Source organism: Erpetoichthys calabaricus, chromosome 13 (genome assembly GCF_900747795.2).
Source record: "Erpetoichthys calabaricus chromosome 13, fErpCal1.3, whole genome shotgun sequence".
NCBI classification, from domain to species: Eukaryota; Metazoa; Chordata; class Cladistia; order Polypteriformes; family Polypteridae; genus Erpetoichthys; species Erpetoichthys calabaricus.
In genome coordinates this window covers 102,693,207-102,837,385 of record NC_041406.2, presented here as the reverse complement: position 1 = coordinate 102,837,385, position 144,179 = coordinate 102,693,207, and the positions used below count along the sequence as shown (strand labels likewise).

At 39.9% G+C, this 144,179-nt stretch overlaps 2 protein-coding genes across 4 annotated transcripts; one reads left to right on the top strand and one right to left on the bottom strand.

Annotated features, from left to right (window-relative positions):
- Window positions 1-45,415: 45,415 nt before the first annotated feature.
- On the top strand, window positions 45,416-66,077 carry ccdc12 (coiled-coil domain containing 12). Its single transcript, XM_028817373.2, has 7 exons — window positions 45,416-45,563; window positions 57,631-57,701; window positions 59,481-59,560; window positions 61,723-61,784; window positions 63,255-63,289; window positions 65,445-65,521; window positions 65,671-66,077. The coding sequence occupies exons 1-7, from the start codon at window positions 45,480-45,482 to the stop codon at window positions 65,757-65,759; spliced, it is 498 nt and encodes a 165-aa protein (XP_028673206.1). The 5' UTR covers window positions 45,416-45,479; the 3' UTR covers window positions 65,760-66,077.
- Window positions 66,078-66,088: 11 nt separating this feature from the next.
- On the bottom strand, window positions 66,089-116,227 carry LOC114663559 (cyclic nucleotide-binding domain-containing protein 2-like). 3 transcript variants are annotated; one of them, XM_051935947.1, is made up of 15 exons: window positions 116,145-116,227; window positions 115,914-116,027; window positions 109,338-109,478; window positions 104,413-104,490; window positions 104,150-104,313; window positions 103,242-103,398; window positions 102,709-102,860; window positions 99,508-99,646; window positions 97,959-98,070; window positions 93,302-93,551; window positions 89,826-89,967; window positions 76,797-76,862; window positions 71,401-71,561; window positions 66,927-67,146; window positions 66,089-66,445 (listed from the first exon to the last, which is right to left on the bottom strand). In XM_051935947.1, exons 1-15 carry the CDS (start codon window positions 116,151-116,153, stop codon window positions 66,299-66,301), a joined length of 2,052 nt encoding a protein of 683 aa, XP_051791907.1. In that variant the 5' UTR covers window positions 116,154-116,227; the 3' UTR covers window positions 66,089-66,298. The 3 variants fall into 3 exon arrangements, with proteins under 3 accessions (XP_051791907.1, XP_051791908.1, XP_028673205.2); XM_051935948.1 differs by having other exon boundaries at window positions 67,004-67,146; XM_028817372.2 differs by having other exon boundaries at window positions 115,989-116,027.
- Between the last annotated feature and the right edge of the window lie 27,952 nt (window positions 116,228-144,179).

The window sequence follows — 144,179 nt, the reverse complement described above, 5'->3', positions numbered from 1 at the left end:
AATATGGTGAGAATGGAGGGGAGATAGGCTTGCCTTCTTCACCTGCCAAAGGAAGTGTAGATACTGATGTGCCTTCCTAGCAATGGAGGTTATGTAATTTGACCAGGTAAGATCAGCGGCCAGGTGCACATCAAGAAATTTAGTGCTCTTGACCAATTCCAAAACAGAGCTCTTGATGTGCAGTGGGGCGTGGACTGCATAGACCTTCCAAGTAAACAATCAACTCTTTTGTCTTATCCACATTAAGAGACAGATTGTTACACTTGCACCATCCACCAATTGTTTTATCTCCATTCTGTAAACTGACTCATCTCCATTGCAAATGAGACCCACTGCTGTTGTGTCATCAGCAACAATATGATGGTGTATGTAGCTGTTCAATCGTAAGCTGGCAGAGTGAACAGAATTGGGCTGGGTGGTGCCAGGGCTCAGTGTGATGGTGCTAGAGATGGTGTTTCCAATGTGGACTGCCTGCTGTTTCTCTGTCAGGAAGTCCAGGATCCAATTGCACAAGAATGTGTTGCAGCCTAGCAGACACAGCTTCTCTAAGACCTTCTGAGGAATGATGGTGTTGAATGCTGAATGCTGAACTTAGGTCTAATATGTAATACACAAAAGTATAAAGCAGATCACTGCCATTAAAAATAAACTGAATGTCAAGAGTTACAAGTATTACTTGTTTTCCTTAAATTAAAGGTATATAATGTTCATGCATCTGTCCACAGTCTACCCTGCTAAATTCCATTCAGTGTCACACCTAAAACTGAGGCCTGGATATTGTGCACACATTTAGATTTGCCAACTAACCAACAGAAGAAAAAATTTGTGACTAAAGTAAAACCCACTTGGATGTGGGTGAACACGCAAACTGTACATGGGTAGTGGACGGCGGTCTGGAATTCATGCTCATGGCAGCATCACTAATTAGTAAGCCACTGTGCCAACACAGGCATTTAAAATACCTGTAAATGCCACACATGAAAGAAAAGGCTGGTACTCTTCATTTTCTAATTGGTAATGTGTGGTGAGTGTACTGGCGCATAAATGGCGGGATGCTACATATTGGTGGTGGTTCAAATGGTTCCCACTGTCTATGTAAAGATCTTTGAGTACGTTAGTACTATATAAATGCAATTAAATAATTATGCTTTATATTCTGCCATCTTGTGTGTGTGTTGAGTCACTGTGATTCAGCAGGTTATATGTGGAGCAACAACCCTGTATTTACAGATAGTAGGTCTGATAAATAATTTTGTTTTTACCTCATTAAGTATCCTGAAAGTGATTAGCGGCACACATAGTGACAAACAGGACAAGTCGTTTTGAATTTAACAACTTCAAAACAATTTTTTTAAGAAAACTACCAAAAATGAACAGGCTGACCTAGAAATGAAACTCTCTTTAGCATGTACAGGAAACCAATAGCACTTGTGGTAAAGGGAGGAAATCTAAAACTGAGCAGGGATTTTTTTAAACCAATACCTAAACAGCCAAGCACAAGATTAAAAAAAAAAACATAAGACCTCAATTGGAGGAAATTGACGATAGGTTGTTCTGTTTAGAGATTATCATGATAAGTAGTAAATCTACCAATAGAGAAACAAATCAACATTTTTTTTTATATAGCACCCATTCTCTTTTCCCAAAAGACACCGGGTTCATTATAAAGTAATCTGATGTGTCTATGACATAACCTTCCCTTTAAAAAGTTGTGATTTTAGGTACAAAATAGTAGTGGCCAATGTTTTATCATATGAATTGTATCTGAAAACTCATAAATTACTGAAAAAATGATATTCTTCATCCAGATGTGTTGCTGTTGGGGCAAAATGTGCTCAAAAAAGAAAAATCATTACATCAGTACATCAAAATCTATTTTTTGTTATTTTATAATGCTAATAACTATGAGAGTCATTCAGATTGAGTGATTAATTTTTGAGCTAACATAGGGAGGTGGGCTTTGACCTTCTGTGTTCTGAGTTATCTATGGAGAAAACACAGTAATGTGCTCAATAGTGTGTTTTGGTTTGCCAACTTGTCACATTTAAAAAACTGTTCATTTATTTACGTTAACTTAAATGAAAAGAATAAATAGAAATGATTGGGTAAATTGCCCTATGTAGCTGCAGAAAAGAACACAGGTAAGCACGGAAGTGTGAATGAGACTTTAGGAAGCTGTGTTTTTTTTTTGATGTCCTAAAGCAAAACCTATAAAACACCAAAAATTGACTGAGAAACAAATTTTAGTGTCAGTTTTTCAAAAACGCATGCAAGTTGAAACTTACCTGTTTCGCTCATCACTGTTTTTAAACAAAGATTGGTCATTACAGAGTTGCCACAAAAGATCTTTTCAGGAATATTCCAAAGCTAATGTAGCAGAAGCTGCACACCACTGTCTCATATAGGCAATGGTGTGATATCTCATATCGGCTCCATATCATGTGACTTTGGTGAATTTTACCCTGTAAATTCACCATGTGGTTGGCTGAGGCAATTTTTTTTCCGTACTTCATGATGCTTTGCAAGACTAATATGACATCACAGAGCTGTAGCAGCCATACTGGATGAGTATGTCACTACTCGATCTGCACTGCCTGCCTGGTTTGCGTCATGCATATGCAGAACTTTCACACATGCTTAGTGTAAGTGTATTCCTTCTCACACTTTCTGCCCATGTGTGTATTATTTACGGTGTATACATGCATGCGTAATGTCACTACCCGATTGGTACTACAGCCGGATTTGCACCCCGCATGCATTAAAAAAAAAAAAAAAAAACTTTGAGTATTTTCATTTAAGGGTTACGTTAGATGACCATAATAAGAATACTATTAAAATATTTTGTTGTTCTGCATAGATTAATTATATGTTGGGTCTTCACTGCTGTATTAAGCATGTTTTGCTCCTTGCTATGTAGCACAGATTGAGTCGTGACAGGGACGGCTCCCGAGTATATAACGCTGATCCTTTGCATCACAGGCTCTGAGGGTGTTAGTCTGTCATACTGATAGGAGCTCATTAGATGCAGACAAAGATAAAGGATGTGGAGTATTGTAGACTAAGAGTATAATTTAATTTTAGGGAGACATGGTGGTGCATTGGATAGCACTTCTGCCTCACAGCTCAGGTAACATTTTTGGCCACAAAAATTGGTCCAGCATTGTTGGCAGATGCTTCACAGTCCTACAGAGACATTTAAGATCATTGCACAATTATAATCTACTGAAAACTAGTTCAATTTCTCCTTCCCCATCGACTTCAATGCATTTCACTGAGCTTGCTGAAATGCCCAGATATTGTTGTTTTTGCCAAACTCAGGGTGAAGCGAATTCACTAGCTAACTATTAACAAAATGGCTGCAGCCATAAAAGAAAGAGGGGGCTTAAGAAACATTGACAATGCTTGTGAGATTCGTGATCATTGCATTAGATCTGTGCACCACTGTGCCACTAGATTTTCTCCTGTAACTTTATACATCTCTCAATTGGCTTTTCAGTATAAAATAATAAAGCAACATTTTAATCTTTGCTATGAAACAGTGATTAATTTAAAAATCAAGAAGAACCTATCTGTGTTTATTTCTACAATACCCCTGTGGGGCAAACATGTCTCTTCCGGGCACTAATAGTTATTTCTGATGTCACAGATGGAGAACTATAAAGAAGATATCTAAGTATATGTAAGACAGGAACTGAAGTGAAAACAGTGCTGATGGTGGTCCCTGGGCAATGCTAGGCAAACACTTCCTGATTGTAGACCTTAATGTTTTGTTTAGTCGAAGCAGTGGGTTGTTGGCATCACTACTGTTTAACAAGGTCAAACACAACAACTTTCCAATCTATAGGTACCTGCCTACTGCATGCCAGAGTCATTTTCTTTCAGCAAAGATTATCAGTGATTATCTCAATTTATGTTTATATTTCAGAAATAGATTAGATGCTTGTTAAAGCGTGAGCCTAAATGTTAGAGCAGACACAAAGCACTTTTAGTTGTTCTTATCTCTGAAAGCACAAAGAATGAAGTCAGCCGGAGGCATTAGGCTGAGCACTGGAGTGCACGCATTGTGTACTCTGCGCCGATGACAGGCTTTTTAAACTTTGTGCCAGGACAGACTGACTCCAGTCTTGGACACAATTTTTATATCTTTATTACTGCTTTCCTACTTTTGTTTTTTTTTTTTTTACATTTCTTTATTTGTTATTGCTGCAGAGGATGACAATCTGTCAGTTGAAATCCTACTTTTGGCTAGACAATTGAATACATGTTTTTGTTACAAGTATATTCCAATTAGCGACAGGTGGGCTGGGCAAGTGGACATGTATTGTGCATAGTTAATGCTTCTTAAGTTTTCTTCTTTCCCCTTAACCTTACATATGGCAGTAGGATCTATAAAGTTTTTAATGATATAATTCTGTTTGAAGTTCATCATGTTTTTACTCCAAAGACCTAACATTATCTACTTCCTTGTTACTTCTTACCGAAGACCTAATAATGATCACAAAATATATGTTTTTTTTTGGCAAAAAGTTATTTTATTTGATTGGAGAGTCAAATATTCTAAATGTTAAATTACAGTAATAGCGACTATTGCATGCATGCACTTTGGGAACACCTACAGGGCTAACAAAGTAAGCACATCTTCATCAGTCCCTGAGGAAGCTCTGTTGCTGTTATATTTTTGCCAGGATTCCTTCCCGACCTGGGTGCAATTCATTGTGTTATGTTCTTTTTTTTAATTGTTGTGTTATTTATTCATGTTAGTCATCTGCTTTATTCTCTATGACTGTGTTATTTTATATTTGCTTTGTGGGTGGTTCCCCAAGAGGCAGGACCACCTGGCCATCACCGCAAGGGTCTGGCCTCAGCCCTATAAAGGTGGGGGCAATCCATAGTTCTTTGCGGTTCATCTTGAATGCATTAGGGAGTGGTGAGTATTTCTTGTGCTTTTGCTGTGCCTTGTTTTTTGGATTTTTGTGACCATTTGGCCCCGTTTTTTGACTTTGCCTTGGATTTTGTACTGGGACTTTGTTCTCATTAGATTGCCTTTATTTTCACAGGCAATTCCTTTTGTCTTTGGGGCTCCCCAGATCTTTCATTTTTGCATAAGAGCATTTTTGAGAATTTTGAGAATAGCACCAGGGGCCATTTAACGAACAGAGGTGATGGAAGTTGCCATTCATTCATGAACCTAAACCTAAAGATGATGGAGCTCCACAGCAGTGAGCGATTGTTGAACATGAGAAAGGCACATAAGGACTCCTTATGTCCATATTCTTGTTTGGACTTTGCTTTTGCAATATCTGTTTCGTGTTAAACAAGGTACCTGGTTAGTCCCCAGCATTTTAGCCTTCATTTAAGCAACTGCCTCTGTGAATAATTGATATATGGCATAAATGTTTTGTAAGGTACTCTGTGACAAATGCAGATTTTCATTAATGAAGGATCTAGAGAACATTACAACCTGGTGAGTTCACAATTGTGTTACTCCTAATACTCAAAATGCCCACTTGAGGTGGTAAAACAATCAAAACCCAGCTGGTCAAAAAAGAGCAACAAAGAAATATATATATATATATATAAATAAAAAAGTTTACAAAAATGTTCTGTGACACAAAATAGACTCCAAAGAACACAATGGCAAAGGAGCTGGACACACAGTCCATAGTATTTTATTATATTTAGTAGATCTGTACTTATTCTTAATGAACTTTTCTTGCATGCAAAGGCAACTGTATTTTATTGTACTGTACTGAATGCAAAAGTTTTGGATGATGCTCACAATGATTTTTATAAGTTTTAACATACATATTATAAGGTAAAAATATTTTATCTAATTTTAAACTTGATGAAATACATTATTCTAATTTCATAAGATGAGCTTTTTAATATTGTCACATTTTTTAAAATTTTTAAACTTTTTAAAATCTTTCCCTTTTTAAACTTTTTCATAAAAATAGTAGACACAAGCAAATGGAAAGAGTTCCCACCAACATTACTCTCTCCACTGTCACCATCTTGTTCCATTGGAACAGTTTCCATTTTAGTTTCAGTGACTTGCACATTTTCATTATCAACAATGACAATTTCACCTTCTGCATCCTGTTTCAGGATTCTTGACCAATGAATGAGGCGGAGAGGGGAATCTTCAGTTCAAAAGTACAGTTTTATGGGAATGAGTTTTCTGTTTATGATATCCATCCATCCATCCATTAACCAACCCACTCTATCCTAACTACAGGGTCACGGGGGTCTGCTGGAGCCAATCCCAGCCAACACAGGGCACAAGACAGGAAACAAACCCTGGGCAAGGTGCCAGCCCACCCCAGCATGTGGATTATGTGACACAGATAATGTGAGATTATTCTTTTTTTCATGGATGTTTTTCACAGCATTAGTCACCATTTGATTCTATTATATTCAAAACTTTTTTTTTGTTCCATTTTGCATTAAACCATAAGATTTAAAAATTCTCAGCCATCCTATAAACTACAACATATTAAAAAATATAATTTTTGGGTGGAGTATTCCTTTAAAATCTGTATTCTGTATGTAGGTTGCCCAAGTTGAAGTTTCTGCTGTGTGCTTATTACTATGTACAAATTCACTACACTTATATATTATGTTAAATAGATCAATCTTTATCTGTTGCAGAGGCAAATTTAGCTTCTAACAGAAGCTCAAAAACTAAATAAATAATATTTTATGACAAACAGCATACACTTCTCAAATATACATTAGAATGACTAAAAAGAATGAAAATTAAAAGGAAACAAAATGTCTGACTCGGCAGTCCCAGTCACAGTAGAGCATTATGCACATGTATTGCTGTTGATATAAAGGTGTCCCCAGTAACGTTTTTTGATTCACTTAAGATGAATAATGTGCTGGTTAAAAGTCCTCAGTGTTAGTGTGTCAGAGAAAGGATGTGCAGCATTGTTCGTAATGGTACTCAGTTTTGTTTTATTCCTCTCCTTCGCTATTACCTCCAGGGGGTCCAGAAGGCGTCTCATAACTGAGGCTGCCTTTTCAATCGGCTTGTTGATTTAGTGGGCCTCACTTAAAGTGATGTTACCACCCCAGCAAACTACAATGTAGAAAACCACACTGGCCATCACAGAGTTATAGAAGATGTGAAGGATGTCCCTACCCTCATTGAAAAAACACAGTTTCCTAAGGGAAAAGAGCCTGTTCTGCCTTTTCTTATATAGTTCCTCTGTGTTACAAGGTGAGTCCAACCTGTCATTGATGTGGACCTCCAAGTACTTGCAGGAGTAGACCAACTCAAGATCCACTCCCTTCATAATGACCTGACATAGAGACTCTTTGGTGTGGCGAAAGTCAATAATCAATTCCTTGGTTTGTTTGATGTTAAGTTGCAGACAATTCTTTCTGCACCAAGAAACAAAGTTCTCCACCTGACTCCTATACTCTGTCTCATCCCCTTTATCAATACACCCCATAAGTGCAGAATCATCAAAAAATGACATGACCTGGTGTTATATTTATAGCCCAAGGTATGCAGAGTAAGGAGAAGAGGAGACAGCACTGTACCTTGTGAAGCTCCTTGAGTCTCACAAACTGTGGTCTGCCTGACAGATAGTCCATGAACCAGGACACCATAGACTCATCCACCTGCAAATCTCTGAGTTTACCCCTTAACACGGATGGCTGAGTGGTATTGAAGACACTGTAGAAATCAAAAAATATCTTTTCACGGTGCCAAATTTGTCTTGTGGAGAAAACAGATAATTGAATCTTTCACTTCAATCTGTGAAATCTAAAGGCTCATCTGTGCACCATACATGGACATAAAGATAGATGGTGTCTTGCTATGATTTCCATTAATGATTGATTACAGGAAATTCATATTTGTTTGTTGTTCGTAACAAAAGTCTAATATTAAAATTCAAGAGCTGTATAGGTGACCTCAATCGAGGTGCATAAGCACACATGGATATGTATTTATAATCTGGACTTACACTGAAGGGAACTAGAAAACAAAGCTGACCTCTAAAGCCTTATCATTTGTTTCCTGGGAGATTTGCTGTGGTGTACTAAATGAAATGAGATATAAACCTGATAAAGACGTTAGGGACTTCTTGTAAAGCTCACTTTGCATGTGTGGACCCATCCTTCCATTATCCAACCCGCTATATTCTAACTACAGGGTCACAGGAGTCTGCTGGAGCCAATCCCAGGCAACACAGGGCACAAGGCAGGAAACAAACCCCTTGGGAGGGCGCCAGCCCACCACAGGGCACACACCCACCCAGCACATATTAGGGACAATTTAGAATCACCAATGCACCTAACCTGCATGTCTTTGGACTGTGAGAGGAAACTGGAGCACCCAGATGAAACCCACGCAGACACAGGGAGAACATGCAAACTCCAAGCAGGGAGGACCTGGGAAGCGAACCCGGGTCTCCTAACTGCGAGGCAGCAGCGCTACCAACTGCTTTACCGTGCCGCATGTGTGGACCTTTTTTTTTTTCAAATATACTTCACATAACTGCAATGGTCCAATACTGCAGATATCCATCCATCCATCCATTTTCCAACCTGCTGAATCCAAACACAGGGTCACGGGGGTCTGCTGGAGCCAATCCCAGCCAACACAGGGCACAAGGCAGGAACCAATCCCGGGCAGGGTGCCAACCCACCGCAGGACACACACAAACACACTAGGGCCAATTTAGAATCGCCAATCCACCTAACCGGCATGTCTTTGGACTGTGGGAGGAAACCGGAGCGCCCGGAGGAAACCCACGCAGACACGGGGAGAACATGCAAACTCCACGCAGGGAGGACCCGGGAAGCGAACCCGGGTCCCCAGGTCTCCCAACTGCGAGGCAGCAGCGCTACCCACTGCGCCACCGTGCCGCCCCTACTGCAGATATATTAAAGTTATATCCAAATCTACATTTTATACTGCTGATGTTTTCTCATCAAGAAGCTCTGATTCAAATAAGTTTCCATTTTTCTTCTATCAGTGTCAGTTTTAACACCCATGAATGCACAACTCATTTTGCAGACGCTTGGCGGTGAGAGACCTGGAGGAGTAGCTATGCACCGAGGGATCATCAATGCAAAGTAGGATCCAGTGGCAGTGTCTCAGTATACAGCAACATTCATCCTAATGCAAATGTTTTTAAGGTCAGTATGCTGCCTTTGTGTTGACAGACATGGTTGACTTAGTATACACGCCATGCTGCTGATTCCCTTCCTGCATGATAATGCATTTTCCTGACTTCTCCTCCGTGGCCTTTTTTCTATCTAACTGTCCAGATGTGCTTTGTCACTTTCATGACTCACAGCCCGCCTGTGTGCCTATTTTTAAATACTGTAGCACACAGACGAAGTATGGGAAGATGTTGGCACCTGTTTATTTTGGCTGCTTGAATTAAAGCACTGTTACTTGTTTTGTAACTATTGGTTTAGCAGCTTTGGAGAAAACAATTATGGGCTGCCCACGAGTTCTGAAAGTATGATGAGAGCTAATCTCAGAGATGTCAAAGCACATGTCTAGGAGACACAGTGGTGCAGTGTTTAGCATTGACTGCTTCACAGCCATCTGTGTGAAGTTGGCTTGATCTCACTGTATGTATTTGGCTCATTCTCCATATACAGTACCTCTGCTTTTCCTCCCACATTCCAAATACACATATCCTAGTTCTTGGAGGTACACAGTGGCTGCAGATTTTCATTCTGACCAATTCCATAATTAGAAGCCAGGCCTAGCAGATAAAGAAACTTGGTATTTAATTATATGGTGTCATACGTGCACTTGGGAGACAAACTCGGGGCTTGTTAAGTGGTAATTCCACCACAAGTCAAGGGTTGGCGCTGTCACCTAATGCCTGTCCTCTCCTTTTGCCTGCAGACCAGAAGGTCGACGACACAAAGATGTCTGATGTCACTTTTGTTTTCCAGTCACCTGAACCCACACCTTCCGCCAGCCTGTCCTTGTAACCACCTCCAACAGCATTTTGTTTCAGTCATCCAACAAACTTGTGTCTCAAAAGCATTCATTGATATTTTTGTCAAATTACTTTTGCATTAACTTTAGTTAAACAGGCATCATACTCCAGCACTTCAGTCATTTATGATCTCTTGTTTGTTTATTTTCTTACAAGGGCATAGTCAAACACCTTGTCTTTAGGCAAAACCAGAGGTGAAACATTTGGTGACAGTGCCAACTCTTGACTCTGGCTGGCATAACCATTCAACAAGTCCTTAATTTGTCCCCGAAGTGCACATGTGTGATACACCTTGTCATTTGCACCTCATTGCTAACTGATGGCATTTAAGTGTTCTGAATTGTAGCAAGTTAACAAAAACTAAGCCACAAAAAAAAATATTGCTTAAGTAGTAAATAAAGGGGTTGTAATTAGCGAAAACCTACAGCCACTGTGGACCTCCAGGACCATTATTGAGCACCACCCAGCCCAAGGCTAATGATTTTAAATGAGTGTGGATATATGCTTGAATGTACCATGTTATGACCTGGCACTCTGTCTAGGGTTCGTTTCTGCCTAGTGCTTGATGCTGTTGAAATATGCTCTAGCTACAATGAATCTGAATTGCTTTCAGCAAGTTTCAAATTGGATTGATGGATACCACAAATCTTCACATTGACAAAAGCCCTTCCAGAAGAAGTTAAGCCTTACCCACCTCAGGGCTATAGTAAGCATATCTGAGCTCCAGATGGGGTGGATAAGGATTGTTTTCCCCATCCTCCAGGCAAGGTAGAAGAATGTCTCAAAAGCCTTTCATTAAATATCAGACTTGCCTTTTTATTCTTTCCGCATGCATTGCTTCTTTTAGTGCTGACCTTATCATTTGCTAACACCTCTCCTCTTTATGCCTGTGAGTCAGCTTTTCAGGCGCAGTAGAGTCTGAAGAGAATTCACAAATTACAGTCAGTGCTTGCTTCTATATTTATAACACTCCAGTGAACTTTTAATCTCATCTAGCAAACATCTATCTCAAAGGAGGTCGGGGGATAGTGGGGGGGAATGAAAAACTGGAAGTCTTATGAGCTCAAAGTGAATTGATGAGAAAGAATGCATGTTTAATCCTTTATATGTTGTGCTATGATTAGGCACGAGAAGGCTGCCTGTGTACAATGGTTCCACGTAAGACTGCTGACGATCTTCTGAAATGTTGTTCTGCTCTGGTGAGCTTTCTGACTTCTGATCCCCACAGCTAAAAAAGATCTGGCCCATTATATCACAAGAAGATCTTACAAAGTGAAAGACAAAGAAGGACAGTACTTGAGAAGCCCTGAGATTATCGACAGTAAACTCAAAAGATACAGCAGGGGAAGTAAAATTCAACCTGTTAACATTAAGCTGTGCTCAAAAAATTCAGACCAGACACTGATATTAACTCAGTTAATGACACAGCCAAAGAAATTGTAACATTCAAATCCATAAACAAGTTATGTCTAATAAAGTGGAATGACACAGGAAAAAGTATAGAACACACTAATTGAAATGTATTGAACCCTTTAATCACAGCTCCATAGTTTTGGACCCAGAAGTGGGAACAAACAATAATGCACTTAAAAATGCTTAAAAATCAGTCATTTTCTCATTGTTATAATTGAAGTACAATGTTTTGCCATTAAAATGCCTTATTAACTACCATTATAGCACATTGCAGTTTTTTCTTTCTTCCTTTAAAGATGTCACTACAGAGTTGCTTTCTTTCTTCCTACCTCCTTGGTTTTATTGAACAGATTTATTCAAATGTGGGGCGGCATGGTGGTGCAGTGGGTAGCACTGCTGCCTCGCAGTTAGGAGACCTGGGTTCGCTTCCCGGGTCCTCCCTGTGTGGAGTTGGCATGTTCTCCCCGTGTCTGCGTGGGTTTCCTCTGGGTATTCCCTTTTCCTCCCACAGTCCAATTATGCAGGTTAGGTGCATTGGCGATTCTAAATTGTCCCTAGTGTGTGGTGGGTGTGTGCGTGCCCTGCAGTGGGCTGGTGCCCTGCCCGGGGTTTGTTTCCTGCCTTGCTCCCTGTGTTGGCTGGGATTGGCTCCAGCAGACCCCCGTGACCCTGTAGTTGGAATATAGTGGGTTGGATAATGGATGGATGGATATTCAAATGTGAACAATTTGGTGGGCAGACTATTATCTACTACACTAGAGGAGTGTTTCAACTTTCAAATGACACCACATTCCACTTTCTATGTTTTATATGAATTATTTTTTTTGTAGTACTAGCGTAGGGAGGGAGAACAATGTATAATCAATGTATAGTCTTTCTTATCAAAAGATTTTGACTATACATTGTTCTCTTCTCTTGCTGCATGAATCTTATCCTGGAGAGGTCTATTAATTTTTTACATCTAAGACGCCTCACTTAAAGGTTTTCCAATGTTGTCCCACTGTCTATATAAACACAGAGAATTTCATTTTCTGTATTACATCTTTCGTTGCCTCGAAAGCTTGCATATTGTAATCTTTCTAGTTAGCCAATAAAAGGTGTCATTTTGCTTATTTTTTTTTTGTAAAGACATTTTTGAATTTTGCAACAATTGTTGTAATTTGGATATACAAGATAATTTCATTACCAACTATATATATTTTGACAGAGTAAGATCTGCCCTTCAAAAATGATACACAGGCCAGGGGTCTTCATTAATGCTATGGATACTTCTTTAAAAATAGTAGAGTGCAGTGAGAATGGGACAATTGGAAGAAGGTATCAAGAGTATCATGTGATCGAAGAATTAAGATTAAAGGTGAGGTTTTTAAGACAGTGGTAACACCAGTAGTGATGTATGGGGGTGAGACAAGGGCAGTAAAAGGAGTACAGAAAAAGAAGTTAGATGTGGCAGTAATGAGAATGTTAAGATGGATGTATAGAGGTACAAGGAAAGACTAAACAAGAAATGAGACAATCAGAGGTGCAACAGAAGTGGTAGAGATGTGTAAGACTGTACAGGAAAATAGACTGAAGTGGTATGGACATATGATGAGGAGAGACAACTCATATGTTGGCAAAAGAGGGAAGGAAATGAAAGTACAGGGGAAGAGAAAGCAAGGGAGCAACAGTAGAGGTGGCTGGATAAAGTAAAAGAAGATCTGAAGGGAACAAGTCTGACTGGGGATGAGGCGCAGCACAGGCTATATGGAGAAGGTTGGTCACGCACATAGACTCCATATAGAAGTGGGAATAGATGAAGAGGAAGAAGGGTGCTTATTTGAAAACAGTAAAAGCAGAGAAGTTAAATCCTGTTATTGTTCTTCTTGAAAACAGTGTCACACACATACGCATGGGAGGCAGCTTAAAGGCTCCAAAGACGGTAATTCCTCGCCAAACCAGGGGAGTGCACTAATCCTTGTTCTTTTCCATTGACAGACCGATCATGGGAAATTCTGCATGGGTCTGATGATGTCATTTCCAGTTCCGGTCTCAAGAGTCACTTCCGGTTCTGGCCGTGAAGATGTTGCTTCTGGTTCCTGCCTGATGACATCATTTCCCGTTTCCCACTATATAATCACCATGTTGGTCTGTTTGTTTTATTCTTTGTTATGGACTGATCTATATCATTTGAACCACCATTTTACTTCAACTTTGGCAGCCAATTGCAAGTATATGGGCGGCTGCATCCACACCTGTTTTCCCGTGTTGCGTGGATCATTTTACAAAAGTAAATCTAGACATCCATCCATCCATCCATTTTCCAACCCGCTGAATCCGAACACAGGGTCACGGGGGTCTGCTGGAGCCAATCCCAGCCAACACAGGGCACAAGGCAGGAAACAATCCCGGGCAGGGTGCCAACCCACCGCAGGACACACACAAACACACCCACACACACCCACACACCAAGCATGCACTAGGGCCAATTTAGGATCGCCAATCCACCTAACCTGCATGTCTTTGGACATGTGGATGAAACCGGAGTGCCCGGAGGAAACCTACGCAGACACGGGGAGAACATGCAAACTCCACGCAGGGAGAACCCTTGTCCCCAGGTCTCCCAACTGCAAGGCAGCAGTGCTACCCACTGCGCCAAAGTGCCGCCCAAATCTAGACATTTTACTTTTTGTATTTTTTTTCTGTGTGTTTCTGATACATTCGCTGACACTTCTCTAGTGTTTGAAAGCTTATTTCAGCACCTATGGAAATAAGAGTAACTCTTATAGTGTTTTTTTACTGCATCTTGTAATTTATTCTGCTGTAACATATGTGTACAACAAACCTACTACTCCAGGTGTAGAAAATCTGAAAGTGAAATACCTGACTTTATTTTGAGGGGCAGGACATGAATATTGAGTGAAGTATGATGATGGTATAGCCAGCTAATCAAAGTAGCAGAAAATGGACAAAAAGAGGCTGTGTTTAAAGGGTTAATACATGATGAAGAAGCCTTTGTTTGTATTGACAGCTTCAAGACACTTCCTGTATGATGAAATTAGTCTCTCAGAGAGCTCTGGTGGGATTGTAGCTAATTCTTCTACACAGTCTTTAAATCTTGAAAATTTTAGGGGATCTGTTGCTGAATCTTCATCATCAGTTTCTTTCACAAATAATCTATTGGCTTTATTTTTGCTGTTTGATTGAGACATTCTAACACCTTTATTTTTCTCTTTTGGAACCAATTGAGAGTCTCCTTTTCATTATGTAAAGGATTGTTTCCCTGCTCAAAGGTCCACCTACATCTCATCCTCATCATCCTGGTAGATGGAAACAGATTCTTTTCAAGAATTTCCTGGTACATGGCTCCATTCATCTTTCCTTTGATAATGTGGAATCTGCTGGTACTATGAGAAGAGAAATAACCGTATACCACAGTGCTTCCACCTCCAAACTTCACTGTAGGTAGGGCATTGGTAAAGTCATTGCAGAGCCATGTGTTGTATTGTTAGCAAAATGTTAGATTTTTTGTCTCTCCTAATCACACTACATTCTCCCAGTAATCCACAGGCTTCTCAAAATGTTTTGTAGCAAACATCAACATGTTCAGTAATGGAGTTTTGCAGGGTGATTGCACATGACGACCACAGTGGTGGAAAGCGTTGCCTATTGTTTTCTCTGTGACAACTCTACCTGATATATCTGCCTTGCTCCTTGCAGATCCAGTAAATGGCTGCTCAGCACTCTTGTGCAATTGTGCACATTCAGAAACTGCATCATGATCTACAAGTTGACCAGAATCACCAACTCCTTATGCTTCACTACCACTAGAATGAGAATCTATTATGCTGTCACTATTATAACACAATAGACCACTTTGTTCTTCATGCGGACCAACAGCCCATATGCAGCTTGCCCTAATGCCACAAACATTGTTCCACAAGCTGTCCTCTGTCACTAGTTGGTTTAATTAGAGATGAGTAAACCTGGGAATGATGGTGTTTATGCAACTAATGGTGGGCATGCTGCCTTGGGGATAATGGTAAAGGATTTAAAACGGGCATATTCCCTTTATAGCAGCAGGCATATTTCTATAAAAGCTAAAACACAGATATTTATTTATTTATATATTTAGATTAATTTCAATACAGCTGAACCCTGTGGAACCCTGGACTACACAGCAAGTTAGCTTGTGCGTTAGATCGGCCATGACGGACACTGAAATTACTTGTTGTAATTTACTATTTCATTTCAGTTTGTCCTGGGTTCACTTCCCGGGTCCTCCCTGCGTGGAGTTTGCATGTTCTCCCAGTGTCTGCGTGGGTTTCCTCCGGGCGCTCCGGTTTCCTCCCACAGTCCAAAGACATGCAGGTTAGGTGGATTGGCGATTCTAAATTGGCCCTAGTGTGTGCTTGGTGTGTGGGTGTGTTTGTGTGTGTCCTGCGGTGGGTTGGCACCCTGCCCAGGATTGGTTCCCTGCCTTGTGCCCTGTGTTGGCTGGGATTGGCTCCAGCAGACCCCCGTGACCCTGTGTTCGGATTCAGCGGGTTGGAAAATGGATGGATGGATTTCAGTTTGTCTTTTCTGCTTCTGTAATAGTTCTTTAAAGTTTTCTTTTTCATCTCAGTTTTGTTAATTATTATATTTTAGTTTATGAAAAATTTTGTATTAATAGTTCTCATCTTCATGTTAGTGTTTGTTTACAGTAGTAATCTTGCTCCAAGTACACCAAGCTAAAGCTCCCGCAAGCCTCTCTGTAACTGGAATTTTCGTTTAATTTTTCAGGGATTTTCATAAGTTTTTAAATTATACTAGATAGATAGATAGATAGATAGATAGATAGATAGATAGATAGATAGATAGATAGATAGATAGATAGATAGATAGATAGATAGATAGATAGATAGATAGATAGATAGATACTTTATTAATCCCAAGGGGAAATTCACATACTCCAGCAGCAGCATACTGATACAAAAAAACAATATTAAATTAAAGATTGATAATAATGCAGGTAAAAACAGACAATAACTTTGTATAATGTTAATGTGGAATTGAAGAGTCGCATAGTTTGGGGGAGGAACGATCTTCTCAGTCTGTCAGTGGAGCAGGACAGTGGCAGCAGTCTGTCGCTGAAGCTGCTCCTCTGTCTCGAGATGACACTGTTTAGTGGATGCAGTGGATTCTCCATAATTGATAGGAGCCTGCTGAGCGCCCGTTGCTCTGCCAGCTGTCCAGCTCCATGCCTACAATAGAGCCTGCCTTCCTCACCAGTTTGTCCAGGCGTGAGGCGTCCTTCTTCTTAATGCTGCCTCCCCAGCACACCACCGCATAGAAGAGGGTGCTCGCCACAACCATCTGATAGAACATCTGCAGCATGTTATTGCAGATGTTGAAGGAGGCCAGCCTTCTAAAGAAGTATAACTGGCTCTGTCCTTTCTTACACAGAGCATCAGTATTGGCAGTCCAGTCTAATTTATCATCCAGCTGCATTCCCAGGTATTTATAGGTCTACACCCTCTGCACACAGTCACCTCTGATGATCACGGGGTCCATGAGGGGACTGGGCCTCCTAAAATCCACCACCAGCTCCTTGGTTTTGCTGGTGTTCAGGTGTCCCCTGTGGCGCTCCTGTGTTACTGACCACAATGTCAGATGTGCAGTTCCTAAGACGCACATACTGAGGTCTGTCTTTAAGATAGTCACGATCCATGCCACCAGGTATGATCTACTCCCATCTCTGTCAGCTTGTCCCTAAGGAGCAGAGGGTGGATTGTGTTGAAGGCGCTAGAGAAGTCTATGCTATGTCAATGTGAGAAATGCAGTGTTACATTACTATGCACCATTCCTGAGATTTTTTTAACTAAAGAATACATTTTTTATATTTGTGTTTGTATTATAAAGATTTCTTCAGACGTTTGTCAGCTGAGTTTGTCAGGTATTTTGTAGGACCTCAGATGCCACTGTTTTCGGCATTTTGTTGAACTGCTTACCATGGCATTACTACTGGGTTGAAAGCAAGGTCACAATGTGTCATTAGGGGTCAAGGGTACAAAGGGCAGCTCCATACACTTTCTGGTTTTCGAGATTGGATGACTTTTCTTACTTGTGTTGTGTTTTGCTTTTGATCCTTTGACCTGGTTTGTAGATATCTTCGTTTTCTTTTATGACTTGAGTTTTTGGTTTCTGTACTAAGCTCTGATAAAAGATCAGATTAACTTGTTGCTTATGAGCTCCACTTGGTTTCTGATAACGTTTCATCTCTAGACCCTTAATAAAAAAGAAATATCTCTGCATTAATCTGAAGCAGAGGATTATGGTGTGAGGAACCGTATCAAAATTGGATGACATTAAAAGTGGTGTCCCCCAGGAGTCAGTGCTATGGCTGCTGCAATTTTCAATATACATAAATGATTTGAATAGGAATATAAGTAACGTAGGGCAGAGTGGTGGCTCTGAGGCTAAGGATCTGCGCTGGTATCCCGAAGGTTTGCTGCTTCTAATGAAGGCAGCTTCAACAACCTTATAATTCACTGAATCCTTAGCTTTTATGTAACACTTGAGTCTCTAAGTCCACAGCAATGCCACCTGTTCTATTAAAGTGACAGCACAGTTCTCATCTAGGACTGTGTAGATCTTTCAAGACCTCCTCGTCACTAGGATTTTTTTGTTTTCACTCCCTGGCCTTAGTCTCTTTATAGGGAAAGAGTCAAGTGCACCTCTCATCAGATGGCCTCTCTGCCTCTCGTATGGTGGAGAATGTTGCATATTTCTGGTTGAGCTGCAGCTCTCTGCTGTCTTTCCTGATACTTCTGTCTATTGCTCTTCCAGGACACTCGGCACGCACACAGGACACACTGCATTTCCCAAATTGACATTTTCAGGACTCCTCCTGCAGTTTATGTGGAGCAGTGCAGCTTTCTCTCTTCTCTGGAGATATGTTTTTAGTCTTTTGTGTTTCCCGTAGCAGCATATTGATGTCACGACCCAGGAAAACATTTACTGGTCAGGTGCCTCTTTGCAAAATATACTGCTCAAAAAAATTAAAGGAACAGTTTGGTCAGTTAAGTAGCAGAGGGGGTTGTTAATCATTTTCAGCTGCTTTGGTGTTAATGAAATTAACAACAGGTGCACTAGAGGGACAACAATGAGATGACCCCCAAAACAGGAATGATTTAACAGGTGGAGGCCACTGACATTTTTCCCTCCTCATCTTTTCTGACTTTTTTCACTAGTTTTGTATTTGGCTATGGTCAGTGTCACTACTGGTAGCATGAGGCGATACCTGGACCCTACAGAGGTTGCACATGTAGTCCAACTTCCCAGAAGGTTTGCTGTGTCTCCCAGCACAGTCTCAAGGGCATGGAGGATATTCCAGGAGACAGGCAGTTACTCTAGGAGATCTGGACAGGGCTGTAGAAGGTCCTTAACCCATCAGCAGGATGGTATGTGCTCCTTTGGGAAGGAGGAACAGGAAGAACACTGCCAGAGCCCTACAAAATGACCTCCAGCAGGCCACTGGTGTGAATGTCTTTGACCAAACAATCAGAAACAGGGCCTGATGTCTTCTAGTGGGCCCTGTGCTCACTGCCTGGCACCGTATAGCTTGATTGGCATTTTCCATAGAATACCAGAATTGGCAGGTCCACCCTGAGCACATGTGACAGACGTGAAAGGGTCTGGAGAAGCCATGGAGAACGTTATGCTGCCTGTAATATCATTCAGCATGACCAGTTTGGTGGTGGGTCAGTGACGGTCTGGGGAGGCATATCCATGGAGGGCTGCACAGAGCTCTACAGGCTAGACAATGGCACCTTCACTGCCATTAGGTATGGGGATGAAATCCTTGAACCCATTGTCAGACCCTGTGCTGGTGCAGTGGGTCCTGGGTTCTTCCTGGTGCACGACAATACCTGACATCATGTGACAAGATTATGCAGGCAGTTCCTGGAGGATGAAGGAATTGATACCATTGACTGGCCTGCACGCTCACCTGACCTAAATCCAATAGAACACATCTGGGACATTATGTTTAATACCATCTGACTCCGCCAGATTGCACCTCAGACTGTCCAGAAGCTCAGTGATACCCTGGTCCAGATCTGGGAGGAGATCCCCCAGAACACCATCCGTCATCTCATTAGGAGCATGCCCCGATGTTGTCAGGCATGCATACAAACACAGGGGTTGGGTCTGTGGGGGCATACAAACTACCGAGTATGATTTTGAGTTGCTGCAATGAAATTTTGGCACAATGGACTAGCCTGCTGCATCATTGTTTCACTTTGATTTTCGGGGTGTCTTTGAATTCAACTCTCTGTAGGTTGATCATTTTCATTTCCATGTGGCATCCTCTCGTTCCTAACATATTACCCAGTCCATATCAGTTGTAACAAGGTGCTATATAAGTGCCCGACCCGACACAGATTCACACTGGAGGCATACGTATAAAATAAATAAACTTTTATTTTCTTCAGCTGGAGGGCACATCTTCCCCATGTCCTCCAGACACAACACAGTCACAAAGCACCAATACAGCAATATCAAATGCTCTCTCTCTGCACCACCACTCCTTCCAGGCAACCTTGTCCTCCTCCACTCGACTCTGGCCGCTGTGTGGTGGTTGCTGGCCCCTTTTATTAGGCACCCGTAAGTGCTCCAGGTGTTTGATTGCCGACATCTGGCTGCACTTCGGGTGTGGCGAAACTAGTGCCCAGAAGGGTCCAGCAGCTCCTGCTGCAGCACCCCCTGGCGGTGCCTGTGGAACCCAACAGGGCTGCACAAAACTCCAACCTCCATGAATACCTGGGGGAGTCCGAGGGAGGCCCAGGGAGGCTGCCATCTAGCGTCCAGGGGGAGATACTGGGTTTCCCATCCTTGCTCCCCCGGAAGATATGCTACAAGGGCATCCCAGCCGGGCATGGGCCCCGGCAACCTGCCACACAGTATACATTTCCAGCAGGATTTTTTTCCAATTGTGATCTGATGTGTTTTCAAAGTGTTCCTTTAATTTTTTTGAGCAGTTTATATAGAATCCCAAATAACAGAGAGGCAAAGACTAAGAGAAGCATGCAAAAAAAATTTCTGATTAAGTAGATCCATTTTCTTGTAGAAGTAACGTAATTCATATGATAGTAAAAATGTTTCTTTTTGAAGTTAGATTAATTATAATGGTAGAACTGGGGTTTACAGTATACAATAGTTTAAGGTAATTATTGAAGCTGGATTTTAGAGTTTCAGTTGTCTAAACATTTAAGGTACATGTGTAAAGAAACCGGCTGTGTCTAAATGCATAAAAGTGAGGAGAACTGTTCTAATTAAAATAGATACTTTACATCTATAAATTAATATTAGATCCATTTTAATATTTTAACTGGTAGTACAAGACAAAGTTTGGTCTTTTCTCCTTAATGGTGCCCTTAGTGCTTCATTAAAAAAAAATATTGAGCATTTTCAAATATTAAAATCAGGATTCTTCAAAACGTTTTTCTTTATTGGACCTCCCTTTCACTCTAGTAGCCCATTAAGCTGAGTGATCAGGGATGTAACTATGATTCTGTTGACTATAATCATTCACCTTGCTGTGTTTGTGCACCTTGTCTCTGTTATTCCTTTTTTTAAACCTCCTTACTGTTATATAGTAATGTGTGTTTATGTGTTTCATTATTGTCATTGCATTGTTATTTTTCATATTTTTATGTTATTTCTGATTTTGTTTAGTTCTGAACAGTTTTTTTAAATGTGGTTGTGTTCTGGCTGTTTGTGAGTGGAGCCACAGGAGGTGGAGAAACCTTGACATCATCACTCCTGAGCCTTCCCTCTTGCTATTTAGGTAAGCTTTAGACTTTGGTTCATCTCCATTTCTCATCCTTTCTCTGCTGCTAAGCAGAACACTTTTCACAGAACTCTTTGCTAATGTAATGGTTAGAGTTTGTTAATTTTTTTTTCTTGTTGTAAGTATTTTAACTGAATCTTATTTATTGCTTATTCTTAATTTGGCTTACCAAACAACATTTTCGGTGGAGATATAAAATCCCAGAGTTTAGAGTTGGGCAAACGGTTTGACTTGTGACACGAGGTACTGTATCTACTTAAGGGGTGCTTCCTGTCAACTAGCCCCTTGATATATGAGACGGGACACAAAAATTCCCAGATTTGTTAAAAAAAACTGTTATAACACTTACTGCAATATTCTTTTCACCGCCTTCAAAATACTCTCCTTGAGATGCAATCAACTTGTTAAATTAATCTTCCCATTCCTGTTAATATTTCCCCTTCCTTTTTTTGTTACTGTATTTAGAGCCTTTTGCATTCTTGCTGGGATTTCTTTCACAGTAGCAAGTCTTCTTTCCTTCAGTATCAGTTTTAAGATCAAGAAAAAAAGAAGTCACAAGGAGTGAGATTAAAAATGGTGAATAAGGGGGTTATGTGTAAAGCAACAACTGCATTGTTTTTGGTCAAAAACACTTCGACTGACAACGCGATGTGTGCAGGTGCATTGTTGTGATGAACAATCCTGTTTTGCATGTGCCACTTCTTCAGACCTTTTTTTTCCTGATGCTTTCCTGTAGACATCTCAGCAATTCAATGTAATGGTGATGATCACCAGTCTATCAATGGGAACAAACTCTTTATGAAAAAGTCTGTTAATGTTGATAAAACACAACCATCATTGTCTTTTGAAAATCTGCCATGGTGGCTTAGAGAAAAAGTCACCTGCACTATTGTAGAATGAATGGCAGAGATACGCACTCGGTTAAATCAGCATGGTGTCACTCAGTAGACTGCTTATGTAGACTTGTAGGCATATGATACCTAGTGGCATATTTGATAATGACTCTCTACTCCTATCCTATTGACCAATTCCAGGAATGTTTGGGTCTCTTCTTGTTTTGGACCCTACTGTAACCTTAAGTGGTGTGAGGGATGGCTGGCAGTTTATCCCAGCCAACACCCCCAGGCCGCTAGAGGGAGTCCTCCCTGCAGTATAGAGGTGCCCCAAATTCCCACAGGGCATTATGGACAATGGAGTTTGGATGCACAGCCTTGCTGGAGGCCATGGGGGCTGCCAGGAGACGCTGCAGGGAGGCACAACTGTTTTTATTATACCCCGGAAGTACTACCTCGTCATGGGAATGGAAGAAATGAAGTACTTCTGGGGTGAAGAAAAGGAGAGTTTCTCATCTGACCCGGAAGTACTATGAAATCACATGGACTGAGGGACAGAAGCAGTTCTGGGTCAAGGAATATAAAAGGACTGTGGGAAACCCCAGCAGACTGAGCCGGAGTTGGGAGGGCATGCGACAGAGCTGCTGGGAGGAGTGGCGGATTTGTTAATTGTGATTATTGATTTATTTGAGTATAGTGGAGGTGGAGGTGTTTGGTGCACACTTTTGTTATAATAAATTCATCATTGAGAATTTTACCTGGTGTTTTGGCGTATTGTCTGAGGGTTAGGAGGTGCGACAGCACCCCCTACAGTCACAGTGGCGTAGTCGGCAGGATACTCTGGCTGTCTGTTTGGCAGAGAACCTGATAAAAGAAAAAAAAATCTGTGCACAGAACCCAAAGACAGCGTCACGACACGCAGAAAAAAAAAAAATTGCCAAATCCAATTCATCGGTCCGTGATGGGGAAGAAATCCAGGAAGAAGAATGGGAATGCCCAGAAGTTGCAGACTCTAGATGACACCGCACGTTTATGGACATACCTGATGGGAAGCGAAGAAGACAGGGCAGAGATTGACGCCGAGAAGACCCGAGCGTTACGGCAGCGGGATGGCTGTTGGACATCGGACACAAAGGACAACCTCTATGTACTAGGAGAACACAATCGGAGTCCGGAGGTATGTGCCGCAAAAATGTCTGATTCGCCGGGACCTTATTTTAATTATTTTGCAGGAGCCTGTCTTCTCGAATCTGGCGGTGAGTTGGAAACATACTTCCCATCTAAGCAAGATGGCTGTGATGATGAAGGGTCTTGCTGATCTAGGAGTCTGAACTTTGGGATCCGATTTGATGGGAATAGTCATGTGGACTATCCCGGGGCAGGCTGGGGAAACCAAAAGGACTACAAGGGATCACCTGACCAGGATGGTTTCCTTCCATTCGCTGAAACAGGACACTTGATCTCTCCCGAAGGATTGTGGGAAGGAGAAGGTCAGCGTCGGTCCGTAGGTCAGGTCGTTGTTTCCCCAACGGAACCGAGCTCCCTGAAGGGGAAGGGGGAGGCAAGCTAAGCGACGCCAGCCACGAATGAAGGTAAAGAGGGATGGGATATAACTGAACGGTCCGCTGCTAAATTAGAAAAGGCGGATCGCAGTCAGCCAGTTGCGGCACCCCGGATCTCTGTAGTTCGAAACTCCAATTCCCAAGAACCTGTGCGAGTCCCAACAGAGCTGGCGCCAGAGATGGGCATGCTCATTGGCTCATGGCCGGGAGGTGGGTCTGATGATGGCCCAAGCCCACCTCCGGTCGATTCAACTGATAGCATTAATGTACGCGAGCTGGAAAAGCTGATCCAGCCCGTACAAAGTTTCTTCCAGATTCTGTCAGACGTGAAGAAACTGGTGGAGGGGTTGGGAGCAACGGTTGAAGCACCTTTGAGACGGGTGAAGGAATACCTGAGGCGATTAGGTTGGGAGCTTCCCGCAATGACTGATTCGGCGGTACAGGTGAGTTTTACCAGTACCGTACAGGATAAGGGGACGCAGAGTACAGTGGCAGTCTGATCGACTCATATCGGCTGGCAATTAACTTTGCGTACTACAGAAGAGGCTGGTATGATGACCGGGTGTCCGGGGAAAGGATCACACGAGCCAGAGCATCGGGGTAGTGCTGCATCCCAGAGTGAAGTGATCCTGAAGATGTTGGAGCCGGTTCTTCATAAATCGAAAGAGGTACAAACAGCAAAGGGTCTCTCTCTTATACATAGAGAAACTCAGACTGTGGACAAGCCCCAGATTAAAAAGGAGATCCTGAAAGAGAAACGGAGGTCTACTGATAAATTAGAGCGTGGAGCGGTGAGCTCATGTACGGTGGTGGACTCCTCCTTAGCAGATAAAGGGGCGGAGCAAAGGTTTCCGAACTGTTTTCAGTCTCGCAGGGTGAGACTATCGGGAGGTAGGCGGCTGTGCTATGAATGCCGCTGGCCAGGCCATATGTGGCAAAATTGTCCCAGGAGAACCGGGGAGCAAGGGAAGCATTTGTACAGTGTCTCCCCACAGTGCTCCTATAATTATTTTACAGGATGGAGTCACGGACCGGCCACAGCAAGTACCTCCTGGAGGAAGATGACCCTCGCGGGGCTGGACGCTATGCCCCACTATGCTTCGCTGAGGGGGGGGAACTATGAGGGATGGCTGGCAGTTTATCCCAGCCAACATCCCCAGGCCGCTAGAGGGAGTCCTCCCTGCAGCATAGAGGTGCCCCAAATTCCCACAGGGCATTATGGACAATGGAGTTTGGATGCATAGCCCTGCTGGAGGCCATGGGGGCCACCAGGAGATGCTGCAGGGAGGCACAACTGTTTTTATTATAGCCCGGAAGTACTATCTCGTCATGGGAATGGAGGAAATTAAGTTCTTCCGGGCTGAAGAAAAGGAGAGTTTCCCATGTGACCCGGAAGTTCTATGAAATCACAAGGACTGAGGGACAGAAGCACTTCCGGGTCAAGGAATATAAAAGGACTGTGGGAAACCCCAGCAGACTGAGCTGGAGTTGGGAGGGAGTGTGACAGAGCTGCTGGGAGGAGTGGCGGATTTGTTAATTGTAATTATTGATTTATTTGAGTATAGTGGAGGTGGAGGTGTACACTTTTGTTATAATAAATTCATCATTGAGAATTTTACCTAGTGTTTTGGCGTATTGTCTGCGGGTTAGGAGTTGCGACAGCACCCCTTACTGTCACAGTGGGTAGGTCCACTGTTCTACAGACTAGCCTTACAAGTCCATTTTAAGATATACCTTGCATTCAGTGTTTCACAGCGGAAGCCTGTTTTCTTTAGTCCATATTTTAAGTCTGTGCTCTGCATCCCTCCATGGAGTCTAAAGTATAGCATATTTTACATTCCTGTATTTGGCTCTCTTGGTGAAATTTTTAATACATTGAAAGGGAGTAAACCGGATGGATATATCTGAAGTACACGCCAGAGGAAAATAATAGTTAGGGTTCTCTCAGACAAGATGTCTGCATTTTTACTGAAACTGGCAGATCAAAGACCTTGGTAAACTGAAGAAACTTTTTAAGCAGCTATGCACCCAGGGACTCTTTCTCATCATCATCTACAGTCTTACAGGAAGTATCCTGAAAATACTCTTCTAAATAAATGTTCTGTTCTTTGCTACTATTGGTATTATTGTGCTCTGTTTAATTTTACTTTATTGTTTGTTTGGGTCAAGTTATATTGATCAGAGCATGTAAAGAGGGTGATTGTGTTATTATCACTTGGGTTAGGGGCCAGAAAGAATGTCTCTGAAAAGAAGCAGAGTGGTGAGCAGACACCTGCTTTAGTTTGGAGCACAGGTGTTGAGTGACGCTCATGTCTGAAGGAAACCAATTAGTTGGTTTATGCCGAGCTAGTAAGTCTCTTTGCTTGAGGCAGCTGTCCATATGTGTGGAAGCTGTTGTAGCAGATATGCCCTTTGTCCACCTCTCGGACCCTCAGGTACCACTCCAGACACATTGTAAAAGTACAACTCTTCTTTATTTTGTACTTACGTGCACAAAGCACCCTCCACTCCACACTATTCATAAACCACAATAAACTCTCTCACAAACCAATCCTCCTCGCCCAGACACTTCGCCACCCTACCTCCCAGCTCAGCTCATTGTCTGGGCTTCCCATAGTCCTTTTATACACCCTGACCCGGAAGTGTTCCTGCCCAATCAGTCCACAGTTCCTTATTCCTTCCGGGTCAGGGTAAACAGTCCTTTTCTTCAACCCGGGAGCACATCGTTTCTTCCTGTCACGTGACCATGACGTACTCCCGGGTTATAGGGCACATAAGAGCCTCCGAGTCCTCCTACAGTGACTCCTGGTGGCCCCCAAGGTATCCAGCAGGGCTGCGTATACTTGGACTTCTTCTTCTTCTTTTGGCTGCTCCCGTTAGGGGTCGCGGATCATCTTCTTCAATATCTTTCTGTTCTCTGAATCTTGTTCTGTTACACCCATCACCTGCATGTCCTCTCTCACCACATCTATAAACCTTCTCTTAGGCCTTCCTCTTTTCCTTTTTCCTGGCAGATCTATCCTTAACATCCTTCTCCCAATATACCCAGCATCTCTCCTCTGCACATGTCCAACGCAATCTCGCCTCTCTGACTTTGTCTCCCAACCGACCAACTTGAGCTGACCCTCTAATGTTCTAATTTCTAATCCTGCCCGTCCTCAACACCCAATGCAAATCTTAGCATCTTTAACTCTGTCATCTCCAGCTCTGTCTCCTGCTTTCTGGTCAGTGCCACCACCTCCCACCTATTTAACAGCTGGTCTCACTACCATTTTGTAGACCTTCCCTTTCACTCTTGCTGATACCCATCTGTCACAAATTACTCCTGACATTCATCCTTACCCATTCCACCCTGCCTGCACTCTCTATTTCACTTCTCTTCCACAATCCCGGTTACTCTGTACTGTTGATTCCAAGCAGGGCTGGACTGTGAAGCTTAGACCCAAGTCTAACTTAGGTATACATCAGTTTTTGTGTACAGGCACAGACTCAAAAAACCAACAAACACCATTTTGTCTTGGAATTTTTTATGAATGAGGAGACAGAAGATTCAGCTTTTACACATTGTGGCAGATGGCCGGGGCCCATGCCCAGCTGGGACGCCCCTTTGTCACTAGATCTGGGGGAGCAGCAATGGGAGCCACGCTACATCCCTTGGAACCTTTGTTGGAACCCCCCCCCCCCCCACGGGTTGTGTCGGGGCCACTTTCATGGAACACTGGAGCTCATCTTGGTTGGGCTCCGTGGCCTCCGCCAGGGGGGGCTGCATAGAGCTGCATGGCTTTAAGAGCCTGTCTGGGTGGGAGCGCAGCCACACCTGGAAGTGCAGCCAGAAGTAGGTCAACGAGCACTTGCAGTACTTCCGGGTGGGCTATAAGGGGAGCCTGCAGCCAGTACTCAGGGAGCCAGAGTCGGGAGGAGGAGGACGAAGCTGCCCTGGGAGGAGTGGAAGACAAAGAGTGTGATTTGGAGTGATTTTTCTTTGTGTGTGTGTGTGTGTTGAGGAAGGTGTTGTGCCTGTGGGATTCACGGGGAAGATGTGCACCACAGGTGTAGAAAAAATAAATCTTTTTTTGTTTATTTTACATGTGCCTCTGTTGTCAGTCTGTGTCGGGTCAGTGCCAACCAAGCGCCAATATCACAACCTACATTTCACTCTTAAATATTAGTCTCAAGACTATCTCTGATAAAGTGTGCAACAACACTTCATAAATGTAAACACTTCATAAATAAATAAACCATGCAGTTCTATAATATTTATATTGAAACAAATGTGCAAAAAGCACTGAACCACAAAAAGTAGTTGTCAGTGGAATCCACCGTGCATAGATTATGTTTTCAATTTCAACTGTGAGTGTGGAATCTACACAGCCGAGCCGCTGTCAGTGTCTGGATGGTAATACTGAATACTCTTCAACGTGTTGGTCAAAAAAGACCATTTTGAATTTCTTTAATAGACAAAAGACTCAAAAATGTCTCAGTGCCACAGAATTCTGTCAAACATTTTTTAAAGAATGCACTTAGTAAACAAAAAACTGTGAAACATTTCATATAGCCTATTTAGTCACTCTCTCATCATAGCACTGAGGTTTAACTGTCAGAGCGCGAGAGACGCACTTTAAAAATATTAAAATAAAGTAAAAACAAGACACGTTCATTAACAAACTTATTGTGAAATAAAAAACAACAGGTACATTTAAAAACACAAATCATTCCACTTACATACATGCATTAATAAAAAAACAAAATAAAAAACATTTTGTATAGCCTATTTAGTCACTCTTCAGGGAAAGAGGAAAAAAAAAACATTAAAAATGTGACCATACGCTACACTTCATTAAAATTTGAAACAAAAATAAAACAAAATAAATACACAGTAACAAATACCAAAACCCATACAACATCCAAATAAATTCAATGTACAGTATATTATAAACTTTTAAACAATCTTCATATATAACTTTAATCACAAAAGCACCAGATGTTTGCACCTCTCATCATAGCGCTCCTGTTTAATTGTCAGAGCATGAGACACATGCAAAGTCAAACTTGACTTGAACAAAAACAAGAACCCATCCAACCAGAAACCAGAAAAGAAACCCTCCAACATTAAACTGAAAGGACTTCTGCCCACTACAGAGCAATAACGCCTGCTCGTTTTCCAGTATAATAACATTATATAATTTCACCATTAGTTTATTTCACTGGTTGCTCTGAATGCCAGGCCAGGCTCTCTGATTGTAAACGTCAGTCCGGCTCTGATCCCAAGTATTTAAACTCATCCACCTTTGCCATGTTTACTCCCTGCATCCTCACCATTCCACTGACCTCCCTCTCATTTACACACATGCATTCTGTCTTGTTCCTACTGACCTTCATTCCTCTCCTCTCTAGAGCATATCTCCACCTCTCCAGAGTCTCCTCAACCTGCTCCCTACTCTCACTACAGATCACAATGTCATCAGCAAACATCATTGTCCACGGGGACTCCTGTCTAATCATGTCTGTCAACCTCTCCATCAACATTGCAAATAAGAAAGGGCTCAGAGCCGATCCCTGACGTAATCCCACCTGCACATTAAATGCATCCATCACTCCTACTGCAGACCTCACCACTGTCACACTTCCCTCGTACATATCCTGTACAACTCTAACATACTTCTCTGCCACTCCCAACTTCCTCATACAATACCACAACTCCTCTGGGGGCACCCTGTCATATGCTTTCTCCAGGTCCACAAAGATTCAATGCACCTCTTTCTGGCCATCTCTATACTTCTCCATCAACACCCTCAGAGCAAACATTGCATCTTTAGTGCTTTTGCCCAGCATTAAACCATACTGCCGCTCACTCTTAATGACCTTCCTTCTTAACCTAGCTTCCACTACTCTTTCCCATAACTTCATGCTGTGGCTCATCAATTTTATCCCCCTGTAGTTACTACAGCTCTGCACATCCCCCTTATTCTTAAAAATTGGTACCAGTACAATTCTTATCCACTCCTCAGGCATCCTCTTGCTTTCCAAGATTCTATTAAACAATCTGGTTAAAAAGTCCACTGCCATCTCTGAGTAAGACAGGACCTGATTCCGTTATTAGTTTAAGAGCCAGACACTCGAAAGACAATGGACAATCAATTGGGATTCTTTTGATGTTTAATTCCATTCTGACAATTACTGCAAGTCCTCCGCCTTGTCTTGAGCTACAAGACTCTGTGAGGAAAGTGTAACCAGGTGGTGTCGCCTCTGTGAGAGACTTAAATTAATTTGGTTTTTGCCAGGTCTCTGTTAAGCACAACATATCAAGTTTGGTATCAATGATGAATTCTGACAGCACCAATGCTTTGCCATTAAAATATCTCAAATTAAACAGTGCAATATTAGTTGATGAGACTTCTTTTTGCACAGAGCTGTGACTGGAGTTTTTTTCACATACTGTAAATTTGGCACAATGACACTTCTATTTCCAGGGCCATGAGTAGGACAGCGTATTCCTGAGCAAATGTTGCCAGTAATCTTTTCATTCACAGCCCAGCGGTGGTGGCGACCTGACCCGCGATGTACATATTTCAGGCACCACAAAATACTGGTGTCTTTTAGGATATTCTAGTCAGACCATTTGCTCTGGACAAACTGTTTAATAAGAAGGAGTTTGTCATGAAAGTATTTTAGCATGATACTGAGCAATACTTATCTGATAGCAGTGGAGAAGCAGCACAGCACAACGGAGCCGGTGAGATGGGCAGGTGCGGTGGAGCAGATGAGCGGTGATAGCAAAGCAGCAGACAGCATAGCAGGAGGGGGTAGCAGGATTTGGAGGTTCCAACATACAGCTACAAACAATTAACGCTGGGTATTACAGGCATGATCACCCCAGAGCCACAAGCCAGGTGGGTGTGAACATCAGATCAGTTCTTAGTCATAAGCACAATAAAATGAATCGAGAGCAGACCAGCATAGCAACTATAATCAAGGAGACAAACATCCCAGGCTCCTAGATCGCCAAGGTATAAAGAAATGTTCGTAGGTCTTGTCCCGTGATCCACAGATTCAGTTATTCCCAGTCAAGGTAAAGTCCATAAAGTCCGTAAAAATTAAACCAAATCCATAGAATTCGAGTTAGCTGCATCCACAAACTATACGTACAATAAAGAAAATAAAAAAGTGCAGGATTAAGGCGAATTTTGCGAAAAGTATTGATAATAGGAAAGAGCGGCAACACTATGCGTGTGCCAGCATCCCCTCCTCTGTCTCATTTTATATGCATTTTATATGCATTATCTTCAGGCCCGGTCTTAGGTATTATGTGGCCCTAGGCGAAAGGGGGGTCCAGGGGCCCCCCTGGAAGCTCTGTGAAATGCGTGAAAATTAGACCAAGGAGTCGATCCGGGGCCCCCCAGACGCCGGGGCCCTAGGCGGTCGCCTACTTCGCCTATGCCTAAGGCCGGGCCTGATTGGGACAAATAATGCTGTAGTATATTTAAGTATATATAACAATTGCTCACTCGGACAATTTGTTTTGGGGGCCCCCAAGAAGGCGGGGGCCCTAAGCTATAGCTTGTGTAGCTTATACGTAAATCCTGCACTGATTATCTTTAGCCTTCACCACTTCTCTCTTCACCTTGCAGCTTATCTCCTTGTACTCTTGTCTACTTTCTGCATCTCTCTGACTATCCCACTTGTTCTTCGCCATCCTCTTCCTCTTTATACTCTCCTGTACTTCCATATTCCACCACCAGGTTTCCTTTTCCCCCTTACCCTGTCCAGATGTTACGCCAAACACCCTTCTTGCTGTCATCCTTACTACTTCTGCTGTAGTTGTCCAGCTGTCTGGCAACACTTCACTGCCACCCAGTGCCTCTGTTACCTCCTCCCTGAACTTAATCTTGCAGTCTTCCTTTTTCAGCTTCCACCACTCTCCTCCTCTTCTTGATCTCCAACATCATCCTACAGACCACCATCCTATGTTGCCTAATTACACTTTCCCCTGCCACCACTTTGCAGTCTTCAGTCTCCTTCAGATTGACTCTTCTGCATAGGTTATAATCTACCTGTGTGCATCTTCCTCCACTCTTGTATGTCACCCTATGTTCCTCCCTCTTCCTAAAATATGTATTCACCACCACCATGCCCATCATTTTTTGCATAATCCTCTATCATCTGACCTTCATTTCTCTCCTTGACACCATACCTACCCATCACCTCCTCATCTCCTCTGTTCCCTTCACCATCATGTCCATTGAAATCTGCTCCAATCACCAGTTTCTGTCCCTTGGGTACACTATTCATCACTTCATCCAACTCACTCCAGAAATCTTCTTTCTCATCCATCGCACACCCAACTTGTGGGGCATATGCTTTAACAAACATTCACCATCACACCTCAAATTTCCACCTTCATAATCATTACTCTGTCTGACACTCTTTTCACCTCCAAAATAACCTTTACCCCATTTCTCCTCCCATCCACGTCCTGATAGAACAATCTGAATCCACCTCCGATCCACCTGGCTTTACTAATCTTCCATTTAGTCTCTTGCACGCACAATATATCAACCTTCCTTCTCTCCATCATATCTGCTAACTCTCTCCCCTTACCAGTCATGCTGCCAAAATTCAAAGTTCCTACCCTCAGTTCCACTCTCTTTACCTTCCTACTCTCCTCCTGCCTCCAGACACATCTCCTCCCTCTTCTTCTCCTTCTTTGGCCAACAGTAGTCCAATTTCCACCAGCATCCTGGTCGCGGCTGTTGTTAACCTGGGTCTCAAACGATCCGGTTTGGAAATTTGTATTTTTGTCTGCATATTGAGCTGGCAAAATTTTACACCAGATGCCCTTCCTGATGTAACCCTCCCTATTTATCCATGCCTGGTAGCAGCATAAAGAAACACACTAAAAACTGTCCATCTTCTCCACCTGAGTGCCTTGAAAGTCCACAATTAACTCCTTTGTCTTGCTGACATTCAGGAGAAGACTGTTGTTCTGACACTAGATTTACGTAGTATTTATATGTACACCTTAGTTAACAATAATTACAGTATGTTGCAAAGGTGAGCCAAAATAACAAAAGGAAGTACTTTCATTATAATACAAAATATTTTCGGTAACCCTTGAGCAAATAGAAGTTTTTTTCCAATACTATTAAATAGCCCACATATAGGATCTAGCTACATTTTTAATAGTAGGAAAACCTACTATTTAAACTACAGAAAGTTATAAAATCCATAGTAATATGTTTCCATGGATGACTAGGGGGTGGTCTAACCTCTGCAGCTACCAAGCACCACTGCGCCGCCAATACAGCAGCTGACGTGAAGAAATCAATTTACTATACAGTCACGCTGTCTTTGTCTGCTGACCTGTGCAAGAAACTGTATTTGTTCAGCTACAAAAAGGCACCTATGGTTAATTCTGGGTAAATAAATGGTTCATTGATTTACATTTGTTCCATAGCAACTCAAAAAAATAAAGAAGCAGTGTGATAAGCTTATCTTAGACTGGCCTTCCTGATTGGCTATCAAAGAATAATTACTGCACCTACTGTCGAGAGGGGGTAAACAACAGGCCTAAAGTGAATCCATCTTTAATAGCATGAATGAGTCTGGAGGATTGATGGAGATTTACAGAGTAGGAAAGTGATAGTGTGAAATTAAAAAAATAGAAACCACAATATGAGGTCAATCAATAAGGTGTTGAATGGAACCATCTTGATTCTGGTGTGTCTCAGATTTCTACACAAAAAATGCAGTATCTTTCTTCCACAAGGATATCAGTTAAGTTATGACTATTCTTGGTTGTTGTTCCAAAATCTTCCATGAATGCTCAGTTACGATCAGATCTTGTAACAGAAAAGAGCATAGCATATGGAGGACTTTAAAGTCCTTCTCAATAAACCATTGGGTAACTAAGCACACATGCTGGGGGTAATTTCTTGGAAATTCATATTTTTCAAAGTTAGAAAGAAATGCAGTAGCATGGGATGAAAGTGATCACTCAGAATCATGAAGAAGTAATTAAATTAGCTTTGATCTTAAGAGTACCATGAAATACAATACAGGTCATTACATCAACAGCATAATACATCACTGTTGGAGCCAGGCCCTAACGCCTGCAGTATTCCTTTTGCATTTCTGGGCCAAACATGTACAACATGAGGATGGAAGATTCGCCTAACTAATGAAGGATAATTTATCTGAGCATATTCACAAAATACATCTGCTGATGTACTTAGACAACTCATCAGTAATGCACCTGGGGCAACCCAGGTGGAGTTGATCAGGTCTAGCTTGTTTTTAAGTAGCATCTCTCCATGGGTTACTCCTTCTAATCCACAGCCATTTAAAGATCCACGTTTTCCTTGCTTGTGTTTGTGATACGTATGAGACTGAATGTCTTACAAATGGATTGTCCAGCAAACCCCTGCATCCTAATTAAATGGACCAGCACTGTGCATGCCACCCCTTCCAGCAGCATGCTTCTGCTAATTCTTAGTACTTTGCTCTTGTCCTCTGAAAGGCCTCCTTTATCTGTTCTTCCCAGGGCACCGTGAATGCACAAAACCACTTGCCCTATGCTAATAACAGTAGGACCATATGAGGCATCAATGTGGTATTGGTAATACTCTTTGGGAGTTTAAGGTGCTTGCCAAGGTTGGCTTTAAATTGCCAGTCTGGTGATCTTCCAAAGAGTCCTGCTGTTGCTTTTGGCTGTAGTTCTGGCTTCTTAGTGAGTCCTGATGAAGCTTATATATGGTTACACTGGTTGGATGGAGATAGTACTGACTCGCTTTCTGCAACTGGTTGCGGTGTCATTGGTAGCATTCTTCCTCTTGTGCAGCACAACAGGAGATGAGAACATGCTTCAGGATATCTCTTTTACCACACAGGGGTTACACTGATGTCTTGGCCTTGCCTAAATGTAAGATATTAAATAGACTGGGAATGACATAACAGACCTGCCAAGAACTTGATACAAAAATCTGAAGGATATGCATGATGTTATGAAGTTGACATGGGCCGAAATCCCTAATTTATTTTTGCAACACATCCATGCATGGATCCATGCCTCAAGATATTTGGGCTGTTTTGGGGGAAAATGTTCTGCTTGGTATTACATGGATGTAACTTACAAAATGGCCAATGAATGTATATCAAAAATAACACCATTAATATTAATATAAAATAAAAAAATAAAAATATAAACTGTATGACCATTAATCATTTTCCTAAAATGGAAATTAGTTTGAAAAGGGATACAAATGTACAAAGTTATTACCATTTAATAAGGTTGGAGGTAAAGCAGATAAAAAAACATATCAGCCATACACCATTCCATCTGTCCCCATATTGCCTCAGAGGTGCCCCAAGGGTGCTTTGGCGGATTGCAGACTGAGTAGGAGCAGTGCAGAGAAAAAGCACACACTGATACCTCCTTGGAGATAATTACAGGGAGCACACAAAGTGGAGAGTACAGGGGTCGCCAAGGTGCCAGGTGGGACAGTGTGTGGGGGATGTTTTCTGCGCATGATAGGGGATAGAATGCACATGGTGTGGGGGAAGCAGTTGAAAAAGTGAATCCAGGTGTGTGAAAATGCTTGGCTATCTGAGAACAAAATAATGCAAACTAAACCAAAAATGCAGATATAAGCAGATTGGCTTGCCTTGCCACAGTATTACCAATAGAAAAGTGCAATGGAAGATAAAGGCTGGTGGGTTACAAAATAGTTTGAAACATATCAACTAATCAAGAGCATCAGGAGGGCAAAGGATATGGATGATGGCAGACAGACTTATGGTGTCACAGTGATCAGCTCTGCTGCCTCAAAGTGTCATAAACTGGGGCTCTATTCTGGGTTAGGTCTAAGTGGACTTTGCTTGTGCCCTTTGTATCTTTGTGGATTTTCTTTAGATAATTTAATTTAATTTAACTTTCCTGTTAGATGAATTGGTGACTCTAAATTAGGTTGATATAAGCAAGAGTGAGCGTGTGCTTTAAAGTGCCTGCTGATGGACTGAGTTGCCACCCATGCTTGCTTCCTGCTTTTGGCTAGTACTTCTGGAAGAAAGATGTACGCTCTGAAACTGAATGGTTGGGTTATTTATCTTGAATGTAGGAGGGCCTTATTTATAAAGCTTGTGTAGACACAAAAAGAGGTTCAAAATGTGTGTACCCATCTTCCCATGCAAATGTTGGGATTTATAAAAGAAAATTTTATAATATGGGACAACATGCATTTATTTACAGCAACTCTGACCCAAGCATATGCATCATTTCGGAGAAACTTGGAAATGAACAAGTAGGGTGATGCAGCCAGACCACTTAAATGATGACTGACGTGTATAATAATTCAAATCATCAAGCCATTATTATAATGTGCATTGACATGAGAAACATTCCTGCTTTGCTGGAGGCCATTAAACGGCCGGCAAGTTGCTACATCCAGTTTTCATATAGTATAGGTAGGACGTACATTTTTGAGGTCCTGAAGCATGAACTGTTATGGAGGCCCCTTTGCAATCGGCAACGAGATCTGGTTAATCACCACCATCTTTTTCAGTGGAGTTGTTCCTCATAATTTTTTTTTTAATTTAACTGCTACATGGGTGGCACGGTGGTAGTGCTGCTGCCTCGCAGTTAGGAGACCTGGGTTTGCTTCCTGGGTCATCCCTGCGTGGAGTTTGCATGTTCTCCCCATGTCTGCGTGGGTTTCCTCCGGGTGCTCCGGTTTCCTCCCACAGTCCAAAGACATGCAGGTTAGGTGCATTGGTGACCCAAAATTGTCCCTAGTATGTGTTGTGGGTGTGTGTGTGTGTGTGTGTGTGTGTGTGAGCCCTGTGGTGGGCTGGTGCCCTGCCCGGGGTTTGTACCTGCCTTGTGCCCTGTGTTGGCTCGGATTGGCTCCAGCAGACCCCCGTGACCCTGTGTTAGGATATAGTGGGTTAGATAATGACTGACTGACTAACTGCTACATGTAGGGATTTTAAAATAGTCCCTTTTCATACAGTAGACAGCCAATATTTTTAAGAATGTGGACTAAAGTCACTTCTCAGTCACTTCTTTGGGATTAGGTATGCTGAAGCTAAAGCTTCATTAGTTTTACAGTAAATCTGCCCATAGGTGTGGGTGTACATACAAAAAATATAATATGCCCACGTAAAAGGGCATTTTGCAGCAGGGTCCAGTTCTCCTAACATAATTTACTACACTCATGTTGCTAAAAGGCACCTCACAAGAATGAAGCTGCTTTTCTTAACCATGATCAATGACTTTCCGTTAACGCGGAAATTGTGTGATTTCAAGATGAAACTGACAAGCATTATGGCTCAATGACCTGGGTCAACATATGATTCTTTTATTTTGAGGCAAAGTAGCTTTGGCAGACATGATGATATGTACTGTACATTGTGGTTGGCCTGTTGGTAAGGTAACTAGCTGAACCTTCAGTCTTTCACATGGCCTGCACTATTCACTGTAGCAGCAATCATGTCATTACATGTGCCAGGTGATAGTGACCACCTGCTGTTCAAACAATGTCACCTTTCCCTGTCACCTGTCCCCCAGGATATAAAGGAGAGGTGCTATAATGCTACATATGATCTTGTGCTCTTAGTTGCAAAGCACAGTGAGATACTCTTGAATGTAGGTAGCAGGGTCTCGTTGCATCAGATTGGAGGCTGCTCTACCTGCCAATTAAGTTTGGAAAACCTCATGAACGCAGGGGACCAGTTAATGGATAGATGTTCATTTCACAAAAGGAATCCAAAATGCTCCGCAGTCAGCGTTGAATTATGGACCCATCTATTCCTTTTCAGGATCATTGTGGACTATTTACCTTGTTGCTGATTCCCGACTAGGATACCATTATTGTGTTTTGCAGAGTTTCTTCCCAGCACTTTGATATTCTCTCATAGTCTGGACACACACTGATTGTCTTTGTGATGGACTGGCATCTCATTCATAACTGGTAAGGCCTTCTAACTCTGGCAAACGTCATATAGAGAAAGAAGAAATGGAAAATGTTACCAACTTAACACAAAGTTCATCAAATTTTTGATTTCACCCCCTCTACTCAATAATGGAAACAATTACAATTAAACTGAATTAAAAAAATGGATAGAAGTGAAAGTGTCATTTCATTTCAGGAGCTCAGCACTTTTAGGATATGAAAGTGAGACGGTGGATTAATTTGAATGGCAAATAGTGGAGCGATGCAAAGGAAGGCTTATTATTCAGCCTGGCTTAGGCAAACAAAGAGTGGCTTTGCTATTGTATTTTCAAGACAAAATTAACATATGAAAAACTACCACAAATATCTTAATATCCGATACTGCACTTTCCTATTAAAAATAAAAAAAAAATGTGGAGGAAAACTGCAGTTGCTTGCCTCACATTATTATATAAATGTGCTGTGGCTGCACTGGCAAGTGAAATTAAGTGATAAGTTTGTTTTTGCACCTTCTCTGGAATATGAGGGTGAAGTGACTGGCAGTCTATTAACCTAAAACCTAGTTATGAGTATAAATAACCTTAGAATACCCTCAGATCATGACCATTTTCTTTTTTATTTTATTTTTGAAAAGCGGAACATGACAATAGTATACTACAAACAAATAATAATAACAGATATAACTATTTACTTCCAAATTAACACATAGCTTCTTGTTCTTCTTCGTTCGGCTGCTCCCATTAGGGGTTGCCACAGCGGATCATCTTCTTCAATATCTTTCTGTCTTCTCCATCTTGTTCTGTTACACCCATCACCTGCATGTCCTCTCTCACCACATCCATAAACCTTCTCTTAGGCCTTCCTCTTTTTCTCTTGCCTGGCAGCTCTATCCTTAACATTCTTCTCCCAATATACCCAGCATCTCTCCTCGGCACATGTCCAAACCAACACAATCTCACCTCTCTGACTTTGTCTCCCAACCGTCCAACTTGAGCTGACCCTCTAATGTACTCATTTCTAATCCTATTCATCCTTGTCACACCCAATGCAAATCTTAGCATCTTTAACTCTGTCACCTCCAGCTCCGTCTCCTGCTTTCTGGTCAGTGCCACTGTCTCCAACCCAGATAACATAGCTGGTCTCACCACTGTCCTGTAGACCTTCCATTTCACTCTTGCTGATAACCGTCTCTCACAAATTACTCCTGACACTCTTCTCCAACCATTCCACCCTGCCTGCACTCTCTTTTTCACTTCTAATCCACAATCCTCATTACTCTATACTGTTGATCCCATGTATTTAAACTCATCCACCTTTACCAACTCTACTCCCTGCATCCTCACCATTCCACTGACCTCCCTCTCATTTACACAGATGTATTCTGTCTTGTTCCTACTGACCTTCATTCCTCTCCTCTCTAGAGCATATCTCCAACTCTCCAGGGTCTCCTCAACCTGCTCCCTACTACGGTTACAGATCAACAAACATCATTGTCCATGGGGATTCCATTCTGTCCATTCTCGTCTGTCAACCTGTCCATCACCATTGCAAATAAGAAAGGGCTCAGTGCCGATCCCTGATGTAATCCCACACACACCTTGAATGTATCCGTCACTCCTATCGCAGACCTCACCATGGTCAAACTTCTCTCGTACATATCCTGTACAACTCTTACATACTTCTCTGCCACTCCCGACTTCCTCATACAATACTACAACTCCTCTCGAGGCACCCTGTCATATGCTTTCTCCAGGTCCACAAAGACACAATGTGTACTCCGTCTGACCTTCTCTATATTTCTCCATCAACATCCATCCATCCATTTTCCAACCCGCTGAATCCAAACACAGGGTCACAGGGGTCTGCTGGAGCCAATCCCAGCCAACACAGGGCACAAGGCAGGAACCAATCCTGGGCAGGGTGCCAACCTACCGCAGGACACACACAAACACACCCACACACTGAGCACACACTAGGGCCAATTTAGAATCACCAATCCACCTAACCTGCATGTCTTTGGACTGTGGGAGGAAACCGGAGCGCCCGGAGGAAACCCATGCAGACACGGGGAGAACATGCAAACTCCACGCAGGGAGGACCCGGGAAGCGAACCCGGGTCTCCTAACTGCGAGGCAGCAGCGCTACCACTGCGCCACCGTGCCGCCCTTCCATCAACATCCTCAGAGCAAACATCACACCTGTGGTGATCTTTCTTGGTATGAAACCATACTGCAGCTCACTAATCAACACAGAGCAAACTTGGGAAATACAAAGGAACAAAAAAGCAAATCGGGATTTGAACCCCCCCACCCCCCCCACAAGAAAGAAGAGAGACACACTCAAAAAAAATCCAACTTTTTAAACATAATAGAACAATTAATAACTAATAGCATGAGAAAGTAAATCACAGGCCTAGCATGCTTATTCTAAAATAATAATTAATTCTTTACATGTTTTAAAAAGTTTTGGACAAATCCTCTAAGAGAGAATTTGATTTTTCCTAACTTGAGATCACACAGGACATCGCTTGCCAACTGAATTATAGAAGGTGAACTGGGATTCTTCTGTGCTAGTACTATGGTATTGGCTATTACAACTGATTTATCCCTGTGCATGTTTACCCTATTGTAGAGAAAACCAAATATAACTGATAATCTTAGGCTATCTGAGAAATATGTAAAGATGTTTTTGTCCAGAATGTGGGCTTCCTTGTTGAGTACTTTGCTTTAATTTGAACTAATCTGAGTTTGTGTTATTAATGCAGGCTCTCTGCCTCTCAGGTTTGGCTGGCCGACACTACAGTAGAGAATAATAGAGATTATTATAATGTCCTTTAAAAAGTTAGTGCGTACCCCACTGGTGTGTGATCAGAATATATAGAGAGAAGGGTATAGCTGGACTTTTAAACAATGATTTATTTATTCATTAGTGAAGTCTGTACACAGGTTAGCAGATAGATGGATAGATAGATAGATAGATAGATAGATAGATAGATAGATAGATAGATAGATAGATAGATAGATAGATAGATAGATAGATAGATAGATAGATAGATAGATAGATAGATAGATAGATAGATAGATAGATAGATAGATAGATAGATAGATAGTGTGCACACAAGAGGCCAGCTCCTCTGGAATATATTGGGGCCAAGGGTTTGGAGCTTAGAAGCTCAACCCTGCTGGGACCTGTGGCCACAGCCAAGGGGTGACTGGAAAATTCCAGAGTCCTGGACTGCAACACTTCTGCCACACCCAGAGGTGCTGCTGGAAGAAGATCAGAGAGCACCTGGAACACTTCTGGGTGCACTATAAAAATGGCTGCCTTACTCCATTCGAGGAGCCGGAGTCAGGTGGTGGAGGACAAAGCTTGCTGGGAGAGGAGTGGAGGCGGAAGAGAAGTGAAAAAGAGAAATAAAGAAAGAAAGATGACAAAAGAGAATGGACTGAGTAGTAGTGTTGATTGTTTAATTGTGTACTGTGCTCTGAAATGGGAGCATGAAATAAAGCTGCCCCCCGAGGAAATAACTGCGTGCTGCTTTTGGACTTGTGTGTCTGTGGCTGTCTGTATCTGGGTTTGGGGAGCTGTAAGGCCCCGTGGCTTTCACAATAAATAAATAAATAAATATGCATACATCCACACTGTAGTTTGAACACACACACACCAGAATGACTAAAAAGCAAGAAAATGTAAAAGAAAGAAAACTTCTGACTTGGCTGTCATAGTCACAGTGAGGTCTTATGCAGGCAAATTGCTGTTAGTATAAAGAAGCCACCTTGGCCTTTCTTTAACAAAAAACATAAGATAACGTTCCTTTGATCCTAAATTTAACTAATGAATGAACAACTAAATAAATTCAAGTCCTACACTCATGTGCTGTTATTTAAATATCACAAAATAATGGACTTAAACTTGTTTAGTCCAATTCAGTTGTATTATTATATACAAAGCATGGGGCCCAGGGGGCTGTGGGCCCACTGCAGTTGACTGCATGGCCGTTGTTTCACTAGGCTTTTCCATTATGCCTTCCAACTGGATTGTGTTATCATTCGCACAACTTTATAAAGCTTAATTATGACTATTGACATTTTACAAAGATTGCTTGAGAGTCTCATTGATGTTGGTGATTTTGTACTTTCCCAAATTTTTACACTAGGACCTTTTTGCAATAAGTAAGTAAGTAAGTAGGCAAATAGTCCATGGTTGGGGTGGAAAGTGTCCATGATAATATTGCATGCCCCCCATAATCATCACGTCAGACACAGGACCTCAATGGCGGGCAATGGGGTCATAATGATGTATTGAGCAATTTTCATTACTTGTTGTAGGGTCTGTTGCTCACTGAGAATACAACTGCCAAACCACTTTGAGATGCAGCTGGAAAGAATACTCTTGATTGTGCAACGGTAGAAGTTGGTGAGGACCTGAGTTCTTACTTTGGCTTTTCTCAGTCTTCTCAAAAAAAAACAAATGTTTGTCTGCTTTTTTCACAATTACAGAGGTGTTGAGAATCCAAGAGAGATGTGAACTCCCAGGAACTTAGAGCTGGAGACACTCATAACAGCAATCACATTAATATGGATGGGGAGCGGCTACAGCTTTTTGATTTCATGAAGTCCTCAATGAGCTTGTTGGTATTCTTGATGTTGAGATCAAGTTGTCGTTGGAGACAAAAACTCGACAATTTAAACAATACAGACAAAGACCTGGCATGAGATTCAAACTCAGGACACTGATTCTGTGGGTAGCAGTACTAACCCTAACCCTAAGCCTAACCCTAACCTGTCATTTATATACTGTATCAGCAAAGTTTAATAATATTTCAGGTACATTCTCCATCTGTTTAGTTTATTTCAGTACAGGGTCTTGGGGAGCCAGATCTCTGTGAGAGTACATAAAGGCAGACTTACTCCTGGGTGGGGTGGGACACTGTGGTGTAGTAATGGATTGTGCAGACTGTGCAAAGCACAAGGGCCTACAAGCTTGGGGGCCCACTTGGGGCCATATAGATTTAAGAAAAGATTGAATAACTTAAATCACTTGCACAGTTAATTGTGTTATTAATTCACAGTTTCAGTGACATGTTTGCACCATCACTAGGCAAGTCCAATTCAATCCATGCTGATGTATTTGGCAGGCCTACAGTTTACACGAATTTAGACTTTGGGAGTTCAGAGGCTCGGAGCCTAATCGAAGGCACAACACGTCCTTGTCACCTTACAGAGAAGTGTACATTCATAGTTTGGCAACCTTTGGCATGACATAGTGGATGTGAACGGAAGAAGTTTTGAAGGATGCCACATGAATACTGTAAATATACACTATTATCGTAAATAATTGTTACTTTTGTACTTTGATTTGATGTCAACAGTTTTCGAAATTCGAACTCGTAAACGGTAAACCATAGCAATTCTTTTGTCAGGTTATGGTCCCCTTTAGTCAGCAAATGCTGAATATTTGAACAATTTGAAGCTTTTTATACTCTCACCATACGACGCCAATGTCGGCTTGTACCAGCGGATCCTGGAAACATTATAAGAGTGGTGCTGCTAAACGTAAGGCACACCTGCAACAGGAATTGAAAATTTTCTCAGAACTTGTGTAAAACAGGTCGATTGTATATAGTATCTTGTCAGCAGGTGTTGTCGTTTTAATTTGTTACAAATTGAAATGGCTTCATTTTATATCACAGGACAGTTTCTACTTTCTAGCTTACGTTACATTTTAATTACCTTCCTTCACGAAGTTGTTTTGGAAAAATAAGCAGGTCCACATCTTACATATATTTATGTACTACTTTTACCCACACCTCCAACATTCCAGTCCCACAATTTATTTTATTTTTGCTAACTTACAGCTACTGTAATAAAGCGATTAAAAAAGTTATTATAAATTCCATTTTGGGAGCCGGTTTGTTTGTCACCAGCGAGTGATCTGATAGTGTCGCGGACACCACTACTTAGCCGTCCCCTAGGACCTGTTGCAAATATATTACTGACAGTTATGCTAGACAGGAGGGGGGGTGGCACCTCAGGGCGCTGCACAGGGTCCTTCGGCAAGCTGCTTATGCCACTGGCGGGACGCACTCACACTTTCTTACAAAAGGACGCTTTAGAGTCACCATTCAGCAAAATGTGATGAACTAGCGCTAACCCTGATCAACACTGTATTCACATTTAATTCTGATTTTTTTTTTAAACCATGTCGGGAAAAATGAAAAATTTGCACTTTTTTTATTTGGACTGGATGGAACAGAGAAAAGTCGGAGTAAAATACTTGGATCCCGCTTCAGTGTCTGACAGCTAGGGATGTGCAGATCGATACCACAGTAATCGATACTTTGATACTCAAACTGTACTCATTTGGTATTGAGTAACATTCAAAAATATCGATTACAGTACTACTTTCTTCTGTAAGATACGGTAGCAAAGTTCTTGCAAAGGCATAGAATTTATTAACACACTTTCCGTGCTCACTTCCTGAAATGAGCAGACCCTCTGTGACGCAACAGCACCATAAACCCACGCCTCTTGCACAAGCGCAGACTGTACACCAATGGCTGACCGAGAGCATAGCGTTGTATGCTGCTACTTTTTACAAATACAGCTGCCCGATCCAATATTTTTTAGAAGAATCAGCAGTACATAGGCAAAACAAGCAGCCCATTTAAACATTTAAAAAGCACACATGCTGTTCAACAGAAAGATGTTTGTAAAACATCAAAGTGATGCAGATCTTTAGCCCTGTGATTTAGCTGCAATCAGTGCCAGATAAGGAATATAGGGGATCAGTTTAAGTACTTTCATGAAGTGATTGCCTGTTTTACATGTATTAAACAAATAACCAAATCTTTATGAAAACGTAAAAGTTATTATTGTCTTTATTACGTTTGTATGTTCATTCTTTGCATGGAGTTTGCATGTTGTCCCTGTGACTGTGTAAGTTTCCTTCCACAGTCCAAAGACATGCAGGTTAGGTGAATTGGCAAAGCTAACTTGGCCATAGTGTGTGTTTGGTGTATTTGCCCTGTAATGGATGGGCGCCCTGTTCAGGGTTTGGTCCTGCCTTGCACTCTATGGCAGCTGGGATAGGCTCCTGCACCCTCCCATAGCCCTGGGCTGGAGAAAGCAGGTTAGAAAATAACATGACGTGTTCATTCTATTAATATATTATTCTGCAATAAATTTGTTATGGTGACCTTTAAAGTGTATTGTGATATTAGTTAACTTAAATACAGACTGGCCCATTAATATTAGCCATTCTAAATAGTATCACCATTTGAAAATAAATTCCTAAGCTTTTTAAAAAATATATTCGGTATCGGAAATCTGACACATAAAATACTTGTATCGGTATTGATTTCAAAAACAGTGGTATGGCCCATTCCTACTGACTGCGGTGCCTTTTGCTGCTCGCAGACTCTCACTGTTTGCATGGCTGTCATTTGATGGCTTCTGTCTCATCCCAAGCCATCTGATTTATGCTTAAATTGGTGTGTGTGGTGCAATCGACTGCTCGTACCCAGCACTATTTCGTTGCACTCGCGTCGGATCTCCATTAGATAAACATTTAAAGCCAATTAATAATTCATGTGTTTCATGGTAAAATGTAAGTTTGTGATAGCTGCGCTTTTATTCACTCTGCCAAATCAACATCATGTAAAAGTGTTAATTTGGTATAACGTTACAGTATGCCCCCGATTGCATTTCAGTATAATGTTCAGGAAACTAACGTCAAAATAGTTTATGGTACAGTACTCTTTTGAGTTCTGCGGTGCTCGAGTTGTTTAGATTTATGGAACTTCACAAAAGTAGTAAGTGCGTTTGCGCAGTCGCGCAGAATAACATCGATGTTATCGCTGCACGACTGTCAGTACTGACTCCAGCCATCAATCGATTTACCGGCCTACGAACGCAGTGCGTAGTGGGAAGATGGAGAAACCTGTCGGTTCTTTGCAGGAGGAAGCTTTAAAGAGGAAAGAACGTCTGCGAGCCATTCGAAGCAAACAAATCAATGTAAGTAGTGTCGAACGTGGAGGTGTGCCTGTGTCCGTTTGGGGGACGTACTGGTATAAACCGCCGTGTATGGACCACATCACGTTTCATTCATCCACGTTGTATTACATAATCCTGAGACAAAATATGCAATAAAGTAATACGTTGTTCATATCGTAGACGAAGTAGGTAATCATATAAAATACCAACCCTCTGTTTAACATTTTTCTTATTCAAAAAATATCTTAGAATGTAAAAATTAGAGTATCAGTCTTGTGTTTTTCAAAACAGTCTGTTTTGTATCCGTTTCGTCACCTGAGAGGGTATTAAACGGTAAACGATCTAACAAATCGTGTTAATTAAAAGTGAAACGACAACCGTAGTAAACACCACCATGGTTATAACTCGGTGGGGAAGAAATTACATTTAGAATTCTATACAGAGGACCTAAGACGGGTTGGCAGACTTTTTGGTGTAGGACAAATCTGACAATGTGTTAATGAAACGTAGGTAGATACGTAATACTTACTTTGTCTCCAAGTGGAAATGAGTAAATATTAACTTTAAAAATAGGTGCTGCCAGAAGTGGTTTAATTGTAAAACATTGTATAAAGAGCTATTAAAATCAATGCCCAAATACCAATTTTAAAGCAGAGTGCTTTAATGGTCACATTATTCTGCTCATGAACATGAAAGCTCTTGCTTCTTCTGCACAAACTCCTAATATTAGCCAAGACTGTATAAGTTGCCAGTTATATAATTGCAAAAGATTTGTCTACCTTTGCTGGTTTAGGCTCCAGCACCCCACGTGACCCAGTTCAGAAGTAAGTGGAATACAAAGTGATGATGATAATTTGTCTACAAATCCCAAGGTCTGTCCGGTGGAAATTGAAGTGAGGACAGGAAGAAAGTGGAGAGCACAGGGTGCTGTTGAACCAGTGGGGTACTGACTGTGGCACCGTGTGCACATAGGTATTGTGGCCAAAGAATGGGCATGCCTTGACAGTTTACTGACAACTCATTACAACAAAACAAAAGGCAAGGCGAGGTGCCAACTGTAAGGTCTGGAGCTGGGGATCTGAATGCCATTAAGGCCGTGGGTGTGTGTCAGCAGGTTGCCTGGACAGAGTGGGACAAGGTAGAGAACTGTAACATCTGGTATGAGTTGGGGCAAGCTGAGCCTGAGCATTTGAAGTTCCTAATTCAGGCAATGTATGATGTCCTTCCAAGCCCAGCAAACTCAGCTTGTCATCTGTACCAAGGATGAGGGTTGCTGGAGTATTTTATAATTTGTTACTGGGTGCTGTAATTGGCATCACAACCAGTTGCTCACAACAGTAGCTGTACAACCATTTGTAGAGCCATAACCTAAAGCAGTAGGAGGACAACCTTGTCCTTTGTTAAAGCAGGTGAGAAACCATGTATTCACCAACAAAATCAGTCAAGCTTTCTAGGAACAACTAGGCATTGGTAGCTGATGATTGAGTTGGGAAAAAGGATTACATTTCCTGAGATCATCTCCGTGACCATGCTTAGCTCAGACATAGGTCTGCTGATGTGTTGCCCAGGCAAGTGGTCATGCTTAAGCTCACAATTTACATGGGAAGCCAGGAAGCAAGAGGCGAACAAAAAGAAGAGAGCCAAGTATGTCTTGGTTGAGGAGTGCTGCAGCAAGGGGTGACGGGCGCAGTGTTTGTGTGGTATAGCGGGTCCACAGCTGAGATCAAAGGCCACTTTTTAAATAAATAATCGCCACCCTCGCGGCTTAGAGAGGGGGTGTGGTAGTGTGGCTGGAGCGGTTCCTGGGTGATTCGTGATGCGGATGGTCCTCGCTTATGTGCACAGGTGAGGAGTTGTCCGCATCTGTAATTGTTGCAGGGAGCTGCTGATTGCCACACTTTATCCACCTCCCTGGATCATATATAGAAGTGTGAGGCGGATGGAGGAAGAAAGAAAAAAAGAACGTGAAGGGAGGTTAAGGTTGAAGAAGATGGCAGGAAGCAGGACAGAGAAAGCCGGTGAGGGAGAACGAACGAACGAACGAGCAAGCGAGTGCTGGCTCGTGCTGATTGCAGGCAGCTGGGAGAGGTGGGCCTGAGTGGGGTGTTTAGCTGGCACCCGAGGGCCGACAGTAGTGGTTGCTCCTGCTGAGTGCTTATTTAGAGCAGGAGTGACCGGGAGAAGGTTGGCTCACCGCAACAATGGCAGCGGGAGTCGGGGACTTAGGAAATGGAAGCCCCAGCGTGAGCGTCCTGGTCGGTGGGGAACCCAGGTCTTAGTCTGGGTGAGCAGAACCGGAGCCCGGGATCAGAAAGGCCACCATGCCATACCGTTGAGAAGGTCACCTGCATGAAGGGTGATTTCCCTGGTGCATAGCCTGGATGGGAGAAGCAGGAGAGTCACCAGTAAAAAAAAGGCAACTGGCTTTGTTTTAAGAGACTACTTCCAGCCAATCGTTTTAACCTTGGGTTTTTAATGGATTTTTTTCTATTGTTTTTAACCTCCACTATTCACTTATTTTTATTGGATTATTTATTTGAAGATTTTTGAAGCACTGCACTATTTATTTGAACACTTGATTTTGTTGATTTTTAAAATAAAAGCACTTTGCACTTTTTGCACCATCCACTTGCTTTGTTGTGCCTCACTGTCCAGCTCATCGGTGACATTACCAACGGTGTCGGGTTCAAGAGCTCCCAGAAGCCAGGTGGGAGCATGGAGCAGAACCCACATCATCACAGTTTGCCCATAGAGGTAGGATGCTGAAGGTTTGCTGGGCAACCTCTCTGACAGAGGAGAAGGCTTCAAAATGGATGTGAATACTTTAGAGTGAGCCATGGCAAAACACTGCTCAGACACAAGTTGGGGCCTGATCATCCCTAGCTGGGTCACCCAAGCTAAGGTGCATGAGTTTGAAAGGCCTGAAACACCCTTTGACCCTGGATGACATCACTGATGATGCGTTTAAGCACATTACAAGATGTATCCTTTGACTTTTATGTTAGTACACTTCTGTACATGCTTTTAGTCATTTTCACTTGTGAAAAAACTTGCTCACACCTGTGTTACCAAACAATGGTACTATGCACGTATCATGCTTGCAAAGCTTTGGAAACAAATCCTGAGCAATGCACAGTCAGTAGAAATCAAGCAAAGAAACTTTGGTATTTTTAGGTTTATTGTTATACTGGAGTTCAGTTATTTCCAGCAGCAAGATATCTGGAATATTGTCTAAAAACTGAGATGAAAACATTGTAAAAATTGGTCTTGAGTAGGGATTCCTGGACATTTTTCATTCCTGCATTCCCGGTAATGAAACTGCTGCAATTCCAGGGAAAATGGGAACGGCCAAGCTCGCATATATAGCGTGTAAAATCGATCAAGAAATAACAGAGTGACGCCATTGCTGCAGCTTGCACTTCATCAGACAACAGCAACTTGAAATTGCAATGCATCAGTCTGTTGCATCCTCATTATCTGTGCCAAGAAACTTGCCATCACAGAATGATGACAAGAAACTGGATGCATCAGTAAAAGCTGAAACGGCAGTGTTTCAGAGCAACGGCAAGCGCGGGTGTTGTTTAGAACAAGTGTATCAGTATCTGATGACTGTGCAGCCTACTTCAGTGGAGGCAGAGCATGCTTTCTTAGCGGCTGGCATACTCTGCATGAAGGTGCTGTCTTGCCTGGACGACATCACGCTGGACATGTTGTGCTTTCTACGCTCTTATTACTGCAACTAACTAGATACATGTACTTACATGACAGCAAGAACTGCTTGTAGATAAGGTTAGTCTTTTATTTGTGTCAATATATTGCAGTAGTTTTATTAAAAATAAGTGTTGGTCGTTCTAAAACCGTTCATATGTGAGATGCCCGTGCACTGTGTCATCCCCGGGAGCCTGGGATTCCTGCGAATGAAATGCGGGATTCCCTAGTCTTGAGCGATACAATAAAGTCATGAAAGTGAGATTTAAATTTACCATTCTTCTTTCTTAACCCTGTTCCATAAAACTGAGAAAACGAACAGGTTTTGCCTTTTACAGATGACTCAGATTATTGCAAAGGTTGTAGAATGGTGAAAAAGTTAAACAAAATGAACAGCTCAATTGGAGAGCCATTTGTATCTTTCCCTTCTGGCTCAGTGATAAAGTGTTTGAATAAAGACACAAATTGCCTGAAGGCATTTAACATCCAGTATTATTAATGCATTGTGAGTATACATACTCTTGAAACTAATGAAGTAAGTGTGAATAATTGAAATTGTGCTGGTTTGGCCAGCTATGAAAAGGAAATCCAGTTCAAATGCTTTATATGCCTTGTTCTGTCCACCTGGAACCACTCATTAAAATTAAGCCATTTTCTCATGCCTAGTCCATTTGCTATGTTCCAAATCAAGAGATGTTTCATAACTTTTCTCAGTTTTCAGTTAGTTCAGTTGCGTTTGAAGCTATAAACTTTCAAGCAAACTAAGCATATCAACAGACATCCCGTATGCAGGATGTGGACTTCTTTTATTGGGAAGAAACATTTTTTTCTCTAGTTAAAAACAACATAGCGGGTATTTGAGTACCGCTGTATTTTCCATAATTATCAAATGGATGATTATTTGAAAATTATGCTTTATTAAATTTATGCACTGAAAGACATGTTTCAGATATCTGAGTGTATAACAGAAGACAAGCTCTGCTGATGCTGATCTACAATATGTGCTTCAGTTTTATGACCGTAGACTTACCATGTAATTTTCATTGAGCTGTATGATGTTGCATATTTGTTCTCCAGTTGCCACAATATGTATGTAACCTCAGTTTAGTTTCTCTCAAATCTCATCTGCTGCCCTAACTCTTGTACATATTTGTTATTAATGTTTATTTTAGCACGCTGTAAAATGAATAGACTCGACACACTTAAAAAGGTTTGGGGCAGCCACCCATATATTATTCCTGGCTGCAAAAGAGTCTTTTTAAATACAGAGATGTTCTCTATACCGAGTCCAAAACAGAACTGTTGATGGTTTGTCAAGATGGCGGTTTTAAGGGATAGGACAGGAAGTGATGTAAGGGAACTGGAAGTGATGTTCTTCATTAGTCAGAGTAGGTGCCGGAAGTGATAATCTTCTAGTCGCCGGAACCGGAAGTGATATTTTTCTGGGTGCCGGAACCAAAAGTGATGTCTTCTGTTCTAAATCGGACAGATTTTCCCACGGCTGGTCTGCAGAGATAACAGGAGAAAGTTTAGTGCACCCCGTCACCCCCTGGCCTGGCGTGGAATTACCTTTGCTTGGTCCATACAACGTCTTCCTAGTCGCACGTGTGTGACAACGCTTAACGATTAACTTTAAAACTATTGACTATAACATCAATGCTAATGTGCACATTGAGAGGACGCCCCACCTACACGCATGGTGTCTTCATGGTATAAGATTACGAGGTTTGATCAGCGGCCTCACAGGTCTTTTGCTCTTTGTTTCTTGCCACCACTGTATGTGTTCTGATCTACCTGATCACAAGTAAATTTATACCAATCTGTTTAAAGATAAAAAAAGGCTCATGTGCTGTGATTGAGTGAGAAATTGTGTGAGTGAATTGCTTTATATTTGCATGCATATTTATTTTTAAAACTGGTGCAGACAAATTTGGTGTGAAAATGTCTTTAATTAAGCAGAAATTTGGTAGTTCAGTACTTTTGTCAGCATATTTTACTGGTGTAGAGCAGTGGTTCTCAACCTTCAGTCCTTACTTCCCCCTGTGGCTGTAGGTTTCTGTCAAAATCCATTTCTTCTCTTAATTAGACTCGTATCTTAATTAAGTAAGTCACTTTTCCAAGTTTCTGGAAATTACAAACTGGTTATGCTGTGTTTTTAATAAATGAAGGAGGAATTTTATGTGTTCGGAGATTAAGAACTCATTCTTTTTCCTTTTAAATGTTTTAATTTTTTACTGTTCTGGTTATTTAGGCAATTATTTACTAATAAGCCCACCAGTGAGTAACACTGTAGTAACTGCGCCTTTCAGAGTTATTTTTGCTGGTGTCTTCTCTGCTCAACATTAATTGTCTATATTCAGATAGATAGATAGATAAATACTTTATTAATCCCAAGGGGAAATTCACATACAATTCAGATACAATTAAAAAAGAAAACTCCACAGAAAAAGTGAGTAAAAAAAACAAAACAAAGTAAGCATCTAAAGATGCAGAAAAAATACAAATGGTTTATTTTCTTGCAAGACCTAATCTTACACTACTGCACTTTTCTAAATGCTAAGTAAATGAGAAAAACAGGTCATCTAATTAAACAGTGGACTGAATTAGTGACTGACTAATTGAGAAAATGGTTGGAACAAAAACCAGCAGCCACAGGGGGTCCTGAGGACTGAATGTTGAGAACCACTGGTCTAATACATCTAATAAATAGATTAAAAACTTTGCTTGATGCACATTCCCCATTTCAGTTCCACCATGTTACTTTAATACTATAATTGCACTTTAGATTTCATATCATTAATAGTTTCCAATTATTCAAAAACTGTTTACTCAATTTTCTTTGTAGTCTAGCTTGCGTTTTCACCACAGTTTTGCTATGTGCCACAGCCACTCTTGAATTCTTGCATAATATGAGTACAAAATCATGCAGTGGCACAGTAGAGTTCTTTTCTTAGCTGGGTGTGGAGTGAGTGAGTGGAGGTGTGAACATCACAGTTGTGCCCTGGTATGAACTAACTAACATTCACTTCCAGGTACCTTGATCCTAGTGCTACTGGAATAGTCCCTGTCTCCCCATGATCCTGTAATGGAAAAGAAATGGGTCAGCAAATTGATGAGTAATTTTTTGGCCTCCGTGTTATGTAATTTCCAGTTGGTCCATCGTTTGCTCTCATAACTACCTGTGTTTTTGGTGGATAAGCAAAATGTGATTGTAAGGCACATAAACTATAGTGGGTTCAACAGAAGTTGCAAAATAGCGAGCATTGGAGCCCTACTCCAGGTTATCTGTTCTGTTATTCCATAGATGCTTACATTTTTTGAGATCTGGAGAATAAGGATGACACTCTGTTGATCTAAATTCACTGTCATGTTCTTAAAACCAGTGCAGAAACAGATCTTCAGATATCCAGTGGCCTGCTGTGTGACACAGAAGTGTTTCTCAAATTGTAATGTTGTTAAAACCAACCTGCATTGTTGTAGACATTGTTGTGTTTTTTTGTCATATCTGGGTTCTCCAAATAGTATGAATCAGCTGGAACCAAGATTTATCAGACTAGGTGAAATTCTTGAAGTGTTTTAGTATCAAGAATTTGTTTTCCCCATGTAAATTCATGTTTTTTGGCTGACAGAAGTAGAATGTTGTTGAGGTGTCTTTTGCCATACTTCAATATTTGAGAGGGTACATTAGGTTTTATTGTCTTTTATTGTCTGTTATTCACTGTTGTAATAGCAATTCAGCTATTAGCAGAGCACAAGTCATGTTTATTTACATTGGTCCCTTTCACGAATGTATGTAGGACTACTGCTTGAAGCTTTTGGTAGTTATTCATTCATAAAACCCAACAGTGTTTCTGTTTCTGATACACTCATGAAAATAGATCAGCTGGCAACTGGCATGTTGCATTCAAAACCACTTAAGCCATTAGTTGTGCCCACTCTGCGTCTGTAAATGTGTTCCTGCACACACTGTAATTTGGTAGCTTTCCACCTTTTTTAAACAACATTGTGACTAAGTATCTTGTGTGTGTGAAGGGCAGGTATACCCGTTAAAGTAGCCTTTTATTGTGTCATATTTTTCTCAATGCTGCATCAGGGAACATTTTTTACAGATCTTATTATTTCTAGATAATTTACTCATTTATTTGTGTCAAGTAAGACTTAAAAAGAAAATATGTGATTACTTAATGCTTTATGGATTCAATATTTGTTTAATGTGTTGGACCTGCTAAGCCTATAAGTTACTGGTAACAAAAGGGTCTTTGCATTACCTTTGTCAGAGAAAGCTATCATTGTCCTGTTCTTACAGTGGTGTCATATTTAGTTCAGGGTATCTTCTTACCTGCCAGGGGACTGGTTTGTCACAATTCTATAGTACATTTTCACTTCTTTATCTTACCCATCTTATATAATCCTTAAACAAATTTTATACATTTGATAAAACGTATATCTGTAGTTGTTTAATAGTTTGCCAGTTAGCTTCAATTCTCTGCAGATTATGTCCCCAATCCTGATTTGTTTCCTGATATGCAAACTGATACTGTTGATAGTATAAGGGAAGATTCTGTTTTCCTCAATGTGTTTACAAATCCAATTGAGTCAGTACTTGAAACCCATTTTAATTGTTCTTATTGCGTGTTTTCTGCTGAGCGCTACCTTGGTTAAGTTCATTTATAGTGACATCTAAAGTATGACTGAAGAATTTGTGTGGAAGTTGTATGATGGTAGACATTCTAGCACTGAGGTGTTTATTTTTACCTACTTAATTATTTAGCACTTTACTGTGAAGGATATTAAATGTTGATTGAAGCAGCTCAGCTTACACACCAATTCTAAGTATCATATGGAATTGTTTATATGGTAGTAGCTGTGCACCCATTTTCTAACTTAAGGCAAGCAGTTTTATAGAATCTAGCATGAGATATAATTTTGAGCTTTATTACATCAGTAAAGTCATGATTATTAATGGGTTCTCATTAGCTGTTTAGCTCTGCAGTACGCATAGTATTGCAATGCCTTGTATTGACAGTTGCTGCTGGTTCTTTACCTTGATTTTAGTGACAATATGACATTCGATTACCTTTGCTTTTCAAATGTCTATGACTGCAGGGTAGAAAATAGTTAATGTATTTAATTTGTTGGCCAAATGCTTCCAGGATAGTCTCCAGCTCTTCACTAACCTTCAATTAAAGAAAGATGGTTCAGAAAATAAATTGAATGGATGGAAGGCATAACAGTTTTGGAGTAAAACATTAACCCATGAAGAACAGTCAGTTAAAAATAACTTCACTGTTTGAAAGTAAATGGGCATAGTGTGCATTCGTATAGTCTGTAAGTACAAATAACACATTTATAATACTTCTTTGATTGAAAACTGCTGCATTTTGTTAACAGCTGAATATTAAATAAATATAGCCTTGTCATAAATTAAAACACAATAAAAATATCATAAAAACCACATGACAGAAATCCACAGCATTTGTTTCTTTTCTTCCACTTCTTTATTGTACCTAGTTCATTAGGGTCTCCATGGTCTGTAGTTTTCATTTTTTTTTCTCTGTCACTGTCTGTTCATATTTCCTTTGCCTTGATGCTTTGTACGTAAAATGAACAAGTTTAAACTTTATGGATTTATATTCTGTAGTTACCTGGTGCTGCCAGGAACCCTGTTTTCATGTAATGAAGGAAACAATCTGTTTCTAACTTAGAAGCTTCAAATTCCTGACATATAAAGTTGGGAGGTGTCTTTAAGTTCAAGTTTTCACTCCTACGCATTAGAATTCCATTTTCCATGGTGATACTTAAAGTGCAATCTTTTTGGAGACGTACTTGAAAGAGAAGGGTAACGGTAGTAAGAGAGATAAGATGGATGTTTTTCCAGCTATTGCATTTAACATAATAGAATGATAATGTTTATCTTTGTATGTGTATCTTTTTAAATGTGAACAAGTTACATTTGCCCACCTTTTTATCTACTGTTTAGACATAATACAATGCAAAAAGTCCAATTTATGTCACAGCTAAAAAGATTTTTATTCTCTTTTCCTTATCTGTGATACTTGGACAGCTTTCACATTTCCAGAACACCTGTGTCCTTTCAGCTAGTACCTGCTCTGAATGGACTACAGTTGAATTCCTTGTGCTTTCCTGGAATGAAAAAAATATCCATATGCCACTGTATATCTTACGAGATTGTGATACCATGTGGTACAAACTAGAACAAGCATACAAAAGGCTGAAATTCTGTTTTTATGACATGGCCAGACCTCAGAAAACCATCCTAAAGAGAAATACTTAATATTCTGATCAGCTCAAGATCAAACACACTGCAGAAGCAATGCTGCCGATATATACTGAATTCATGCAACACTGACAAATAAATCTTTAATTGGTAACTGTGTGCATTTTATCTGGAGGTCTGCATAATCAGTATTAGCAAATGAGCTTTTTGTTATTAACTCTTGAGGCTGAATATTTTTGTCTTCACCCTTATAGACTAATTTTTATCCGGAAAATGTAACTTTTGTTTTATTACTTAGAATGTGGAAAACATACATTTAATAAATACATGAACATTCCTAATGTGATCACTTTGAACCATATAAACTATTCATTGCAACCAATTGCATTCACTGGTAATTGACACTATTTCCAATATGCATTACACTGCTGACACAGTGATTTTCTGCTTGTTGTTACTGACCACGCAGTCTTCCTTGTGCTTCTTGTTTTCATAGATGGCTGGAAAAATGATGAAACAGGAATGTTTTTTGATGAGAACAACAGCTGGCAATTGATGTCATGCTGCAAGGAATATTAATGCCTGAAGTCTGAGGAATTTGGCTTATCTCTCAGCCCTTTCTACCATCTAGTAGTTTAAATCAAACTATACATTCCAGACAATTTTCTTGACATTTATCCTTCTACCCCTTCATGTCCACTTTTGCGCACAACCGCCATGAAAATGTTAATCAGCTTAACATGGCCTAATTAAAATGTTATGTTTCTGTAAATCGGACTTTATTAAACAGGACCACGTAACTCTTGCTGATGAGGAACTGAAAGAATAGAACTAAGCAGTTTTTTTTATAGTCCAAAATCAAACATTTCAGAAAATCCTAGTACTCCAAACAAGCTTATAAAAAATAAAAGAAAATTTGTTCTCATAAAAAAGTATCCTTTAATTCATTTAACCATTTGACTGTTCATAAAAAAAAAGTCTGCAGCTTTTTGAGGACAATGTGGCCCCCCCCCCCCCCCCCCCAAAAAAAAAATATAACAATGTGAAAATTCCATGAGCTACCACAACTTATGGTGGTTTCCAACTGACTTTTTATTAGAATGTATTGAAGGCATATCCGTAAAACATTTTTGTTAATTAAAAGTCTGAACTGTTCAGTATAAGTTTACTTTTTGCGTTTTTTATATATATAGTATATTTTAGGATAATATGCATGATGAATCGTTTTTGCATGGCAATTTAAAATACTGTTATAATCTGTTTTGGATGTTATATTAGTACTTAACTGTTGTTTCCTGCAATGTTTGTTGGTAGATGGACTTAAAGGGGAGGCTAATGCTGCTGGAATCCCATAATTTGAAGTAATTTTTGGGTTCCTGTCTTGCTAATATTTACCAGAACAGTAACAGATGACCATATTCCTCTGATACTCCTCTGCTAAGTCTGTAGCATACACATGCTTAATATCTGATTGTGGTTTTTAAAGTAGTTGTAAACACGAACAAGTTACTCTGTCTATACTTACTATTTGAAAATAAATTATATTTATGTTTTATGGTACAACTTTACTCATTACAGTTTTTTAATCGTTGAGTTCCTCCTTTGCCTACCCAATGAAAGAAATTATTAAACTTAAATTCATCTCCTGCAAATAATTATCCATTCTTCAAGTGGTTCAGTTTGATAAGAAACTAATAACAAGTGGAGATGGAGTGAGGTTATTGTCTGAACTGAAAATGACATTGCCCAATCTATTATCTAGCAGATTATGCATTGACATTTCAGTACAATTAGATAAAACACCAGGTTCACATTTTTGTCACCTATCATACATGTAAGATATCACATAATTTTATTTCTCTCATATAAATACATAAATGTACCTAACTACCACTTTTTTTTGGTTGTATGTTGCCTTTGCACCTAATAACATGAACGTCCTATGCCAAAGCAGTTCATTCCTTTTTGACCATAGAATTACCACCACAGTTCCCACAATAATAGCCACTGATGGATCCGGATAAGCCAAAAATCTTGGATTTTGTTATTTTTGTGTATTTACTATGTTATATGGAAAATCTTTAATTCAAAGTTGCCATCTTTGTAATTGACGGTTTGTTTATTAATATTTTTTCCTCAAAGAACAAAAGCCCCGATGATGAAGAGCCTGAAAATAAACGTCCCTTAGATGAAGCGGAAGAGATGAAGCACAGGTGAGTAGCATTTTGTAGAAAAAGCTGAAGTGTGTGTGTGTTTGTGTTTTAAGTGCAATGTTTAAAATGACTGATTCTGTAAGAAGGGGGGAAAAGATCAAAAGTAAAGCTGTAGTTCTCATTACTATGTATGTACTTCTTGGTTTCTTTGTAGGAGGAACAATATTGAATCCCCTATTTACACAATTAAACAGATAGACTAGATGAGTTGCACATTATATGTACTGAGAAGATCAAAGTGTTAATCACTAATAAAACAGCTAAATTATATGTGTTACTGTCCTCCCAACAAATTTTATAAAAGTGAATAAGAGACTGGAAAGATTCTGTTTCTCATTCTGTCAGTAACTGGTAACAACAATCTGAACCAGATCAACTTCTTTTTAACCTAATTCTTTGGTTTGGTTAGACCACTGGTAATTGTTAGACCCTGGGAGGTGGGGGTTTGTCTTACTTTTCTGAAACCAAACTCTTGGAGTAAACAGTGTTGAACTTGAAAGATGCAAGCCAAAGTAGTATTTTGTTCTGCTTTGATGTGGGATAGACACAATATTTAAGTTACACTGTTCATTCCTAAATTTTATCATGCTTGTAATGTGTATTTCTTTGCTAACTGTGTGTAGTTTTCCTACTGAAAGCTTATCGGATCAGTTCTTTTTTTTAATCATGATAAGATAGCATGGCTCCTGCTGCATTGCTGACACCTGCTGGCAATGTGTTAACCAGCTACTTGCAAAAGATTTGTTGAGAAGGATATGTGAAGAGGTTGTAGGATCATAATAAAATGTACTGAATGTGCAGTGTTTGTTTATGTGTGGTTTGTATTGAAACTTTGAGATTAATCAAATAATTGAAAATAATTTGTCTGATGTATTTAAAAGGCTTCTTGTTTCAATTGAAAATTTAAAACAGAGCAGTAACAGTTTAAACTACCACTTATTCATGTATTTACATGACGTTTAAGTCCAAAGATTATCTGCATTTGAAAAACCTAGAGCACTAACATATTATATAATGAGTGAATTGACTCTTATTACTAAAAGATGTACTGTTAATTATTTAAGAATCATATCAGACATGGGGATAAAGACTAGAAAACAAGTTTGATTCATGTTTGGATTCAGAATGACAGGTACAGTACTATTGCCATTAATCAAAAATTAGCATAGGTGATGCCAACTTTAGTACTTCCTAGTGCTTAAGAGTAACATAAGTAGCAGAAAGTATAGATGCATAATAATAGACAATCTGTACACTTAGTCTCTGTGACCTTTATCTTCTTGTGAACTGTTGGTGGAAATCATTAATGAAAGCAACATGGAACTCCAACTCACTAGTAGAGTTTGCTACTGTGTATTGCCAAAGTTACCATAAGGAGTAGCATTAAAAATGTTTTTACAGTTGAGAATTATGAAGCACTTTGAGCGTGGGGAAGATGTTATATATTGTAAATACATTTATTATTTTTATTATTATATCAACTGATTACCAACTAGAAAATTCTTTTGTTTGCTTGCTTCTTATACTAAATGTAATTTGCAGTGTATACATTAGAGAAATGTCTGAACAAATATTCAGATTCAGGATATTTTGATTAAGAAAATATAATGGAAGTACAATGTGCTCTCTTTTTATTCTTCACTTTCGGAAGTCTTTTCTCTTTGAAAATTGTTCATAAATATTTCTATGGTAATATGTGACTGTGAAGTAAACATTGCGCCAGGGTATAAAGAAGAGCATAGCGGAACCTTATTTTAAAGGGTTTGTTTTGTTTTGCAGAGAATTGAGACTACGTAATTACACTCCTGAAGATGAGGTACTCAAGGAAAGGCAAGTCCCCAAAGCAAAACCTGTGTCAGGTAAGGCCATTTTGGTTAAAATAAAGCTTTTCCATGTCAAAATAAAATTCTTCTTGTATCTGTCAATATACTAATTATAGTGGTTCATTTCAGTCCTGGGGGCCCACTATGGCTGTCGGTTTTTATTCCAACCAGTTTTACAATTGTTTAGTTATTTTACCTCTAACTGATCTTGTTTTTTTAGAATTAGCTGGGTTTTTTTTTATCTCTTCATATTCTGTATGAGATTTATGTTTTTAGCAAATTCAGAAATATGCGTATTTTTGTCATAGCTTCAAATGCCTACATTTTTAATCACACATCTATTTTTCTGAGGACTTTGATCTCTCATTGTTGCCGTAATGATGACAATCAATAATGATAAATGCAGTAAACACCGAAACAAATTAAACTGAATGATGAAAGGCTTCAGCTGCTTTAGTGTCAATCCCTTTATTATAATGATAAAAAATTAATTGGTTGTTACTCAAGAACATTCCTGTTGTTCTGATAATTTGTCCACACAACATCCCTGGAAGGGAGCCGTGGGTTTTTTTTTTTTTTGTTTGTTTTTTTTTAATTTTTTTTTAATTTATTTTTTTATGAAAATAAAACAACATGGGGGGAAAGGTGGATCAATAAGGTGGTTTTCGGAGGGTGTTGGTCATATTTTTTTTTATTATTTAGGTGTTCTTTTTAAGCTTGCATGTGCTGGGTTCATGTCCAAATGTCTGTTAATGGTGTTTTCATTTTTCTATATATTGCCTTTGATTCCTGTATGTCTAATCATTTTCTTGTGATGATGACATCTGCTAGGTTGTCGAAAGCTTAGGAATAAAAAAAACTATTTTAAGATACATGATTAATTTTCTCCCTTTGCGATTTACTAGCTACATGTATATATTGTGAAGGGTAGAGGGTTTCCAGTAAGCCCCAAACACAAACATGCAAACACAGTCCAGGTTTCAGATATAGGGAGTTTTATTACTAATACCATGTATAAAACTAATAAACAAGTTGCCTTCTTTCGCTTCTCCTCCTATCACTCTCTCAATTGTACTGCTCTCCTCCAGTCGAGTGTTGCCTACCTTCCGCCCAGCTCCGGCTCACCGGAACAAGGCAGTGCTGGCTCTTTTATTTGGGATCTCGGAGTGCTTCTGTTGACATGCCATAGCCAGTTGAAAACACTCCTGGGTTATGAGAAAGCCTATCCAGGCAGCTCTGACTGTCGTCCACTAGGGATCCTTACAGGGCTGCTCCTCTAGACTCTGGTCACTGCCCTCTGTTAAAGTACCACCTCTGGTTAATGGAAATAGCCCAAAAGTTGATAAAAATCTATGTTTTGTACCTAATACTTGTATGCAAAATTTGGTTGACCTAACTGAAAGCGTACTCATCAAGTTATCTTGTTTACATGCACACACACACAGACATAATTCCAAAAATGGTATTTTTGGAGGATTCTGATACTTTCCCTATACTTCATATACAAGAAAGTCAGGGAGGTACAAAATGTTGAGGTTCATCAAAATCTGGACATCGAATCTTTGGATGATTACAGTACTATACTTTGTATATGAGAAAGTAAAAATGCACATACAGTACTTACTGGGTGATTTTAAAGGTAATACTGAATATGCAAGTCTATACTTGATGCTGGAAGTTATTTTTATTTTTCAATCAAAAATAAGCAGAACTGTTGATTACAGTAATGAGTTATATTACATTTACTTATTTGGCTGACACCTTTATCCAAGGCGACTTATGACATTTATGATACAATTGTTTAAATTTTGTTTGGTTATCCAATTGGAGCACAGGCAGGTCAAGTGACTTGCTCATGGTCACACAGTGTCAGTAGCGGGATTTAAACTCACAACCTCAGGGTTTGAAGTTCAAAGCCTTAACCACTACACCACACCTTCTGATGTTCTTGTTTCACATTTTTAATAATCTTTGCTCAGTGAGTGATGGAGTTGATCTTGGTGTTCTACAGAATATGTGCATTGGTTGATGATATCATTATAGCGCCCTAACTTTAATACATGTTAGGAAATGCAGTCTTCTAATTTTTTATCAGTTGTTTAGAATGAAACTTTCATGACAAAAATGTTAAATTTATTGTCAAATTCAAATTTAGTTTAATTAAATTAATCATAATACTGACTGTTTTTATGTTACAGTTGAAGAGAAGGTGAAAGATCAACTGGAAGCGGCCGAACCTGCACCAGTGATAGAGGAAGTGGTAGGTGCATTGCATTGTAGACAGTCCATTCTTAGCTGACTGATGTAAAACACTTAGCAATCTGTATTGATTTTTTGGGGGGATGTGAGGTGTTCTATCAATGTATTAATTTTGAATCTGATGATACTTTCAGTTCCATTGTATTTTGCAGACCTTTTTTATTCTTATTTGTAAATATAATCTTATAGGTTCTTCTATATTTCCTTTTCAAGCCTAATCATTTTATGGGTTCCTGCCACTTTTAATTAAAAATTTGTTTTCAGAAGGAATAAATGTGTATTAGTTGTGAATGCAGAATTAAAAAAAAAAAAAAACATATTCCAAAAAGCCATAGACAAAACATATTGTTTCTTAAATTGATGAGGGCTGTTCAAAAATGTTTTTCAACACATTCTACACTTAAGTCAAAATGAAAAGAAAATGTCTGAACCTTATTTTGTGTTTAAATTGTTCCACTTGCTGCTGAAGTGCTAAAGGGGAGTCCATTTCCTAACACATGCACAGTTGGCCTTCAAGCTAGAGGTGATATGTGAGTCAGACAGTCACATAATTGCTTTTGGGGGGACATAAAATCAATAACATGCAAAGGCAGTTAAAAATGTAATTGGAGACATTATTAAAGCACTGTTTGCTGTTTGGCTTCATAAATTGAGGGTTCTGAGAATGGCTAAGCAGAGCTCACCATTGTTGCCAACCATAGCAGTCACTGGCATTGCATCTTCAAGCCAAAGATGTCATCTGAGAAGACTGATGGATTACACATGAAAAGCCTACAAATGAGTTCAGGATAGTTAAGGAAATTGTAAACATTATTTATACCTTTAGATGTTCAAAATTGTTTGCATGTTGGGTTCCAAAAAGCCTAACCATAAATCACAAAATTGTGCAGAAAGAGATGTATATGAATTTGCTCTTCCTTAACATAGCTTTTGTCAAAAACGAACATGACACTGGAGTAAATTTGAGTGTCATTTGAACCAATGTCTGCACTGCTCATCACTTATGTCAATCTTTGGATACAAATAAGGACGCAGACTCCACTTGAAAAGGAAATGATGAATGAAAGTTGAGCATTTAAAGTGATGGAAAAATACACATTCCTAAATTTCTTCTAACTGTAAACGTCACACTAGAGAATTTTTCTAAATGCAAAACAATAGAAGAAAAAACTCCAGCTAATTAAACAATAGCATACATTTAATACAGGAATGGTCTATTGATTTGTGAAATTGGTTGAAATGAAAATCTAAAGCCACAGTGGTACCTCATGAGTGAAGTTTAGAGCCCTGTCTGACCCATGCAAGACTAATTCAATAGTGAAAAGAATTTTAAACTCCACCCTTTCTGATATACTGTATAATATTAATAAAAATGTGTTTATAAGAGACTGAGTAATATAATTTCTAGAAGAGTATAAGCTTCTGCTTGTTAAGTGTTGTAATTTGGTTTTGCATTTTTGTTTCTCTTTAGGATTTGGTTAACCTTGCACCTCGAAAGCCAGATTGGTAAGACTAGTTCTAAAATATTTTTTGTCTTAAAAGTTGTCATATAAAGAAGCTCCTAAACAACCTGAAGTAGTTTTCATTCTGTTATTGTTTTAGTTGTTAGCTATCCAAATTTGGGACCACATTCGATCTCAGTAATATAATAGTAATTTTACATGTTGATGATGATTTTGTTAGCTTTGCATGACATGAATTAATATGAACATGATCAAATTATAACAATCTATATGGGATGACTATTAATCATTAATCATTTTCACCTTCAGTTATATAAATTTGAACTCCTTTTTACGGAATGCATCATATTTCAATATAATTAATAGATACTCATTGTTTACATTTGTTTGTTTTCTTGATGTTTTATACTTCTATTTCAGTGCTCTTATTTCAGTAGTGTTATACTGGCAGGTCAAAGGACCGTCTCACAGTCAAATACATAGAGAGTGCATTATTCTGAACCATCAGCCTTAGCTTGCCAAGCCCAAAATATCACTCAGTTTAATGTGTGTTTAACTTTGCAGTATGTTGTGCTATAAATAAGAACAAAAGATGGAAAACGTAAAGAATAATATCACTTTGACTTTAAATGTTGATTTAACTCCATGAAACAAATGGAAATCAAGGCACAGAAAAGCAGGGTATAATCAGAACAAGAGTCACTGGTGCAGTAGAACTGAAAGCAGACTACTTCTCAGTGGCTCAGTTCCTGGCTCTCCAGCTGTGTCCAAGTGTTTTTTGGTTCAGGTAGAAGATCTGAAGGTTGTATGGCTTAATGAATTCTAACAGAACAGCATTAAAGTGTCCAGTGTTTAGCCCACCATTGAAATTAATAGGTGGGCTAAAGGCTTTATGTTATTCAGGTTCTAAGTGGATAAAATTGATTTATTAAATTTGTGAACTTGTGAAGGAGGCACACTGCAACCATGTCATCTATGATATTTGTTTATTTACTTTTGTATGGTACTTCTATTGACATTCTGACATTTTTTACATCGATTGGCTAGCCCATTACGCAACTTGGAATCCGTTTTAAAACTTAGCAACAATCTTGTAATTAGTCATGTTCTGTGAATCAGGTGACTTCTTCAGTGACTGAGGAGTGGCAAGATTTTAATTGCAGAATAATTGCAGTCCTTATATGTGACATGATTTCCATATACAGTAAAACTTGTTGAGAGTTGTTTTGAGATTTAAATCCAACACTTCCTTTAGGCAGGAACGTGATCCCCCAAAACAAATGCACTCCTACAATCACTGCCCCTTTTCATAATTTAACATATAATGTTAAGTAAACAACAATATTCAGATGTCCTACTTATTACAAGTTACAAAGTTAATTATTTTGGTTGCACATTTTTAGAGGTATTTTTGATTCAATTAAAATTTGTATGTATACCTTTCTTGTGAATGTGCATTTATTTTAATTCAATTAAAAATTACATATTTTTGTGATTTTTCTTTTTTTTTGCAAAAATGTCTTTACTATTTTTAAACATATTTATAATACATTATTTAAATAAAATAATCACAGTCCTTTACTAAAACAATTATAAAAAGCAGATAAGTAATGTTGTAATCGGGCAGCATGATGGCACAGTGGGTAGCACCGTTACTTCACATATTTAGTGTGTCTGTTTCAAATCCCATGCCTGGTTGTTGTCAGTGTAGAGTCCACACTCCTGTTATCTGTTTGTGTTTTTTCTTGCCATTTTCCTTCCATATCTCAAAAGTTGTACAGATTGTTAATTGAAAAAATTCAGAAATAGTCCCATTTAAGCGTGTAAACATGAGCCTTGTGATGAGCCGACACCCTCTGGAAGCTGATATAGTGCTGCCAGCATAGCACTTCTAAATGCTGTATCTCAAATTAGATTACATTTAACAGTAAATCAACACAGGAAAAGACACAGCCATAATGATATCTCCTACCAAGGCTCCAGCCCCAACCACTGCTAAATACTACAAATGCAACTTGTTCTAAACTGGGTGCAGAAATCTTCATAACCGTGAATGACACATATTTAGTTCTGACCTTCCCTGGTCTGTTGTGGTATAGGTTGAGTTATGGAATGGATGATGTTTGTGTGTCTGTTGCTGTTCTGAAAAATGGTTCATTATATTTTGATCACCAAGATTTTTTCTTATTCTTTATTAGGGACTTGAAAAGAGATGTTGCCAAGAAACTAGAGAGGCTTGAGAAGAGAACACAAAGGGCAATAGCAGAACTTATCCGTAAGTGACAGCTGTCAGTCTTTTAAATAGGTGGCTTTTTGATCTTTCCTACTTTGCCTCCTTTATAGAGAATGCATTTGGAAAGTGGTGGAGATAGGCAATCATTTTAAAAACCACCATTTGATAATTTTACTGTTTGTTTTCTGTAGGAGAAAGATTAAAAGGCAATGAAAGTGACTTGGCATCAGCAGTTGGTGCAGTGAAAGGCAATGATGGCAATGGAAGTGATTCAGAATGAAGATGGCAACAGCCTGAATGGTATTCAGGATGGAGAAAATTAGGCTATGGCAATGATGATGGTGCTGGGACCCTTGAAGCAACAGCTGCTGCTGCTGTTGTTATTATAGCTGGCTACGAAACATCTGCTAGGGGCTTTGATGTGGGAGGAGTTTTAGTAAGTATCACTTAAAATATATGACCCCTTTCACATATGAAATATAAATGTCTTTTCTGAAAGATGACATGTACAATGTAATATTTTACTACTTTAAGTTGTACTCAACATTTTTCTCACATAACGTTTATATAATTTTTATAATAAAATTCTAAAGTTCTGTTTTGGTTTTGTTTCATTTTTAGTAGGTTTTATAAAAATATTTAAAACTACAATCATCAGTTTACTTCAGTCTAAACAGCCAAAAAAATGCAGTTTATTTTTTGTCCATATGAATATTACAGGTAGAATGATGATTGCATGTGCTGTATGTATTTAACAATGTACACAAATGTTTCACAAAACTTGGTTAGCCTGAGGAAAGCTGTGATACTGGTTGGTTTTTAGTAAATCCTGGTGTGTCCATAAAGCTTTGGGAGTGCAATACTGTGTATCAGCCGAATTGTTTCCTTTCTAGAAAATGCCTCGGTTTCTTCATCTTTCTCTGTGGAAGATGCAGTTGAGTCACAACTTGAGGAGACAGCCCAGATCTGAGTATGAGAAAGAACATGATAAAGGTGCAAATCTTTAATGTTCAGAATTATCAAGAGGTTCTCTTTTAAAATGAAAATGTTCTGGTTGGCTTTAAAGAAATTTCTGTAAATGTTTGCCTAAAAATGGCTAATTTTGACCAGGTTTTAGAAAACAGGAACCTAACAACCACTGACACCCTGGAGAACCATTAATCCATTGCAACAAATTAAATAATTTCATAAAAATACACGCAACAGTCGCATTCCTAGCTATTGGTTAGGCTTAATGTTAATTCTAGTAAGCATTACACAAATCTGAGATGAAATCTAGAATACATGGCGAGCACACTACAGGATCCTTGATTAGTTATCTTTTGCATTTAAAGTTTACTGTGAGGTCGATTGTCTCCTTGTTACATTTTTTCTGCACTTTGAAAGTAAAAGTAAAGCATCTGTTTAATCTTAAAATGTGGGACTCTCACCATTGGGATGTGTTTACCTGTTCCTTGTTTTGGCCACTCTGTGTAAGGTACAATACTCCCCGATGATTGATGTCCCATGCGTTGTTCCTCTCACCTCTCCGGCTGGTCAGGCCACTGTTTAGGTTTATCTGGGGCAAACGACCACCACATCCCACTCTCTTCACAGCAGTTAGTAAGTCTCCTTTAAAGACCTTCCATCGGTTTTGCTCCAGAAACACCTGACACAGTTTATCATCACTGCAAGACAGACAAAAGGTTGAAACAGTTTACTTTTGGAGCCACTACCTTCAAATGCTCATTCTTGTTTAATCACCTTGGTCATACTTGAGAGTTCTGCATTCCGGCAGCAGTAATTTTGTTGTTGCTGGGTTATTTGAAATGTTTTGTTGGGTGTACCTACATCACAGAGCACAATATGTCCCCTACCCCCAAAAACTTAAAAGAGTAACACAATATGGCTTGCTACATCGAAATCTGGATAAAGACAAAACAAACACAGGCTATGATGTACCTATTGCAGCAGCTCTGATACGTTTGACGTTGGCCAAGCCCCTTGTCCAGTTGACAGTAAGGTCATCAAAAACCTTTAAGGTTCTGTATGTTCAGCTTGTAAAACAATGTCTTTGATCTCCTGAATTTTAATAATTTACTAGGTTGTAGTTGTTATACCTGTTTTTTCTATTTCAATTTTACTTGTGCATTCTTTTTTTTTTATTTACCTATCCTTCTTTATTACTTTACTGTTATTTCTGTTAACACAGTGGTTCCTAAACATTTTCTTTTCACAGCGCACTTGATGTTTCAAGATTTTTCCACGGCACCCCAAGTTAAATCATAGTATAGTTTATAGTTTGATAATACATACCTGACAGTTGCAGTGCACAGTTGGTGGCTTTGTGCAATTAGTTATAAAAAGTTAAACAGAAATTATAACAAATGTTCAGAATAGTTTTTAATCAGTTCTTCTTTGAGGTGCACCATAAGTGTTTAAAAAAAGGCCAATTTTCTGAATTAGTTGACTATTACACTGACCGTTTCAAATTAAATATTTGTTGATGTTTTTGTACGTTATAAATTACTTTGAATTGAACAAATTACATTCTTTTTACGTTTAAATGCACTTCTGCTTCTTCACACACCTGCCACTCACTTGTGGTGGATCCTCTTCATTTTTAGTCCTAGTGTGCAAATTAAAGTTCTGTAAAAGCTTGTCAATTTTTAGGAGGATAAGATCAACAACTTATAAAAACTATTTTCATCACAACACCATATGGAGGGGGATCAACCTTAAATAAATAACACAGACACAACGATTAATATACGAGTACAAACAACAATCAGAAAACACAAATTTCGTCTATTGTGACGCACGTTGATTGGCCCTGACTTGTTCATGCATCACGGATGGAACAAGCCTGTTCTCGTGATTCATACTCATCTGGCGATCTCGTCAGTGATGTATAAATTTATTATGAAAAAAACGATCATAGCACAGGCAAAACACTTAACTTAGAAAAAGGGTTGGATATTGTTATTATAACAGTGGTATTATTATTTCCATATATTTTGAATTATTTTTGAATTTGTTATTGTTGCAAAAGATGTCTGATGTTGGAATATTTCGGCAGCACCCCTGTAGGCCACATAACTAATCACATAACGGGCTTAAATTTCGAATTTGATATTTTTCTGTCAAGCCATTTTACCTCTAGACCGTCCTCAAGAAACTGTGAGACACAGACACATCCCTATCATCGATATATTGATGTTTTCGGTCTTGGTACCCTAAAACTCTGAGATCCATTAAAAATTGGAGATCGAAATTTTTGATGAATATAAAGCTTTTACTCCTCCCCCATAGACAGTAGGTTATGGTGGGGGAGGGCGCAAAGCAAAAAGTATGTAATATTCTTCACTTATTAAATGTCGCAAGCTGAAATTTTAAAAATGTGGGTCAAGAAACACATGCTTTCACAACTTTATTTACAGTAGTTCACTATGTATCCCTGATATCTTTTAGGATTGAAAAAGCTTTTGATTGAGCTGAATGGGAATATATGCTCACTGTGCTATGCTATTTTTTGTCTGGACCTAACATATTTATATATTTAATTCTTGTATTCTGACCCAGAATTCATTGTTTGTAGAAATAATTTAAATTCTATTTTACTTTAGAACAGAAAATTAGAATCGATTCTTTATCACCAGTTCTCTTCACAGTTGCTACTGAACCCCTAGATTTCCATCCCCGCAAAAACCCAGAGATTAAGGGTATTGTAAGGCAAGCATTTAAACAAAAATGGTCTCTCTATGTTGATTACGTGGTTCTGAACATTACTGATGTATGTTCATCATTCAGCGCGTTTACATGCATACACATAACCAGGATAAGGTGAGTAACCCAGAAACCTGATTTAGTAAAAATCCATGTTTACATGCACCATTAATCTTCTAGAATACTCCTTTGACAAAGAACTCTGACATCATTAAAGTGTATTTTTAAAAAAAAACAAAAAAAAAAAACTTAAATGTCCTCATCCTCAGTGAATCTGAAAACAAGCATGAAGCCTTAGTTAATTTTCATGTGCTTTATAAACACATTTTGTCATTAATGTACTGTGAATTAAATAACATCCATTTCCTTTTTACATCTCTGGCCTGAGTGGTATGGGCACTGGCCACTGCATCACTCGATTACACTGTTTCATCATATCTATAGCAGATAGCTGGTAGAAAACTAAACTGACACTATTAATATATTTCTGTTCCTGGATTGCACACATTCATGGTTTTCTGCTTGGCTGTGTGATTGAGCCTTGCAAAGGACCCCGGTATGTGTGTTTTCTTGCCTCACAAGATGATGATAATGCAGGTTTTACTAAAGTAAAATAAGTATTGCATTAGATTACACATTTCTTTACAAAGTAAACAGATTAGTTAATGCTCATTACTTTTAAAGCCATTCTCTTCTGCTCCCAGGATTGTGCTACTGAAATTAGCTCGGTTTGTTCAGTTCAGCATCAATATAAATGTAGCAATTTCTGAAATATTGAGGGAGATTATTTCAACAAGAGGGAAGGTATAAAGTGATCACATGAGCATTTGCCTCAGGAAATTTATCTTGTGGACATTTTTACATGTAACTGCTGAAAGCGTGTGCTCAGCTAAGCAGGTGAGCAGAGTGCAGCAAACATATACATATGGCGACATAACTGGGTTGTTTGTAAACTTATGTGTTAACCTAATTTTTCTTAAATGGAATAAGGGTTTACATGACAATTTAGAAACCAGGTTTCATGAATAACCGGGTTATTAAGGCGCATGGAAACATACTGCTGCATAAATAGAATCTGATGGAGGAATTCTATAAGGTTTCGGGGTTTAGAATTAACATGAATCTGTGAACAGTCTAGCATTTCCAATTAAACCAGACCACTTTCATTAGGTTCTCTCAGAACAGTTCAAATATCCAATTGCTATAGTTACAAATAATATAAATTTTATTTATTCTCTTCAGTTTTGTAATTCTGATGGAAAAAATTTATGTATAAATAAAATGCTAAGTACTTTCAGTCTGTCATTGGATTACTTGGGAACTACTGGGCCTAGAACTTTGATCTTGGTGTTGATCAAAAGCTAATGACCTGACATGGTCTGGTAAGTCAAAAAAAAATTTGAGGTAGTGGCAAAGTGATCTGTGCTCTTGAGTTTCTTACATCAAAGTGATGGGCAAACAAAGTGACAGAAAGAAAAAAAAGACCAGCGACACCTGTTGAGAGTCAAGCAAATTACAGCGGCCTATGAAGTGACAAAGAGCACAAAAATAGGAAGAAGAGCAGAGCTGCCTGATTTGCATCAAATGTGGGATACAGAACACAAGAATGACAAAAATAGAGAAGTACATGTGACCAGAGGTCTGCGTGTTTCCCTAGTATTTTTACAGTACTTCTGTATCATTTTAGAAATATCCATATGTACATTAATAAATCCTTTTCTAAAAAAAAAAAAAAAACTAGATACAATTGTCACTTCATTCCATTGAACATATAAAGTCTACATCTATAAAAGAGACAGGTTTGCAAAGACGTCAAGCAGAGGGGGCATAGCAGTACCTAAGTTTATTGTAAAGAATGCTGCATTTAATTCAGGAAAGTTGTTGTTTTCCAAGTGTTACACTGAGAATGTGTCTGCATCTTTGAACAACTACACTGATTATTGTCTCTCAGAAGTGACTATCTGGTGATGATGAAGATACGGTGGGAATTTCTTGGATTTTACAAATTTATCTCAAAAAGTGCATCCCCATATGACTAATGTTGGAAATGGGACCTCAGATAATGAATGGAGGTCAACCATGGACTAGATACACTTTGTTGTGTACAAAGTACTGTGTAATTGTGCATATATCCCCCACCCCACCCCCCCCCACTCATAAATGGTTACTTGCAAATTCACCTGATGTACCCTTTAATCTATCAGCTGTTATAGTACCTGGGGTAAGGTTGACTTCCCGCTCTTAGATTTTCCAGTGTCTCGGTATCCACCATTTCACAGAACTTTTCCAGTTTCACTCTAATGATCTCACATCCCTGGCTGATGATGACCATTGCACGAGAATCTGTATGCTGTGGGGGCATCGCCCAGCCAAGACCCTAATGGATGACAAGGACATGAGAGGAAGTGAACCTTAAAGAAGGATGTTTGTTGCTTGAGATCTGGTCAAGCTGTAATTTAGAGCTGGCATTACATATCTACATATCGAAGCCAGATGTGGTGTTCATTTTGACCTCCTATGCGGTCCTTTGGAGCAGCCAACCCTTAGAAGTTATGATGATCATCCATTTCTTTGTTTTTTTCCTTTGTATTTCCTAACGCACTTTCCAGGTCAGGGTTGCAGGGCCAGATGTTTTCCAACTCACGTTTTGCTGGGCTGTGTGGGATAGAGTGGAGTCCACCACAAGCACAAGTCTGGAATGAACCTACAGCTGGATTATTTATATTCAATAGGTCATCTAAGTCCTTGCCATTGGGATGCAAGTGTATAAAGGAAGTGTTGTCCACAGAAGAACACTAAGGAATAATCAGAATCTACATAGAAGCTTTCTCATGCAGAAACTAAACCTCTTCCTCTAAAAGGAAGCATGGATCCCTGTGGGGTGATAGCAATGCATACTTTATACACTGCCTGGCCAAAAAAAAGTCGCCACCTGGATTTAACTAAGCAAATAGGTACGAGCGTCCTATTGGATAATTACTGTATGGGCGATTATCTTTCAGCTGGCAACAAGTTATTTAACCCCAACTGGTGCAATGAGTTGCTTCTCATTTCTTAAACAACCATGTCGAAAGACACATCTTGTGGTCGTGGAAAAGATGTTAGTCTGTTTGAGAAGGGTCAAATCATTGGCATGCATCAAGCAGAGAAAACATCTAAGGAGATTGCAGAAACTACTAAAATTGGGTTAAGAACTGTCCAACGCATTATTAAAAACTGGAAAGATAGTGGGGACCCATCGTCTTCGAGGAAGAAATGTGGCCGGAAAAAAATCCTGAATGATCGTGATTGGCGATCACTTAAACGTTTGGTGAAATCAAATTGAAGAAAAACAACAGTAGAACTCAGGTCTATGTTTAATAGTGAAAGTAAGAGCATTTCCACACGCACAATGCGAAGGGAACTCAAGGGATTGGGACTGAACAGCTGTGTAGCTGTAAGAAAACCACTAATCAGTGAGGCAAACCGGAAAAAAAAGGCTTCAATTTGCTAGGGAGCATAAAGATTGGACTCTGGAGCAATGGAAGAAGGTCTTGTGGTCTGATGAGTCCAGATTTACCCTGTTCCAGAGTTGAGAATCTTTGGGATGTGCTGGAGAAGGCTTTGCGCAGAGGTCAGACTCTACCATCATCAATGCAAGATCTTGGTGAAAAATTAATGCAACACTGGATGGAACTAAATCTTGCAACATTGCAGAAGCTTATCGAAACAATGCCACAGCGAATGCATGCCGTAATCAAAGCTAAAGGCGGTCCAACAAAATATTAGAGTGTGTGACCTTTTTTTTTGGTGGCGACTTTTTTTTTGGCCAGGCAGTGTATATAAAGTTAAGCCCCTCATATTGGCTCTGAGGGGGCATATGGGCATTGCATACATTGCTTTAAACTGTTATTTGCCACCCATTGTCATGCATGTATATTCGGGAGTCACCTGACAAGCTCGACTGAGGAAAGCTCTACCACTCTGTAGCAAGAGGGGACACTTGTCACTAACAGTGACAACTCGGAGAAGACAGAAAGTAAGGGCACTCCTGCCTTGTCATAACATTTGTAGCAAGCCCCGTTCCTTCCTGTCACTCCACCAAATAAAGTGGTGACCCAGGAAGGTGATGTCTGATTTCCAACCAGAACTCATGTCTGTTAAGATCCACAAAGCCAAGAAACAAGAAAGAGCCGAAAGCTCTGTTGCTAATTTTGAATCGGCATCTTTCCTGTTGGGCCTTGCTCACATATTTTGGTTTTCTTTCTTTTATTTCCATTATGACTAAACATTTTGCCCTGCTCCCGACTGCTTCTTGGCTGCAAATCACACAATATATCTGTATATGTACATTTTCGTAACCCACTTACTCATTTTCTGAACATTTTCCCATTAAAGGGATGTGTAAAGAAAATTTTGACAATCACAAAGAGAGTAATGTGCCATTTATAAAACTGCAAATTAATGTGTCGTAATTGATGGTACAGAACATCTTAGAGGGCTAATGTAGAAATGTAACAGGAAAGAATGATACATTAATTATAAACATATATAAATATAAACACTGATAAGCCAGAACATTATGACCACCTGCCTAAAATGCTAATGTTTCTTTATGTGCCACCAAAACAGCGCCAACCTGCCATTCATGGGCTTTACAAGACCTCTGATGGTGTCCCTTTGGTATGTGGCACCAGGATGTTAGTAGCAGATCATCTAACTCCACTGTGGATCAAACCTGTTGCTCTAACACATTTCATAGATGGGCAATTGGTTTGAGATCTGGGGAATTTGGAGAGTAGGGCAACACCATGAAGTCTTTATCATGTTCCTCAACCATTCCTGAGTACCACTCAAAGTGTGGCAGGGTGCAATATCCTGCTGAAAGATGCCACTTCCATTGAGGAAGGTGGTGTCAGACACTGATACTGTTGACATAATTGGTCTCCAATGATGTTTAGGTAGGTTTTACCTATTTAATTAATGTCCACGTAATTCTCGGCTCAAGGGTGTACCACCATAACATTACCCAAAGCATCATACTCCTTACTACAGCTTGTCTTCTTCTAACAGTACATCCTGGTGCCTGTTCTTCCCCAGCTAAATAACACACATATACCTGGCTGACCACCTCAAGTCACAGAAAACGGGATTCATTGGATGAGGCAACTTTCATCCATTAATCTAAGGTGCAGTTCTGATGCTTGCATGCTCATTGTTGGCACTTTTGATGGAGGCATGGGTTTTGACTGGCCTGCAGCTATGTAGTCTAATACGCAGCAGGGTTTAATACACATTACTCCATCATTAAAAATGATCTGTGACTTGTGCCACAGTAACTTTTCTGATGGTTTGTACCAGACATGATCGCCTTTGTAGATCAGTAAGTCTTGGCTGCTCGTTTGACAGTTGTTGCAGGTTTGTGGTTTTTCATTGTTGGACCATTGTTGGTAGGAACTCCCCACAGTGGACCATGAGCACCCCACAAGCTTTACTGTTTTGGAAATGCTCTGACGTAGTCATGTGGCCATATCGATTTGGCCCTTATTAAAGTCACTTGGGTCTATACACCTGCTCATATCTTCTGCATTCTACACTTCGTCTATTAGTACCTAATGTCAGCTTATTGTCTAATATATCCTTGACCTTGACATGTGCTGTTGTTACGAGACACTCAGTGTCTTATACTTCACATGGTCATGGCCATAGAGGTTTGGCTCATGTAAGTATACAGTATATGTATTTGTGTGTTTTTATAGCACATTTCTTTGTAAAACATCAATCCATCCATTGTCTCATCCAATTAATCAAATTTAGAATCATGGAAGACCTATCCCCAGGATCGAGGACTGGTAACCAACCTTGGATGGATTGCCAGCGAGAACATGAAAACTTTTCAGAGTCAGTGACGTGCATGGAGGCTGAATGCTAGTCCCTTTTGCTGTGAAGCCGCTGTGTCTTCCCATTTACATTCATTTATTTAGCAGCAACGCCGCTTTTAAATTTGAAAATGTAAATCTGAGGAAGGCAAATAAGTGTTGGCAAAGATGGATGAATGTGTTACCCAAGGTGTTTGTAGTAACAGAAAACAGGCAAACATTCTGATCCTTTAGGCACATCCTCAACGTGGAAACAACAATGCTGCTCTGAGCCACCAGGTGGCAGCACTGCATACAGGAAAATTACCTGAAATAGTCAGACCCAGTGGGGCCCAGCAGAGAGATGTTTGAAATTTGGGAGGTGTTTGCCATGAAAAGTGCTAAACAGAACAAAAAAAGAAGAATATTTCATGTACTGGCATCTTCCTCTATGTGTGGTGTGCTGGATTTCACCCCTCATGATCAGTTATGTGCAAATCATGAACAATTCGTTCTTTTTGAATGACTCTTTATTATATAAATGTCTGCTGATGGATGTAGGCTCAACTCATTTAATTCATGAATCAGTCACTACCCAAGAATCTGTCTAACGATTCTCTTTCATTTGAATGAATCATTACGAACTTCATAATTCTCATTCACTTTGTGATTCTATAATGTAACATCTTATTCTAATTGTGCATCTTAAATGTATTCTCATGTTTTGTGTACAGAAACAGGGCAATGACATATGAGTTATCATTTTTAATATATAATGAATTATATATTTACCAGTAACAGCGCACTGCACAATTACGTTCAGTTAATACACTTGGCTTGAGCATTTATAATTTTCATCCTATTTCTCTGTATGTTTAGCATTCATTTGCTCAGAGGCTGATGCGCTTGCTGCTTCCTGAGCAGCTCTTCTTTTCTCTACCTTAGCTGCCAGCTTTTTATCTTCTTTTATCAGCATCTTTTCACGTTAAAACTGATTAACTCAGATTTTGTGTTGTAATTACTTAGTACGGTACGTTTTCGTTAATTTTTCACTTAAGTTGCACTAAAGTCTTCAATCTGCCTCAAGAATGATTTAAGATATGAAGAGGTAGGGGAAGTGACAGCGAAGGTGGTAGTGGTGAGAATCGTGCCCGTCCGCATGCGCCGCATGGCCGCCCTGTTGCACGCTGACGAGAGTTGATTCTACAATAAGATAAAATCAAAATAAAAAGAGGAATAACCTTGGAGGTCAATCATCACCCCTAAAGTGGATTGTAGATGTCACGTAGTATATGTGTACCAAATTTCAGGTCTATAGGTGAAACGGTTTGCGAGCTACAGGTGATTTAAAATCCTAGACAGACAAACGGAGAGCCAAGGTAGCATATTATATATGTAACGATATATAATCTTAAATTTAGTGAAAATTACATTTAAAATGTCATTTTAAAATTTAAAATTACATTTAAATTAAGTAATATTAATAATTATATAGTTATATACATACATGCATATGTATGAAATGAATGTACAGATTAAATTATATATTTATGATGCAATCGGTGAGTGACCATGAAACTACAGTATAAGCTCTTGCTAACTATGAATGAAATGATCAAAGAATCGATTCACGTAAATGGGTAGTTTGACAGATATCATTCAGTAAATTCAGTAAATTGAGTTGAAATGCCCATCACCCCTCATGAGGTGCTCACAGGGGCCTGTTTAACAGTAGGTGGGCTGCAGCTGCATTTCCATTAACACATGCACAGTACCTGCTGAGATGGGTGCCTGCCGTCCTTTTCCAGGCAGCTTTCCACATAGTCGAGGTCCAGGGCCCTCTGTAAAAAAGGAGAAATATTTAAAAGAAAAGTTTGATGTTTTTCAAGTTGAAGTTATTTCTTCACAGTCATGCTATATGGTAATTTGCCACGTTAAGTTGTGTTCTAAAGGGATGCATTTTTTATACATGAAAAAAAAAAATCCTTGTCTGTTCTTGCAGTGGGGTCCATAGGTGAGTGGAAAATCCTTACAACTTACTAAATACATCCACTTTGAAGCAGTAAAGGTTTTGAGTTAAGAAAACATGCCTTCTGCATTTACAAGGGGGCTCCGCCCCCTGCTCGCCTACCCCCGGCGTTGGGTATCCTGAAATACATTAGTCGAGCTCGTTCGTTTTGGAGCCGTGCCCGCTTTGCCCGCAGCATTTCAGACGCGCGTTGTAGGCGCCTGCGTTCATTGATTTTATCCAGGCGGGTTCATGTTTGTATATCCGTCAGTCGAGGTCGTTCGTTTTGAACCCATGCCTGCTTTGCTTCCGCAGTTTCAGACACGCGTTGTAGGCGCCTGCGTTCATTGATCTTATCCAGGTGGGCTCGTGTTTGTATTGTTGAGCAGTATTGTGTTTGAATTTGGTGTAAAGCGTTCAGCGGTTTGTACAATCCCAAGCAGCACATTATTCCTAACTCACAATATGGCGATGATGCCTGCGCCTTCACTCCGCAGTAGTGCCACTCACAATATGGCGGTTACGCCTGCGCCTTTCGTACTATCTTTGTGGACCTGTGGGGCCTCCGTAGCCTCTCACGTTTGACTCTGGGGTGCAGCGCAGAATCCTCTTTTTTGTGTGGTTGTGTCGTTAGTGGTAGCTATGGGCACGTTGTTGCTTCATTTCTCATTCACGTTAGTTGAGCTCTTTCGTTCCTGGGCCGTGACTCCTTCGTTCACGGTGGATACGACTTCGCTTATGGTTTATGAGATGCGCCCCTGCGCAGTACGTCTCATGGTCCCATCGCCGTGTCCCTGCGTCCATATCCGGCCTATTCTCGATTAGTAATATGGATGGGGCACCCTTGTGATACTGAAAAGAAACTAGAAACAATTATTTTTTCACAGATTCTTGTACCTACTTTTCTTGTGGTTTGAATACTGTATGTTTCACATTTGCTTGTCTGCTCACAGTTGCTGCCACAGGTAGAGTTTAGACTTAAATCAAGAAGTTGTCTGGAGATGTTTGTAGGTCTTTTGAGAAAATGATTTGAAAATGTGCAAATCCAGGATATAAACAAAAACGTATGAAACAAAGCATTTGCAATTTCCATTGACTTTCTTGTGGTACTCACGATACCTTAAATGTTATGGCTTATAGTGCATAGGTTGGATGTGAACACTCTACTGGAAGGCCTACTGAAGATGGCCCTGTGAGTTTGTAGCACTCATTTCTCTGTGGACGACTACTTGCAGTCGAAGAAGAAAAGAAATTGTGATCTTGATCGCTCATTACTGAAGCCAATTTCAGCTCCAAACCTATTTAAAGTGACAACAATGGTGACAAATTAACAATGGAAATGTCGTTTACTTGGAAACTGAACATTGTAGAGATGAGTAACATGTATGGAGACAACGTAGAACAATCATCATGCTTCTAGCATCAGGGGTGTGAATCATGTGCCTGGTCGTTGTCCGTGTGGAGTTTTTACGTCTTTCTTCGTCTTAGTGTAGTGTTCTCTCTAACACATTTACAAAGCCATTAAGATAGTTTGAAGTGGTGATTCAAATTTCAGGTTAGTGTGAATGGCATTGTGCGTGTGTGTGTGTGTGTGTGTGTGTGTGTGATGGGTTGTTAATCAGTGAGATGAGGTGCAGGGTCAGTTTCCTTTAATAATGGCCAAATATCACAAATAGTTTACTTTTTTTTTATTCCTTTGTAAAACAACATGATGTGAATTAGACGCTATATGGCGCCCGATCCAGCACAGACTGACACAGAGGCACGTGTAAAAAACACAGAGACTTTTATTTTCTTCACCTGTGGGTCATGTCTTCCCCGTGAACCCCACAGGCAATACACAGTCCCAACAAGCACTTTCAAAGCACCACAACACTCCCATTTTGCACCACCACTCCTCACCCTCTTCTTCCTGATTCTGGCCATTGAGTGGTGGTGGCTGGCCCCTTTTATAGCCCACCCAAAAGTGTTCCAGGTGTTTGACCACCTGGTCCCAATTGCATTTCCGGGTGGGGCTGAAGATTTGTCCAGCTGGGCTGTGGAATCCAAGCAGCACCCCCTAGTGGTCACCCCAGGGAGGCTGCCACCAAGTGTCCCGGGGGAGGTATTGAGCTGCCCGTGGTTGCTCCCCCAGAACATATGCAGCTAGGGTGTCCCGGCCGGGCATGGGACCTGGCTGCCCATCACAATGAATACACTGTTTTACAATATATGTGCAATCTCAGCATGTGGATTAATAACTGATAACATTCTTTCCTTGAAATATGGACATGTTTGGTAAGTTTAAGCACCTTTTGTTTCATCTTTTGACCCTTGTACCCTTCAGCTTCATTGTAAACTGTGAGAGCAGGCAATGTGCGTATTTCACTTTTAGAACACAATTTTATGTGGCAAATGAATATATTTCATACCATGCCAAAATAACTTTGATTTGAAAAGTACCAAACTTATCCTGCAAAGACCAGTAGTTGACTGAATACAGACCCTCTTAAGAATCCCAGCTCCACAACGAAACTTTACTGGGTTGTGTGATTTTTTTTCGTAGTGCCATTGCTTGACAAAACCATTTTATGATGAGTTCTTTGTATGTGAAATTGGCTCTTTGGGCTCTAAAAAGAGTCCTAATATGTTGTGCTTCCTTTTACACCTTTAACAGTCTCATTCTGTATTTCATTTTTGTTTTGTACTCCATATGTCTCCTTTTCAAGCGCTAAATAATTAGCATAATGTTGCCTTCAATTACAGTCTGGCTAATTACTACATCCATCTGTTTTCAGAGCTCTTCCATCTTTTGTGATATATACAGCTAATGAATATTCAGTAGATGTATAGCTTTTTCAAAAACATGTTTGAAAAATGTAAAATGGCACTACCAATAATAAAAAGATAGCATAGCAGCCAACAGACCAAAGCTCTCATAAATCCAGGTGGGGCCTGCTACCCGCAGAGGCCAACACGGCATAATGGCAGACAAAGCCCTTACAGATAGGATTGGGTCTGCAACGTGGAGTGACAAATACTGTAGTCTCTCTTCCATAGCTTTTCTGGTAGCACTTTCCGGGACTTAGACTTCCTGTGGCATGGCCATGATTATCAGACCCCCAGGAAAATGGAAGGAGCTGGGGGACCCTGCATGCTTGAGAGAGGTCAAGGAGCTGGCAGGAGTGAGAAGCCTTGAGAAACCACGTGCAGGAGGGGAGAGTGTATGGAACTGGCCACAAGTATGAAGGTGGAAAATGGAGAGATATCTGTGATCTTTACAAGTGAATGTAAAGGGGGGATAAGGGAAGGTGATTTGCAACTTGGTCCCTGTAAAAAGTATTCAGCCCTTTACGAAGCTTTCACATTCTATTGTTAAACAAAATTGAAGGACAGTGGAATTAATTTGGCTTTTCTGACACTGATCAGCAGAAAAAGACACTTTAATGTCAAAGTGAGAATTGACCTCTGCACGGTGGTCTAAATCAGTGGTCCCCAACCTTTTTGACAGCAAGGACCACTTTATTAGATGCAAATTTTTCCACGGACCGTTCTTGGGGGGGGGGGGGGGGGGCAGTTTTATACACAATTTACATAACATTTCTATTATTATTAAGTTATTAAGCAGTTCGCATACGTTTGCAACCCGAGATTTTTCTTCTTTTTTTGCATATAACAAAGACATATGCTTTGCATTTGCCATTCCAACAGATTGCACATCACAAACATTAACACTGTTATCATTTTTTTCGTGTCTGCCGTTTCTATAGGAGGGTGACAATGAGTTAAATTCCAATGGATGTTTTTCAAAAGTTGACAAGCAATAAGCAAAAGGTATCACTGAAAACCACAGAAAACAAAAACAGCAAAAAAAAAAAAAAAGACAGTACGAGGAAAGTTCGAAGAAAGAGATTTTTTACAATGTTTCTGTTTGGGGATCGTTGTGTAAAAGCGTACAACTGAGCTGTGACCACAGATCTAACTGCTCTGTGGATGATTCATTCAAGCATTTCAAGGTCACTTCGTTGTAATGAAAGCATCTGCTGAATGTACTTCGTAGTAACGAGACTTCTATAGACTCGTGTCATATGGGGAAACTGTCGGGACCATAAAAATACTTTGTTGTAATACTCTCTTACCTCGGTCTCTCTCTTCTCTCTGTGCCGCTGCAAAGCCCCACCCGCCAAGTGTTCTAAAAAGTCTGAGTGAGTCTCCGTTGCCGTCAGTTCTCTCGCGGCCCAGCTGTCAGACGGCTGCAGCCCGGTAGTGGGTCGCGGACCAGTGGTTGGGGACCCCTGGTCTAAATTAACTACAAATAAAATACGTAAAATAATTGATCTCATAAGCATTCACCCCCTTTAATATGACAAACCTAATTCAACACTGGTACACTGTGGTATGGTGGGTCCACAGCTCAGATCAAAAAGGCCAGTTTTTAAATAAATGATCGCCTCACACTCGTGGCTTAAAGAGCAGGTGTGGTATTGTGGCTGGAGCGGTTCCCAGGTGCATCCGTGATTGAAGCTGGGAGCTGCTAATCGCCACAACTGAGCCACGCACCTCTAATAAATAGGAGAAGCGCGAGGCGGAAGGAAAAAAGAAATGGAAAAACAAAAGAGAATGGTAAAAAACTGGAGAGCGAGCATTGTGGGTAGTTCAAGACAATGGATGAGCCAGCCATGACTAAAAGTAATGTCAGCATGGTCGAGGGTCCCGGACAGAGCGAGCGATCGGCGCTCAAGGGACGGATCGTGCCCATTGACTTTGCCCATTGTAGAAGAGTGGGTAACGATTGAGGAGGTGTCCGCCCTAGAAATCTGAGAGATGACCACGTGTGCCAGAAGGAAGACGGGAGGACAACCGACACCGAGCGGTCTAGCAGACGCTGGTGAAGGCAGCTAAGACGGGGTTGGTAGATAGAGGACCACGGCGGCTGAAGTCTCATTGGCTGAGCAAAGCTTGAATGGGCTGAAGAGGCTGGGAAGGAGCTGTGTCTGGCTGGTGTAGCCCCAATGCCTGGTGCTGTTTTAGCCTTGTTTTAACCATTTGGGATTTTATCTTTTTTATGGATTATTTATTTATGGACATTTGAGTACTGCACTTTATTTTGAACACTTTTTGGTTTTGACTGTTTTTAATAAAAGCACTTTAGCACTTTTTGCACCATCCCCTTGCTTCGTCGTGTCTCACTATCCAGCTGATCCAGTGACATTACAGACGGTGTTGAGTTCAAGAGCTCATAAAATAGAGATGGGATCCTGGAGCTGAACCCACATCGTCACATACACAGAATTAGGTAAATGGAGATCACCAGTATGGGGTTTCAGGTGATCATAATATAAATGCACCTTATCTGGAGGGTCCAGCCCATGGTGAGTCAGTATGGTGTCCTAACCTACATAATGAAGACAAAAGAACAATTCAAGCAACTCACCGAAAAGGGAATTGAAAAGCACAAGTCAGAGGATGGAGGCAAGAAAATATCCAAGTCACTGAATATCTCTTAAAGTCCAGTGATGAAGAATCTGGTGTCTGACTCAGCTAGTCCAGGACATTCACGTTGTTGTTTTTAAGCCATTCCTGCACAGCATTGTACTTTGGGTTGTCATCTTACTGGAAATAAAATCTTCTCCTAATTCACCAGATCCTTACAAAGTGCATCTGGTTTTCCTTCAGGATGTCCCCATATTTTGCTGCATTCATTTTACTCTCACTAACTTTCCAGGAAGTGTTGCAGAGAAGCATCCAACACAGCCTGATGATGCCACCACCAAGCCTCACTGTGGGGAGAGTCAGTTTCTGATAATGTGCAGTGTTCAAACATGGTGTTTAGTCTGGTGACCAAAAAGCACAATTTTGGTCTAATCTGACCATATCACCTTCTTCCAGCTGATTTCAGAGTTTTCCATGTACTCTGTGGTCAACTCTAGCTCAGATGTCCTTTGTGTTTTATTAAATAACGGTTTCCTCTTTGACACTCTGCTATAATACTGTGACTGGTGAAGCATCCAAGCAACAGTTGTGGTCTCCAGAGTCATTCACTGTAGCTTGTGACTCCTCCACTGTTCTCATAGGTCTCTTGGTGGCCTCCCTCAATAGTCTTCTTCTTGCTGATCACACAGTACGACCTGCTCAGTGAAGATTACCATCCTCTTTCCATTTTCTTTTTTTTTTTTTAATTTTATGAATTTTATTGTAATCATTCATACGAATCAATCAATTTTTACAAAAAATAGGATTGAAAAACAAGTCGACCCCTACCCCTGAGAGAGAGAGAGAGCATGGCCAACAGGGTAAAACTTAAGGCTTGTAAACATACCTAAATTGATGAGTTTAATAGGCCAGTAGAGATGAATGAAGAAGAGAAAGAAATGCGGAGATAATTGCTTCCTCGGTGCTTTAAGAGCTTATTCTAAAATTTTATTGATTATATCCTGCCAGGTTTTAAAAAAAATTCTGTACAGATCCTCTAACTGAATATTTGATCTTTTCCAATTTCAAATAGTGTAAAACATCGGTTACCCACTGACTTAAAAGAGGAGAGTTAGGATTCTTCCAGTTTAGCAAAATAAGTCTGCGTGCCAAAAATGTAGTGAATGCCATCACAGTTTGTTTGTCCTTCTCCACTTTAAACCCATTTGGAATAACACCAAGCACAGCTGTTAATGGGTTAGGAGGGATTGTGACACCAAGGCTGTCTGAAAGGCATGTAAAGATTTTGGTCCAAAATGATGTTAATTTGGCGCAGGCCCAAAACATGTGACCCAGTGAGGCTGGAACTCGAATGCAGCATTGGATCTTGCCCTGTAAACATTTTGGACAGTTTCAGGCGAGACAGATGTGCTCGATATATAATTTTGAGTTGAATAAATGTATGCTTTGTGCATATGGAGCTCGAGTGAAGTCTCTGCATTGCTACTTTCCACTCCCTTTCTGATAAATTGATTAAGAGATGTTTTTCCCATTGTCCTCTTGGATCTTTGAAAGGGAGGGACTGTAAAATAATTTTATATATTGCAGAGATGGTGTCTAAGCCCTTGAAATTGAGCAATATTTTTTCCAGCATGGACGAGGGTGCAAGATAAGGAAAATCGGGCAGGTTCTGTTTAACAAAGTTCCTAATTTGAAGATAGTGAAAGAAATGTGTAGCTGGAAAGTTAAATTTGGAATGTAATTGTTTGTAGGATGCAAAGATGTTGTCTATATAAAGATCTCTGAGCAATTTAATCCCAAATTTCTTCCAAATATTAAAAACTGCATATGTTTGCGAGGGTTGAAAGAGGTGGTTCTCTTGCAGAGGTGCCACAGATAAAAGCCTCTCCATCTTAAAATGCTTTCTATATTGGTTCCATATTCTGAGCGAGTGAAGCACAATTGGGTTATTAGTATATTGCAGATACCTTGCATTTACTGAGGCACAAAGCAGGGAATATAAAGAAGTACTACAGGATTTTACTTCTATTGCGGACCAGGCCTGTGTATGTTCAGCTATTTGTGTCCAGGTTTTTATAGCTTGTATGTTTGGTGCCCACTAATAAAACTGAAAGTTAGGTAGAGCCATGCCACCTTCTGCCTTAGGTCTTTGTAGGGTCGCTCTTTGGATATGTGGGTGTTTTGAGTTCCAAATAAATGAGTTTATTGTTGAATCTAATTTCTTAAAAAATGATTTATTGATTTATATTGGAATGTTTTGAAATAAAAAAAGAAGCTTAGGAAGAATATTCTTCTTAACAACGTTAATTCTTCCAGCTAGAGTGAGATGAAGGGTTGACCATCTATGCAAGTCTTTCTTCATTTTTTCCATACAGACAGCGAAATTTTGTTGATAAAGAGCTTTGTGTGTACTTGTGATGTTTACCCCTAGGTATTTAAACTGATCTGCAGTGATAAAAGGTAGGGTGTCTAATCTAATATTATATGCTTGAGAATTCACTTGAAAGAGTACACTTTTATTCAGATTAATTCTGAGACCAGAGATCTTTTGAAATTCTGTAAGTGCTGTTAACTCTGCAGGCACAGAATTTTGTGGGTCTGATATATACAGTACCATATCATCTGCATATTGAGAAATTTTCTGTTCCAGTCCTTCTCTGATAATCCCATTTATCTGATCAGCATTTTGACAGTGACCTGCCAGTGGTTCAATGGCAATTGCAAATAGCAGTGGTGACAAGGGGCATCCTTGTCTGGTACCACGTTCTAGTTTAAAGTAGTCTGAACAAATGTTAATACAAACTGAAGCTTCTGGATTGGTATACAGTAGTTTGAACCATGCACACATGTTCGGGCCAAACCCAAATTTCTCTAATATAGTGAAAAGGTATTTCCATTCAATCATGTCAAATGCTTTTTCTGCATCCAATGATAATAATATTTCTGGGGTGTTTGACTTTGTTGGCGAGTATATTACATTAAACAGGCGTCGAAGATTGGAGGATAAGTGTCGACCCTTGAAAAATCCAGTTTGATCTTGTAATATTACCGAAGGCAGCACTTTCTCCATCCTTCTAGCTATGATTTTTGAGAGTATCTTAACATCATTATTCAGAAGTGAAATTGGTCTGTATGATGCACATTGTAATAAGTCCTTATTTTGTTTAGGAAAGACGGTGATTAATGCTTGGCGAAAAGTTTGAGGTAGAATTTGATTGTCTCTAGCTTCTGTAAATGTTGCTAATAGTAGGGGAGCTAGCTGAGTGGAGACTTTCTTATAAAATTCTGCAGGGTAACCATCAGGGCCTGCTGCTTTCCCGCCTTGAAGTGACTTTATAGCATCTAGTAATTCTGATATTTGTGGTAACTGTAATGTATCCAGAAATGCATTAGATTGTGTGTTGCCTTCTTTAAACTCAGTAGAAAATAAGGATTTATAGTAGTCTCCAAATGTGTGCATTATATTTTTATGGTCAATGATTTCGTCTCCGTTTGTGTTGGTGATTACTGGGATTGCATTGCGAACTTCTTGCTTGTGGATTTGTTGAGCTAGAAGCTTATTAGCTTTCTCTCCATGTTAATAGTAATGATGTCTGGATTTATAAATTAGTTGTTCAGTTTCTTTAGTTGTCAAGAGGTTGAGTTCTGAATGCAGAGCCTGCCGTTTCCTATGTAGAGCCTCACTTGGAAGCCTGGCATGTTCTTCATCTATTCTAGTAATTTCGCTTTTTAGTTCTGATATTTTCTTGGTTTATAATTTATTCCTGTGGGAAAGATATGAAATAATCTGTCCTCTTAAGAAGGCCTTTAGAGTTTCCCAGAGTATTCCTGCAGAAACCTCTGAGGATGTATTTGTCTCTAGGAAGAAATTGATTTGTTTGGATATAAATTCTGTACAGTTCTCGTCTGCTAATAGAAGCGGGTTAAGACGCCATCTACGAGGTGAGTGTGCGGGGCTTAGTGACTTTAGCTCCAAGATCAGAGGTACATGGTTGGAAATAACAATAGCATCGTACTTGCAAGATTTAATCATAGGCAAGAAATTATTATCTATAAAGAAATAAATCTGTTCTTGAGTAGCAATGATGTACTGGTGAGTAGAAAGAATATGTTCTTGAGTTTTGGATTAGAAACCTCCAGGGGTCTGATAAGTTGTGGTCAGTTACAAACTGTATAATTATCTTTGCAGTGTTAGATGTCATCCCCCCTGTGACAGGAGTCCTATCTAAGAGTGGATTTAAAAAACAATTAAAGTCCCCGGCCATTATAATTTTATGAGTGTTCACATTGGGGATGGATGCAAATACGTTTTGTATGAATTCCTTATCATCGACATTAGGTGCATAAACATTTATCAAAATCATTTTACAGTTAAATAAGTTGCCCATGACCATCACATATCTCCCTTCCGGATCTGATGCTACATATGAGACTGTTCTATGTAAGAGAATTCCCACACCTCTAGTTTTCTTTGTAAAGCTAGAATGGAACATTTGGCCAGCCTAGTCCTTTTGCAGGCAGAACTGAACCTTGCTTAGTAAGTGGGTCTCCTGTAAAAATACTATTTTAGTGTTTAAACCTGTTAGGTGAGAGAGTACTTTCTTTCTCTTTAATTCGTGATTCAGGCCTTTAACATTCCAGCTCACAAAGTTAACTGTCCCATCATGGAGATATTGATTCTGAGTTTTTGATGTCATTTTATAGTCTTAACTGGAAGTGAGACAGCTTTAGCCTTAATTTCCTATTTCCCCATGAGTTATTGCCATGCAGCCTATTGTTATGTTGGTAGTTATAATTATAAGGATTAAAAGGATAGATTAGATATAGCCTGCACTCTTTGTCTCCCCTGCTTATCCCCCCACCCGCCCATTTTGCCTCCCTACATGAGGCTGGACCCCACTTCACAAAGTCTCTGTCCTCTGACATACCTAGAGACAGAGCACGTCCAAAGCAAATCAAGTGCACACGCAGTGGCATTTTAGGATTAAAAAGTAGAGATATCTATTGCCAATATAGTCTAAATACTATATGCATAAAATATAATCATTACCAAACTATGATTATATATAATCATTAACAAACTATAAGCATAAAATATATAATATGATCTTCAGCAATCTTAAAGTAATAAGATAATAAACCCAGGGGATGGTGTTAGAAAGTGGTGCAGGATAAGCATAGAAAGTCTTAATGCAATAATAACAGTAAACCAAGGGTATGATGTTAAACAGTCTCCTTTAGGGTAGTAAGGAAAAAAAAAAAAGTTAATTTCTTCCACACACACGTCTATAACTGTAATTAAAACATAAACAGAAAGTCTCTGAGTAATGAAAAGGATGTATAATTATAATACCCATATCATTACAAGTGGATCGGACAGCAGGTGATATCTCCTTGCCATGCCATGACAAGATGCAACTCACTATTGTGTTTCAGAATAGTGTCGGGATCAGCTTTCTTAATTCCTTCTCTACTTCCTCCTTGCTGGAAAAGACATAGTATTGGCCTTGCACATCCACTTTCAGTTTGGCAGGGTACAAAAGGCTGTATTTGATAGTGGCTTGCCATGACTGCTGTTTAATGTTGTAGAAGGCTGCACGTTTAGCAGCTGTTGCGGGAGAGAAATCAGGGAAAATATGAATGTGATTATTTTCAAATATAATCTCTTGCTTGCGTCTGAGGAGTGCCATCACATCTAGCTTACATTATAATCTCTCGAAGCGGATAATAAAAGACCTAAGTATAAAGGTATTTGATCCGCGTATGCGATAAGCTGCTGCTATCTCGGCATCTGATTTAAAATCCTCTCAAATTATTTTAGAGAATAGTTCAGCTGTGAATTTCATTGGGTTCTGGGTTTGGACTTTCACTATTCTCAGGTAGACCTTCGATTCTAATATTATTCCTTCTGCTTCCATCTTGCATTCGGAACTGGCAGCTGTTGCTTTTCCATCAGCGGTTGATGCTAGATTTTCGGCTATTTCAATTTGAGTCGTGAATGACTGCTTAACATCCTCCAGCTGATTGCCAAGTGTGCTCAGTTTAGACGCGTTTTCCTGAATGTGCTCCTCAATTTTATCCAGCATACCATTAAAGGCCGCCTCAAAGCAGATATATATGCATTTCTCCAAGTCTTTGTTATCCTGCTGCAGCTCTTGCAGCTCCCGCCGCAGCTTCTCACTTGCCTTCTCGCTTTTCTTTATATCATTCTTTATCTCTTGCTTGAGCTCAGCGATCATCACCTTCAGTTCGGACAGATCATTTCTGCTTTCGAGCACCGTAGGTGAAGGCTCTATTACAGCCAATGTTCCCGGCTTGCGTGGAGTAGGTGAAAGTGCGGACTGCAAGGCCTTTTCCAGTTTCAAATGATCTTCTCCAATCGGCGAGCTATCGTGACCTGCATCACTTGCACATTTGCTGCCCATTTCGCTCTCAACTGGAGATGATGATGCGCACCGTGGTCCCGAGGAGTCCGGGCTTTCGCCCATCTGTTCTAGGTCAGTCTCTGAAAGGCTGTACCTTGAGCTTGAACTTGGACTTGTCGGTCTGGGCTTGGATGCAGCTTTAGTTTTCTTTTCCATTTTTTTCTGAGCCCCTTTCTTGCCAACCATGTTTATATATGCTGTAGCAGAACCCTCGGGTTGGATAAAAACAGTATATCTCAGGATAATAAGGAAATAATATAAAAAATAATACCGCTGCTAACGGAGCTCCGCTTCAGATGTCCATCTCTCGCAACGGACGAGACCAATCTCCTCTTTCCATTTTCTAATGGCTTATTTTTATACTGGACTCCACTTGAATGTTTTCTCATCTTCATTCCCTGTGTTTTGCTTTCCAATCCACTTTTCATGGAGTTGCTTGAGGTGTTCTTTTGTCTTCAAGGGGGTGAATACCTTTATAGCCACTGTATATATTTATATACCATAATGAAACATTCTCAAAGCTGTTAGACTAAACAATTTTGCGAATGTTACTTTTTTATTTTTATATGGGATATTTCTAAAGCAGTGCTCTCAGATGTCTATCCATCACATTCATCTCTGAATATATTGCTGAAGGGCCAGAGTTACGGCATATCTTTGTAGCATCACGTGTAAGGATAGAAGGGTTGTTGGTCCGTCTCAGACTGGGCTGATTTAGAGTCACCAATTATTCTAACTAGAATTAAAAACAGATTAAGAACTTTAAAAGTAAAAAAAAAAGTATATCAACCTGAGGTCATATAAAAAAAATTATCGTCAAGAATACTAGCAAACAATGAATATGGCTAAAAGTAACTCCTGTCCCATCTGCCTGTTTTGCCAAGAGTGGTTTTCTGTTCTCATTCATTTATAAACCTGTCAGGCCAAGTAGGTGAAATGTGAAGAAAGAAATGACTCACAAAGTACTGGCCAGGCCGCAACACATCCACTCGTAGGTAGACAGCTGCCTTCATGTTGTCGGGCAGCTCTCCTTCTGCAGCACTTGAAGTGGCTTTGCTCAGCTCTCTCTGAGATGAAGGTGTGTGGTAGAGGTCCAGAGCCCTGCAGGGAGACACCAAGGAAGAAATGAGCAGAGCTGGCAGCGTCATCCCCAAAAATATGCAGGGTGGCTAACTGGCCCAGCCAGTAGTGTGAGGCAGTGTGCCTTGTGATGGACTGCCACCCTGTCCAGGGTCGGAGCCTGCCTTGTACAGAAAAATACAGAGTTGGATGCCAGTCCCTTGAGACACATAGTTAGATTAAAAAAGTTTAGTAAATCATAAGATGGTGCTAATAGTATGGAGGTGGTGAAGAAAGCTCCCTTTCTGCCTGATCTTGTAGAAGAGAAGATAGCTTTTGAAACAGACTGTTCATCATCACTTGAGTGCTGTTATTCCTTTATCCATGAAACAGTGCTTACACCTCCCTATTCACCCATTGTATTAATAATAGCTGTCTGCTCTCAGAAGTCCCCTAAACATCATGACATTTTGACCTCATTCTCATTAAAGCAACTCATATGACCATCAGAAGATACTATTGATGTGTGTGTTTTAATATTTGTTATATTTAACTGGTCACAGAAGCCTGTAATCCAAAAGTCAGCTCATTTACTGTATTCAGTTTGTGTTTGGAACACTTCCTGGCAACATTAGGGGCAAGGTGGGGACCACCTCTGTACTGTGTGCTGGTAAACTGATAAGTGTAACTTTGGAGGTGGCAGGAGAAAACCTAAAGAGATACATGGAGAACATGAAAACTCCAAACAGTGACCAAGGCTGGATTCAAACTTAGAAGTGCCAACCACTGTGTGCCACCCACGCTTGTTAGTCTTACTGTATTCTTATTTAAATTCCATTTCCTGTATTTCCTGTACCTGCTTTTCCAAGTACAGGCTTATAGGAGGCAAGAAATGATTTCAAGTGTTACCTGTAGTGTAGTCTTGCTGAAGCCAGACATATAATCTATATACGTCTGGAGACAACCACAAGTGAATTTTCCTTAAAATTGGGTGGGAACACTTAGATGGCTCATTACAGGTATTGTGGCGCCCTACTTCATTGGGCTTCCGCCTCACCTGGAAGTGTTTTCAGACCATGCTTACAGGACACTGGAAATACTCCCAGGTGTTACATAAAAGGAGCTAGCTGCCTCAACTCCAAGAGCCAGCTTTGGGAGGAAGGAGGACAAAGGTTACTGGGAGGAGCAGAGGAGACAGAGAGTTTCTTGTGCTTTCTGTACTTGTGCTTATGCTGTGGGAAACATTTGGGGAAGAGTTTCCCATGAATAAAAATCTTGTTTTATTGAGACTTGTGTCCAGAGCCGGTCTTTGTCAGGTTTGGGGAGCTGGAGCACCTCCTGGTGGCCACAACTCAAAATGACACCATTAGATGCATAGATGAGGCTGCACAGCATCCACCTTCTGAATGCACATCTAAATTAATAACTAAAGAAATTTAGCATTATTGCCTAATTGGAAATGCAAGCATTCTATGACGAAATAGCCACAACATTTTAATATGTTGTATATCTGTTGTGGTGTGCAAAATCTGTAACTTTTGGTCTATATTTTCATTATATTTTGCTCAAGACAAAACAACAGATGAACTTAAATACAGAACACTTGCAAGGACAGTTAACATCAACTGCAATCTGTTTTTATGAATTGTACTAGTAATCAAAGCACAGTGACATCTGTTGCACCAGGGCTAAATTGGTTTACAGCTTGATAAAGGAAGACATGCTATGAAGCTGTATCTGATTACTTTACAACCTGCTAACAGAAGGAGATGCTGTGGGACTAGAAATTGCCAAACCAGTTTGCAGCTTGAGACAGGAGACTGATAAAACATTAAAAACTGCATTGCTTGGGGAAACGGACTTACTCAAACTAATGAAAGAGTTTGAGCAAATTCATTCATCATATTGACAGCCAGCCAATCAGGTGCATGTAGCAATAACATCTTGCAAAACTCCTGTAGCAAGCTGCCTGGGATATTTATCCTTGACATCTTTACTTTTTTGTAAGCTTTTCCTAAAGACTATATCTAGACTTTACTATCAATCTTATTGTGTATTATTCCTTGTTCTATTTGGTATTATTTCTCATGTAACAAATACCGTACTGCTTTTAACTTTCTATACTTTGTCTTCATATTTAGAGTGATTGATAAGGTAATTTTATGAAGAGCACCTAGAGCCGTCAGACGTTTGCCATATGCACCGTGCTGCAAGGTTTATTAAGAGCTGAGGGTGTGAGCTCCACCCAATAGTAGGGAACAGTACATAAAGTAAGGCATTCTTGGTTGATAAATGGCCTATAGCCAAGGATGTTGAGCCTTTGTATGTCTGAATATATTCCTACAGGTGAAAGTAATATTTAGGTCTGAGATATATTTAAAACATCCTATGTTGTTTGTGCCGACAATAATTTAGTCTCTTGAAATGCTAAGAGAGTGACAAGTTGTGTTATTCATAGGGCACTTCTATGGTTAAAAGTGCTAGAGATTAACCTGCTATGTGTGTGTCATTCATGGGACACTGTTATGGTTAGGGTGCTAACAGAGTGACAAGTTGTGTTATTCATAAGGCATTTGTGTTCTTTAAAATGCTAGAAATTAACCAGCTGTGTGTATGACATTTATAGGATACTGTTGAGGTTCTGTGTGTATGCGTATATCTATGTATGTGTGTGTTAATCCTAAGGTGCAACCAACCTGGTAACGAACCTGATGAGTACACTTATCCCTGAAGAAAATAGGTAAAGGGTAAGTAGAGGGATATATCACAATGAAACAATATCCATAGACCACAATTCTTATCTAAACTCTTTTTGCTGTTGTTATATTTTATAGTGATGTAATAATTAAAATGACAGAAAGATATCATAGCAGACAGAGGCCCAGTAGCTACAGTGGTCTACGTGTCTGTGTGTCTGTCTCCACTGTTGCAGTGCTCATTACAACATACAAATTAAGCTTCAGTTGCCTTGTGTTACTGATCTCTAGAATGAATAACAGCAATTTTAACTTTTCATTTTCTGTCATCGTTAAGTATTTTGTTCTTTATCTTTTGCTCTATTACTGTAACCCTGAAAGCAGTTTAAAATGCACAGACTGGAGGTAATTGAGTGTTTTAAGAGGAAACCCTGTTGGTATAGCCTTTGCAAAGCAGAATTTTACTGCTATTCACTACAAAGTTATTAATGGGTTGTCTCCATACATGTATTCTTGTTTGAGAATCTCGTCTGGCCCCATGAGACTACCTGTACTGACAAGCTAGACGGTCAAGGGCATCTTATTTCCTACAAGTAGTGCACTCTGTAAAATGAATTGTAGCCCCAGTGCTGGGCAGCTCTTTCTCGTAAAGGATTTTTGTTAAAGAAAAATATCCCTACCTGATGCTTTCCTTGTGTTCTGTCATTCCCTCAGTGTTTGAGATGGATAGCCTAGGGACACTTGGGTGGCACTGGGTCACTGTTGAGCCACTGGACTGGAAAGGCATCCTGGGTGTCAACTGCCTGCTGCCTGGGATGTGAGACTTGTGCCCTGTGGCATTAGGATGAGCTGCCATCTGTTGGTAGGAAATGTGTCTAAGTGGGCTGCCGGTCACACCTCGGAGATCAGGACCATCTTTCTTTCCATTCTCTGAAAGTGACATTTGTGTCATGAATGGTTTTAATTGAAGCAGACCTGGTTAGTCTTTATGCAGTGAGAAAATTGTGATGGTTAGAATTTAACAAAATATATATCTCGTTACAAAGTCCCCAATTTACATGCACATTGTTTGACCTCTTAGGGTAATGAATGATGGTATTTTGTGAAACAATCCAGTCATACTCATGAGTGTCCAAATTATCAAAATCATGGGATTAACCAAATCCTTAGACTCTGAACTTAGTAATAACGTTATAATACTGGGGGCTGAGGGAACATCTTTTGACCCCCTAGCTGTAGTTTCCCATCCCAGTCCTGGGGCTCCATTGTAGCTGTAGGTTTTTGTGACACCAGTTTCACAGTCAGTGAGACTTATTTCCTCTAATTGATCTCATTGTTTAAGCAGGTTGTCTTTAATTTCTTCTTTTATTCTACATTAAGATATGAGAAGTAGTGAGATTTGCATTCCTTAGAAATTTAGAAGTATTTATATGTTTGCCATAGTTTTATGTTGTCACTTTCTTATTAATCAGCTTTTTCTGTTATTTTAATCAGTTGTTTTTTTTAATGTTTTTGTAGCTCACCCTGCATCACCTGATTCACTCTGTAGGTCAATTAGGGGTTTTGGGACCTGAGGATTATGTTTTTCTTTTTTTTAATTAAAATAGATTTACTAAGTTAAATATTTTTTAGCATCTTGCGTCAACATCATCTTTATTTTCTGTGAATGCCGCTAATTTGTGAACCTGTTGTCAGTTTTTGGGTCTTGATTGCCTGGGGTGTGGCCACAAGGATCCCAAGGTTGGCTGTCAATTACGTAAACGAGTTAAGCAACGTCTCCAGCAGTTTGTTCCTATCTGAGTTTTGCAAATAAATACCCTCCTTTTCAATTTGTTAATAGCTTTTCAGTTATTGACTTCCTAGTAACACATTTCTTGCTCTGGTTGCTGATTTCTGAATTTCAGTTTTGTTATGATATTACTTCTGCTAATATTTTTAACCTCTTATATTGCCCTGTTTCAGCCAATCCTGCATTCTATTTTGAGTTTTTTTGAGCTCAAAGATTTCAATTCCGATGTTTATTTTTTACCTGCAAGTTGTATTTTTACTTTCTTGTATACATAATATATAGAGTATAGGAATTGTGAAAAAATTTGACCTCAAGATTTTGATGAATCTTGATGTTTTAGACCTTCCTGAGTATGAAAATACCATTTTTGAAATTATGTTTGTCTGTGTGTTTGTGGGTAAACACGATAACTTGAAAACACTTTGTCCTCGGTCAATGAGATTTTGTACACCTGCTTTATATCAAAATTTAAGAATCCTATCAACTTTTGGGCCACTTCTGCCAGCCAGAAGTATGCGTCCTTAATCCGTTCCAGATCCTTGGACTTATACCAAGCAGGACGAAAAATGAATTTTTCCCATGAGAAATAAAGGGAAAATGATTAATCCGTTCCCATGAAAAAAAATCCTATTGTTATTGCCATATTATACATTGATGGGGTTGTATAAAATAATTTAAACACTGCTTAATACTAACATACATAAATACAAAAGTAATTAGATGAAATACATGAAAATTTAACCTCACTTTACCTTTTAATAAAATCTTTGTTTTTCACAATTGTAGATACCGTCGTTCTTGGCATACGGTATGCAGCAACCAAGTCCAGGATACGTATGCCTCCTTCATACTTTTCAGCAATCAATTCAAATTTACGCGAAAAAACACAAAATCACATGGAAATTCACAGAGAGTTATAGTGCGGGTTGTTCACTGAATGCTAGCAACTGGCGTACTGACGCTCATGGGCAGTTGTGGCTTTGTCTCGAGAGAGGTAAACAAGGGTAGCGCGCAGTGTTCTAGCATGCGAGTCGTATTCCAAACAAAGGTCGTATACCAAGCAAAATTTTTCACATCCAAACAGGACGTTTACCAAGTTGGACTTATTCTAAAGCGGATGTACTGTATACTGAGGTACCACTAAAACTTTTGCGAATTTCCAAGTAAACTATGGTTATAATTACAGATAGATGATTCAAATTTTGTAAAGATATTTATAATGATAAAAAGCAAACAGATATGAAATTTGAGAAGAATTACTCAACTGGTATTTTGTTTAAACAACCATCCAAATTTTTTGTATCATGGAAATATAAATGTGTAAACGATATTAAAAACTGTATTCAATATAAAGCATATTCTTTCAATAACTATAATTAATTTTATGTTAATTTATACATCATCAGTTTAACAATAACATGTAAACATTGAACATATCATATAAATATAAAGATGTAATGGGAACAATAAGCTACTATGTCCCTGTCGTGTTTCTGGTAATACATTTAATTTTATGATTTTTTTTTATTTCCTCCATCATTATCATAATTAAATGTAGCTAAATGTAATTTTACCTATAGCAATTAATTGCAACAAATATTATATACAGGTAATACTAACACTTTTTCTATGTTTTTAGATGACTATAATTATTTTTACTTTGCACGTTATCTAGGTAATGCATATGCAATCATGTAAAAATTCCACCACTATTTTTGACATCCTTAAGTATGAAAATATCATTTTAATATAAAGTTTGATTATAGAGATAAGTGATTGTGTATCAATATTATCTGTTAGTTATGGTGAGAAACAAAGACATATGATATTTGAGAAATATTGTGCAACTGGAAGTGGTTCTTTTTTTTTTATATATTTTATTAATTTTTACTGTAATCATTCCATACAAATAGATCAATTTATAATCAAACAAATTGAAGACAAATCAAACCCCACCCCTGAGAAGGAGAGCTTAGCTAAAGGAGAATTGCTTAGGGCTTTTTAATAAGACAACAATAAGCAAAAGAAAGGGAGAAATAAATATTTATGAAAATAAGAGATGGAGAAGGGAATTAAATGCGGTTATAGTTATTTCTCTTATTCTAAAATAATATTGATCAGAGCCTGCCAGGTTTTGAAAAAAAATTTGTACACATCCTCTAACTGAGAATTTGATTTTTTCCAATTTCAAATAATATAAAACATCGGTTTCCCACTGACTTATCAGAGAAGAATTAGGATTCTTCCAATTTAACAGAATAAGTCTGCGTGCCACAAGTCTAGTGAATGCAATCACCGTTTGCTTGTCCTTTTCCACTTCAAGTCCGTCTGGAAGAACACCGAACACAGCTGTTAGTGGGTTAGGAGGGATTGTGACCCCAAGGCTGTCTGAAAGGAAGTGGTTCTGATGACCTTTTCCTCTATCTCAGTACACGTGAAAGTCGAGGAGAGTGCACTCCCGATTTTTTTTTTTGTAACATTCCAGCCACCATTTTGTTCATTTTGGCCACTGCTGTTTTGTGTAACAGTTGTTTGGCCATGTTGCCCAGGGGTGTGTCCTCAGAGGTCGTGACCTGTCAATGAATGCAATGACTTTAAAGGTGGATGGAAAGTTCACTTCACTATCCAAACTTTGGATTCCAAACCTAAAAACAAGTGTTTGCTCTTCTCGTAATGTTTATTTGGCTCTGCACCTTGGTTATTTTTCTTTGATTTTGCATGCTTTTCTTTGATCTTCTGATTTTTACCCCTTTTTTTCTCTTATGTGCATCTCCTGTTTTTTTCATTAAAACTTTTTTGTCAGTTCCCTTACTATACAACAGGTTTCCCTGACAAAAGATTGGCCTGACATTGACTTTTTGACTAACACGTATCTCTCAGTCCTTTTCATTTCCCCTTTACCTTCTCACATGATTTAGTATATCTGTGGTGTTTGTTCCTTTAATTATATCCTAATATTAGGAACCCATTTTTTTAAAGATTTTCATTACTCGAATGCGAGTTTTTCTGTGAGTTTTCTGAAATATGCAAAAGTTAAATCTTGCATCAATTTTCCTTTTTTTAGAACGTATTTCACATATTTCTAGTGGGCCACTAATTGAACATGCAAATCTTTGGGAATGTGGGAACCAAACTACAGTACTTAGAGGAAAAGACACAGACTAACAGGGAGAACAAGCAGACTTCATACTGACAGTGACGACTGCTGGGCTGCAAATCCATGAAGCTATCTCCGTATGTTTGTTTGGAGTGGATGAAGATCAGGTTATATGATTCAGAAATATTTGATTTGGATCTGGTTTTAGCCTAGCATTTGGAGATGCTTATGCATTATTTTCTGCACTTTAATTAGGCCCTTGTACCACCATGCTCTCTCTGTGGAATTCAAATGCACTTTGTAAACAATATCCATCAGCATTCTTCTGGCCACAGTCAAGGTGTCCATGTTAATATGGGCAAGCCTGTCAAATTAGCATGTAAAACACACACAAGACAGTAAAATGAAAGCAAAAGGAAATTCAGTAAATTCAGTATTCATCCCAGCTCACCTAATGATCTCCAGCGTAAGGATTTCCCCAGCACCATCTCTTGGAGCCGAATCCACTTGTGATAGGATGGACACTTGCTTAAATTGACCAGTCGAAGCACATCACACCGACCCTGGCATGAGGGGTAAGAAAATGCAAAGCAAGAGACTATTGAAACAAAATTCAAAATTGCCTAATATATGGCACAGCCAAACACTTCCAGGTGGCACTGCAGAATTTGAAGGGCACCCATGGCAATATGTCATCTACACTCACTGAGCATATTATTTGGAACATCTTTACAGCAGCTTATCTATGTAATCAAACAATCATGTGGCAGCAGCACAATGGATAAGATTATGCATATTCAGGTCATGAGCTTCAGCTAATGTTCACATCAAACACCAAAATGGGGAAAAATTATAATGTCTCTGATTTTGATTGTGGAATGATTGTTGGTGCCAGATGGACTGGTTTGAGTATTTCTGTAACTGCTGATCTCTTGGAATTTTCATACACAACACTCACCAGAGATTACTCAAAAAGCTGTGAAAACAAGAAATAAAAACATCCAGTGAGCAGCAGTACTGTGGACTGAAATATCTCATTGATGAACGAGGTCAGAGGAGAATGACCAGACTAGTTTGAGCTGACAGAAAGGCTATGGTAGCTCAGTTAACCACACTCTGCAACTGTGGTGAGCAGAAAGTATCTCAGAATGCACAACACGTCAAACCTTGATGAGCTACAACCACTGCTGTCAACCAAAAACTGGACAGTTGAAGATGGGAAAAGCGTAGCCTGGTCTGGTGAATCTTAATTTGAGCGGAGGCATATGGATGGCAGTGTGCCAACAACATGAATCTGAGCATCCAACCCACCTTATGTCAGCAGTTTATGCTGGTGATATTGTAATGATGTAATGATGTAATGATGTGGGGAATGTTTTCTTTGCACACTTGAATGCCATGGTTATTTCAATATTGTTGCTAACCACGTGCATCCCTTCATTTATTGATCCATCTTCTAATAGCTACTACCAGCTTGTCACAAAGCAGAATTCATCTCAAACTGGTTTCATGAACGTGCCAATGAGTTCAGTGATCTTCAGTGGACTTTCCAGTCATCAGACCTGAATCCAATAGAAAACCTTTGGGATGTGGGAGAACTGGAGATTCGCAGCATAAATGTACAACTGATAAATCTGCAGAAACCGTAAGATGCAGTCATGTCAACATGAACCAGAATCTCAAAGGACTGATTCCAATGTTTTGTGGAATCCATGCCATTAAGGCTGTTTTTAAAGCAAATGGAGGCCCTAACCAGTATTAGTATAGTGTTCCTAATAATTTACTCAGTGAGTGTACATACTAATTTTCCAAAATTTGATTTCAGAAATAATCAACACCCAGTGGACCTCCAGGAAAGAAGAACCCAGCAGGCCTCTGACTGGAGAATAAGTCATTCAGTAATGTAAAGTATAATACATACAGTACAATGGTATACAGGGAATTTCATAATTACTCAACCGTGCTTCCTAATTTCTAAGACTATTCAAAGTCACTATTACCTTTGTAACAAAAACAATGTTGCGGGTCTCACTGCTGTCTTTCACAATGATCTGTCCATGGTTGAACTCTTCTGCTTTGCAATGGTCAGCCAGCATCTCAAGGTTCTTGTCTGACCAGCTGGAGAAAAGACTCAAAGACCTTCCAAAAAAAAAATAAAAACACAAAGTAGGCCATACAATTTGATAACATTCACAACTCAGAATACAGATAAGTGCTGCTTGGGTGACGACTTTTTCCAGCTTATTGTCCAGCCATTTGTTTATTAGTCTTGCTTCCTGAAAATATTTAGTGACTATGATATACAGCGTCAAGCTGAACAAAAATATAATTTCAGATTGATTGATTTGCGTAGGAATTTGGAGAAACATGACGTGAACTTTAATTTCTATTGAGTGTGTTTAATCACTTAATGATACTGACACACTACATTAGTTTGACTGAGCTAAAAATGTCATGCTGCTGATTCTCTTTTGTACCCAGCATTTGACACTTCTTGTTCCAGTGTCCAGGGCGGCATGGTAGCGCAGTGGGTAGCGCTGCTGCCTTGCAGTTGGGTGACCTGGGTTCGCTTCCCAGGTTATCTCCCTGCATGGAGTTTGAATGTTCTCCCCGTGTCTGGGTGGGTTTCCTCCCACAGTCCAAAGACATGCAGGTTAGGTGGATTGGCGATTCTAAATTGGCCCTAGTGTGTGCTTGGTGTGTGGGTGTGTTTGTGTGTGTCCCTGTGGTGGGTTGGCACCCTGCCCAGGATTGGCTCCTGCCTTGTGCCCTGTGTTGGCTGGGATTGGCTCCAGCAGACCCCCGTGACCCTTTGTTCGGATTCAGCGGGTTGGAAAATGGATGGATGGATGGATGTTTCAGTGTCCTACAATAGTCGGTCACCACTGATAAAAGAACATAAAAACATACGAAATTTGACAAACGAGAGGAGACCATTCAGTCCATCAAACCCATTGTTTAGCTAATAGCTAAACTGCCCCTGTCCCAATGTCTCATCCAGATTCTTCTTAAAGGTTCTCCAGGATTCTGCTTCAACTTCATGTCTTGGTCAACTCTAAATGTAAAGAAGTGCTTCCTGGCTTAAGTCTTAAATGCACAGATGGATTCCACTTGCCCTGATACCGCTTTATTCAATGTTGCAATGTCCTGATGAAATCCTTCACCATGTTTGTCACTGACTGCACCATGATTAGCAGGAAAGAAGTACAACTGTGAAAGCAGAAGATGGATTTTAGGGACATGTTCCACTTTACGGTTTTGGATGGCTGAAGCATGTTGTCAAGCAGCTGGACATAGCGTGGTGCTCTGTAATTGCCAAGAAAATTCTCAACAACATCCTTGAATGTCTTCCATGCGATTCCTGCTTCTCACCAGCAGATCTTTGAACCTGACGTGCCTGATTTGTGGTCCAACAAAAATGATTTCCTTAATCTCTGCATCGGTCATTCATAGGAACATCTGTCTCAAATTCCAAACTCCTTCACTTTCCTTGTTCATTGCTTTCATGAACTCTTTCGTCAGTACAACTTTTATTCGAAGATGAGGCAAAAATAGATTTCTTGGGTTGACATGTGGTTTATGTTATACAAGCTATTTAGGCGCCACACTTCTACCTTTATGGTGTTGCCTGTTTGGTTTAATGTATTGAGATTATTTAGCACGGCTGTCCCATTCGCAAATGAATCAACAGGACTTGGGATATCAGAGCTAAATTCTCAGTATCAGGGTCACTACTTTTAAGTCACTACAGATGTTCAAATTGTGGTTGTTGAGCTGTACAAGTCAAATACAGCATGAGATTAAATCATAAAAATAAGTGACTGCAATAAAATGGTATGTGATAGGAAAATGTTAAGGTAATTTTTGTGATAAGCAGGCCAGAACCTGTAAGATACATCCAAAAGAATTCAGCTACCAAAATCTTTGTTGTCCTGTGTGAATTATTGAAGCTTTTTACAAAGAAAGAATTAGGAAATTTGCACAAATTCCATCAATCCATTGAAGCTGTTTTTTTGTTGTGGTGAAGGGATGTGTGAAGCTGTAGCCTTTCTTGGATGCATTAGGTACAAGATAGGAACCAATCCTGCATAAAATACTAATCCATTATGAGTTACACACACACACATCCTCCATCACTCATAATGAACAATTCATGTCTTCATGCATGTCTTTGGTATTTGAAACAAAACTTGAGTAGCCACAGGAAAGCCCACATAGCCACAAGGAACACTGAACAGCAAATAACCTAGAAATGGAGAGCAGATCCCGGGAGTTATAAGACAGCAGAAATAACCTCTCCTCTAAAGCACTGGCTAATTTTACAACAATGTTTTCCAAAAGTATTCTCAGGCCAGATGTTAATGGCTCATGTGCAGCACTGCTAGACTGTGGTTAGTGCTGATGTTTCACAACTCCAAAGTCTTGATTTTGAAACCTGGCCTGGTCAGTTTCCATATTTTCTCAGTGTTTTCCAGAACTTTTCCTAGGTAGTCCATTTTTCTTTCCAATTCCTTATTACACATGTTAGGTTAATTGAACACTCTAAAGTGTGACTGTGCTCTGTGATGGGCTGGATTGCCATCCACAGCTGGCTTCTGTCTTAGACCCAATGCTGTCAGAGGGGGTTTCAGATCACAAGTTACAAGTACCTCATGATATGGGTATTATGGGCTTGGTCCAATTACCACCATTCTAAAATGACAGAATTAGGTTAGGTATTTTTAAAAATGTACTAGAAAATGATTTCAATATAGAGCACAATTTCATGTGGAAAATTAATATAAATACCATAATTATGAAGAAATAACTTTGACTTGAAAACTATGAGCTTATCCTTTATATTTAAAACTACTTAGGAGCTTCAGCCTTGGACCGGCCTTCTGAACTAGATAAGCAAGTTAGAGTATGGCTGGATGGAGAAGCCCTTTTTCATTTTTTCCAGGTACTTATTTATCCTTTGCCTGTTCACTGGTGCAAATGCAAATAAAAAGCAGAACTGAAATCTACCTATAAGATGAAGACTCCAAGCTTCACTTTCTTAGACCATAACATGTATGAAACTCATGGAGACAAGAGCACTTGGGACACCTGTAGGTTTAAAGTCTTTCCAGCTTTTTTATCCCTGTTGTCCTCATACAGAGAAACGAAGGCAACAGGGGCCTCTGTGTCATACCACTAAAGGAACACACTGACATACCCACCTGAAGAAGCTGTATCGGTGCAGAAATTCTGAGTGCAACTTCTGGTCCAACTGGTGGCTGAAGAAGTCTTCTTTATCCACCACCAACAACTCAGTCTCCTCCATGCAGACAATCGTTGCATTCCTCCTCAAACCCTTCAGCAGTGCCACTTCCTGTAAGGAAGAATAAGCTAATAATTGCAGGTCCACCATGCATCCAAGACCTCTACTAAGTCACAAGGGTCCTCCTTACTTGTCCCAAAGCTCTCTTTTCCTACACCTTCAACATTTTTCACACCAGGTGTAGACATTGCTCCTTCTTCTCCTTCTTCTCTTACCCAAGTTACTGTTTTCAATTCTTATTTTCATAAACACTTTATCTTAATGTTCGCCCTCCTGGTCTCCACCCATATTTAGTTCTTACTTTTTACCAATTAGAGCAATCCAACCATTAATCCTACTGCTTCACCAGCCTTTCTTTGCCTCTGTTTCCACTGTGCCACTTTCAAAGCTCTTTCCCCATGACTGCCCCCTCTTGTCTTCCTCCCCACTCACGCCAAAGCTTGCCCCCTTCCTCATGAGAATGGGCTCAGGGTCCAGGAAGGCACTGCTACCATCTTGATCCTGGGTAACTGCGATTTGACCGGAGAACACAAAGTAGAAACTGTTCCCACAGTGTCCCTTCCTGACGATCACTCTGCCTCGTCCAAATCTGAAAAAGTACAACACATAAAGAAGGAGATAATAAGGTTTCCCATGGCTGGTAGGTGCCAGTCTGCTCAGGCTCCACCACAGACCTGTAAGGTAAGAGTTGAAGGGCAGAATTCATAACACATGATCTAGTTTATAGCATTTAAATAAGAATTTACAGTAATGGCACAGCAACTTGGGTGCCAATGGCAATGCGTGAGGTCAAGAATGGACATGAAAGTTGTTACAGGAGTAACATCAGCATCTCTGGTACCATGGCCTGCGCACCCATCTTAAACTGGACTGGACTGCAGGTCTGCCTGTGGGATTGCCAACCAGGATCCCAAGCTGTTTCTTCATATGGTGGGTGCGGCAACATGCTGTACCAGTGCATGCTCCCCAACCCAACCTGACCTAACATCAATAGGACTGACATTAGCATAGACTAATTGTTAATATCTAGATTTCTACTAAATGTGCCATGCAGAGACTGTAAGTCATAACTGAATGTGCATCACTTTCTCTTGCTTTGAATTGGTATTCAACCCTTCTTGCTGTAGCCTAGAGGGCTTGACAATTGCCACGTGATTAAGTGAATGTCTGCCACCCCCACTCCAGTGTACACCAGTGCCTTTGGACTCAGACTCTTGTTATAAGGGCACAAATGTTCTATAAGTAGAGTAGCTGGGAACAGTAGAGAGGGAGAGATGGCTACCCTTTAGGAACCCAAAAGGGCAAACAAAGATTATCATCACAACACACACATTTCTTACCTCTCATAACGCACGACTCGGGCAAGCATGAACTGCATGTGCTGGGAGTAACGGCGGAAACTGGGCATCCCCCTCAAAGTACTCCTCAGGAGCTTCACATCCTCTTCACTTCTCCACTCAGGGGGCCACAGAGCCACCTGAATGGCTCGGGCAGGGAAACGGAACTGAGAAATATGGTGAGACAATTTTTAGCTGGGATGTCAGGGAGGAGGAACAGGGCAGGTGGAAAAGAGGACGTCAGATGGACAGGAGACTAAGGGTACCTCATACTGGCTTTTGAAAGTGCTGGCATCGAAAGTGGGTGCCTGATCTCGGCGAGACTTTTTTCTGGTTTTCTCTGGCTGGAATTAAAAAAAAAATCCAAATCTAAAATTAATGCATATCTAACAAATGTGGATTTCCTTTAAAGTGTAAGTGATGTAGTGACAATAATAACTGACAAGAGAGGTGGGACGCCCTATTGTGATGATCGGTTAATTTAGCAGACTTTTGAGGAAACTGTGCAGTAAGCTGCAGCTTGTCACTCCATAATGAGGCTACATGTAGATCTCATTGTCACAGATTTCCACAATTATCGATGCCCTCTCTTATAGTGGATTCAGGAAGTATTCAGACCCCTTCATTTTTTCACATTTGGCTGCTGTATATTTTAGTTTTTTATTTTTAATAAAAGTTGACAAAATTTCTAAATTCCTGTTTTTGCTTTGTCATTCTCATATGTTGATTGTTGCTTGATGATGCAAAAAAAATAAAATTTTACTGATTTTAACACAAGACTGCAACAGGACAAAATGTGAAGAAAGTGAAGGAGTCAGAATATTTTGTAAATCTACCATAAGCTGAATTCCTAGTCCAGTGGTTCTCAAACTGTGGGGCGGGCCCCCATAGGGGGGAGTGAAGTAACAAAAAGGGGGGGGCGTGAAGATGTGAAAAAAAGAAAACAAGAACTGAAAATATGAAAAATACATCTATTGAAACCAAAACAAATTAACTTAAACTACATTCTGATACTAGAAAAATAAATATAGAGTTAGATAAATGTCGATAAAAGATAAGTAGGTATAATAAAATATGCATCTATATATCATTAATTAAAAAAGACCAAATTGGTATTAGTGGGCTCCTTTCAAAAAAACATTAGTGGGGCGCAATTAAAACTGTTATGAAAACTCTGGTCGCAAATACTTAAAGGTTGAGAAACGCTGTCCTAGTCATTGTGGACTGTAATCAGTTGTGTGCCATAGCCACTCGTAACTACCACCAGCTCAGTGGTTCTTCTTAGAAGTGACTACCTGGTTTCAGGAGAGAACAGCTTGTGGTGTGGCATCTCTTCAAACGCCACGTTAGCGTGGTGCAGCCCTTTAAAAATGGAGATCTGAGGTAATAATCGCAATGTATTTGTTATAATTGTAAATACATAATAATAGTTTATATTCTTATGAAACTTGAAAAAATGTTATGTAACAGTATTTAAAATGTTCCAATGTTAAAAGTAAAAGTTTTTATTTATTTTAATGTATTTAACTTACCTGTATGGCAGGTAATGATAGAGCAGGTCAAATGTTGTAGAGGAAAGGCATATGGGAAGGAGAAAAGAAGGAAGATACAAGGAAAGGGACGTAGAAAAGAAAAGAAGTTTCTAGATGGGTAGCACAGGCATGTAGAAGCTATGTGAGGAATGGTTAAGTTGTCAACCAGATAACTAAAGTCAAGTTACAGGAGAGTGAATTTGATTTTTTTTGTTGTGATCTTCAACCACAGACTCATCCTTGATTTAGTAAGTAGCGTATTCCAACGTAAAGCTAACTAGTTTTATACACTACAGTGTGTCATGTCTGTTTCCAAGGACTGCACTGAGTGAGCCAACTCAGCGAAGAGTGCAAGTGCTTTCTCTTTGAGGCTGGACAAACTAGGTGAAAATTGGAGTTGAGAGGAGCGTCAAGCTTACCTGCAGCTGATTGTCAACTGGAGCTGAGAATGTCATTAACACAACGCTGGCTGTATGGTTCATCTTATCTCCAATTTGGACAGTGGAGTGGAGTTGCCTGTGTGATCAACAGAGGTGGAGGAGCCGCTTGTTTTGGCTGCACGACACACAAGCGTCAACCAGGCCAGCAATGTTTTATTTTTTGTACCCTTTCCATTTAATTTTTCTTTTTTCCAGCATTAGTGAAAAATGGGATTTATTTACTGATTTTTAACTGAGCTTTCAAACAAGGACATTGTTTCCATGTAATAAATATAATTTATTAATCTAATATTTCCAAATTACATTTGTATGTGTCAAAGACACAGCATATATAACTGTGTATGTGTTATTGATATATGTTTGTATATGTGTGTGTATGTATATATATATATATATATATATATATATATTTACTGTATATACTGTATACATATATAAATATATACATATATAAATAAATAAATAAATATGGTATTTGGTACACACATTCATATGTATATATATATATCATTTTACTGTATATAATATATACAGTGGAACCTCGGTTCACGACCATAATTCGTTCCAAAACTCTGGTCGTAAACCGAGTTGGTCGTGAACCGAAGCAATTTCTCCCATAGGATTGTATGTAAATACAATTAATCCGTTCCAGACCGTAGAAACTGTATGTAAATATATACATTTTTTTAGTTTTTAAGCACAAATATAGTTAATTATACCATAGAATGCACAGCGTAATGGTAAACTAAATGTAAAAACATTGAATAACACTGAGAAAACCTTTAACAATAGAGAAAACTAACACTGCAATAGTTCGCGCTATAGTGCTAGGAACCGCTCTCGCTAAAAACACTTTTTTTAATGAGTTTTAAGCACAGGGGAAAAAAGGAACATTTGAAAAATCCGTAATTTAATAAACCACCAAGAAAAGTAACATTGCAACAATGCAGGCTACGAACCGATCACTGGAAACAGAACTGAAAACATAAACAAGCCTTCTCTAACTTATGCGTCCCTCAATCGCTCTGTGTGTGTGTGCGTGCGTCTCTCTTTTGCGAGCCTGGAGCACCTGTGTGTGTGCGCGGGCCTCTCTCTCCCCCGCCTGTGTGTGCATGCGTCTCTCTTTTGCGAGCCTGGAGCGCCTGTGTGTGTTGTCACGCTTGGGTCACAGATTTGCACAGAGACACAGGAGGTTGTAGAAAAAAAGGAACTTTATTCAAAGCTCTGCAAACAAACATTTGTCTCTTTTCAACAGTTTAAACGTGCTCCATGACAAGTCAGAGATGACAGCTCCGCCAGGAGCACAGATTGTCTGAGAGAGAAAGAAGGAGAAGCAAGCAACCAATTTAACAAACTGAAAGAAGCCCGTGCAGGCTTTTTAAGAAGGTGGAGCAGGCATATTACGCGACAGAGCCGGCAAGAAGGGAAAGGAGGAATGTGAAGGTAGTCTGTCCATGTTTCTTAGGGGTTTTCCCAGGGGCGTCTGTATTCTCTGGGGGTGCGATCAGCTTTGCAGCTCACAGTGTGTCTGTCTAGAGCGCTCCTGTGTGTGCGCACACGCCTCTCTCGCGCGTGCTCCTGTGTGTGTGTGTACAGCCCTCTGTCTCTTGCGCTGCCTCTCTGTGTGTGTGTGTGTGCGTGCGCGCGCGCGCTCTCTCTCACTCGCTGCACAGGAAATGCACAGGGAGAGAATGAACATCAACAAACCGAAAGGGAACCTGGCTTGTTCGTATACCGAGTGTTTGGTCGTGAACCGAGGCAAAAGTTTGGCGAACTTTTTGGTCGTAAACCGAGTTGTACGTGTGCCGAGACGTTCGTGAACCGAGGCTCCACTGTATATGTATATATATATTATCTATACATATAAAATGTATAATTGTGAATATAGGTGTTATTGATGTGTATGTATTTAAATATTTGTGAATAATAGTTCATATATTTAAACATATCCTTAAGCAGTTGTGTGTTTATGACTTAAACTGAATATAGGTATAAGCAGTGAATAGAACATTAGTGCCAGTAAATATTTACATTGTAAGTTCATAGTACAATCAAGTTTAGAGAAAAGAAAAAAGAGAAATAAGGATTAAGATAAAGTGCTGCAACTAAGTAGACTAAATATATTCAAAGAAACTCAGGTTGGCTCCATCAATGCCAAGGGAGCTACACTGGGACCCCGAATGAGCACAAGACTACAGTGTTCACTGAATTTCTTTATGGTGTTCATATGGACTTTTATATAATATAGTATCCTGAATCCTGATTTACCCAATGGCCATTGAGGGGCACCTATCCAGGCATTTGGTACAAGACATGGAACAATCATGGAAAAAGCTGACATCTAGCACTGGGTGCTGATTTCTAAAGACAAACCAAAATATTGATCATGTCGCCTTGTATGAGTTCCAACAAAAGCAGTTATGATAGCCCAGAGTCAAGCTGGAGTCAAACTAATTAAACTAAAAACTAAAAATGACTAAATAACAAACTGAGTTTGCATACTTTATAAAGTGTCTTATCCTACAAAGTGGTTTAACTGTCAAAACTGCAGGTCAAGAGGACTTTAACATGCAGTGAAAAATACCTAAAAGAGAGTAATAACTAAATAATTCATTGGTTTTTATTTCAAATGTGAAAGAATGTAGTCCTGCAACAGTGAGTCTCTGCTGCAGAATAAAGATAAAATGTAATTCTACAAAGAAAAACAGAAAGCGCTCGAGAAACAATTTTGATTTTAATTGCCTGCTTTTTACTTGACATTCTGTCAAAATTAAGGGTTATATAACCTGTACCTGAGTAAAAGTAGAGATACTTTTCCAGAAAGTGACTCAAGCAAAAGTAAAATTTACCCATGAGAAAACTACTCAGGTAAAAGTATTAAAGTATCTGATATTAAGTGTACTTAAGTGTCAAAACTGCAAGTAAATGTAGGATTGCTCCCTGCTTTATAGTTGTTGCTAACTGAACATAATTCAGATTACTTTCTTTTAATGGTAACCATTTTGTTAATGGTGACTTAATTCCTTCCTTTCTGGCTACTTTATAAATCCAAACCTAAAAGAACTGACTAATTATTAGCAGTTGTGCAGTAAAAAATATTTGATCTTTATGTTGCATTCCACCTGACGTAGTGAAGTTTACTGTGGTCCTTGCTGCCATTAAGAAGAATAATAAGAGACCACGTCCTGACCACCTCTCCGGGTGCCCAGAGTTACTTACCTGTTCATCCTGATATTCAGGGTGCAGTCCAGGCCCCAAATCTGCCCAGTAGCTGAACCCCAGGGACTCTTTAGCAATACTGGTGAAGGTGCGGATGACCAGGGAGAGGAGGGACACCTTCCTTGCTATTGCTAGTAAGTGCTGCAAGTGAGAATAGCATTCAGTTAGTGACATTCTTCTCAAATCTTCTCACTACAGGCAGCCATTCTTGGTCTGAATAAAAATACATAAATGTGATAAGATGGCATGAGCCAACACACAGAACAAACAAGATAGAGTGACAACAGCAGTCATGAACATAAAGCCACAAGTGACAATACACATGTGAGTGAACATTAACAGAAACCAACAGGACACCTAAATGTCATGAACTGAGAGTCCTAGCACTAAGCAGTTCCAAAGCACACAGTCCCAAAATGCCCATTAGAGATTGAAACTGTCAAACCTGGCTAGTAACAAAGACAAACACAGAATCTTTATATATAAAAATAGTTATTCTTCACAAAACAATTTTCTGTAATGCTATGGAGCTCCAAAGAGCACAAAAGGCATACAGTGCCTATTAAGGGCAAATCCAAAAGCAAACAAAGTACCAATACAGTGGTCAAAAGAAAGAGCAATAAGATCAAGACAATACAATAAATCATAAAGTACAGTAGAAAACAAACTATAAAACACACTAGTGCATTTGAACCAAATCATCAGGAACTGTTGGGGTCCTTCGTAATTTATAGCTGGAAGGCAATTCCCGGTGGAGATTGGCAGATGGCCTCACGTCTTGGGAGACCACCCACAACATACAATAAACATGACCAGTTTATTGAAAGATGAACACAATCAATACTATATATATATATATATATATATATATATATATATATATATATATATATATATATATATATATATATATATATATATTTATATATATATAATACAATTAATATTTATTAAAAAAAGGTGTCACAAAACATGAATTTGCATTCTCTGACTGAGACATAACACTGAAACTGTAAATAACACACAGACTCGAGCAAGCAAAGACAAACAGGGAGGGGACAAACTATGCAAATAAAGACTTTAGAAGGAAACAAAGACTTTCACACATAAACACAACAAAACTTTGGGAAACATGAACAAACAGAAACACACTCACAGGATCAAAACAAACAGGAAATAAACACAAAACAAAAAACCCATTAAAACACATGTCATCGCCTCCTCGTGGCCACAGCTTACACTACACCCATGCACCAGATAGAACTTGTAATATTACATGTTTTTATACATATGTTTTTGTGTATTATTGGGTTTTGAAATGTGAACATTCTAATTCTGGCATTTATTTTACATATTAAATGGATCTGAGAAAGCTAAATTTCATTACTATCTTGTTTTTTTTTATTTAAGCAATTCTGTTTGGAGTCATCACAAAATGCACTCATGGAAATTAACAATATAATAATGATGGTGATCATACTGTGCATTATGCCACAGTGGATACAGCAAACTTTCAAAACTTCTTAGCAATAGTTAGCTTTATTTTCAAATAGACCCTAGTGGCAGATGTGTCTGTTTTGGTTACTACTTTATTTTGTATTTGACCTTTGAGTTCTTTTTGCCCTTCTGGTTTTGGTTGCCTGTTCTTGACTGTATTCTCAGTTTTGACTCCTGACTGTCCTCCAACCACATCTTTTATTTTTGTTTCTCATATTCTTGTATTTTGTGCTCACCACAGGTTGTACTCAATAAAACTAAATGCATAGGACTAGCATGTCAATCAGCTGAAGGCCACCAAACTCTAAGATTGGGATTTGTGGTTTCCAATCTAAATTCTACTTCTTGTTTCTCTGTTTCATAAGAGTGAATTGAAAGCAGGCTATAAGAATGTTATAGAGGGATTAGTCATCTATGGACTGGTTCCTCATCGAGAGCTGATTTCTGTCTTGTCCCAGATGTTACCAAGATAGGCTTGACTTCATGCACCTCTGAATTTAAAAAAAGTGGATAGAGATGATGAATGGATTACTCCACTATCTCTTCTTAAATGCCCCGATCTGCCCAATGCACCCATTTTCTAATAAAGATGGATATGATGAGACAGACTGTCCGTCAGTCGCTAATAAAATGTTATTATATATCACTATATTATGGGGTACAAGTCACAGGAGGTTATACTTAAGTTATATAACACAATGGTTAGGACTCACCTGGAGTATTGTGTGCTGTTTTGGTCTCCAGGCTACAAAAAAGATCTAGAAGGGCTAGAAAAGTCCAGAGGACATCAACTAAGTTGATGCTGGTAAAAAAAGGTATGAGCTATGAGAAAAGATTAAAGGAATTGATGAAGATGGGAACTGTCGCTCATGGTCCTGGTGGACCAGCTGCAGGTTTTCTTTTCAATTAGATTGCTAATTAGAAGACAGTCTTTGCTGATAACGAAACTTGCCATTCAGCTATATTGCTTGTTAGCACTTCCATTCGTCCAAGACATATTTAAATTATATTGTAGAATTTCCTTTTCTGTAAACATTATTTTATGGGATGGAACTTACACTTCACAATCTTCCAGTTTTTCTCTCATTTATTTATGGATATTTTATTAACACAGATACTTCATGATGCACATTCACCATTGTAAATGGAAGCAAGTAAGCTGCATAGCTGAGGGCTCCTTTATCATTTAGGAGTGAGGATCCATGATATTCAACGTAATTGAAATTTGTCTAGCTTGAATGTAAGCACAAATATGCAGTATAGTTAAATACCACGTCTCATTATCAGCTAGGTCTGTCTTCTAATTAGGATACTGGTTGGAACAAAAACCTGCAGCCCCCCAAGAATGTGATCAACTGTCCCTGGATTAAGAGGTGACATGATTGAAGCATTTTAAATTATGAAAGTAATTAGTCGAGGATCGAGGACTGTGACTGAGCTCACCAAGGACACAGAAACACAGTTAGAAACTTGTTAATTAGAGCTCACACAAATGATCTTCTTCACTGAGAGAGGCATAGACACATGGAATAAATAACCAAGTAGTATGGTAGACTGTAGGAACCATTAAAATTCAGCTTGATTTTAATTTTGTAAAATTTTCTTGATGGGATTGTTGAGATTTATTGGGCTCAGTGGTTTGTTCTCATCAAAAAATTATAATCTTCTAAGATGCTCTGTGTATTTTGAATGATCAAAATGTGTAAAACTTCTAATGTTTGAACTCTGCCAACATATAACATCCACAAGTGCAGATCACATCTGATGAAGTACGCAGCACAATTCGTGGTCCAGGCTTTGGTCCTGTCATATCTGAACTACTGTAACTCTCTGTTAGCAGAAAGACCAGCATGTACTACCAAGCCATAAGCAGCAGCACAGCTGGTACTCCACCAGCCGAGGCGGGCACGTGTCACTTCTCTTTTCAGATTGCTGCATTGGCTCCCTGTGACACCACATATTAATTTCAAATCCTTGATGCTTGTCAATCACGTAGTCAATGGCTGAGCTCCTACATGTATATAGACTGTGGAAGATGGCCGGGACCCATGCCCGGTCGGGATGCCCCTTTGACACTGGATCTGGGGGAGCAGTCATGGGATGCATGCTATGTCCCCTGGAACATTTGTTGACAGAACCCCCCCCCCCCCCCAGGTTGCATAGGGGCCAATAGTTTGGAACATCGGAACTCATTCCTGTTGGGCTCCGTGGCCACCGCCAGGGAGAGCTACTTGGCCTAATGGGCCACACCCGGAGGTGAAGCCGGAAGTAGGTCAACGAGATCCTCTACTCCTTCTCTGCCACTCCAATCTGCTGATGAATGGTGTCTGGTGATGCCACCTCTGCATCACATCAAACCTCAATCTGGACTTTTTTATGTGTAGCTCCTAGCTGGTGGAACAAGCTGCCCACCTCTATTTGAACTTCTGAGTCCCTCAATGTGTTTAAGAAGACTCTTATTTGGTGAATTTCTGTCTAACCGATATCGGCTTTATTCATTTTTTGTAACAATGGAAGTGTAGCTAGCTTGCATTTTTCTCTAAGCTCTTCACCTGTTCCCCAAATACATGCTAAGTTCAGGTTTTCTCAATCTGTTAGTGTCCTGCTAGGTAGCCTACCATACATTAAAGATTTATTTTTTTCCTACACATTAGGTGTTTTTCAAAGCACAAAGAACTAAGTTCATTTTCAGAGAACCCTTCCCAGAATGAAATGGTGCTTTGTCAAGTAATAGTTGTAGGAACCAACCACACAACCCAGCAAAGAACCATAAAATGCCATTAAAGAATCAGTATTATTAAGAGTGTAGTTCCAAACTCCTTCCATTTCACAATTATTGAAGCCATTGTGCTCCTGGGAACACTCAATGATTTAGAAGTGGGTGTACGTCCTTGCCTGAGCTATATGCCTCATCACAATTTTATTACAAAGGTCTACATAGTGCTCATGGAGTGTGAATTGTGGGACCATATCTACACATGTGCGCGTCTTTCTAAACCTTCTTCTTCTTTCAGCTGCTCCCGTTATGGGTCGCCACAGTGGATCATCTTTTTCCATATCTTCCTGTACTCTCCATCTTGCTCTGTTACACCCATCACCTGCATGTCCTCTCTCACCACATCCATAAACCTTCTCAGGCCTTCCTCTTTTTCTCTTGCCTGGCAGCTCTATTTTCCCAACATACCCAGCATCTCTCCTCTGCACATGTCCAAACCAACACAATCTCACCTCTCTGACTTTGTCTCCAAAGACAATGTCCAATAATTCATATTGCCACAGGTGGACTCCAAGTAAGTTCTAGACTCATCTCAATGAGAATTAAAACAAACAGGTTGCACCGACCCCAATTTGGAGTGGCATAACAAACAGACTGAATACTTCAATGAATGAGAGATTTTAGTATATGATTTTTTATAAATTTGTAACGCTTTCTGAAAACCAGTTTTTACTTTCACATTATTGGTTATTGAGTGTAGACTGATGGGCAAAAAATGCAAATTTATCAATTTAAAATTAAACCTACAACGTAACAAAGTATGCAGAAAGTGAAAGAGTCTGAAACTACTGTGTAGATAGTAATGAATTTGCTGGTCTGTGTTTTTTTAGAAGCAATAACTGAGGTAATCATACTGTAGATGATGTCCCTTGACCTGTGTCACACATGTGTGACTGGAATATATCTTCGTTTTAAACGTTCATCTCTCAAAAATTGTATGTGACAGAGCAGCTGTTTTGCCAGATTTAGATTCGGCATTCTCAGATCTATAAAGAACGTATAAAATTATTTACTGGGGCCAACAAACTTCTTTTTTTATTTTTATTTTTTTTTGTTTTTTTGCAGACAAGTGTAATTAGTGCGCTACATGGCGTGCCTCACCTCTAACCTTCTGTGTTCAAATTCCATACCCGATCATTCTCCGTGATGAGTGTGCAGGTATCTCAAGTGTGCGCATGCGTTATCTTCGGGTGCGGAGGTTTTACTCCCTCATCTCCAAAGAAGTGCTGCTTAGGCGATTCCAGATTGACCGTTTACGCATGAGTTTGCCTTGCGATGGATCAGTTCCCTGTCCAGGCCTGTCTCCTTGCTTTGTATCCAGGATTGACGATATCCGTTCTGACCACCCGACAAGCCCTAGCCATATTGACAAGAACGCGTGCAGGTAAGGAGGCAACCGAAAATGGCACTCGGGACCCATCGCTTTCCGCACACATCCGTACGCATCTATTTTAAAAACTCGCTTTCTTCGGCAACGCGTTCGAGTGCTGGTTTATGTCCTGGGATTGCCTTCCCGACTGAGATCCTAAATGGCGAAGGAATGGAGAAAGACGGTTTGCTCGTGTCGGGGTATCAAGGAGCAGATATCTCTGGCAGGAGCATCGGACACCAATGACATAGAGTGCAGGGAAGATTAAAAATTGCGCTATTCTGGCCGTGTTATGTGTCGACCTTCTGAGACTTTAGGTGAAGCGTTCTGCCTTGAAACCATACACAATGTTTATATTATATAGTGCCTTTCACATACAACAACATCAAACATATCATGGTGAACTGAGGAATCACAGCTTGAAATTACGGATGAATCCGTTTCTCCACCCCCTTTCTATAGATTCTGCTCCGTCAATTCATTTTTAAATCAATGGCTCTTAAATTCTAAAGAGGTATTACTATGACGAAAAAAATATTTCTGTGCAAGCTTGCTTTTTTATGTAATCTTAATATCCTATGCATTTTTCACTGCAACGATCATTACTTCACCAAAAAAAAAAAAAAAAACTAAAAAAAATGCACTTAACGTGATTTTATTTTACTGGTATTTGTCATCTGAGAATGTTCTTATATTACCATACAATTCAAACACATAACAAAGACATTTCCAAGTCTATTATTAGCCGTCTTTTATCACTTTGTTGTGCGGTATTATTCTTGATGGCTTTATAAAGTGCAGCGGTCATGCGGGTACAGTTGCGACATGGCAGTTGCAACTTTGTTTACTGTGAAAGGCGCTGTATGAAACTGAATGAAAAGTGAATGATGTCCGGCATAAAATGCCCCCCAAATACCAATGCTTCTTCTATTACATTCTTTTCATTGCTGTCGCCAGAACCTTCATACTTGAGGCAGAGCTCCCTCCCTCCAATTAGATCCCATGCTACCTTTTCATCTTCACCGGCTTTGCTTTGCTCCGCTTCGTTCTGTAATAAATAAAAGTATAAATAAATAAAGGAGATGAAGAAGAAATTCTTAAGAAAGAAAAAACTGTCAGTGATTGGAAGAATCAAAAAAAGACATTAGTCTGGAATCAAACGGACCTCAGCCATTCGGTCCCAGGAGATGCGCTGCTCTTCAATGAGTGTTTGTAGCAACAGGTTAGTGATTAAACGGAGCGGGCGGGCTGGCGAGTAAGCGAGCGAGCTGGCGTTTATCCGCAACAGAGCCGTGTGTGGGTGGGTGTGTGTGGCCGAAGGAGGTGCTGCTGTCTGCTGGATCACTCGAGAGGTACGTGTGAGCGGTGAGGACTGATAAGATGTAGTAGTCATCATTTGAAAACAACTTCACACTGACGTATTGATCAGCTGCACTTTGATTCATGTAGTTCATAACAGCACTTGCAACTCAAATGCAAACACTACAATCATGTTATCATAGATAACACACCTTAAACATACATTATCTTGAGATAGTTCGACACGTTCACCCTGTGACAGACAGAAAAGGTACTTGATAAAACAAACAAATGGACAGGTAGAGTCGGGTGAATGGAACTACGTCAGAGAGGTAGATAGCTGTAGTCTGTGGTCAGTTTATTTTTACATAATGCTCTTTACTGACGACTGGCTCACAGTGCTGTATCAAGTTTACAGGTAATATTCAAATTACAGTCATATGAAAAAGTTTGGGAATCCCTCTTAATTCTTTGGATTTTTGTTTATCTTTGGCTAAGCTTTCAAATTCAAATATGACATGCCTTATGGAAACAGTAGTATTTCAGCAGTGACATTAAGTTTATTGGATAAGAGAAAATAAGCAATATGCATCATAACAAAATTAGACAGGTGCATAAATTTGGGCACCCCAACAGAGATATTACATCAATACTTAGTTGAGCCTCCTTTTGCAAATCTAACAGCCTCTAGACGCCTCCTATAGCCTTTGATGGGTGTCTGGATTCTGGATGGAGGTATTGTTGACCATTCTTTCATACAAAATCTGTCCAGTTCAGTTAAATGTGATGGCTGCCTAGCATGGACAGCCTGCTTCAAATCATCCCATAGATTTTCGATGATATTCAAGTCAGGGGACTGTGATGGCCATTCCAGAACATTGTACTTCTACCTCTGCATGAATGCCTTTGTAGATTTCGAACTGTGTTTTGGGTCATTGTCTTGTTGGAATATCCAACCCCTGCGTAACTTCAACTTTGTGACTGATGCTTCAACATTATCCTGAAGAATTTATTGATATTGGGTTGAATTCATCCGACCCTCGACTTTAAAAAGGCCCCAGTCCCTGAACTAGCCACACAACCCCACAGCATGATGGAACTTCCACCAAATTTGACAGTAGGTAGCAGGTGTTTTTCTTGGAATGCAGTGTTCTTCTTCCGCCATGCAAAGTGCTTTTTGTTATGACCAAATAACTCAATTTTTGTCTCATCAGTCCAAAGCACTTTGTTCCAAAATGAATCTGGCTTGTCTAAATGAGCATTTGCATACAACAAGCGACTCTGTTTGTGGCGTGAGTGCAGAAAGGGCTCATTTCTCATCACCCTGCCATACAAATGTTCTTTGTGCAAATTGCACTGAATTGTAGAACGATGTACAGATACACCATCTGCAGCAAGACTTCATGCAGGTCTTTGGAGGTGATCTGTGGGTTGTCTGTAACCATTCTCACAATCCTGCCCATTTGTCGCTCCTGTATTTTTTGGCCTGCCAGACCTGCTGGGTTTAACAGCAACTGTGCTTGTGGCCTTCCATTTTGTGATTACATTCCTTACAGTTGAAACTGACAGTGTAAACCTCTGAGATGCTGTCACTCTTCAGAGGTGAGTCAAAGGAAAGCACAACTTGCAATTGACCACCTTAAATACCTTTTCTCATGATTGGACACACCTGTCTTTTGAAATTCAAGGCGTAACGAGTTAAACCAACCAATTTGGTGTTATAAGTAATCAGCACTGAGCAGTTGCATGCATTCAAATCAGCAAAATTACATGGGTACCAAAATTTTTGCACAGCCAGTTTTTCACATTTGATTTAATTTCATACAACTAAATACTGCTTCACTAAAAATCTTTGTTCAGAAAACACCCCAGTACTCAGATGTTCCTAGGAAATGAAAGACATACCACTGTTATCTTTTTTGTTGAAAGTTGAGTAAATTATTATGCAGGCTTAGAGGGGTTCCCAAACTTTTTCATATGACTGTATCAGATACACACATACACGAATGCAGTAATAGGTTAAACATACTGCACAGTAAAACAGAATAATTTCAAAGAAATTTACATAAATATAAGCCCATTAATATTTTCGCATCCTAGGCCTGGACCTCAGAAAGACGAGTTCAGAAGGGGTGGGGCTAACTGAGGAGGCGGGCCATAAAATATCTGCTAAGAAAAGGGGCGCAGATACGGCACTTCAAGCAACTCTTCAGATGAGGGTCTCCACACTCTTAAAAATGATGGTTCTTTAATGACACATTTGTGTGGTTCCTCGTAGAACTACTTGATTAAGCACCATTTACATTTACTTATTTAGCTGATGCCATGGCTACTTGCAACATTGAGAGTACTTTTTGGTTTTCCATTTGGAGCACAGACAGGTCAAGTGACTTGCTCATGGTCACACAGTGTCAGTAGCAGGATTCAAACCTACATCCTCAGTCTTTGAATTCTTCCATTCTTTCATTTCTATTGCTGTTAGTTTTGATAACTGCAAATTTGCCTTCACAATTACAGTTTTTGAGTGTCTTTTCCAGGTCGCTGCCACAGATCCTATCCACATCAAGCAACTTGTCCTTAATTGTCCAGTCTTCTGAAACAAAATGTACAAATACTGCTAACTGCCAACATTTAGGATATTTTTTGGTTTTCCAATTGGAGCACAGACATGTCAAGTGACTTGCTTATGGTCACACAGTGTCAGTAGTGGGAATCAAACCCACATCCTCAGTCTTTGATTCTTCCATTCTTCCATTTCATTGTGGGGTATGAAGTTGGTTCTTTGGGCTTTGAAAAATGCCCTAATAATGTAAAACAAACGCAATCTTTAATGTAGGCCTATGGTAGGCTACTTAGCAGGTCAGTAATAAATTAAGAAAACCTGGACTTAACTTGCGTTATTGTATACAGTGAAAGTCCTTTCAAAATCCATTGGTATTTCAAAAATGTGTTACCATCTTTTCATGGTTATTTACTTTATGGAGGCTGTTACAGACCTAAATAAATAAAAGTTCTTTCTATAGCCTTCATGTGGATGGGTCTTTTGGGAACCAAAAAGGGTTCCCCAGTAGCATCGGTCTGAAGAACCATTCTGGCACCTTTATTTTTAAGAGTGCACTGCTAAAGCCCTTTGACCAGGGTGTGTGGTCTTGGGTCATGTCGATGGGCTGCCTCTGTCCCCAAGTGAGTTGTATGAGGCAGGTCTAGTGGTGTGTATTTGTAAACACAGAATAAAGCAGCTGGAGTGTGAGGAGGAGTGAAGGCAGGAAGCCATGAAGAGATTCCCAGGAGAGGAGTGTGTGACCGCCGCTCAAGAGAGGAGTGAGGGTTGCTCCTGCTGAGTGACTTGGGGGTGACCGACTGCTCCAGGAAAGCCTGAGGAATGGCAGGGGGAGAATGTAACATAAGTTTAATATGTCACTGTGCTCTGTACAAATATTTAATAAATCTACTTTTCTTTCCACACACATGCACAGCAAATACAAAGCCAGATTTAGCACAGGGGCTGAACTGCTAGGCAAGCATTAGAAGACAAGACAGGGACAACTGTGAAATGGGCAACGTGCACTATTTTTGTGTTTCAAACTCAGCATGAAATTGTATCATCTTTTTGCCTTGTTTGGAATTGTATTATTCTCCTAAGTGGGTCCTGCACATGAAGAAAGGGTATAAAACCTTGGAACATTGCCCGGTACACCTTTGAAGTCGACAGACTGATGGGAGATACCGTCATCTGATCCGGAAAATCCTTCCAATGCAGCAACGAAAATGACAGACTCTACACATCGGGCTCTCACTCCCGAAGGTCTTGTCATGGCTTCCTTCGGATGTTATGCAGTGTAAGCCGTCATTAAAGAAAACTAAATTATTTCTCCTATGTGATTTCTTACCTCCATATCACTAAGGGAGGGGTATCACCTTTTTATATTATGTCAGTATAGTTTTGGGTTATGTAACATGCCGCAATTAAAAAAGAACTCATTCCAACAAGGGAGCTAGCGCTCCTGGATACAGAGGCAAAAGAGCAAGGCTCAGGCTGGTACCTGGTGGATGCAAGTGGAGTGGTGGAGAGGACCTGAGCCCAGTTAAAGGTTTGGCCATGCCTGTTAGAAAGATGTCTTCTTGGACTGTAGGGTAACATGAGGGGTAAGCAGAAGAGACGTCGGATTTTAGAAAGATGCACAGTGGCTTGTGTTTGTTTTAACGAATGGACAGATTCCTGCCATGGAATTTTAATGTCGTTTTTAAAGATCTATTTATTGTTATATATTGTAATTGTACTTGTACTCTCCACACATCACCTGTTCTTATTGAGATTATTTCTTTATTGGAAAATCACTGCACTTTGAACACATTAATGTTTGGCTTTAAAAAAAGCACTAAGCACTTGCAGCTACCTCATACTTGCTGTGTGTGTGTGTCCTCATTTGCCTGGCTCATCCTCAGTTTCATTAACCGTGGTTCCAGGTTGAAGCTGCCAAGGACCATGGAGCTAACCCGGACCATCGTAGCCTGGTGGTAAAACTGTGCAGGCCAAGGATGAGGCAGACCATAGAGGTGTTATACAGCAGCCATTGAGGGGACATCTTAATTAAATCTGAGATCCGGACCTGTAATGTTGTTTGCAGTGTCAGTTCAGTTAAAGTAAAACAGCCAAGAGACCGGTGCATCTGCAGGTCCACAGAAGGAGGTTCACCTACTCACTTGTAATTGACAGCGACTCGTTAATGGGTCAATTAAGGTTTTCATGACTTGGTCCAAGTTCATCTTTTTAGTCACCAGGTTCTCTTGATGGATGATGCAGTGAAATGTCCAAAAATCTGGGAAACAGTTATCAGCTTTACACAGTCTATTTGCAGATCCCAAGATAACTGGTGCACCGTTTGCAGCTATTGCTATTAGTTTTGATAACTGCAAATTTGTTTTCTCAACTCCAGTCGTGAGTTTCTCTTTCAGGTCGCCGCCACGGATTCTATCAGTGTCAAGCAACTCTTCCTTAATTGTGCAGTCTTCTGACACAAAACATACAAATACTGCCAACTGTGGCTTATCTTGAATGTCACAGGACTCATCAAAAGCAACACTAAGATACTTGCATTACTCAAGATCAATATGTGTTTCAATTAAGTTCTTGATATCTGATATTCTCGTTTCTATATTGTCCCGTGACAGCTGCAAGTCTAACATAGCACACTTGAAGTTGTTATTTTCAGGTGAGTGGACAACAACAATATCCTTGTGGTATGTCTTCACAAATTCTCCTTCGCTGTATGGGTTCCCAGCACAAGCAATGTTCAATGCCACTTGATATGATGCCAATTTAATGGTCTCTGAGTGCTTTGTAAATGTTTCGAAAACACTTGAGCTGCTCCTCTGAATTACGTTTCAGCATGCCTACTTTGTGCTTGCAAATTTCAGTGCTGTTGGGGAACACCTGCGCCATGTTAGCATGGAGTGAGGTGAAATGGCACCCCAGGTTTGAAGCTTTAAAATGTGGAAGTAACCAGAAGGGTGTCCCATTTCATTCCACAAAAAAATGCAATCCCTCCGATTCAAGTAAGAATGTCCTGTGCACCTCTTCATATTTGCGCTTAGCTTTATGTTTTCCTGACACTGCCATGGTGATTCAGTCAAGCTAGTTCAGTTAACAAACTTCTGCATATGCATGTGACTTTTCTATCAGTCACATGATGAAAAATTAGTTTTTATTAAAAATACTGGCAACTTTTTTGGTAATATTGTCAAATATTCAAATGCATTTTGACTTATGTGAAATATAAACAGTAAAAAAATACTCTGATGACCAGAACATGTGAGCAGAGCGGAGTGATGAGAATGGAGTGAGCGCAATGCTCCCCCTGCTCACAGCCACTGCAGACCATACGTTCATTTTCGCTCCCCACTTCAATGAAATTGCTCATTGTTTGCTGCAAAAAAACAAAACAATCTGCATTGTATTTTAATTTTAGCTTAAACTGTAGCCTGGCATCAAAATAACTGAACAGCCCAATCTACACTCAAGCTGAAATTATTTATTTAAAGATGTGAGCGGGTCTGGTACCACTCCGGTATGCAAAAGTGAAGGGAGATGGAGCGAGACATAAAGTGACGCTCAAGGTTTTTTTCAAATATACCTCTTTGTACTCACTCCTGCTCTGTCCAAAATCCTTTCCGCTCCCACTTCACTCTGCTCACAAGCTCTGTTGATGACCTAGAAACAAATGATAACACTGGCGCCACACTGGAGCTGGCAAAAAGCCACATGCGGCTCGTGATCCACAGGTTTGCCCCCTGTTAACTTAACACCTCAGTTGCACAGCACTCGAACAGCATTCAACACTTCACTGTGCCATTTGACAATGCAGTGCTCAAGAACCCTGCTGATGTGCTTTTTTACCACCTGCACAAACACAGCATAAATGAAGACCACCCTTTGTTATTGAAGAGAATGGGGACAGGGACTTTGGAGGGTGGCTATGTAACAACGCTGTCAGGTCACGTTAGCCAGGGATGAGTCACAGACAGTATGAGCTGGCATTCCTTTACTCAAATGAGAAGCTTCACCACTAGCTGCAGGGGCACCTAGAAAGTGGCAAACCTGCAATGCAGCAAACAGTATTTAAACTGTGAGCAGTTCTTTAAAGGAAAGCGAGACACCTTAACAGAGCCATGTAATGAGCAAAGAATTAATTTGGCCATCAGTGCTGGCACTACAGTATATTTTCAAAACAATCAGTGCTAAAGTGAAAGCTGATTTTTGACGTAACACTAACCCTACTCCTAACCCTAACACTTATATGTCAAAAAGCTCTGTTATTGTCGTGATTTGTATTTTTATTAACTGACTAAATGAGACTAGGGATACAAATACTACAATTAAGACAATCAAGACAAATTCCTACCACACATTAGTGTACCTGGCCAATAAAGTGAATTCTGATTTGGATTCTGAATTCTGATTCTGATTAAACCTCTCCATGCTATTTGGATAAGCAGGTTTGCTGTCAGTAAGGATCACAGAAGGCCTCACATGAAGGTCAGTGCTCCTCTAGTTTAAGAAGATTACGTTTAGAGGGTTTGTACAACTATTACTTATGATGTTAAAAATAGGGTTAGACTTTTGAAAGATTCAGGAACAAGCTGGAAGAATGACTTCACTCAGCTGGTTGGGGAATCCATCATAAAAAACGGTTGCTTATTACTGGGAAACATAAGTTTGGCCTAATGACCATCAGAAAACTGACCAGGAAGATCAGCAAGAAAGCAAAAAGGTGGATGTTCCTTTACCAGTTTCTGACAATTCTTTCTTCTCCAGATTTTCAAAAGATGACTTTTTCATGTTTACTCTCAGATGCAGTTTTCTGTTTTTCTTGTCCTTTGTGTTCTTTTTGTGTCTCTATTTATTTCACTCCTTCCATCCTAAAATGCTTTGTTAGGTGGGGCTGTCTGAGGGGTGTAAGAGCTGTGTTGGGGTTGCTCATTAGTTCTCGTACTTTTAGTCATCTGGTCGGCCCTCCATTAAGCCCAGTTCACCTTGCGAGTTTGTTTCCTGCTGATCACCTGCCATTTAAGCCTTCATTTACAATGATCAAAGGTTTTACAGTCTCCAAGTTACTGCTTTATTAAGCTACCATCTTTGAATGCGCTAAACCGGTTTGCATTTAAAACAATTAGACTCGGAGAAGCCACTGACATTTAACTCTTGGTCACACATTAGTTTCATGGAAAATGGTCCTCCTACTTGTGGCCTAGCAAGTCTTGTATTAAATTACAGTATAATATATAATTATGTATATAAAATATCAGGTACATAGATCACGATAACAGATTAAGTTAGACATACAGTATTTCTGGATGACTCCTCTTCATGGTTATAGATTATACTGATTTGATGACAAACTTCAGTTCTCCCTTGAGTGTGACTTTTGTTTTGCCTCATTATATTGTCACATGTGTGCATAGTTGGCAGTCAATGGGCCTGACTAAATGTGTTCTCACGCTGGTCCAGGGGTTGACTGAATACACTAACGCCTTTTTGCCTATCTCTACAGATCCTGAGGAGGAAAACCTGCCTAAACGCACTTCCTGCTCCTCCACAGATGCCACTTTCGGCCTGGCCATCCAGTCCTACTCTTGACATCACTACTGGTTGGAACTTAACAGACATGCGCCTTCCTCCCTCCCCACTATAAAGCCTATTTTCTGTTGTATTATCTCAGTCATGTTTTGGAATCAGTCTGATAAGATTACTCTCAGTGCTGACATTTTGCTGTTTTTTCACACTTATTTTTCAAGTATATGGGGTGGATCCCCAAACCTTTTCTATCTCTCTGAGTTTGTGTCGTCAAAATACAAGTTTGTTTGACTGATTAATTCTTGTTAGTCCTAAGGTTTACAGTTCTAGTTTGTCTGTTCAACCTCCACCCCTCAGAAAAATAAACCAGTGACTGACAGCTCATTTAATTAAAATGTGTTCCTCTTTGCACCTTCCTGCTTTAATGCGCTGTTCTGTTCATTTTACTGTCCTCATACTCAGTGCAGCATAATCATATTTTACTTGTACAGTATCATGTTAACTTAGAGCAAACAATAAAAGGCTCCACATACATTAAAAAAGGATTAACTGTTGACCTTGTAAAAGCAGGCGAACAAATGGAGATGGAATGTTAGCTTTGTGGATTGATGTCTGGTCTCCATAGCTGTCCTGCCATGTACAGCTGATTCATAATTGTAGTTAAGATGATATTCTGATAGGCAAAATGCCAAATATTGTTTTACTTCCATGTAAACAAAAACGTTTGCTATTGAGTTCAGTTCAGACTCTAATCTTCCAATGTGCAAAATATTGACAAAAGTTTTATTTCTGTGGTCATAATGTTTTAAGTTCCATAATCACATCAAAACGCATTTAGAAATTTTTGAAAGAGAAACAGATTATCAACCAAAGCCCCCCTGACGATGCCCAAACCTGTTAGCACACCCACAAGATTTTATGGGAACTGTGTCGGGATCCTTGGGTGCTGCCTGAATGGGCATTGCCAAGGGAGGGAAACACTGACTTCCATGTGACCCAGAATTGCTCCTGATCGGCTGTGCAGTGACACTGAAAGCATCCTTGGTTCTGACTATAAAAGGAGCCCGCGGCCTCACCTCGGAAAGTCAGAGTCGGGAGGAGGCAGCGAAAGTCATCAGAAGCAGTGGAAGGAGAGGAAGACATTAATTTAATTAAAATTGTGGTAATAGAGGCTGTGTGGACTGGAAAAGAGGTTGGTGAAATTAAAAATCTATTACTTTAAAATTGGGGTTGTATTGGGTGATATTGTATCCAAAGTTTGGGGCCCAATGTCTCCCCTTTGTGCTTACAGTTATAATTACATGAAAGATAGCTGTAATGTCAATACACAAACTGCATGTATTCACCTTGTTTATAACACCAGCTTTTCTAGTTGACCAATCATCCCCTACCCACTTTCAAAGTGTAATAGACATTTATAAATTAACAGATACTCACAACGCACATCATTTACTAAATTTCAACTCAGGACCATTGTAACAAAGCAAAGAATCATAAAACTGTCGATGTCTGAGAGAGTGCACCTCCAAGGGACTGATTTCTGGTTCCAGATTTGAGTTCAATCAGGTCAGATCTACTGACAGAGCGCCGAGTATTTCATTCTGCATATGGCTTCCCAAAGAACAGTGCCCAAGCAGTGCTGGGGATATTCAAGGAGTCTGATGTTAATTGAATGTTTCAGATCACTGAAAATCAACGCCACACTGTCTGTATCAACCAACCACTGCTGAATGACATTTTTCCAAGCTCAGTTTGGTTAAGTTCAAATTTCTGAAATCTGTGAAGACAAAAGCAGACCTCTGATCTTTTGATTTTGTTGAGGAAGGTGACACGGCTAACAAAGGTGAAGTCACTGCTATCTAACACAACATAAGATCAAAAGAGAAAATGTTACTATAAAACCCAAAAGCTGATAAACATTTTATTTGTTATTTACGGTTGTGAATGCTGTGCTGGATCCTTTCCCAGCGGGGACACCGTAATGGAAGGAACGTATGGAAAGAGCCATAATGTGGCCAGGATGGGGCAGAATCAACATCCCATTTATTAGTGGACAGTAGGGAGGAGCTGGGATATCAAGAGCAATTCCTCCTCAAGTACAATAGATAGATAGATAGATAGATAGATAGATAGATAGATAGATAGATAGATAGATAGATAGATAGATAGATAGATAGATAGATAGATAGATAGATAGATAGATAGATAGATAGATAGATAGATAGATAGATAGATACTTTATTAATCCCAATGGGAAATTCACATTCACACAATAGATGGCAGTGGATCCAGTAAGGACACCCACAGGGTTTTATGGGAATCATAAGCCGGAGGGACAACTCTGTTGGGGTCCTTGGGTGCCACCAGAGGGCACTGCAGGGAGAAGGACTCCCTGGGCTTCCATCGGGCTATGTCCCAGTACCAGAAGTACTGACATAAAAGTGAGCCATCCAGCCTTCTAGAATGAGTCAGAGTCGGGAGGCAGAAGGCAAAGCTCACCTGGAAGAGGAAAAGAAGGACTGTTCATTGAAAGGCTGTGAAATTGGTTAGCATAAGAAGGTGTTTTCTGCAATAAGAAACCTTTATTTTACACCTGGGACTATTTAGTGTGGTGTGTCTGGGGTTTTGGGGCTCATTGGCACCCACTGTCTATTACCAGGTATAGACTTTAATACATACAGTGTACACATTGTCACAAAAACCAGACATAAGAGTCGTGAAATGGTTTGGGGCAGCCACCCCTGTAATTAATTTCCTGGCTGCATAGTCGAGCAAATCAATTTAGCAAGTCCAAAACAGAACTGAGGGAACAGGGAAAAGGTGGAGACTTTTAAAGGGGAAGACAGGAAGTGAAGTCAAAGGGGTCGGGCTCATGAAGGTCTTCTGTCATTGGTGCGAGCCCGGACATGACATCACAGGGGCCGGAGCTGGCAAGGTCTCCTTCCATTGGCTCGGTCCCTGAAGTGACATCAAGAGGACCAGGTGGGATCACCCGTGAATGGTCTGCAGGCAAGGGAGAAAAAGAGTCAGTGCACTCTGCCACATCTCGGTATGACTCGGAACTGCCCTTACTCAAGCCCTTTAGCTTCCTCCCATGCGCACGTGTGTGACAACATAAAATCATTTTCCATTGCACTTCAAGGTTCTGGATCATTAGAAAGATACTTTTCCTTCCTGATTGTTCAATTGCACAACTGAGTGGTGATTTGTGGTTGACGGTCAATCAGGCTTAGTGGAGTCCTGAATATTTGATTAATGTGTTCCGATGTGAAGGCTTGCTATTAAGGCCCTCCTGGTATTCATGTAACTCAATGGAAATTCTTTTACTTGTTGTTTTGATTTATTAAGATGTGTTACATTAGGAAAATAAAGTATGTGCAGTAAGAAGGGTGTAATGCTGTTTATGAAAATTCAGCATGATCAGCAGTCATGGACAACATGTTCTGAATATTATGGTGCACCTCAAGTTACATCTAAATTTCCTGTAAAATTAAAAATCACAGAAATATAAACGTGGGCACTAGTTTAAATACAGAATTAAAATGCAACAAATCTTGTCCTGTAAAGTGCCCCTTCAGCCTTTTTTAGGCCACTGCTCACCAGATGGTCAGGGCACGTCATGGCCTCAGCCCACGCTTCATGTCACAATGCGCCGGCGAGAAAAAAGACAAAAGAACCAAAGGAGACTAAAGCAGAATTTGCAAACCGCATGCAGCCGATCAGCTTACACTGTGCTGGAGTTCAGCCTGGCAAGTGCTGGCACGCATCGGAGCACTTATCAGGGGTGTGGGCCGCAGCCACTAACCTGTCAGGAGAGTCCCGGCTGCCATGCTTGCGTGCGTGTGGTATATCATTTGAACAGACCGGGGTGTTGTTTATGTGTTATGTTAAAAAAGGAAGGAGACTGGAATGTTTTCTTTTTTTTTTTTTTGAATTACGTTAGATTGAGAGGAAAATCTTCAGAAGGAAGTTGCGGCAAAGTTAACTAAGAGACTAGGCCAAAATGTCTTAGAATATATAGACAAATTAGTCAATAAATGAAATAGCATAGGGGTCTCATGGAGGCCCCAAGTATGCAAGGAATCAGTGGTGCCCAGTAACTGCTTGTGCTCTTGTTGATGTCTGCAATGGAGATTCTGGAATCCTTCAAATCAGTGACCCTCGAGTTCAGTCCTGGGAATCCCCTCTGGCTGCAGGTTTTCATTTCAAACCAGCTTTGCTTTTGATTGGACTCCTACCATTACTAAGCAATTTATTATTTTCCAGTCTCTATGGATTAGGCTACATCCACGTTACAGTTTCATTTAAAAACACCATTTTTAATCAAAACTAGCAATTAAACAACTGAAAATGCATATGATGTAGACATTCCCCTAAACTGGGTATGCACGCATCAGTGGAAAATCCTTTTTGGCCATACGATTTATAACAATGCTATTTTTCCCCAGTAAATTATTTACCTTTGTAATGTATTTATGCCGCATTCAAACTGTAGCAAATGCAATTAAGATGCATACAGGAAAGCATCTCAACAAGCACTATGATAAGCAACTCTATTACAAGTATGTCCGCTATGTTAGAATTAGGTTTTCTTCCATGAAGGGTGACCAGTCAGGGAATGAGATGTTGTCATGAGCAAGATCCAATCAGGGAATGGCCACATAATAAGCATGAACCAATCAGAGTGTGATTAGGGTCTGTGCTTTCAAAAATCTGTGTTTTCACCCTTCCACATTGCAATGCTGAGGCTGCTTTTTTCAGAAGTATGCAACTGTGGAGAACATTTTCAAACGTTTTCATTTTCAAAGGTTGAAAACACCAGATTGGTGCCAGTCATAGCTCATTTGGAGCCCTAGGTGGGGTGGATGGATGTCACCTGTTGTTGTCCATAGTGGGTAGTCTAATTAGCAGTATAATTAGACTTCGATGACTTGTGGGGGCACCTTTTGGTGTCTGGAGCTTGTGTCCCCTGAGTAGCATAAATGTGTCTTCTTTGTGTATGTACCACAGATTTTAAGGAGTGTGCCCCCCTTGGTCTACAGAGCATACACACTTTTGTTTTCATAAACAGCAGCCAGTGGGTAACAGTGTGACGATGCAGGTCCGCTCCATACTCCCATCATCCTTACTGGGAGCCCTGAATCCAACACCGTCGGTAATGTCACCGAGATGAGCTGACAAATGAGCTGACACTTCTCTAATGAAGCCAGGGGATATTTCCAAAAAGTGCCAAAGTGCTTTTATTAAACAAAAAACAAAAGTATCCAAACAAAAAGTGCAGTGCATCTGGTTTCAATAAATAAATCATAAAACCAAGTGTTCAGTGGGGATTAAAACAATTATCAATACATAAATCCATTAATATCCAAGGTTAAAATGCAGTCTCACTCTTCCTGATCACAGCCCACCTCTGTCTCTCATTCTCCCCTGCTCACCCATTGCTCCCGCAGCCGGCCGGAGACCCAACAGCCACGAGCTCCTTTCGGCCCACCTCCGTCTTTGCTTCCATTAAAGACATCACTGCCAGACCGTCTGAGGTCGGCTCTCCTCCCTTCATCCTTTGCGCTCACGCAGTCGCTCCTCAGATCCCTCGGGAGGACACCTGCCTTGCTCACCCCACTGCATTAGAACATTCAGTGGGGCGAACTAGCCCCTAGAGTGCCACAACCTAACGCTCCTTTGCGGGGCCCCAGCTCGTGCTGTCTCCTCCTTACAGGTGGCCAGATCCTCCTGCTAGGACTGCTCTTTCCCGTCCTTTAACCTCATTTCTCTCTCTTCCTCCTCTCCTCGATCCATCTATCCACATCCCCTTTTCCTGGTGTCGACCTGTATATATAGCCCCATCTCCCCGCGCCTCCATGGCTGCAGCACCTTAATCACACACCGCAGGAAGCCAATGAAGCAATTGAGAATGATCGCACCCACACGTGCATGTGCGACTCGCTCCAACTACCTCATTAACTCCCCGCGGTCGTGCAATCGCGCCCACGGAGAACGACACAGCTATACGGATTTAAAACCCCGCCCTTTTTTTTTTTTGAAGCCACAGACCCACTATACCACAAACAGCATACACTCAGTATCATCAGAGTTTGACCATCACTGGACCTTGGGGCTTGTTGGGTTCCCCCTTGGTGTCCTGAGTGTACATCCCTTAACTTTCATAAATGGCTCCCTTGTGCTAATGCAGTTAATATCTGTATTTTTAAATGAAAACATAGTAGTGTGGAAGGGGTCTTGACATCAATGAAAGAAATTACAAAAATGGGTTTACTATATTTTTACTGGAATTTAGCATCCATTAATGCATGCTGGGTTCTGTCAGTGTACATCTGCAAAAAGGTAAATGACACTGAAAGGATATGAAAACAAGAGAAGGCGAAGAAGGTGAGATGAAGGTAGCTTTCATCAGGTGTTACTTGGAGATAATTTAGTATTTTAATCTTAGTTTTTAGGATTTTTATCATTATAATTATGAATCTTTTTTTATTCCTGCTTTTCCGGGTGTTGTGGTTATTTAATGAATTGTTTTGCAATAAGCACCCTAGTGGGTTGACCGTCTGCAGGCTTTTTTCATTCAGTGTCATTTGCTTAGATGTCTGCTCTGTTTGTCATTAATTGTAACAAATGAAGGAAGTAGAAAAAGTTGAATTAATAGGAAAATAACAAAAGAAAGTTAAGCATTTAAAGAGATAGCAAAAGTGAAAATATTTCTAAATTTATTATAAAACCTATACAACAACAACAATATTTATTTATATACTATATTTTCATACAAATAATGTAGCCCAAAGTGCTTTACAGGATGAAAAAAGAGAAGAAAGACAAAATATAAAAATAAAATTAGGCAATACTAATTCACATAGAATAAAATTAAGGTCTGATGGCCAGGGAGGACAGAAAAAACACAAAAAAGAACTCCTGATGGCTGGAGAAAAAAAAAATCTGCAGGGGTTCCAGGCCATGAGACCACCCGGCCCCCTCTAGACATTCTACCTAACATAAATGATCTCAATCAGTCCTCATGGTATTCAGGGTTCACATGGAAGAACTTGATGATGACGGTCATATGGTCTTCCGGCCTTCAATCCATCAATGTAGGGACATCACGGTGCTTTGATCAGGTGGTGGTGGCACAGGTCGCCACCACAGAAAACCGGAAAAAGAACAGCAGAGAAAGTAAGGGTTAGTACAGACACTTACTTACTAACTTAATACTAACACTTTTGCTACTCTTTTCTGTTACTGAAGGCAAAACAATAGGAGAAATAAAAAGATGAGCTTATTCAGCAAAGAGAAAATGATTCACTGACTGTAACAAAAGCCTGCAGCCACAGGGCTCCCCAGGAGACACAGAACTAGAAGGTTCAGGCAGAGCGTGTGAGGTGCTGTGTCTTTTATGAAGCCTACAAATTGTGAGGTGGTCGAAATGTAAAGAGGTTACCAGAGCCATGGTGGATATCAATTTTGCATAGTGAAGCTATAAACCACATATGCAGGGAAAAGACACTGCCACATTATCAGCAAAACAGGCCCGACACATGTCATTATGGTAGAACAAGGTCAAGAGGGGGCACTTAAGTCCTAAATCTCACATGCTTGAACATCAGACAAAGGTGCCAGTCCAGGAAAAGAGATAGTGAATGAAAGCTTGGAGGATTGGTAGAGTTTGCATGACCTTCTGTCCAAAAGATGGCATCATGTGGCCATTATCTGGATATGCTGGGATAAGGCTGCATATTCCAGGGGGAGTTCAGGAGGACTGACAGGAGGTGAGTGCTTTTCACCTAACACCTGGTGGCCAGGAAAGTATCCTTAAATTGGAAGAGAGGGAACACGCTAATCCTGTTAGTTAATGTACAGCTATGATGGCAAATTTGGATGGGCAAGCCAAAATCCGGTTATAAAATTAGAAACTGTTTGTGTGCCAGGTAGAGGGTCCCCCTGTGCAGATTAGAACGGCTTGATTCATTCCTGCTCAATTTAATATCTGTGGGGGTGGGTCCCCTCTGGGGGCCAGACTCTGCTGTAGCTTTGCAAAACAAGGACAACAGATAGCTCAAGGGTGCAGTGGTGCAAGGAGCCACTAGAGGGAGTGCTATCTTTGTTTCCCCATGTAAAAGCTGGCTTGAAGTAACCCTGACATGGCCTTAAAGTCCTTTCACTTGTTGTATTATAGGTAGGGTTTTTTCTCCTGATTTGTGTTTATTTTCTATTTTATTGTTGTTTTTGCTATTTTTGAACTGTTATTTTTTCATGTTTTTTGTTTCTGTGAGTTTTGTTTATAATTTGTTTATCAGGTCCTTTTCCCTTAGGGTTGTGCCCATTCCATTTGTTCTATGGACAGAACCTCAAGAGGCTGAGCCACCCTGACATCACTGCTGCTGGGTCCTCCCTCGCTTTTCTTAGGCCTGTCAGACGAGATCTAGCAGGGGTTCACTGAATGTTACAGGAGGCAGTTCTGTGTATAGCTTTTCTTGTTATTTCTGATTTATTAGATTGTTTTTCTTGTTCTTTTCTTGGATTTGCCTTTATATTAATGTTTCAGAACTTGTTTGCTATGGATTGCCTTTTTAGGCAAACTATATTTGCTTATTTCTGCTCTTTTCAATATTTCTATTCATTGCTATTTAATGATTGTGTCAACAAGCTGGAGTCTGATCGTATCTCTCCCTTTTGAGTTATTTTTGAGATATATTTTGGAACTCTCTTCTCTGACGCCTACATATATATGGTGGTTGGAGCTGACTGGTTTGGATGAACCTCAATCAGGCAGGCCAGTGAGGTTCAGCGAGGTCATTTTTCATCATGTTTCTGACTCCTTATTGCAACAAAAAACACAGATACTTCGAGTCTGGAGCTGGGTGAAGTGGTTAAAGCAAAGGCTTTACTGGTTTGTGAGGTAAAAGTCAAAGAGTCAGAATCAGAGAAAGAAAGAAAGAGGCATGCAGTGAAAAAGACGGCACTTTCAGTACTTTGGTTAGTGGGCAACTGGTCAAATCACCCCACCTGATAGAGACGTGTCTGTTAAGATATCCTTGAAAGGGATGCATGTTTTCTGTTTTGTTTGCTGGGTTGTATTTTTATAATTACCCTTTGCTAATTCCTCATATGTGCCTTATATTTCAATAAGGTACCTTTTTGGTGTCATTTGACTCCTTGATATTATTCTGAGTCTAGAGAATTAACATGAAGGTCAGCTTTTAACAAAGCCTGTAAAGCACACAGAATGGACAATTGAGTTATTGTTGGACTAGCTGTGCTACCCATCTACCACGGGATGATATCTAAATAATCAATGTAAAATTCATTGTTAACGCTTGCAGCACACCATCTATTGGAATGTATTTTGTAATGCATGTAATAATAAAATTAATTGCATTTTTCATTCCAACAGATGATGCACTCAATCATTGGAAGTAATACATTGCATGTTACAAATATCTGTGATGCTTCACTTGTTGGAATGACAAATGGAAATCAAACGTCTCTGTTATATGGCATTTGGCGTGGGATTTGTAAAAGCAGTGTTAATGTTTATGTCATCTGTCAGCATGACAAATGCAATGCATTTTATTAATGGTTTTTGTTTGTTGTTATGTATGCACTGTCTTCTTAGACCCTTTCCTCTTTTGTGTTGTTTTTGCTCATAAATACATCTTGTTTTGTGTAGTTTAGTCTCCTTGGTTTTCTCCTGGGTTTGAAGGGTCCTGTTATTGTAACTTTGTGCAGTTAATATGAAAGGGCACCCATGAAATGCTTTATCATTCTTGCAGTTTCAACATCTCCAGTTTATAAGGCAAGTCCTACATATTGTTATCTGTGCCAGGAAGAGGTTTCCTTTTAAACAGGATTTGGCTTGAATGAAAAACATGCTGGCTGGTCAGTTTTTTGAAATATGATTGTTTCATTTTATGATCTGACTAATGTTTAAAACAAGTAGGCCTTAATTAAACACCAGCTTCAACTCCTCATATACTGCTGTGCTGTGGGACGAGATTGTTCTAAACCTTCACTGAAACTTTACACCTGTATGTACACGGATGCCTAATCCTCAACCAGTGTACTTTTCTGAGTCGCTGCCACCCTGCGTTGTGTTTCAGCCAGGGTATGCACCTGGCAAGGGTTAAAACGTTGTTTTTATGTTTATTCAGCTCATATTTTATGCTAACACTGTTGATTATTTACTTGCTTTATACAAATATGTATTCTGTTGTGTTCCTGGTGTTTTGTGGGTGGTCTCCCAAGTAGTGGGACTGTCTTTAGCCCTATAAAGAAAACCCACAGTCCCCTACGGTTCATTACATGCACTCATGGTGAAGGAGAGTTCTCCTGCGTCTATTGCTCTTTTCTGATTATTCTGAATTTCTGGCTTTTTGTGACACTTTTGCTCTTTTTTTTGTCTTTGCCTCTGGGAATTCATATTGGGACTATGATTAGCTTGGATTGCCTTTTTGACAGCATTGCCGTCTGTGTTTTTCAGAGCTTCTTGTTAAGCAGAGCCCTTTTAGACTTCTAAATCTTTTTTATTTATAAAGATTCTTTTTTGCCCTATGAGAGACTAGCTTGGTTTTAATGGTTTTATCCTGTGTGGAATATGACCCAGACACAGACAGGCAGACACGTTAGATTTACCCCACACACGTTTATTTAGGGTCTCCATTACACTAAGTCACTCTCACAAACCCCAATACCTCACAGTCCTTGGCCAACACAATGCCTTCTCTCTCAGTCTTCAGACCGCCTCCTTCTCCTCTCCAGAGACCTCGTCCAACTACGCTCCAGACTCAAGTCATCCTCTGAAGGGAGGCGGCCCCTTTAAATAAGAACCCGGATGTGCTCCAGGTGCGTCCCTGGCAATCTCCTACCGACACGCCCCAGTGTGGCGGATGTGCCGGCTGTATCCCCGGAAGCACTCCAGGTGTCCCTGTTCCTCTTACCCCCAGCACTTCCTGGTGTGGCGGAAGTGCTGGGGTCCAGGGTTCTCCAGGTATTGGAGTGCCCCCTGGCGGTGACCACGGGCCCCTACAGGGTCGAGCTTCCCAGCTCTGTACTCAGGTCTGGAGGAGGCACAAGCCCTACTCCGGTTTTCTCGGGCGTCCCAGCTGGGTACCACCCCCAGCCGGGCACCACCCCCAGCCGAGCACCACACCTGTCTAATGAATATTTTAGGCATTTTCTGGGGCTAGTTGTGCTTTGAGACTCTCTAGTTCACAACATCTGGATGTTGTCTTATTTACTGTTTGGTGTTTCAATTTTCAGTAAAGTTTAATGTTCACAACTGATACATTTTTAGGTTGCCTGGTTTAGGACTAAGGACTTGACTTTACATTTTAAGGCGATTCAGGTTTTTCCCTTTAGTCTTAGTCACTTCAGATTATTTGAACTATTCAACCTGCAGTTTTCACTGTTAGTAGACATTTTGCAAAGGTTCTAGGCAAAGAAACTAAAGTTTCCATCATCAATGTGAGCAGATCACTTTCTAAACCCCTCTGTTGAATCAATGAGTGACCCTGATCCACCGAGTAGTGCTGAAATTAAGTAAATATGAAATAATTTTCTATACTAGTAGCAGATCTACAGCTCACAGGACCCAACAGACATTGTTGCAGTCCTTATCTTTTACTCAAAAATAATAATATTGATTTTAACAGACTCAGTAAGTGCACTGTAGGAATTTGCAGTTCACATTCCTATAGTAATACACTGTACTTTAATTTGATTATTATATCACTGACAGCTAAGCTGCTAATCATTCAATCATCGAAAAATTTCAGAAGCATAAATGACTACTCTTAATAACAGCAAAATAAATGCAGTAAACAATTCACATTCTATCATCATTATCATTTGATTAAACTTTTAATTAGAGGTTGGCTAAGCAGCTTATATCAGCTTAGTAGTTGGTAAATTTAACTAAATACAAAGCATCAATAAACAATTCTCATCAATGTTCTTTTATTTATTTAAAATAGAAAAGTGTTTAGTATTAGAATTATGCATTTTTTAAACATGAAAAAAAACTAAATGCATTGGATCAGAAATTTTGGAGAGGAATGTATACTATTTTCATAGTATATACAATATTCTTTCTAGGGAATGTTTAAAATAGAATCATTGTGAGTCTATGGAAGTACAACCATCATCCATAAAATATTCCTGCACAGTGAAACAATTATTTGATATTTTCAGCTAAAACAGTTTAAAATGTAAATATATGTGCATTTATCTTTTTAAAAACATTAGTATTCATTAATTGTGCAGCTGTTATGCATGTGTTTAAGCATTTTATTGTTTTTTGTTTTTGAGCTATTATGTGTATAATTATGTTGTGTTTTTTTTTAAATATTCTGCTCTTCCATGTTCTTTATAGGTGGAGCCCCAGCCACCATGATGTCGCCATTCTTAAGCTCTCATCTCTACCTATATAAATGAGCTGAGAAGGTTCAGGAGCAGGAGATCATGTGCTTGTGTGGAGTATTAGAAAGGATGGTTTTCTTTGTTATTTTTTTTTTTTGTTTGTTTTTCTGATGGCTCTTTGTATGATTAAAGATTTTCTGATGTTGGAAATTGTTTTGGAACTTGTTTGCTGCAGCAACTCCTTTGTGCCTCTTTTTGGTTTTTTTGAGCCATTCTTTGTTATTTTGATATTTTTGCTTATAAATCCTCAATTTACAAAGATTATTCATTAGCCCTTTTACAATAAATGAAGGGTTTTTGGTCCTCCCTCCTCTTGTGCATTTTTATTACATTTTGGTGATATTTGTAGTTGTTTTACCAGCTTCCCATTTTTGGGCCTGCTACAGTTGAAGTCAGCAGGTAGAATTTGGAGCCTAGAATGGCTAGAATGGTTTTTGGTGAGACTCTGCTGGACAGACCAGTGAAGATACTGATGTGCTTGAGTAGCAGATTTTAGAGGACTCACACCTATTTTTCCATTGTGAAAACAGCAACATTTCAGAAGAGGTCATCCACCTGAAGCTAAGCTTGCTTGGGTCCACCCAGTACTTAGTTGGACAACCAACCAGGAAAAGTCTGGGTTGCTGCTGGAAGAAATACTGGTGAGGCCAGCAGGGGCTGCTTATGCTGTGGTCTGTTTGTGGATCTCATTGTCCCAGTGCAGTGACGGGGATACTGTGCTGTAAAAATGGTGCCATCCTTCAGATGAGACATAAAAGTGAGGTTCTACGGTCATAAAAGATCCCTGACCATCCTTCATAAAGAGTAGGGCGTCTCCCAATGTCCCGGCTATCTTACTGGTTCCTACTGGTTATCTATCTCTCACCCTGTCAACAGCCAATGTGTGGTGAGTGTACTGGTGCAAAATGGCTGTCGTTGTATCATCCAGATGGATACTACACATTAGAGGTGGTTGAAGTGGCTGCCCACTCACTATGTAAAGCACTTTGAGTAGTGAGAAAAGCACTATATATATGAAAAGAATTATTTATTTTTAATTAATTTAATGTATTTTACATGTATTTTCATTATTCTAATTAGTTATTCCTAATTCATGGGATATTATTTTAAATAAAAATTAAAATGAATTCACATTATCCAGTGCTTGTTTCTTACCACTCTTAAACTCTGATACACACACACACAAATAAGAAACACAACACAACACCCCTTGTAGTTTTGTATATTTTGCACTGCAGAGCTTCTTGATTGCTAAGATTGGTAAACTTAATAAGTTAATGAGGAATGTAAGAGGTTTTTGACTCATTCCCTGCAAGTACCACATGACTTTTCAACAGTTTCATTTAGTATGGGGAGTGAACTGTCTTGAGTGTTTTGTACATTTATTATAAAACATTTTATTGTTACAAAACATTGAATCACAGTGAATTTAATTTTGCTTTTTTTAACACTGATCAACAGAAAAAGACTAGTGGCAGTATGAAAACAGGTCTCTGCAAAGTAGTCAAAATTAATAAAAATATAAAACACAAAATAACTGATTATGTAAGTATTCGCCCCCTTCAAGTCAGTATTTACTGTAGTAGATGCACCATGATAGTCTTGAGTCTGTGTGCTCAGGTTTCTGTCCGCTTTGCACATTTTTCTTCATTCCTCCCTGTTAAACCATTCAAGCTCTGTCAGGCTGCATGAGGATTGTGAGTGAACAGTGTTTTTTAAGTCCATTCACTACTTCACAGTTGGATTGAGATCTGGACTTTGACTGAAAATTAACAATGCAGTTTTTGAAAGCCATTCCTGAGAATCTTTGGCTTTATGCTTGGGGTTGTTTTCTTGCTGGAAAACAAGGCTTCTTCCAAGGCATAGGTTTCTTTCAGACTTCATCAGAGGTCTGTTCCAAAGTCTGATTAGTGCAAAATCTAGTTAAAGTAAGTGATGATTCATAGAAATCGGGCTAATTATGTTCCAGAAAACCTGAATTAAGCCAAACCTATGTGTCTGGAACATGTTAAACCAGAATTACATGATCTGTGAGGCGAAAGATGCAGGTAACTCACTAACCAACTTTTTGGAATGGACTTGAATGGAGCAACTAATGTTCTGAAACTAACCTGGAAAAGACTGGGTTTAACGTGAATTATTAACGCTTTGCAGCCTCTGTTCTGTACATATGAAACAATTCACAAGGATGTTTTCTATTAAAAGGTGTTATATAATATCACATTGTTTTTTATTTGATCCTCCCCTAACTAAATCATTGTGCTACCATGGTCATATAATAATAATTCATTACATTTATATAGCGCTTTTCTCAGTACTCAAAGCGTTATCCACACAGGGAGGAACCGGGAAGTGAACCCACAATCTTCTTACTGCAAAGCAGCAGCACTACCACTGCACCACCATACACCAATATTCACATTTTAGAACTATAATAACTATTCTGTGCACACAAAGTTCTGTGGAGTAAATTTCAGAGCGGTGGGGCATTCCTGGATTACTCTGAGATTTGTTCAATGAAACTTTTGATGCATCAGACAAACTTCACTCAGTTTTCATGGTAGCCGTGCATGCATTCTCATGGTACAAAATTAAATTATTAGATGGCTTTTCTACTCTTTAGAATTGCTGGAAATGAACACCTGCCTTATAATAATAATAAATTACATTTATATAGCTCTTTTCTCAGTACTCAAAGCGCTATCCACACAAGGAGGAACCAGGAAGCGAACCCACAATCTTCCACAGTCTCCTTTCTGCAAAGCAGCAGCACAACCACTGAGCCACCTTATCTTCAAAAACAGCTGACCATACTTGAGCTAATGCCTCCTTCTTTTAGTATCACTTCATTAAGGATGTGGTCAAAGACAGAGCAGATAAGATGGGGTCTTTCGTGGCCTGAAAGCCTGAATTCATAGTTAAATGTTACATTCTGCATTATATTCCTAATTGAATTAGGTGGTTTCAGGATAGTTTAAAGAAAATGTCTTGTGTGCAGAAAAAAAAAATTCAGGTAAAGAGATTGACAGTTTAATTTGAGGGTCAGGGTAAACAGGCTGCCACAAGGGGGTGTGGGTGCACTATTGGTGAAGGCATCACTGAACAAGCTGGTATGAGAGGAGTATGATTCCAGTTAATGATGGCTGTAATGAATATTCCACTAAGGGTTCACTGAAATGCCAGATGATCAATGGTAGGTGAAAATACCATGATGGAGATTTGTTTCTCTGCCACATTTGCAAGCCAGACTACTGAATAGCACAATAACCCACAGGCTGTAATTTCTGTGTCCTGTAGGAAGTTGCACAGGGAAGCTTTCTCAACATTATGGAAGTATAAGGTTAAAGATGAATGATGTGAGATGAAGCAGCAGAACGGTTGCATGCAGCCTGACTGAAAAATTAAAGTTACTGGCACACCTGGCAATCCAGAAGGTGTGGTGTGGCAGAAGCAACAGGCTGTTTGGTCTGTCACACAGTTAAGGACACCATGAAGCATCATGGTGACAGGCAGCGCTCCATAGAGGGACTGTTGTGAGTCCTTCATCCTGCCTTGTACCTTGGTGTAACTGTGTGTTGAAAGACTTTTTTCATCAATTTCAACTTTGAATATAATAAAAACACCAGAAACAAAAAGATTTGGGGCACCAACCCAGAAAAAATGGTTTAATGTGGTTGCTTTACAAAAAGAGAGTTTGATGCCCTCTGGTGGTGTCAAGATAATAGAGCAGCTCATTCACTTCTGGTCTAATGACAGCTCTTGCTGGATAGTCATCTTTCTTTTGCTGCAATCATGTGCCATTGGATAGACGGTAAATTAGAATTTTTGAGTTACCTACGGAGCAACCACATCTTGCTATCTTAGCTAGTTTAATTCTTAGCAGCTGGACATTGAGCAGTGGTGGTTAGCTGCTGTAACGTAAGATTGTCACCAGTAGACCACTTCCTGGAATGACTGACTGTCATGGTGTACTGACTGGAAATCAAAGCCCACAATGTTTGGTTTCTCTTTTACCAGGGGTCTGCAAAGTTGGTCCTAGGGGTCTGTAGTGTCTACAGGTTATTGTTGCATCCCAGTTTCCAAATGAGAAGTCAGTTGTTGCTTTTAAGCACTTATTGCTCAAACAGTATTTTTATTTTTCATTTTCTTGCTTATTAAGATTCCCCACCTGTTTTGTAGATTAATATTTAATATTTTGAGAATTCCTTGTATATTATCATTTGAGAATTATTTAGTGACTTAAAGAAAGAAAGAGGTTTCTTTACAAGTCACTGTAAACTCACTAAAACTTTAGGAATGCTATCACTGATAAGAACTGTTTGTTAATTGTTGGGAATGTAATTTGATGTAGGGGGGATTAGAGACATTCATCAAGAACATTCTAGAAGCCATTCCCCACAGGAAGGGACAAGTAAGCCATTGACACTCGCCAGCTAGCCTAAGACAACTGGGCATAAAAAATACCCTAAAGAAGGAATGGGGCCATTGCAAAACAAGATCTGGTATGAAGTAGGGAGTCAGCTTATTCCATTGGTCATTGGAGAACTGGGTTGTGGCTGAACAGGATTGATCGCTGAATCAGGAGTGTCACTCTATGCTACAATGCCCCATTGGTCTATGACGTGTGACAGGAAACCCAAGGATTGATCTGCTTCTCTCTCACTTTCTGCCATTTTCCACCTATGGGGCTGGAGGCCACGCCATCACTGACTCCTTTCAAAGGCCATGCTGAAGCACGAAAGCATATGGATACAAGATGAACTGCTACCTACTGTAGGTTGTAATGATATTTTTGTCACACTCATTTTTATTTTGGGCAAATTATCTATAGTACATAAATACATGTGTAACTTCTTCTCTCCTCATTGTTGTGGTACTCTGTCTTGTTGCCTGAGGTCACAGATATAAAAAGTGATGTAACATCTGAAGTCTGTAGAAGGGATTTGGGGGCATTTTGTTAAGGTCAACATAATAAAAAGTATAAAGGGGAGAATGAGGTCACCTAAGGAACCTACTAAGACAAAACATTATTATTATTTAAATATTAGAAAGTAGCGTTCCCTGCTTTTAATTGCTCCTTATTAGCAATAAGATGCAAATGGAAAAGAAGTACACCTGTGTGTACTCTTTGTGAACTATCCTGTTTAATAAAACATTTGGAAGGAAAGTGATAGGAAAAAAGAGAGAATTATTCACCTTCTTCAGGCCAAAAATAAATTGGATGATATATCCTTAGAAAAGGAAACATTCTAGGATATAAGAATACAAGGGGGTTCTGCCCCCTGCTCGCTTCGCTCGCCTACCCCCGGCGTTTTGAAGCAGTGCCCGCTGGGCAGCCACGTGTGAGGATGACGCACGTTTAATACGGAGCGTTCGCCCGTGTCACTCTGGGGCCCCCCACTGTTAATACGGAGCTCCATCCGTACTATTATGCGGTGCATTGTGGACCACTGCGGACCCCGTAGTGTTTCCCGTTTCAGTTTGTATCTCGGTCAGTCGAGCTTTGGTTTTTGAAGCTTTTGAATTCCGGTCTTCATTATCTGTAACCTGCTGTCCATGTGTTTGGCCCCCTCGTTTAACCTGTTTATGACGTCTTACTTTGCTTTCTACTCTGTCTTTCATTTCTGATCTCGCTTTATTCTGCTTTTGTTTCAATGACACCTGGTCCGTGGTGAATATAATTTCCCTTTTTCGAGTAATAATTTTCATTTGTTTGTGATACTGTGATGTTTATCGTACTGTTAATAATACATCACTGTAATGTGATTCACCTATGCTGTATAGGTTAGATGTGTGAGGATGACGTATGTTTAATACGGAGCGTTTGCCCGTGTCACTCTGGGTCTCCCCACTGTTACTACGAAGCTCTTTCCGAACTATTATGCGGTGCATTGTGGAGCATTGCGGACTCTGTAGTGTTTTCCGTTTCACTTCGTATCTCGTATAGTCGAGCTCTTTCTTTTTGGAGCATTGTCTGCGTCATTTCAGACGCACGTTGTAGGCGCCTGCGTTCATTAATTAAATCCAGGCAGGCGTGTGTTTGTATCTTGGTCACTCGAGCTGTGTCGTGTTGAATCCGTGACTGCTTTGTCTACGCAGTTTGAGACGCGCGTTGTAGGCGTCCACGTTCATTAGATCTGTCCACGCGGGCTCGGTGTCGAAGCTGTGTTACTTGTTGAGCTGTTTGGTTTTGGAGCTGAGACAGTTTTGCTTTCGCAGTCTCAGACGCGTGTCCGTACCATCTCGGGTTTGATGTATGAACCTTTGTGGACTCCGTAGGGGGCGTTGACTCCTCTTGTTTTACTATGTCTCCTCCTGCGCTTTCACCACGCATTAGTGCCACTCACAATATGGCGGCGACGCCTGCGCTTTCCGTATTATGTCGGTTTTTACAATGCTGTGTACCTCCGCTGTGTGGTGTGGACATTTAACTGTCATTGTTTCTGCCTTTATATTCTGTATCTCGGTGTGCATGTGTTTCATGCCTAGGTTTTTTTGAAGCTGTTGCATTCCAGTTTTCATCATCTGTAACTCGCTCTCAATGTGTTCGTCCCCATTCTTTAATCCATTTATAAAGTTTTACTTTGTTTCCTACTCTGTGTTTTATTTCTGACCTCACTTTATCCTGCTTGCGGCATGTCAGATGGTTCGTAGTCTCTCTCGTTTTACTCTGGGCAGGGGGGCTTTGTTCTGTAACCTGCTCTCCATGTGTTTGTCCCTGTTCTTTAACCTCTTTATGACGTTTTACTTTGTTTCCTACTCTGACGGTTCGTAGTCTCTCCCGTTTTGCTCTGTGGGTGGGTGGGGGGCTTTGTGTGGTGCCTGCGCACGTGCGTAGTCTCTCCCGTTTCACTCTGGGGGGGGGGCTTTGTGTGGCACTTGAGCACTATGTCTTTTGCGTCCACGGGCAGGTCCCTGTGTCCATATCCGGTTTACCATTCTCGTTTAGTAATATGGATCCTGACATGGAAGATTAAAAACACCATCAAGTCATAATTTTAAATAAAATCTGTTATTGGCAAAGAACTGGTTTAAAATTAAGTAGTTGGGTCAGATCAAAAACCTGCAGCCAGTACGGCCCTTCAGGACCACCTTTGTAGACCCCTACTCTACACCCTACTCCAATGGTGGCCTAATTACATGTGAACACAGTCAAGTTAACCTTATGATACTGAATCACTTGATCATTTGAGCACAGAAAGATGTGAGAGCCGCATGCAGGATGTCATTACGGATTGTCACAAAGTTCTCAACATTATAATAATAATAATAATAATTCTTTGCATTTATATAGCGCTTTTCTCACTACTCAAAGCACTTAGCAAATGCTTTTGTGGTATCTTAGATGAAATACACAGTTTGAAAATATAAATTGATCTAGTAGCTCAAGAAGCTGCAAAGATGTAA

What these genes read in the sequence shown, in the direction of transcription:
- ccdc12 (XM_028817373.2), top strand. Translation starts at nt 45,480, where the DNA reads ATGGAGAAACCTGTCGGTTCTTTGCAGGAGGAAGCTTTAAAGAGGAAA. An exon ending in TTCGAAGCAAACAAATCAAT is followed by an intron (nt 45,564 to 57,630) that starts GTAAGTAGTGTC and finishes TTTTCCTCAAAG; the next exon opens with AACAAAAGCCCCGATGATGA. An exon ending in CACCAGTGATAGAGGAAGTG is followed by an intron (nt 61,785 to 63,254) that starts GTAGGTGCATTG and finishes GTTTCTCTTTAG; the next exon opens with GATTTGGTTAACCTTGCACC.
- LOC114663559 (XM_051935947.1), bottom strand. An exon ending in CGAGTCGTGCGTTATGAGAG is followed by an intron (nt 103,399 to 104,149) that starts GTAAGAAATGTG and finishes GTACTTTTTCAG; the next exon opens with ATTTGGACGAGGCAGAGTGA. An exon ending in GAACACAAGGAAAGCATCAG is followed by an intron (nt 89,968 to 93,301) that starts GTAGGGATATTT and finishes GTCTCCCTGCAG; the next exon opens with GGCTCTGGACCTCTACCACA.